Source organism: Ovis aries, chromosome 11, assembly GCF_016772045.2.
Source record: "Ovis aries strain OAR_USU_Benz2616 breed Rambouillet chromosome 11, ARS-UI_Ramb_v3.0, whole genome shotgun sequence".
Classification (NCBI taxonomy): Eukaryota; Metazoa; Chordata; class Mammalia; order Artiodactyla; family Bovidae; genus Ovis; species Ovis aries.
In genome coordinates, this window is record NC_056064.1 from 1,140,004 (window position 1) to 1,284,182 (window position 144,179).

The following is a 144,179-nucleotide window of genomic DNA, read 5'->3' on the forward strand; positions in this document are numbered from 1 at the left end:
CTCCTGGGTTCCCTTACCCTACTGCTCTCCACCCGAGTGCCCTTTCCCAATAAAATCTCTTGTTTTGTCAGCACATGTCTCCTTGGACAATTCTTTTCTGAGTATTAGACAAGAGCCCAGTTTTAGGCCCTGGAAGGGGTCCTCTTTCCTGGAACAGAAGGACAGGGAAAGAAGACATAGCATCCAACAATGAACCAGGTAGCCTGGGGGCACTACTCTTCCCCCCTGCCACCAACTGCAAAGACCTTTACTGACACTTAGGGTCCTCTATTTTCCGTGCCTGAGTTGGAACACCATATTGACTCCATTTGAGAGTTTTATTTCTTGTCCTCTCACATATAAGCAGTTAAAAATACTTTGAAATATCTCACCTGCCTTCCCTTCCATCCTTCTTTTTAACATTTTTGCTCTTTTCCTTGCTTCTTTGCCTATGAAAGTCTTGAAGCAAGAAGACTGAGGATTTTGAAGATAAGAGTAGAAAGGGAAGACAAGGACCCTCCACCTAGTTTCAAAACTTAACTTATGGCATGCTTCTGGCTCTAACTTGTCTTGAATTATCTCCCCTCATGCTGACAACATCCATGTTGCCTATTATTTTTTGTCTGATATTTGGCCCAACTAAGTCCTGACCATGAATATTACTAAAGTAACATCAGAGATAGCATGCATCACAGTAAGCCTCACTGCTATGATCAGCCTTGCCAGACTTCCTGTTTCCTTAACATTAAAAAAAAAAAAAAAAAAAAAAAAACACACCTTTCTCAACCAAATTTCAGCATGTGTGAAGCTGCTCATTCTTATCCGACTCTTTGCAACCCCATGGACTGTAGCCTACCAGGCTCCTCTGTCCATGGGATTTTCCAAGCAATGGTACTGGAGTGGATTGCCATTTCCTTCTCCTGGGGATCTTCCCCACCCAGGGATCGAACCCAGGTCTCCCGCATTGTGGACAGATGCTTTACTGTCTAAGCCACACACCAGGAGAACCTCAACCTTGACTCCTGCATTGCCCTCTCATTGACAGAGCCATATGAAGATAGAAGAAGAACCTTAAGATATAAGCTCAGATGAAAAAACATAGTCTTGGTTAAATTGGCACTCATTTAATAAACTTTCTCTTAAGGCAGTACTGATCTAGCACCTAAATTAGACTATGGTGACTTATACAATAGATTCCATGCCATATAGCAAAGGCAAGATTCTGGAAATAATAGATTTCATTCATATTACTTTTCTAAAAATAAAGTAAGAAGAAAAAATGTGCATTTACCTGGGACAAAGCTTCCCTGGACCACCTCCTTGTATGCCCACCAGCCTTCGTGGATTTTTGGTGAATTCTGTTGAGCTAAAGGAAAAAAAAAAAAAAAAGGAGAAAATAGACTAAGATGATAGCAGAGAAGTATTGTATCCTGATTGTCCAATAAAGAAGAGTGACTGTACATAAAATAATACTTTTCTATCCAAAACTCAAACTATAGAATATAACAGCAACATTTCACCTCCTTATTTTCAAATTATTAACCTGTAAAGATACTGTCATAAAGTTTTATTAAAAAAAAAAAAACTCAGGATATTTCTGCTGAAGAGAAATAGTAAGGATGTATGTAAGCTTATTTGAATTTCTCATCACTTATCTCTAACTCACCTCTTTTTTTTTTTTTTTAACCTGCCCCCTACACATACGTATACACACACATCTATATAAGGAAGACCTATCAGTCTGACTGAAGAATCAATTCAAGAAATGTCATTTAAAAAGAAGCAAAAGGAAGCCCCTGGATAATTAAAAATGTTGCAACTGACAAAAACAACACTGAAAGACTCTGTTACATCAAGAGAATTGCAAAACACTTTGCTCCCTGTCCATTTCCATTCATTGTTTCTTCAGCAACTCATCCATTAAGATGTGGCATTATATAAGATTTTAGCAGGCAGCAAGACAGTCAGACCATCTGAATCAAGTTTCTTATGATGGAACTGCAGAGTTTCTGTTAGCTTTCTTTGACATGCATTTAGAATGATCCAAATTCACCCTGCAAAAATCAGTCAGCCTGAGCAGGGCCCATTGGATGACATCAATTACAAAACATGATAGGTACAGATTAGAATTGAATAAAACAAAGGCTTTCACATCATATGTTCAAAATTCCCATTTAAATGGGCAATTTGGAAAGACAGGGAAGTACATTATTAAAGCAACTCATTAAAAATGCTCCTGTAGTACCATAGGGGTTTATGTGAGCTAGGGAAACAAGAGAAGTACTGCTGCTGCTGCTTCTGCTAAGTCGCTTCAGTCGTGTCCGACTCTGTGCGACCCCATAGATGGAAGCCCACCAGGCTCCCCTGTCCCTGGGATTCTCCAGGCAAGAACACTGGAGTGGGTTGACATTTCCTTCTCCAACGCATGAAAGTGAAAAGTGAAAGTGAAGTCGCTCAGTCGTGTCCAACTCTTAGCGACCCCATCAGCCCACCAGGCTCCTCCATCCATGGGATTTTCCAGGCAAGAGTACTGGAGTGGGATGCCATTGCCTTCTCTAAGAAGAACTGCATTTCCATGTTAATGCTTCCCTGGTGGCTCAGCTGGTAAAGAGGTCTCTGCCCTCAATGCAGGAGATCTGGGTTCAATCCCTGGGTTGGGAAGATCCCCTGGAGAAGGGAAAGGCGACCCACTCCAGTATTCTGGCCAGGAGAATTCAATGGACTGTATAGTCCATTGGGTCGCAAAGAGTCAGGCATGACTGAGCGCTTTTCACAAGAAGATCCTCAATAATTATCTTGTGGTTGCTTCCATCTGACTTTCAGTGGGTGAAGAGATGATTAAGAATTTGTCAGAGCAAACATGTGAACAGAAAGCAGTTTTAGCTTCTGCTGTGTTCTTCACTTCTTTTTAGTTATGGATTGGGATCGTTACTTGATGTTCAACAAGCCCCTGGGAAAAATCAAGGTAATTAATCAAAAAAAGTGTTCACAAAGCTGTTATCACTACCAGATAAGGAAATACACATAGCCAAGGTTTTTCTTTTGATAGTAAGGAAAAGCGATTTCAATTTTATTCTCTTTCTTGTGGCAGTTCCAACCACAGAAGATAAGATATAATTTAGAATCACCTTATACTTTGGCCCAAGCAGGGCTGAAGTCAAACTTTGCATTAAGAAATGAATTTTTTTTTTAAGTGGTGGAGCAGCCTATGTCACTTTTACTCGAAAGGATTAAAATGAGATCATGATTAAAAGGTTCAAAGGTACCTGGAGTTGAAAATGAAGAAAAAGAAAGTCCCTAACATCACAGATTCTGAACCTGATATTCTAGAAACATTACAGTTGGGATTGGCCACTCATTCTGATCTTATAATCATTACAAAATTTCTGTCTACCTGCTGTTCCCAAGAATACCACAAATACCACATTTATTGTTCTCTCCACACCTTTGATGTACCTTACCCCTGCCTCAGCCCCTCCTACGGTAATCCCTCATCTTCCTGAATTTAAGAGCATTCCGTTCAGTTTAGTTCAGTTCAGTTCACTCAGTCATGTCTCATTCTTTGCCACCCCATGGACTGCAGCATGCCAGGGATCCCTGTCCATCACCAACTCCCCGATATAACCCAAACTAATGTCCATTGAGTGGGGGAAGCCATCCAAGCATTTCATTCTCTGTCGTTCCCTTCTCCTCCCGCCTTCAGTCTTTCCCAGCATCATGTGGACAAAGTATTGGAGTCTCAGCTTCAGCATCAGTCCTTGTAATGAATATTCAGGACTGATTTCCTTTAGGAGGGACTGGTTGGATCTCCTTGCAGTCCAAGGGACTCTCAAGAGTCTTCTCCAACACCAAAGTTCAATTCTTCAGTGCTCAACTTTCTTTATAGTCCAGCTCTCACAGCCATACATAACTACTGGAAAAACCATAGCTTTGACTAGATGGACATTTCTTGGCAAAGTACTGTCTCTACATTATAATATGTTGTCTGGATTGGTCATAACTTTTCTTCCAAGGAGCAAGAGATTTTTAATTTCATGACTGCAGTCAACATCTCCAGTGATCTTGAAGCTTAAAAAAATAAAAATAAAGTCTTTCATTGTTTCCACTGTTTCTCCATCTATTTATCATGAAGTGATGGGGCCAGATGTCATGATCTTAAGTTTCCTGAATGTTGAGTTTTAAGCCAGCTTTTTCACTCTCCTCTTTCACTTTCATCAAGAGGCTCTTTAGTTACTCTCTGTTTTCTGCCATAAGGGTGGTTTCATCTGCACATCTGAGGTTACTGATATTTCTTCTGGCAATCTTGATTCCAGCTTTTGATTCATTCAGCACAGTATTTCTCACTATGTACTCTGCATATAAGTTAAATAAGTAGGGTGACAATATACAGCCTTGAGGTACTCCTTTCCCGATTTGGAACCAGTCTATTGTTCCATGTCCAGTTCTAACTGTTGCTTCCTGACCTGAATACACTTTTCTCAGGAGGCAGGTCAGGTGTTCTGGTATTTTCATCTCTTTCAGAATTTTCCACAGTTTATTATGATCCACACAGTCAAAGGCTTTAGCATAGTCAATAAAGCAGAAGTAGATATTTTTCTGGAACTCTCTTTTTCGATGAATCAACATATGTTGGATTTTGATCTCTGGTTCTTCTGTTTTCTAAATCCAGCTTGAACATCTCGAAGTTCATGGTTCACATACTGTTGAAGCCTGGCTTGGAGAATTTTGAGCCTTACTTTGCTAGCATGTGAAATGAGTGCATTGTGCAGTAGTTTGAGCATTCTTTGGCATTGTCTTTCTTTGGGATTGGAATGAAAACTGACGTTTTCCAGCCCTGTGGCCACTGTTGAGTATTCCAAATTTGCTGGCATATTGAGTGTAGCACTTTCTCAGCATCATCCTTTAGGGTTTGAAATATCTCAACTGGAATTCCATCACCTACACTAGTTTTGTGCATAGTGATGCTTCCTAAGGCCAACTTGACTTTGCATTCTAGGATATCTGGCTCTAGGTGAATGATTACACCATCATGATTATCGGGGTCATGAAAATCTTTTTTGTATAGTTCTATTTATTCTTGACACCTCTTCTTAATATCTTCTGCTTCTGTTGGGTCCATACCATTTCTGTTCTTTATTTTGCCTATCTTTGTATGAAATATTCCCTTGGTATCTCTAATGTTCTTGAAGAGATCTCTAGTCTTTCCCATTCTATTGTTTCTTTGCATTGATCACTGACGAAGGCTTTCTTATCTCTCCTTGCTATTCTTTTGGAATTCTGCATTCAGATGGGTATATCTTTACTTTTCTCATTTGCCTTTCACTTCTCTTCTTTTCACAGCTATTTGTGAGGCCTCCACAGACAACCATTTTACCTTTTTGCATTTGTTTTTCTTGGTGATGGTCTTGATCCCTGCCTCCTGTACAATGTCATGAACCTCCATCCATAGTTCTTCAAGCACTCTATCAGAGCTAATCCCTTGAGTATATTTCTCACTTTCATTGTATAATTTTTAGGGATTTGATTTAGTTCATACCCTAATGGTCTAGTGGTTTGCCCTTCTTTCTTCAATTTAAGTCTGAATTTGGTAATAAGGAGTTCATGATCTGAGCTACAGTCAGCTCCTGGTCTTTTTTTTTTTTTTTTTTGCTGACTTCATAGAATTTCTCCATCTTTAGCTGCAAACACTATAATCAATCTGATTTTGATATTGACCATCTGCTGATGTATATGTGTAGAGTCTTCTCTAGTGTTGTTGGAAGAGGGTGTTTGCTATGACCAGTGCGTTCTCTTGGCAAAACTCTATTACCCTTTGCCCTGCTTCATTCTGTAATTCAAGGCCATATTTGCCTGTTACTCCAGGTAGTTCTTGACTTCCTACTTTTTCATTCCAGTCCTGTATAAAAAAATGAATATCTTTTTTGGGTGTTAGTTCTAGAAGGCCTTGTAGGTCTTCATATAACCATTCATCTTCAGCTTCTTATTTGTCACTTTCATTAATTCAGTAAATATTTGGTGAGTACCTATGTCTATCAGGCAGAATTATAAGCGTCAGTAATACAAAGTGTCTATTTTCCAAGAACTTATATTCTACTGGAAGGAGACAGATAAAAGCAAACAAATTGAATTTAACTATAATAAAAATACTAGTAGAGGAAAGTACTTTTTGGTACAACTAAAGAAGGTGAGGCAATAGAGAATGGGCTTCCCAGGTGGCATTAGTGGTAAAGACTCCCCCTACCAATGCAGGAGACTCAGGAGATGCAGGTTCAATCCCTGGGTTGGGGAGATCCACCAGATGAAGAAATGGCAATCCAATCCAGTATTCTGAAGTGACTTAGCATGCAAAAAGACACATTAGATAGTATAATAATGATGGCTTTGATATTTTGATACTTAATCTAAGATTTAAATAACAACAACAACAAAAAGACCTGGCTTCCAGAAAATCATTTTCTATAGCATTTCAGGGGGATTAAAAGATCCTGAGAAAGCAAGTAGGTGTAGCTTTCCCCAGAAACATAAAAGTGGTTATTGTGTTTGAACCATAGTCAACATATGGGGAGAAAGGGTCCAGATGAGTCCTAATGATTTAGGTGGTAGTCCAGGAGCAAGAAGATGGTGGTTTCAACTAGCATGTGCATATGTGTGTGTTTGTGTGTGCACATGCCTGTTCAGTTGTGCCCAACTCTTTGTAACTGTAGCCCACCAGGCTAATCTGTCCATTGAATTTTCCAGACAAGAATACTGGAGTGGGTTGCCACTTCCTACTCTCATCAACTAGCAAAATATTAGTGAAAATAGAAGTGAATGGACTATACACACACACACACTGATATACATACATTATATAAAATACATACATATTTTATTTCTCTGTATATTTTAGAGGAAGAGTGACAGGACTTGCTGATGAGTTGAGTGAAGGAAGTTAAACACCATAGATCAAGGATAGCTTCTACCGTTTTTGACCTAAGTGATTAGATATTTAAAGTTATTGAGATTACAAGGGATACTAAGGGAAGAGTAGCTTTGAAACATGGAGTAAAGACCTCTGTTTGAGAAGGCTAGTGAGCAATTTTATGGGGAGATGTTAAGCAGGCAGTTGGATATAAAAGGTGTTCTGAGATCAAGACAAGACATACATTTATGATTCTTTGACATATAAATGATATTTAAAACCATAGGTTTAGAAGACGTCACCAAGAAAAAAGTAGAAATATGTAGAGAGAGACCAGAGGAACACAGAATAGAGTTCTAAGATGTTCAGTATTTAGAAGTTAAACCAAAATTTCATACAAAATGAAATTGAGAGACAAAGGCCACTTAAGTTGGTAAAAACAAAAAAATAGGAGAGAAAATAGAGGCCTCATGCCATTCTTTTAACTATTTTACTTCTCTCTCTTTGTCTCTCTCTCTCGTTTTTGAACTTTTAGATTTATAGAAACATTACAAAGATAGTACAGAGTTCCCATATACTATATAATGTATTCCTATCTCCTTTATTACTTCATAATAACATACTTCATTAATACATTTATCAAAATTAATAAACTAGTGTTGAAAAATTATTATTAGCTTAAGTCCACACTTTATTTGGGTTTTCCAGGTGGTGCTAGTAGTAAAGAACCCAGCTGCCAATGCATGAAAAGTAAAAGATATGGGTTCGATTCCTGGATCAGGAAAGATTCCCTGGAGGAAATCATGGCAATCCACTTCAGTATGGACAGTGGAATCCCATGGATAGTGGAGCCTGGTGGGTTATGTTTCATAGGGTTGCAAAGAGTTGGACACGATTGAAGTGACTTGGCATGCATGCACACTTTATTCAGATTTCCTATACTTTTAGCCTATTGTCCTTCTTGTGTTCAAGGATGGCATCTAGGGTTCATGTCTTCTTAGTCTTCTCATGGCTGCAACAATTTCTTCATATTTTTCTAACCTGTGATTTCCCTATATCCCTGTCTCCTTAAGCAAATTAAAACTATATCAAGTGTAAATGTTGTGCCTTGTCTACTATAATGCAACTCATATAATAGGTGCATTGGTCACAGTTTTAGTGAACATTTGTTTAATAAATCTAGGAAGAGAGAAAGATGTAAATCACCATTCAGAAATGCTATTTACAAGTTTGTTAGGAATACCCACTCCTCAGACTCCTTGCCACATTTATTGTTGTTTAGTCACTAAAGTGTGTCCAACAATTTTGTGACCCCATGGAGTGCAGCCTGCCAGGATCTTCTGTCCATGAGATTTCCTGGGCAAGAATAAAGGAGTGGGTTGCCATTTCCTTACTTTAAAATAAGTTTAATGTTAAATAATTTCTAGATTTTAAGAACCACGTAACTAAAATAGTAACAATAGTAGAATACAAATGAAAAGGGATAGAAAGATCAGCTCTAATCTTTATAAGTGTAGCTATAATTTTGTTTTCTGCTTCTTTCACCAAACATTGCATCATGAGTTATTTTCTCTATACTTATTTTTAGTGTGCATATAATATTTATTTTAGTAACCATGCCATAATTTCGCAGTGATTTCCTGTCTATTGACCATTTTATTGTTTGAATACTGCAATTATCTTTTTTCAGTTCCAGAGTGTCCACTGATCTCCCTCTTTAAGAACCTTTCTTTGAGACAGTATACCAAAATCAGGGTCAAAAAACAACACATAAGTGCACTTGTTAAGTTACTTTATTTTAAAAAAATAAGTTTAGTAGGTTGCATTGCCATAGTAATGACAGTGATTATATTTTAAGGGAATACTGAGGAAATTTCAGACAATGATAAAACAATACTATTCCATTTAAACATAATTTTGACTTCTGAAAAATAGGCAAGAAGTATTGTAACTATTTAATGAATAATTCTCTTCTGTCATAAATTCATGAGATGAATGTTTCATCAAACTGAATACACATTTTGTATTTTACTTTATTACTATTATGTATCATCTTGAAATCAGGTATAGATGTATTATCCATAAATATTGTAGATTAACTTGGTAGTAAAATTGATTCATGTTTTAAAACAGATAGATAAAACTTCAGGTGCAAAAGTTTCAAATCCATGCCAAGATTCACCTGACCTCCCACAAGTCACAGGGATAAGGAGAATGTATGTGCTGTATTCAGAATACTAAAAGAGTATTGACATACTAAATCAATTTTTAAACCACAGTTGATAAACTATTGACAATTTTTAAAATAAATGAATTAGTTAATTATGGGATTAACCTCATTTCACACATAATTTCCAATCACAACCAATATCTTTGAATGAAACTAAAATCTCCTCAAAACTATCTTAAGCTTGAATTTAGCAAGGCTTAGTCAAATGAAAAGAAAGGAAATAAGCAGACTTTTGGTATCTTTTGAGAAGCAGTGGAGATCCAACCAGTCCATTCTAAAGGAGATCAGCCCTGGGATTTCTTTGGAAGGAATGATGCTGAAACTGAAACTCCAGTACTTTATGATGCTGAAGCTGAAACTCCAGAACTTTGGCCACCTCATGTGAAGAGTTGACTCATTGGAAAAGACTCTGATGCTGGGAGGGATTGGGGGCAGGAGGAGAAGGAGACGACAGAGGATGAGATGGCTGGATGGCATCACTGACTCGATGGACGTGAGTCTGAGTGAACTCCGGGAGTTGGTGATGGACAGTGAGGCCTGGCGTGCTGCGTTTTATGGGGTCGCAAAGAGTTGGACACGACTGAGAGACTGAACTGAACTGAACTGAGAAGCAGTGAGAAATAATGGAAGATACAAAGCAACTTGTAATTGAATTTAAATTTACTACCAAATTCTGTGTTACTTTGAACAAATAATTTCATATTTCAAATTCTCAAACAACAACAACAACAGAACATCCAGTGTTCTTATCTAAAAATTGATAACAGCTATCTTGAAAGACTGTCAAAAGAACGTCAATATGATACTTTGTGCTTACAATATAACATATAATGCTTTTATTATTTGATGTTAATGGTTGGTGGTATGGTATGGGAGAAAGAGGGGTAGGTCTGGAGCACTTCAACCGAAAGGCAGAAAAGGAATCTGACAAATGACATAAAGTAGAAAGTTGTTCAGAAAACAGAAACTAGAACACAATTTTACTTGAATTGGGTTGAAATTAAAAAAAAAAAAAGAAAGAAAGAAAGATAGAAAGAAAGAAATGATAGGATAGCTTGAAGAAGCAGTAATTGCACATTTCATTCTCCAGTTCCTGAGCTAATTCACAGAAGGGAAAAATAGCCCCAAACAAGGCCCAGGCTTTCTGTCTTGTGGGTCTACTTTCTGCCGTATATGAATTCAAACAACCATGGTGTGTATGTACAACACAGGCCAGAAGCAGAAAGCTGCTTTCATGGCATAAGCTTAGAATTGCTCATAATGCGCATTACTCCTTCCTATATTTTACTGACTGGAATTTAGTTTTTTGAATGTATTTAAATGTAAAGGAAGCTAGAGAAATGTTGTCCAACTATAGACTACATGATAGTTTTGAACTGGATAGAATGAAGGTAAGTCTTATAGAATCCTCCACATTTCACAGTGATGAAACAGAACCCAGACCATGGGGGACCCTCAGAGGTACACATCCTTTCTGTGTCCCCATTTTTTATTTATAGGACATAGGCTTCATTCAGCTTCCTTGATCATCCCTGCATTCCAAAGGGCAAATTCAAATAGTTGCTTAATGTAGAAGGGAGGGAATGCAGAAACAAAGGCTGAACAGTCAAGAAACAGTACTGCAACTGTGGGGCAGTGTCCTGGTTCCTCCTTAAGGAATATGCAAAGCAATCAGCTCAGTTCTGTTGCTCACTCTTTCCCACTCTTTGCGACAATACCTTTGAGTTTTCTATAGGAGCTAAGGTCCCTGCCCAGGTGGAAGAGGGCAATCTCAGGCTGAGCACAAGATTTCTGGAGCATGGCACAGTTACTCACCATTAGCCAATCAGAAGACTTTCTGCAAACAAGTGTTGTTGTTTGTTCTGATCCCATCCCCAAATAATTCTCCCTTTAAAAACTCATTGTCAGGCACAATTTTCAGAGTTGGTTTTTGGACAAGAGCCCACCTTCCCAGGTTGCTGGCTTGTTGAATAAAACAAGCTTTACTTTCCAACCAACGCTTGTTTATTGAGCATCAGATTTCCAGTGGTGAGCAGTCAGTCTTCAGTTCAATAACACTGATACTGAAGAAAGTTTGGAAGCTTCTCATTCTTCTAACATTGACCAAAAAGAGGAGGAAATATGTCTAGGAGAATATGTAGCTAGGGCGGCAGTAACTTCTGACTTGCCTGTTATGTACAGTCATTCAGTCATGTCTGACCCTTTGTGACTCCATGGACTGAAGCACGCCTGGCATCCCTGTCCTTCACCATCTCCAGGAGTTTGCTCAAACTCAAGTTCGTTAAGTTGGTGATGCCATCCAACCATCTCAGCCTCTGTTATCCCCTTCACCTGCCTTAAACCTTTCCCAGTATCAGAGTCTTTTCTAATGAGTCAACTCTTCGCATTAGGGGGCCAAGTATTGGAACTTCAGCTTCATCATCAGTCCTTCCAATGAATATTCAGAGTTGATTTCCTTTAGGATTGAATGGTTTGATCTCCTAAGAATCCAAAGAACACTCAAAAGTCTTCTCCAACACCATCATTCAAAAAAATCAATTATTTGGTAATCAGCTTTCTTTACAGTCCAGTTCTCATGTCCTGCATAACTATTGGGAAAATCATAGATTTGATTATATGAACCTTTGTTGGCAAAGCAATGTCTCTACTTTTTAATATGCTGTCTAAGTTTGTCATAACTTTTCTTTCAAAGAGCAAACATCTTTTAATCTCATGGCTGGAGTCACCATCAGCAGTGATTTTGAAGCCTAAGAAAAGAAAGTCTGTCACTGTTTTCATGGTTTCCCAATCTATTTGCCATGAAGTGATGAGATAAGATCCCATGTTCTTAGTTTCTTGAATGATGAGTTTTAAGTCAACTTTTTTACTCTCTTCTTTCACCCTCAACAAGAGGTTATTTAGTTCCTCTTCACCTTTTGTCATAAGGGTGGTATCATCTGCATGTCTGAGGTTATTGATATTTCTCCTTGCAAACTTGATTCCAGCTTGTGCTGCTTCATCCAGCCCAGCATTTCACATGATGCACTCTGCATATAAGTTAAGTAAGCAGGGCAACAATATACAGCTTTAACAAATTATTTTCCCAAATTGGAACACGTCCATTGCTGCATGTTCAGTTCTAACTGTTTCTTCTTGACCTGCACACAGGTTTCACAGAGGGCAGTTAAGGTGGTCTGGCATTCCCAGTTCTTGAAGAACTTTCCACAGCTTGCTGATATTCACACAGTCAAAGGATTTAGCATAGTCAATGAAGCATAATTAGATGTTCATCTGGAATTCTCTTGTTTTTCCTATCATCCAAGAGACATTGGCAATTTGATCTCTGGTTCCTTTACTTTTGCTAAACCCAGCTTGTACATCTGGAATTTTTGTTCATGTACTGTTGAAGCCTAACTTGAAGTGTTTTGAGCATTACCCTGGTACCATGTGAAATGAGTGCAGCTGTGTGATAGTTTGAACATTCATTGGCATTGTCTTTTTGTGGGATTGGAGTGAAAACTGACCTTTTCCAGTCCTGAAGTAACTGCTGAGTTTTCCAATTTTACTGACATATTGAGTGCAGCATTTTCACAGCATCATCTTTTAGGATTTGAAATAACTCATCTGGAATTCCATCACCTCCAATAGCTTTGTTCATAGTAAAGTTTCCTAAGGCCCACTTGACATTGCATTCCAGGATGTCTGGCTCTAGGTGAGTGATCACACTATGGTATTTATCCAGGTCGTTAAGATCTTTTTTTGTATGGTTCTTTTGTGTATTCTTACCATCTCTTCTTAATATTTTCTGTTTCTGTTAAGTTCATACCATTTATGTCCTTTATTGTGCACATCTTTGCATGAAATATTCCCTTGGTATCTAATTTTCTTGAAGGGATCTCTAGTCTTTTCCATTCTATTGTCTTCCTCTATTTCTTTGCATTGTTCACTTAGGAAGGCTTTCTTTTCTGTCCTTGCTATTCTTTGGAACTCTGCACAGTTGGGTACATCTTCCCTTTCTCCTTTGCCTTTTGTTCTTCTTTTTCAGCAATTTGTAAGGCCTCCTTGGACAACCTATTTGCCTTTTTTTTTACCCCCTTGGGGATGGTTTTGATCACTGCTTCCTGTACAATGTTACAAACCTCAATCCACAGTTCTGCAGGGACTTTGTCTATCAGATAAAATCCCTTGAATCTGTTTGACTTGCCTAGGATATTCCTCAGAGAAGGCAATGGCAACCCACTCCAGTACTCTTGCCTGGAAAATCCCATGGATGGAGGAGCCTGGTAGGCTGCAGTCCATGGGGTCGCTAAGAGTCGGACACAACTGAGCAACTTTACTTTCACTTTTCCATTTCATGCACTGGAGAAAGAAATGGCAAACCACTCTAGTGTTCTTGCCTGGAGAACCCTAGGGACGGGGGAGCCTCATAGGCTGCCGTCTATGGGGTCGCACAGAGTCAGACACAACGGCAGCGACTTAGCAGTAGCAGCGGCAGAATATTCCTTATTTACCCTGTCTCAATACATTTATAAATAGGGCTCTCTTTGGCTCTCAAAAGTTGTGGTTTAGATGATAAATTATATGGTAATTTTTGCACACAGCATTCTTTGCCATGTCACTTTAGCCATTTTGAAGAGAGCCTGTAGGACACTTTGATTCATATCGGATTAGCCACATATTGCTGAAAACTTCATCATGTATGTGTGTTATCTAACCTAAATCAAGAATTGTACCTTTTCCCTCCCTTCCTGTACTCTTTCTCTCCTGCTGTGGATAAAGAATGTCACCTACCATTTCAGTAAACAAAGATGCCATAAAGCCATCAGCCACTGAAGCTGTTCCACTGGTGTTCTCTGAAGGTAATTCAGGATAGAGGAAAAACAATAGAGTGACCCTAGATAGTTAACATGCAGACCAAAGGACTGATTCCAATAAACTCAGATTCTTGCATCTTCCCCAAAATAATAAAACACTAAAATTATTAACTTGAGATGTCTATTTTTTGCGATTAGCAGTAATCTTTTTAATGTCTGACTACATTTTCTTTCAACAAAAATTTCTATATATTCTGGTTCCTCCCTTAATTCTTTGGAGCAGTTTCTCAGAACTACATAAGGTGATGCCTTCTCATGCAACAGTTTTCTGTAATGCCCTGAAAAAAACATAATTCTCAACTTCCAGGCTATGCTTTTTTTTTTTTTTTTCCAATCAGCACTACTAACTTCATCACCATTTACCAGGAGATAAATCAGGAAAACCAATTCATTCGAACCTAGACCCAATTACTAGAAACCTGAGGACCCAGATACATTTCCTCTTATTTAAATCTTAGATGAAAAGAGATAAATTTCAAGGAAATAAGCTTACTGAAGTTATTAAATGTTTTAAAGGCTGGGTGGTGATGGAGTTGAGTGGAAGGAGGGGTTCCCTTCTGTAGTTACCTTTCTCTATTAATGACTCTGAGGGATGAGGTGGGGAGGGAGGTGGGAGGGAGGTGGGAGGGGGTTCAGGATGGGGAACACAAGTATACCCGTGGTGGATTCATGTCAGTGTATGGCAAAAACCACTACAGTATTGTAATTAGCCTCCAATTAAAATAAATAAATGAATGTTTAAAAAATAAATGTGAATCTGTAATAATAATAATAATAATAAATTAGAGATGCACTTTGCAGCAAAAAAAACGTAAAATAAAATAAATAAGTATTCAACATAACCCTCGAAACATTTCTTTAACTCCAATAGAGTGAGAATCACTGCTGGAATGAGATGTAGTATAAGAGACTGAATATATTAAATTATAATTACCTTATAAACAAATTATCTAACTATATTTAATTCCCTTCTAAAGGTGGGCTAACCTATTCAGAAAAATATAAATAAAACATTGAATTATAGATGTAGAAGAGAAGCTGGAAATCCTGTTCTATGCTCCCCTCATTTAGCAGAGGGAGAAACTGAGACTTAGAAGAGTAAAACCCTTCAGAAGAATTAACAACAGGTAGCCAACAAATACTGTGACTTAAGGCCTTTGGTGATCAAACTGCTGCTCTTCCAATTACATATAAAATGATTTTAAATGAGTAGAAAAAGAAAAGTTTAGTCATCATTTAAACAGAACATCCAGTTTCAGTAATTTAGGATTATCAGTTCAGTCGCCAGCAAATTCCAAGATTATATCATAGTATTGGTACTAATTCTACCAAACAAATCTCTGATAATGAGATTTGTTCTTCTTGACATGTGCAAAGGATCCTTGAAAAGAATGTGTACTTCCACTAGGAAAACCAAGTGGAAGTAGACTTTGATAAGTTCTAGAGTTATAAGTTACAGAAAATTCCTTCTGTTCTTTAATCATCTACTTTCAGAACTATGTGCAATGTCTTCTTTAGGTCTACTTGCTTGTAAATCAAATACAGATCATCATGAGTGAAAAGAGAGCATTATGAGAAGCAGCTTTCTCTGAGATCTGCTCTAAAAGTTCATCCCTAATGGAAACAGCGGAAAGTGTACTTCAAAATGACTTTTTTCCCTCAAATAAAAGATTTTCTCAAATTTATGGGAATGCCAAGAACAGCCTTTCTGTAATAAATGTTGCATGCAGTCATACCAAAACCAAGAAATGAAAAGAAAGGAACAACTTTACAAATACTCTTTTATCACAGGAGTAAGGAAGAAGTTATTCCTGAGAGCCACACCACCCTTAATTTATAGAGAAAAAAAAATCACCAGGTACAAAAGTGGAAAGTATATCAAAGATTATTAATAACTCAGCCAATAAAATGTTTTCATCATCCTAGGAGATTTTCCCTGTCAATATCTTGTCTATAAAGTAAGGAAATTCTCTAACATCATTAGGTTAATTAGGTTCCACTTGCTTATATTTTTGACTCTCCTCTTTCACTTTCATCAAGAGGCTTTTTAGTTCCTCTTCACTTTCTGCCATAGGGGTGGTGTCATCTGCATAGCTGAGGTTATTGATATTTCTCCTTGCAATCTTGATTCCAGCTTGTGCGTCTTCCAGTCCACCATTTCTCATGATATACTCTGCATAGAAGTTAAATAAGCAGGGTGACAATATACAGTCTTGACGTACTCCTTTTCCTATTTGGAACCAGTCTGTTGTTCCATGTCCAGTTCTAACTGTTGCTTCCTGACCTGCATACAGGTTTCTCAAGAGGCAGGTCTGGTGGTCTGGTATTCCCATCTCTCTCAGAATTTTCCACAGTTTATTATGATCCACACAGTCAAAAGCTTTGGCATAGTCAATAAAGCAGAAATAGATGTTTTTCTGGAACTCTCTTGCTTTTTCCATGATCCAGCGGATGTTGGCAATTTGATCTCTAGTTCCTCTGCCTTTTCTAAAACCAGCTTGAACATCAGGCAGTTCACGGTTCACATATTGCTGAAGCCAGGCTTGGAGAATTTTGAGCATTACTTTACTAGCGTGTAAGATGAGTGCAATTGTGCGGTAGTTTGAGCATTCTTTGGCATTGCCTTTCTTTAGGATTGGAATGAAAACTGTGTGAAAAAGTTGGCTTAAATTCATGGAATCCGGTCCAATCACTTCATGGCAAATAGATGGGGAAACAGTGGAAACAGTGTCAGACTTTATTTGGGGGGGGGGGCTCCAAAATCACTGCAGCTGGTGAGTGAAGCCATGAAAAGACTCTTACTCCTTGGAAGAAAGTTATGATCAACCTAGATAGCATATTCAAAAGCAGAGACATTACTTTGCCGACTACGGTCCATCTAGTCAAGGCTATGGTTTTTCCAGTAGTCATGTATGGATGTGAGAGCTGGACTGTGAAAAAGGCAGAGCACCGAAGAATTGATGCTTTTGAACTGTGGTGTTGGAGAAGACGCTTGAGCGTCCCTTGGACTGCAAGGAGATCCAACCAGTCCATTCTGAAGGAGATCAGCCCTGGGGTTTCTTTGGAAGGAATGATGCTAAAGCTGAAACTCCAGTATTTTGGCCACCTCATGCGAAGATTTGACTCATTGGAAAAGACTCTGATGCTGGGAGGGATTGGGGGCAGGAGGAGAAGGGGATGACTGAGGATGAGATGGCTGGATGGCATCACTGACTCGATGGACGTGAGTCTGAGTGAACTCCAGAAGATGGTGATGGACAGAGAGGCCTGGCGTGCTGCTATTCATGGGGTCACAAAGAATCGGACATGACTGAGCGACCGAACTGAACTGCACTGCATCTTTTTTAAAATTTTAATGATTAAATTGGAGTATAGTTACTTTACAATATTTTGATGGCTTTTTCCATACATAAACATTAATCAGCCATAAGCATACATGTATCTCACCTATCCTGAACCCCCCTCCCACCACCCTCCAGGCTGTCACAGAGCACTCTAGGAGACAAGTCCAAAAATATATTTCTGTGATTTATGTCCAAGAATGTCCTTCCTAGGTTTCCCTCTAATAATTTTACAGTGTTTGACCTTATGTTTAGGTCTTTGATCTTTTTAAAATTATGTAATTTTATTTATTTATTTTTGGCTGCACTGGGTCTTTCTTGCTGTGCAGGCTCTTCTCTAGTTGCAGTGAGTGAAGCTACTCTCTAGTTGCAGGGCACGGGCCTCTCATTGCAGTGGCTTCTCTTGTTGTGGAGCACAGGCTCTAGGGCATGCAGAGCTTCAGCAGTTGCAGTTCCTGGGCTCTAGAGCAGGGGACCAGGAATTGTGGTGCACAGGCATAGCTGCTCCCCAGCATGTGGTATCTTCCTGGTTCAGGGATCAAAACTGTATCTTCTGCATTGGAAGGCAGATTCTTTGCAGTGAGCCACCAGGGAAGTCCTTTGATCCATTTTGAGTTTATTTTTATGGATGGTATCAGAGAGTGTTCGAGTTTCATTCTTTTAAATGTAGCTGCCCAATTTTCCTAGCTTATTAAAGAGGCTGTCCTCTCTCCATTGTATAGTCTTGCCTCTTTTGTAATAGACTAATAGGACATAGGTATGTTGGTTAATGTCTGGGCTTTCTATCCTGTCCTGCTGAATATGTCTGATTTGTGCCAGTACCATACTGTTTTGACTATGGTAGCTTTACAGTATAGTTTGAAGTCATGGAGCCTGATTCCTCCAGCTCCATTTTTCTTTCTTAGGATTGCTTTGGCTATTCAATGTTTATTATGTCTTAAAATTGCTCTGGTTATTCAAAGCCTTTTGTTTCCATTCAAACTGTAATTTTGTTGTTGTTCTAGCTCTGTGGGAAAATGCCACTGGTAATTTAATAAAGATCACACTGAAGCTGTAGATACCCTTGGGTAATACAATACGGATTCTCCCAAACAAATAACATCTGTTTGTATCATCCTCAACTTCTTTCATCAGCATCTTATAGTTTTCAGAGTACACATTTTTGCCTCCTTAGTTGGACTTATTCCTTTTAGATGCAATAGCAAATGGGACTGTTTCCCTTAATTTCTCTTTCTGATTTTTCACTGTTAGCATACAGAAATGTAAGAGATTTCTATGTAATAATTTTGTGTTCCACAAGCTAACGGATTATGTGGAGGTTAAACACTATGTTACTAAACAGCCAATGGATCACTGAAGCAATCGAAGAGGAAATAGAAAATGCCTAGAGAAGAGTGACAATAAAAACACAACAAACTAAAACCTATGGGAGGCAACAAAAGAAATCCTAAGAGGGAAGTTTACAGCAATACAGTCCTACCTCAGAACATAAGAAAAATATCCAATAAATGACCTAACCTTACACCTAAAGCAACATAGAGAAATAAGGACAAATAAAACCTAAAGTTGGTAGAAGGAAAGAAATCTTAAAGATCAAAGCAGAAAACAAAGACATAGGTACTAAAAACCAATAGAAAAGATACATGAAACTAAGGTCTTGTTCTTTGAAAAAAATAAACAAAATTAATAAACTTTTAGCTAGACTCATCAAGTAAACAACAGAAAGGACTCACAACAATGAAATTAGAAATGAAAGATCATAAGCAATTGCCAGAAACAATTTTATGCCAAGAAAATGAACGCTAGAAGAAATGGAAAAATTCTTAGAAAGTTACAACTTTCCAAGACTGAACCATAAAGATATAGAAAATATGACTAAACCAATCACAAGTACTGAAATTGAAACTGCGATTAAAAAATTTCCAACAAACAGAAGTCCAGAACCAGATGGCTTCACAGGTGAATTCTACCAAACATTTTGAGAAGAGTTACCTATCTTAGGAAGAATTACAGATGAAGAAACAATCCCAACCTCATCCTATGACGACACAATCACACTGATTCTATCATTATGTTGCTGCTGCTGCTGCTAAGTCGCTTCAGTCATGTCCAGCTCTATGTGACCCCATGGACTGCAGCCTACCAGGCTGCCCTGTCCCTGGGATTCTCCAGGCAACAACACCAGAGTGGTTTACCATGTATACTTTTCCAATGCATGAAAGTGAAAAGTGATAGTGAAGATTCGCAGTCATATCTGACTCTTAGCGACCCCATGGACTGCAGCCTACCAGGCTCCTCCGTCCATGGGATTTTCCAGGCAAGAGTACTGGAGTGGGGTGCCATTGCCTTCTCCATTAATATCCTGCAATTCTAAAATTCCACTTTCTTTGAGTCATGCAATTCTGAATTTCAAAGTTAGCCAAAAGCAGACCCAGAAAGAGTATATGTAGTCTGAAGCAAATGCTGTGCTCTAATTCTCAAGCTCAAAAACTTCATACTGGAAGATTATAAAGAATTTCATATGAAATATATCACTATTGACCTTAACTGAGCTTTTCTGTCACTTTCGTACCTTTTTTTTTTTTTTTTTTTGGTCATTAGTGTACTCATGCATGGCTGCAAAATGGAAAAATTCTGACTTTGGTGAATGTATACACAATGATGCCATCACTGGGTCTAGGACTGCCTGGCATTAGGTTTTAGGCTTGAGTTGGAGCTGAAGGTCTTCTCGGTAGCCAAGAGTCAACAAAGAGAAGAAATAATAATAGGTAACATTTAAATAGTTTTTATTCAAAAGCATTATCCTAAGCACTTAATGTATATTGACTCATTAAAGTCACATAAACTCTTTTTAATGAACTTTGTTAATTTTATCTTTTTTTTTTTTAATTGGAGGATAGTTGGTTTACAATACTGTGTTAATTTTTCCTCTTCAACAACATGAAATCAGCTATATGTATACATCTATTCCCTCCCTCTTAGCCTTCCTTTCACTCCCTCACCATTCCAACCTTCAGGTCATCGTAGAGCACTGAGTTGGGCTGCCTGTGTTACACATTTTACCCATGATAGTGTATCTATGTCAATGTTACCCTTCCAATTCATTCCATTCTGTCTTTCACACCCTTTATCCACAAGCCCATTCTCTATGCCAGAATCTCTATTCTTATTCTGCAAATAGGTTAATCAGTACCATTTTTCTGGATTTAATATATATGCATTAATATGTAATATTTCTTTCCTCTTTCTGACTTACTTCACTCTGTATGACAGATGCTAGGTTCATCCACATCACTACAAATGACCCAATTTGCTCTTTTTATGGCTGAGTAATATTCCACTGTACACATATTCTATACCATCTTTCTCTACTCATCTGTTGATGGACATTTGGTTATTTCTATGTCCTGGTTATTATAAACAGTGCTGTAACGAACATCACAAATGAAGTGAAGTGAAGTCGCTCAGTCATTTCTGACTCTTTGCAACCGCATGCACTGTAGCCTGCCAGGCTCCTAAGTCCACAGAATTTTCCAGGTAAGAGTACTGGAGTGGGTTGCCATTTCCTTCTCCAGGGGATCTTCCCAACCCAGGGAACGAACCCAAGTCCCCCACACAGCAGGCAGACACTTTACCGTCTGAGCCACCAGAGAAGCCCCTATGAACTTCCCTGTTGGCTCAGATGGTAAAGCGTATGCATACAATGCAGGAGACCTGGGTTCAGTCCCTGGTTGGGAAGATCTCCTGGAGAAGTAAATAGCAACCCACTCCAGTATTCTTGCCTGGAGAATCCCACGGACGGAGGAGCATGGTAGGCTACAGTCCATGGGGTTGCAGACATTGGGGGTACATGTATATAAGCACTCTTCAGTGTCACTTTCATCATTCCCATTTTGCAGGTAAGGAAGCCAAAGTTTCAATTCAGTTCAACTCAGTTCAGTTCAGTCGCTCAGTCGTGTTCAACTCTTTGCGAACCCATGAACTGCAGCACGACAGGCCTCCCTGTCCATCACCAAATCCCGGAGTTCACTCAGACTCGCATCCACCGAGTCAGTGATGCCATCCAGCCATCTCATCCTGTTGTCCCCTTCTCCTCCTGCCCTCAATCTTCCCCAGCATCAGGGTCTTCTCAAATGAGTCAGCTCCTTGCATCCGATGGCCAAAATATTGGAGTTTCAGCTTCAACATCAGTTCTTCCAAAGAACACCCAGGGCTGATCTCATTTTGGATAGACTGGTTGGATCTCCTCGCAGTCCAAGGGACTCTCAAGAGTCTTCTCCAATACCAGAGTTCAAAAGCATCAATTCTTCAGTGCTAAGCTTTCTTTATAGTCCAACTCTCACATCCATACGTGACTATTGGAAAAACCATAGCCTTGACTAGACAGACTGTTGTTGACAAAGTATTATCTCTGCTCTTTAATATGCTGTCTAGGGTGGTAATAACTTTCCTTCCAAGGAGTAAGTGTCTTTTAATTTCATGGCTGCTGTCATCATCTGCAGTAATTTTGGAGCCCCAAAAATAAAGTCAGCCACTGTTTCCACTGTTTCCCCAGCTATTTGCCATGAAGTGATGGGACCAGAGCTGTAATCTTAGTTTTCAGAATGTTGAGCTTTAAGACAACTTTTTCACTCTCCTCTTTCACTTTCTTCAAGAGGGTCTTTAGTTCTTAATTTTCTGCCAAAGGTGGTGTCATCTGCATATCTGTGGTTATTGATATTTCTCCTGGCAATCTTGATTCTAGTTTGTGCTTCTTCCAGCCCAGCATTTCTCATGATGTCCTCTGCATAGAAGTTAAATAAGCAGGGTGACAATATACAGCCTTAACGTACTCTTTTCCTGATTTGGAACCACTCTGTTGTTATATGACCATCTCTAACTGTTGCTTCCCGAACTGTATACAGGTTTCTCAAGAGGCAGGCCAGGTGGCCTGGTATTCCCATCTCCCTCAAAATTTTCCACAGTTTGTTGTGATCCACACAGTCAAAGGCTTTGGCATAGTAAATAAGGAAGAAATGTTATTTTCTGCAACTCTCTTGCTTTTTCAATGATCCAGCAGATATTGGCTGCGTTTTCTAAAACCAGGTTGAAGTACGTGGTTCATATATTGCTGAAGCCTGACTTGGAGAAATTTGAACATTACTTTACTAGCATGTGAGATGAGTGCAACTGTGCAGTACTTTGAGTGTTCTTTGGCATTGCCTTTCTTTGGGATTGGAATGAAAACTGACCTTTTCCAGTCCTGTGGCCACTGCTGAGTTTTCCAATTTTTTTGACATGTTGAATGCAGCCGTTTCACAGCACCATCTTTTAGGATTTAAAATAGCTCAACAGAATTCCATCACCTCCACTAGCTTTATTCATAGTGATGCTTCCTAAGGCCCACTTGACTTCACATTCCAGGATGTCTGGCTCTAGTAAGTGTGGGTGATCACACGATTGTGATTATCTGGATTGTGAAGATCGTTTTTTGTACAGTTCTTCTGTGTATTCTTGCCACCTGTTCTTAATATCTTCTGCTTCTATTAGATCCTTACCATTTCTGTCCTTTATTGAGCTCATCTTTGCATAACATGTTCCTTTGGTATCTATAATTTTCTTGATGAAATCTCTAGTTTTTCCCATTCTGTAGTTTTCCTCTATTTATTTGCACAGATTGCTGAGGAAGGCTTTCTTATCTCTCCTTGCTCTTCTTTGGAATTTTGCATTCAAAAGGGTATATCTTTAGTTTTCTCCTTTGCTTTTCTTTTTTTTTTTAATTGTTATTTATTTATTTATTTTTAAATTTCAAAATCTTTAATTCTTACATGCATTCCCAAACATGAACCCCCTCCCACCTCTCTCCCCATAACATCTCTCTGGGTCATGACCATGCACCAGCCCCAAGCATGCTGTATCCTGCGTCAAACATAGTCTGGCGATTCAATTCTTACATGATAGTATACATGTTAGAATGCCATTCTCCCAAATCATCCCACCCTCTCCCTCTCCCTCTGAGTTCAAAAGTCCGTTATACACATCTGTGTCTTTTTTCCTGTCTTGCATACAGGGTCGTCATTGCCATCTTCCTAAATTCCATATATATGTGTTAGTATACTGTATTGGTGTTTTCCTTTCTGGCTTACTTCACTCTGTATAATCGGCTCCAGTTTCATCCATCTCATCAGAACTGATTCAAATGAATTCTTTTTAACGGCTGAGTAATACTCCATTGTGTATATGTACCACAGCTTTCTTATCCATTCATCTGCTGATGGACATCTAGGTTGTTTCCATGTCCTGGCTATTATAAACAGTGCTGCGATGAACATTGGGATACATGTGTCTCTTTCAATTCTGGTTTCCTCGGTGTGTATGCCCAGCAGTGGCATTGCTGGGTCATAAGTTAGTTCTGTTTGCAATTTTTTAAGGAATCTCCACGCTGTTCTCCATAGTGGCTGTACTAGTTTGCATTCCCACCAACAGTGTAGGAGGGTTCCCTTTTCTCCACACCCTCTCCAGCATTTATTGCTTGCAGATTTTTGGATTGCAGTCATTCTGACTGGTGTGAAGTGGTACCTCATTGTGGTTTTGATTTGCATTTCTCTAATAATGAGTGATGTTGAGCATCTTTTCATGTGTTTGTTAGCCATCCGTATGTCCTCTTTGGAGAAATGTCTATTTAGTTCTTTGGCCCATTTTTTGATTGGGTCGTTTATTTTTCTGGAATTGAGCTGCAGAAGTTGTTTGTATATTTTTGCGATTAGTTGTTTGTCACTTGCTTCATTTGGTATTATTTTCTCCCATTCAGAAGGCTGCCTTTTCACCTTGCTTATATTTTCCTTTGTTGTGCAGAAGCTTTTAATTTTAATTAGATCCCATTTGTTTATTTTTGCTTTTATTTCCAGAATTCTGGGAGGTGGATCATAGAGGATCCTGCTGTGATTTATGCCTGAGAGTGTTTTGCTTATGTTCTCCTCTAGGAGTTTTATAGTTTCTGATCTTACATTTAGATCTTTAATCCATTTTCAGTTTATTTTTGTGTGCAGTGTTAGAAAGTGATCTAGTTTCATTCTTTAACTAGTGGTTGACCAGTTTTCCCAGCACCACTTGTTAAAGAGATTGTCTTTACTCCATTGTATATTCTTGCCTCCTTTGTCAAAGATAAGGTGTCCATAGGTGTGTGGATTTATCTCTGGGCTTTCTATTTTGTTCCATTGATCTATATTTCTGTCTTTGTGACAGTACCATACTGTCTTGATGACTGTGGCTTTGTAGTAGAGCCTGAAGTCAGGCAAGTTGATTCCTCCAGTTCCATTCTTCTTTCTCAAGATTGCTTTGGTTATACGAGGTTTTTTGTATTTCCATACAAATCTTGAAATTATTTATTCTAGTTCTGTGAAAAATGTGGCTGGTAGCTTGATAGGGATTGCATTGAATTTGTAAATTGCTTTGGGTAGTATACTCATTTTCACTATATTGATTCTTCCGATCCATGAACATGGTATATTTCTCCATCTATTAGTGTCCTCTTTGATTTCTTTCATCAGTGTTTTATAATTTTCTATATATAGGTCTTTAGTTTCTTTAGGTAGATATATTCCTAAGTATTTTAGTCTTTTCGTTGCAATGGTGAATGGAATTGTTTCCTTAATTTCTTTTCTACTTTCTCATTATTCGTGTATAGGAATGCAAGGGATTTCTGTGTGTTGATTTTATATCCTGCAACTTTACTATATTCATTGATGAGCTCTAGTAATTTTCTGGTGGAGTTTTTAGGGTTTTCCATGTAGAGGATCATGTCATCTGTAAACCTGGGCCATAAATCTAAACTTGATAAATTCAAAAAAATCGAAATCATTCCAAGCATCTTTTCTGACCATAATGCATTAAGATTAGATCTCAATTACAGGAGAAAAACTATTAAAAAATTCCAACATATGGAGGTTGAACAACACACTTCTGAATAACCAACAAATCACACAAGAAATCAAAAAAGAAATCAAAATATGCATAGAAACGAATGAAAATGAAAACACAACAACCCAAAACCTGTGGGACACTATAAAAGCAGTGCTAAGAGGAAAGTTCATAGCAATACAGGCATACCTCAAGAAACAAGAGAAAAGTCAAATAAAAACCCTAACTCTACAACTAAAGCAACTAGAAAAGGAAGAAGTGGAGAACCCCAGAGTTAGTAGAAGGAAAGAAATCTTAAAAATTAGGGCAGAAATAAATGCAAAAGAAACAAAAGAGACCATAGCAAAAATCAACAAAGCCAAAAGCTGGTTCTTTGAAAGGATAAAGAAAATTGACAAACCATTAGCCAGACTCATCAAGAAGCAAAGAGAGAAAAATCAAATCAATAAAATTAGAAATGAAAATGGAGAGATCACAACAGACAACACAGAAATACAAAGGATCATAAGAGACTACTATCAGCAGTTATATGCCAATAAAATGGACAACGTGGAAGAAATGGACAAATTCTTAGAAAAGTACAATTTTCCAAAACTGAACAGGAAAGAAATAGAAAATCTTAACAGACCCATCACAAGCATGGAAATTGAAACTGTAATCAGAAGTCTTCCAGCAAACAAAAGCCCAGGTCCAGACGGCTTCACAGCTGAATTCTACCAAAAATTTTGAGAAGAGCTAACACCTATCCTCCTCAAACTCTTCCAGAAAATTGCAGAGGAAGGTAAACTTCCAAACTCATTCTATGAGGCCACCATCACCCTAATACCAAAACCGGACAAAGATGTCACAAAAAAAGAAAACTACAGGCCAATATCACTGATGAACATAGATGCAAAAATCCTCAACAAAATTCTAGCAATCAGGATCCAACAACACATTAAAAAGATCATACATCATGACCAAGTGGGCTTTATCCCAGGGATGCAAGGATTCTTCAATATCTGCAAATCAATCAATGTAATTCACCACATTAACAAATTGAAAACTAAAAACCATATGATTATCTCAATAGATGCAGAGAAGGCCTTTGACAAAATTCAACATCCATTTATGATAAAAACTCTCCAGAAAGCAGGTATAGAAGGAACATACCTCAACATAATAAAAGCTATATATGACAAACCCACAGCAAACATGATCCTCAATGGTGAAAAACTGAAAGCATTTCCCCTAAAGTCAGGAACAAGACAAGGGCGCCCACTTTCACCGCTACTATTCAACATAGTTCTGGAAGTTTTGGCCACAGCAATCAGAGCAGAAAAAGAAATAAAAGGAATCCAAATTGGAAAAGAAGAAGTAAAACTCTCCTTTGCTTTTCACTTCTCTTCTTCTCACAGCTATTTTTAAGACCTCCTCAGACAGCCATTTTGCTTTTTTTTACATTTCTTTTTCATGGGGATGGTCTTGCTCCCCATCTCCTGTACAATGTCATGAACCTCCGTCCCTAGTTCATCAGGAACTCTGTCTATCAGATCTAGTCCTTTAAATCTAGTTCTCGCTTTCACTGTATAGTCATAAGGGATTTGATTTAGGTCATACCTGGATGGTCTAGTTGTTTTCCCCACTTTCTTCAATTTCTGTCTGAATTTAGCAATATGAAATTCATGATCTGAGCCACAGTCAGCTCCCAGTCTTGCTTTTGCTGACTATATAGAGCTTCTCCATCTTTGGCTGCAAAGGATATAATAAATCCAATTTCAGTGTTGACCTTCTGGTGATGTCCATGTGTAGAGTCTTCTCTTGTGTTGTTGGAAGAGGGTGTTTGCTATGACCAGTGTATTCTCCTGGAAGAAATCGATTAGCCTTTGCCCTGCTTCATTCTGTACTCCAAGGCCAAATTTGCCTGTTTTTCCAGGTGTTTCTTGACTTCCTCCTTTTGCATTCCAGTCCTATATAATGAAAAGGACATCTTTTGGGGGTGTTAGTTGTAAAAGGTGTTGTAGGTCTCCATAGAGCCATTCAACTTCAGCTCTTTCATCATTACTGGTTGGGGCATAGACTTGGATTACCATGCTATTGAATGGTTTGCCTTGGAAACGACCAGAGATCATTGTGTCATTTTTGAGATTGCATCCAAGTACTGCGTTTCAGACTCTTTTGTTGACTATCATGGATACTCTATTTCTTCTAAGGGATTCCTGCCCACAGTTGTAGATATTACTATTGAAGATTAGATTATTATCTAAATAATGATAATATTAAATGATCTAAAGGTAGATTAGATTATTACTAATGATTAGAGATGCTAAGTAATTTGCCTAAGGTCTCATTGATAGTAAGTGTTTGAGCTAAGACCTAAAGTCAGGTATAACAGCTCCAGAATCTATGCTCTTAATCACTATGCTTATTTCCTCTCAAAAACTTGTTTTTTTCCTCTCAGTTCAGTGCAGTTGCTCAGTCGTGTCCAACTCTTTGCGACCCTGTGAACTGCAGCATGCCAAGCCTCCCTGTCAATCACCAACCCACGCAGTTCACTCAAACTCACGTCCATCGAGTCAGTGATGCCATCCAGCCATCTCATCCTCTGTTGTCCCCTTCTCCTCCTGCACCCAATCCCTCTCAGCATCAGGGTCTTTTCCAATGAGTCAACTCTTTGCATGAGGTGGCCAAGTACTGGAGTTTCAGCTTTAGCATCATTCCTTCCAAAGAACACCCAGGACTGATCTCCTTTAGAATGGACTGGTTGGATCTCCTTGCAGTCCAAGGGACTCTCAAGAGTCTTCTCGAACCCTACAGTTCAAAAGCATCAATTCTTTGGTGCTCTGCTTTCTTCATAGTCCAACTGTCACATCCATTCATGACTACTGGAAAAACCGTAGGTTTGACTAGATGGACCTTTGTTGGCAAAGTAATATCTCTGCTTTTGAATATGCTATCTTGGTTGGTCATAACTTTCCTTCCAAGGAGTAAACGTCTTTTAATTTCATGGCTGCAATCACCATCTGCAGTGATTTTGGACCCCCCCAAAAAATAAAGCCTGACACTGTTTCCACTGTTTCCCCATCTATTTCCTATGAAGTGATGGTACCAGATGCCATGATCTTTGTTTTCTGAATATTGAGCTTTAAGCCAACTTTTTCACTGTCCTCCGTCACTTTCATCAAGAGGCTTTTTAGTTCCTCTTCACTTTCGGCCATAAGGGTGGTGTCATCTGCATAGCTGAGGTTATTGATTCTCCCAGCAATCTTGATTCCAGCTTATGGTTCTTCCAGTCCAGCATTTCTCATGATGTACTCTGCATATTAGTTAAATAAGCAGGGTGACAGTATAAAGCCTTGAGGTACTCCTTTTCCTATGTGGAACCAGTCTGATGTTCCATGTCCAGTTCTAACTGTTGCTTCCTGACCAGCATCCAGGTTTCTCAAGAGGCAGGTCAGATGGTCTGGTATTCCCGTCTCTTTCAGAATTTTCCACAGTTTATTGCGATCCACACAGTCAAAGCCTTTGGCACAGTCAATAAAGCAAAAATAGATATTTTTCTGGAACTCTCTTGCTTTTTCAATGATCCAGAAGATGTTGGCAATTTGATCTCTGGTTCCTCTGCCTTTTCTAAAACCAGCTTGAACTTTTGAAAGTTCACGGTTCCCGTATTGCTAGAGAACTATAATTAAAAGAGAAATAAATCTAATCAAGTCCTGAGAGTTAGAGATGACTGTTGAGCTTAAATGTCTCCTCCAATCTTGGAGAAACAGAGTTAGAGGAAAAAAAAAAAAAAAACAGGTAGGATGCAAGAAGACTCTTGAAAACAGATTCAGATGGACACTCACAGACCAAATCACTCCTCCAACACCACCACTGTCCTTCTATGGAATATTCCATCACAGCTACTCACTATCGGTAATGAACCTTTTCTGCATCTATGGTTAATTTATTAGGATACATATTAGAAATTGAATTATTTGAATCCACGGGGAGAAATAAATCAATGAGAATTACAATTCTAATCGGAAATGACAAGGATGCCTACAGCAATGATGAAAAAGTAAAACTACTGGTGATGGACAGGGAGGCCTGGCGTGCTGCGATTCATGGGGTCACAAAGAGTTGGACATGACTGAGCGACTGAACTGAACTGAACTGAACTGAACCATTTCTTCTGTGGTGTTACATTGTAGATACCCTTCTTGGGATTTCTAACATGCCACTCATTCAGAACAAATCTACAAAACAAAATTTTGTGGACATTAAGATTCAGAAACATTGTATACCTTGTCCAATGTCACAAATTAATAAGCGGCAGATGCAGAATTTGAAGGAAATCCCATTTTTGTTTTTACGGCTAGAAACATTTTGTTGTATTTCCTTCTGATATATTAAATAAATAAAATGGCACAAAAGGTTGTAAGTAAATATGGAAACAATTTAAATATTCATTAATATAAGAATATGTCAGTTGTCAAGTTCATATGCAGAAAATGCTCTACAGTAGTTAAATCAATTAGGTCTATAACTATTAAGACAGGCTAAAATTATATTAAATAAACAACTTATAAAAGATACTGATATAGAAATATATATAGTGTAAACTAATACATATGACGCTTATAATATTCTTAAAGCTCATAAAATACAAACTAAAATTTTATGCATACATGCATATAAAGTTATACAGATACATATCAACTTCAAGAGAGTTATTAGTTCCAGAAGAGGAGAACAAGTAAGGAATAAAACTGAGGAGTGATTCTGTAGACTACTGCCAATTTTATTTATCTAAAAATATCAGGAGCAAATAAAACAAAATATTAATATTTGCTATTTTAGAGTGTAAGTATTAATACATTATTGCTTGATATATTAGTCTTCTGGTATACCCAAAATAATTCACAATTTTAAAATAGGAAAGAAGAAATAGGTATGAATGTAAACAAACATGTTTATTAGATAAACAGTTACCTAGTTTTGAAAATTAGCTGGAAAATCAACAATCTTAGAAGAGTAATGTAGACAAGTCAGTAAGATAGAGATCAATAAGATCCTTTCATGTGGTAGACTGAATAAATATCCATTTTTCCTAAATGGATCAACAGTTTTAATGATAATCTCACTCAGTATAAACGATTTTTTAAAAATATTTATTTTTTTAATAAAATATTTCAAACTTCGCATGGAAGAATAAACAAATAAGACTAAAAAGAATATGGTTAGGGCCTTACTCATTCAGATATCAAAATTTTATAAACCTACAACCAAATGTTACACAACGTTATTTCCAGGTTCCATATTATGAAGTGGAGCTAATTTTCTAAGTTTAATTTATCTGTATTTTACAACAGTTTTTGTAACATGTATTTATTTTTTATGATTAGCATTAAAAAGCTATAAAACATTTAAAAGGCAAAACCTCTCACTGTATGTTGCACTTCCCCAAACCAATGACCCAGATCTAAGTTAAAACTCTAACAAGTCTCTTCTTATGGTTAAAATAATCAGTCTCTTCATGAAATCTAGAAGGAGCTACAACTATTTATTTCCAGTTTCTCTATTATGAACTGGAGTTAATTTTCTAAGTTTAATATTTTCTATATTTTAGAACAGTTTTAGTAACATGTATTTATTTTTTATGATTAGCATTAAACAGTTATAAAATATTTAAAAGGCAAAACCTCTCACTGTATGCTGAACTTCCCCAAACCAGTGACCCAGATTTCAGCTAAAACCGTAACAAGTATCTTCTTATGGTTAAAATAATGAGTTTCCTCAACACTAACATTTAACTTTCAGACCTATAGAAGATAGCAAGAAAACCCAAAGGATAATCATTCCTGAGCATAACTTCTTATTCACATATTGGCCACTATGCTGCTGGGTAAAAACCATTTCTCCTGATTCTTATTCATTTTGACTCATGCATATAAGACACATGGCAAACCAGAGAAAGCTTTTTCAGGGAAATTATTAAGGAAAGGAGTACAGAGTGTTACTTCAGGAAATGTGATAACATTTAGGACTCAATTTCACTTTGTTGCTATAAATGACAGAGAACCTCACTTTAGGGAGTCTCGTTATTTATGTCAGCATTCAATTTACTAGGAAATCTTGAATACTGTTAGCAAACCCAAAGACTAGCTTTGACAAGAGGTCTTCCTAAAGTGACATCAGCTGCTCAATTAAGTGCACTCTAGAAGGACCTGCTCTCTTCACAGCTAATTAAGTTTCATGAGGCTTCCAGAATAGAAAGTGCAGAAGAGAACTGAATGAGGAATGAGATAAATGCTACCTGAGAAATGTGAAGGCTGCCTATGATCTTCCCATATTTTGGTGCTTCTCAAATGTGAAGCCCTAAGCCAAGATCAACAGGACAAAATTCTCCAGAGTTAAAGTTCCACAGCAACTGTTGCCATGAGCCCTCCTGACAAGCTCCCCAACTCCATATTAGGTAAAATATCACCCTGTAACATCCTGATGAGACAGTTAAAGCTCAGGGCCCTTTAAGGAGATGAACATTTTCAAGCATGCTTTCCTTAAGCCTTGTGCAACAATGTATCTTGCTAGACAACTGGCCTTACTTTAGGTCCCAAACTAATGACTACCCAGCAGGATGTCTTACTCATGGAAATGCTTTTCTTAGACTCTATGTTAATAATTACAATTGTAACAAATCTTGTCTGGGAACATGTTTCTCAAGGACAGTATGCATGTCTTGCCCAGAAACACGTTGCCCTGAACTCATTCCTTCTGGTTAATTGTGTACTGAATTTATCTCAGGATGCATGCCTTGGGAAAGGGTCTAATGGAACTCTCACAACCTTAAAGTATTCTTTTTATATATTCTCAGCCGCCAGTTTGAAACGTACATAATGCTTCAACTATTGAGATGGGTACTCTTTTACCTCCTTCCAGTGCCTTTTGCCAGAGAAGGAAATGGCACCCCACTTCAGTATTCTTGCCTGGAGAATCCCAGGAACAATGGAGCCTGGTGGGCTGCCGTCTATGGGGTGGCAGAGAGTCAGACACGACTGAAGCAACTTAGTAGCAGAAGCAGTGCCCTTTGCTGGAGGCTTTCTTTATCCTTTTCACTCTAATAAAACTGTTACACAAAGCTCTGGGTGACTAAGACTGTCTTTGGTCCTGGAATGAAGTTATCTGCTTCGTAGACCACAAATCCGGTTTGCACCATTCACCAAACACTGCAAGCTATCACTGACCAATCACCTCGCACCACCCTTCCAGCAGGAATTCTGCCTTGTAGCTATAAAAATTGGCTTGTAGCCCATGAAAGGGTCAACTCTCCCTTGAGATGTACCACTATTCTAACAGTGTCTCCCACTCTAATAAACTCTATTCTCCTCTGATTCTGCCTCATGTCTGTAAATTCTTTTCCAACCCACACATCCACCACAACATCAAACACTGCACAAACCACTATATGTCAACAGATCTCTATGGAAGCCAAGAATTGAAACAACTTCTCTGTCTCTGCTCTCTGTCTTCTCTCTTTGATTCTGTCCTTTTATTTCTGTTTTTTTTTTTTCCCCTCAATGTTTCTTTCTGTCTCTTTTTCTGTACAACATTCCGTTTTCTTGCATGTGGAATTAATTGAAACAAAAAAGATTGGCAGTGGGATACTAAACAGCTCCTACTTTGCCTGGGATGATGTCTGTTACTAATTATACATTATTTCATTCAAGCCACTCTAACAGAAGCTTTAATTTAAGCAACATAAGAGGATAAAACTAAAGCTCAAAGAGGGATTTTGTCCAAAATCTCAGGTATGTGATAGGGATTGGTCTCAGGTAGCAGTGAGCCTCAGTGGTCACCCTCTGGAGTAACACAATTCTTAGTCTGTGACTACACTTGCAAGGGGCTTCCCTGTTGGCTCAAATGGTGAAGAATCTTCTTCCAATGCTGGAGACCCAGGTTTGATATCCGGGTCAGGAAACCCTTGAGAAAGGAATGGCTACCTACTTCAGTATTACCACCTGGAGAAATTTATGGACAGAGGATCCTGAGATGGGCTATAATCCATGGGCTCGCTTAATGCTCGAGCTCACTCAGTCATGTCTGACTCTTTGCGGCCCTTTGGACTGTACCTGGCCAGGCTTCTCTGTCCAGAATTTTCCAGGCAAGAATACTGGAGCATGTTGCTGATTCCTACTCCAGGGATCTTCCTAACTCAGGGATCAAACATGCATCTCTTATGTTTCCTGCATTGGCAAGAATATTCTTTACTACTGCACCACCCAATAAACAATATTTAATATATACATAGTATATATGTGTATGTATTATTCTCTTGTCTTTTTTAAAGATATATTTTTCCTTTTAAAAGATACATATATAATATGCATATATCTGAGATATCAGTTCAGTTCAGTTCAGTCGCTCAGTCGTGTCCAACTCTTTGCGACCCCATGAATCGCAGCACACCAGGCCTCCCTGTCCATCACCAACATCGGAGTTCACTCAGACTCATGTCCATCAAGTCAGTGATGCCATCCAGCCATCGCATCCTCTGTCGTCCCCTTCTCCTCCTGCCCTCAATCCCTCCTAACATCAGAGTCTTTTCCAATGAGTCAACTCTTATATGCATGAAGATATATACACACACATTAGATAGGTAAATAGATAGATAATACATACATGCACAAATATATCAGTTAATTAAATGAGAGCACATAGTAGAGAAATTCAAGTATCAGCAAGCTGGGCACATGGTAGATGCTCAATATTTGCATTTTGAATGAACCAGTTAGTTCATAGTGTTATTTCTCAATCCTCATCTCAACTAATATCCCACTTTAGCCAACTAGAAAATATATATGCCATGCATTTTCTTGCTTAAATCAGTAGACTCCATCTGAGATATTTCATCATCCTTTACAAATACTGTTCATATACTGGTTCAAATCATCACAATCAAATCATTGAAAGCCTCCTTTGCTTCTGCAGACAGAAACAATTGGTTCTCTTTGAATATCTATGACAATTTTTACCTGTTTAGCAGTTTACCTTGTATTCTTCTGTAAATAATCTTTAACTAGTGTCTTAATTATTATTTAATCTTCGAAATGTTGTTTTATATTTCCTTTGTAACAGTCTCTTCAACCAAGTGAGCCTCAGTTTTTGTCTTTACTGTGATCCTTTACAGTACATACATAGTAAATATTTAATTTCTGAATATTTTGAGTGTAAGAGATAAATACTCCTGTGGCAGAACAGGGAAAGGTGATAACTAGGTTTGCTAAGCTTCACTTGTGTAGTAAATGCTTTACATGTATGGCTTGTTTAATTCTCAAAACAAATTTATTAGATAGGTTTTATTTCATTTACTTGAGAGAACTGAAGCTCCAAATTACTTGAGCAGGGTTATTAACCTGTTAAGTAGGGAAATAGGGACTAAAACCAAGATTTGACTAGAAAATTCATATGCTTACAATTTTCTCACACTAAACAATAAAGCTTTCAGAAAAATACACAGAAAGATATCCTTAGGACCTTGGGGCAAGCTAAAGTTTCTATAACAGGTCACAAATAGCCCTAAGCACTCAGGGGAAAAAGACTAATAAATTGGACTTCATTAAAAACAAGAATTTCTATTTACCTAAAGATATAATTAAAAGGGCAAAATCGCAAGTCACTAATTGAGTGAAGATACACCCAAGTAAAAGATCTGTATCCAGGATATATTAAATACTCTTATAAATCATGTTGACATATGGTAAAAACCATCACAATATTGTAAAATAATTATCCTCCAATTAAAATAAATTAATTAATTGAAAAAAATAGATAAGACAAACAATGAATGCTTTTTTATAAAATGGGGGGGGGGAGAAAAAAATAAAATAAAATGGGGGAAAAGACTTCAATAGGCCCTTCAAAGAAGAGGACATCCAAATGGCCAGCAGGCCATGAAAACTTGCTCAGTGTCATTACTTATCAATCAAATTAAAAGCACAATGAGAGACCACTAACATCCACCAGCACAGCTAAAATTAAAACAACTGACAATTCCAAGTACTGACAAGAATATGAAGCAACTGGAATTTTTACTTGGTGCTGATGAGAGTATTGATTGGCACAACCATTCAGGAAAATTGTTTGGCTGTATCTCCTAAAGTTAAAACTGCAAACTCTATCTACTGTAAAACCCAGCAACTTCACTCCTAGGCACATATACAAAAGAAACTGGAGTTTATGTATACCAACAGACTTGCATAAAATTTTTACAGCAGCCTTACCCATTGTAGTGAAAAACCGTCAACAACCAATATGTCAGTGACAGTAGCATAAAAGCACAAAAAAACAATATATTTGTATATTCATACAATAGTATACTAGACATCAATTTAAAAGAATGAAAAAGTGATATGTGCAACAACTTTGGTGAGTCTCACAAACTGTTGAGTTAAAGAAGCAAGATACAAACAGTACACTCTGTATGATATCAATATTATATATATATATATATATATATGTTTAAGGATAAGCAAAATAAGTCAATGTTTATGAAAGTTATAACAATTTTTCCTTAACTTTATGGAGTCAAAATTATTGTTTTTCCAGTAGTCATGTATGCATGTGAGAGTTGAACCATAAAAAAAGCTAACCACCAAAGAATATTTTCTTTCGAACTGTGGTGTTGGAGAAGACTCTAAAGAGTCCCTTGGACAGCAAGGAGATGCAACCAGTCCATCCTAAAGGAGATCAGTTCTGGGTGTTCATTGGAAGGACTGATGTTGAAGCTGAAAATCCAATACTTTGGCCACCTGATGTGAAAAACTAACTCATTAGAAAAGACCTTGATTCTGGGAAAGGTTGAGGGCAGGAGGAGAAGGGGACAACAGAGGATGAGATGGTAGCATGGCATCACCGACTCAATGGACATGAGTTTGAGTAAACTCAAGGAGTTGGTGATGGGCACAGAGGCCTGGCATGCTGCAGTCCATTGGGTCGCAAAGAGTTGGGACACAACTGAGTGACAAATGAACTGAATGGGGTGAATGGAGCTGTTACTAACTAACTAAAAAGGAGTAAGGGAGAACATCTGTGTGGAGCTGGAAAAGTTTTATATTTTGATGTGAGTGGTTCTTAATATGTATATATATGTATATATGTAATGTGTGTGTGAATTTCACATGCTGTATCTCAATAACAAAAGGAACAGAAAACCAATAAACAACACTGTTTCTCAATGAGTTAGTATAGTAACTAGAAATGCATTTCTGTCTATCAATACAACAATCTCCTGTATAAGAACTTATGTGATCTCTGCTTCTTATAATTAAAAACATATATCTCTCATCATACTGAAAAGCTTTTCTTTATCAGACATTAAAACTATATATGCAAGGAGGCAGAGTGGTTATCTGAGGAGGCTTTGTAAATAGCAGAGGAAAAAGAGAGGCAAAAGGCATTGAAGGAAAGCAAAGATGTCGACTGAATGCAGAGTTCCAAGGAATAACAAAGAGAGACAGTCTCTGTATGTGAAAAAAAAGAAAGAAAGAAATAGAGGAAAACAACAGAATGGGAGAGGCTGAAGGTTTATTCAAGAAAATTGGGGATATCAAGGGAACATTTCATGCAAAATGGTCACAAAGAACTATAGAAAAGGTAAGGACCTAAAAGAAGCAGACGAGATTAAGAACAGGTGAAAAGAACACACAAAAGTACTACACAAAACGATGTCTTAATGAGTCAGATAATCACGAGGTTGTGGTCACTCACCTAGAGCTAAACATCCTGGAGTGAGAAGTCAAGTGGCCATTAGGAAGTATTACTATGAACAAAGCTAGTGCACGTGACAGAATTGCAGCTGAGCTATTTCAAAGTCTAAAAGATGATACTGTTAAAGTGCTGCACTCAATATGAAAGGTAATTTGGAAAATTCAGCAGTGGCCACAGGACTGGAAAAGCCAGTTTTCATTCCTATCTCCAAGAAGGGCAATGCCAAAGAATGTTCAAATTACCTTACAATTGTGTTCATTTCACATCCTTAAGGTTATGCTCAAAATTCTTTAAGCTAGGGTTCAGTAGAATGTGAACTAAGAACTTCCAGATGTACAAGCTGGGTTTAGAAAAAAACAAAGGAATCTGAGATCAAATAGTCAACATTCATTGGATCACAGAGAAAGCAAGAGAATTCCAAGTAAAACATCTACTTTTGCTTCATTGACTACATGAAAGCCTTTGACTGTGTGGATCACAACAAACTGTACAAAATTCTTCAAGAGATGTGAATACCAGATCACCTTATCTGTCTCCTGAGAAATCTCTATGTGGGTCAAGAAGCAATATTTAGAATCTTACATGGAACAACTGACTATCTCAATATTGGGAAAGGCTGTATATTGTACAACAAGGCTGTATATTGTCATCCTGTTTATCAAACTTATATGCAGAGTACATCATGTGAAATGCTGGGCTGGATGAATCACAAGCTGGAATCAAGATTGCCAGGAGAAATATTAATAACCTTAGATATGCAGATGACAACACCCTAATGGCAGAAAGTGAAAGGAACTTAAGAGCCTCTTGAGGAAGGTGAAAGAGGAGTGTGAAATATCTGGCTTAAAATTAAACATTCAAAGAACTAAGATCGCGTCATTTTGTCCCATCAATTCATGGCAAGCAGATGGGGGAAAAATAGAAGCAATGACAGATTCTACTTCCTTGGGCCCCAAAATCTCTGCAGTTGATAACTGCAGCCATGAATTTAAAGGACGCTTGCTCCTTGGTAGAAAAGCTATAATAAACCTAGACAGCATTTTTAAAATGCAGAGACATCACTTTGCCAACAAAGGTCCATATAGTCAAAGTTACGGTTTCTCCAGTAGTCGTGTATGGATTGAGAGTTGGACCATAAAGAACGCTAAGCACCAAATAATTGATGTTTTTGAACTGTGGTTTTGGAGAAAACTCTTGAGATTCCCTTGGACAGCAAAGAGATCAAACTAGTCAATCATAAAGGAAATCAACCCGGCATATTCATTGGAAGGACTGTTGCCGAAGCTGAAGTACCAATATTTTGGCCACTTGATTGATGCAAAGAGCCAGCTCATGGGAATAGAACATGATGGTGGGAAAGACTGAAAGCAAAAGGAGAAGGGGGTGGCAGAGGATGAGATGGTTAGATGACATCATGTCTCAGTGGAGATGAACTTTAGGAAACTCCAGGAGAGAGTGAAGGACAGGGGAGTCTGGCATGCTGTACTCCTCAGGTCACAAAGAGTCAGACATCAATTAGTAACTGAACAACAATAAACCTCATATTTCCTTTCTCCTAGGAGGTGCACACTAATTAAGTACTAAAAATTTTTTACTCTCTTGGGCTGGGTTTTGTTATATTTAATTTTATTCCCTCTTTTTGCTCCCCAGTCACCAAATCTGACCCCATTTGACAAACATCTTTCAGGTATGCCTTTTGCCACTTCATAATCATATTTGATGCAGGTAAGAGTATAATACAAATAATGTATTAATTGAATAAGGTGCTAATGACAGAAGTTGGAAAGTGGTAGAAAGACAGTAACATGCAGAGTTATAAAACAGTGGTGTTCTGATAACTCCCTGATCCTCAGAAAACTACTTAATTTATTGAATGTTTGGCTCCTTACCTATAAAACCAAGATGCTTTTATTGTTTTACAGGCATTGTGAATATCTGAGAGGATAATGCTTTGTGAAAAATATCACACAAAGATATATACACACAAAGATATATATGTTTAAAATAGATAAGGGGCTTCCTAGGTGGCTCAGTGGTAAAGAATCTGCCTGAGAAGATGCAGAAGATGAGAGTATGATCCCAGGGTCAGGTAGATCCCCTGGTGTAGGAATGGCAACCCACCCCAGTATTCTTGCCTGAAAAATTCCAGGGTCAGGAGAGCCTGGCTGGCTACAGTCCATGGGGTTGCAAAGAGTCTGACATGACTGAGCATACACATACATAAAATAGATAGTGAGAACCTACTGTATAGCACAGGGAATTCTACTCAATGCTCTATGGTAACCTAAATGGGAAGGAAATCCAAAAAAGAGGGGATATGCATATATTTATGGGCTTCCCAGGTGGCATTAGTAGTAAAGAACCCGCCTGTCCATGCCGCTTAGATTGTAAGTGAAACGGGTTCAATCCTGAGGTTGGGAAAATCCCCTGGAGGAGGGTACAGCACCCCAGCAACCCACACCAGTATTCTTGCCTGGAGAATCCCATGGACAGAGGAGTCTGGCAAGCTGCAGTCCATAGGGTTACACAGAGTCAGACACAACTGAAGTGCTTCAGTACGCATGCACACATACATATATTTATAGCTGATTCACTTTGCTATACAGTAGACACTGACACAACATTGTAAGGCAACTATACTCCAATGAAGTTTTTTACAAATAAAAATAAAATGAATTAAAAAAAAAAAAAGCATAAGGAAGCATGGTGATAAGGTTCACCTGGCTGCCAATACAGGTACACATGAGCTGAGATAAATGAAGAAGGCCTCAGGGTCCCCACCAGAGCTTGCTGCTGCTGCTAAGTTGCTTCAGTCGTGTCCGACTCTCTGCGACCCCATAGACGGCAGCCCACTAGGCTCCTCCGTTCCTTGGATTCTCCAGGCAAGAATACTGGAGTGGGTTGCCATTTCCCTCTTCAATGCATGAAAGTGAAAAGTCAAAGTGAAGTCCCTCAGTCGTGCCCAACTCTTTGCGACTCCATGGGCTGCAGCCTACCAGGCTCCTCCGTCCATGGGATTTTCCAGGCAAGAGTACTGGAGTGGGGTGCCATTGCCTTCTCCACACCAGAGCTTGAGGACCTCACTAATATCTATCCATCATATTTTCTCTGACCTACAATTCCTTATTTTAACTTGGTGAGTATCCCCCCTGATGAAAGAAAAACTCCTGCTGGCAGGAACTAAGGACTCAGCAAGAAGCTTGTGAAACTATCATAAAGGGCTAGGATGGGTAATGACCAGGTGACTTGGAACCTCAGGTCTACTTTTTTTTTTTTTTTTTGTCCACTCCTAGAGAAAAAGTTCCAGGCCATCCCAGTGAACAAGCTTCCAAAGGAATCTAACTGATGCTCCTGTCCTTCATCCCCTCAACTTCCATGACAATTGGCTCCCTTTAATTTTTAAAATTTATTATGTGTTGTAAAATACCAAAAACAACAGGCAACAATGTAACAGACACCAATTGCTCCTCTACCCTTTTGGAAGAGAAGATGACATGTTAAATGTGTGAGGATCTCTCTCAAATATAAATACATACAGGTAGAGCTGAATTTCCATTCCCCATCCTTCTCCTTACCCCCACCGCCTTGAGGTACTTCACTTCTAGAGTTGGTATAAATCATTGGTTTACATCACTTTGGTTTTGTACCCATAACTCCCATAAACAGTTGTTTATTGTGTAGTTAAAATTATGTGAAATGTACCTAGTCATATCCACTCTTTTGAACTTGCTTTCCTCAGTTCATTCTAACTGCTGTTACAAAGTATCATTGATTCATCTATTTCTCTACTAATAAATAGTTGTTGGGAGTCAACTTCCCTTTTTTAACCATTTCAAATTGTGCTTCAGTGAACACTCTTGTGTCAATCTCATTGTTTATACAGTAGGATATGGCATTAAAAAAAAATCTAGAATGGATGCCTAAAAGTTTGTGTGTTCAGTTGCTGTCATGTCTGACTCTTTGTGACCCCATTGATGGCAGCCAACTGGGCTTCTCTGTCCATGGGATTGTCCAGGCAAGAATACTGGAGTGGGTTGCCAGTACCTTCTTCAGGGAATCTTCCCAACCTAGAGATCAAACTCACATCTCCTGCATCTCTTGCACTGGCAGGTGGATTCTTTACCACTGAGCCACCTGGGAAGCCTACCTAAAAGTAGAATTGCTGAATTATAGAATATGCAAACCTATATTTTGACCATTTCCTCTGGGAAGGGACTACCTTTGCTCGTGACCTGTTTCAGGTATTTTCAACATCCTAGTTACTCTCAGGCTTGTATTTTCTTTTTCTTTTTCTTTTTTTTTTTTCAAATTTAGGTATAGTTTATTTAAAACATTATATTATTTTCAGGTGTACAGTATGGTGATTTTTATTATTTGTAGATTACATTCAATTACAGGTTATTGCAAGATATTGGGTATAATCCCCTGTGTTATTCAGTAAATCCTTGCTGCTTATCTATTTTATGTATAGTAGTTTGTATCTGTCAACTCCATTTGTTCCTCCCACTCTATCATCCTTTTGGTAGTCATAAGTTTGTCTATAAATGTTTCCATTTTTATATAGATTCATTTGTATTATTTTTTTAAGTTCCACATGTAAGTGACATCATATAGTATTTGTTTTTCTCTATCTGACTTATTTCACTAGGCACAATATTCACAAGGTCCATCCATGTTGCTGAAAATGGAAATATTTCATTCATTTTTATAGCTGAATAATATTAATACATATATTCACATCTTCTTAAGCTAATATCTGTTGTTGGGCATCAGACTTGTCTTTAACGCTCATAAATTATACCACCCAAAATGATACAATTGTGAGGAAATGTTCTAAGTATTTTACTGTGTCAAATTTTACTATGTGTATGAAACACCTGACGAACTTTTAAAATGTCGATTATGATTCAGAAGGTCTGGGGCAGGGCCTAAGATTCTGTATTCCAAACAACTTGCTAAATGATACTGATGCTGCTGGTCTGAGGACCATATTTTCAGTACCTAGAGTCTTATCAACTTGGAATATATGGGACAGTGTTCAGTTCAGCTCAGTTGTGTCTGACTCTCTGCAACTCCTTGGACTGCAGCATACCAGGCTTCCCTGTCCATCACCAACTCCCGGAGCTTGGTCAAACTCCCAGAGGTTGCTCAAACTCATGTCCATCAAGTTGGTAATGCCATAATGGGACTAACACTCTTCTAATTTTTACACAACACTGCTAACCCAGCCCAATGTCACATCAACTTTTTGCCAGTGTCATACTAAGGACAAATATTGCCCTAAGTCCTCTAAGTCTTTTTCGGAAGAGTTGAGGTTGAAGTCAAGTCCTCCTCTTCTCTCACTTGTGTAAGTATGTTTTGTACACATATGACTTTGCATCCACACTAATTTAGAGGCTAGTGATGCTGCATTCCGGTGCTCACCCGGCCAAGGCAGTTTACAGAGAAGATACATCCAAAGTTGCTTCCAACAATGCACCTGAGCTTCTGCTACCTTGTTTAAATGTCCATTGCCAAATTAAAGCAATGTTGCAGTGAACTAAGGTTCTCAAACAAACTATTATAACGTTTCTTTCATTATGTTAACAAAGAATTTTGAGCACTCATACATAATTGTCACTGTTTTAGGTACTGAGACAAAGTCTTTTTTCTCATGGAACTTATATATTTCTGGGGCTATATATAGAGCTTACATGGCACTTACATTCTCCTGGAACTTACTTTTTTCTGGGGCTATATACGAATAAATAAACAAGAACTTCAGATGCCAAGGATAACGGCAAGAGGTGACAGAGTAGCAAGGTGGTTGCCATGGATTTGTTGGTGAGAAAAGATCACTTAAAGATGATATCATTTAGGCTTAGACTTGGATTAAAAGGAAAAAAATCATAAATAGATGACAAGGAAAAAATGAAGGTAGAAAAAACAGATGGTACTGGACGGAAGCAGGAAATATGGTCATAGTTCAAAATGGCTGGTGAGCTGCCTAGACCATAATGGGTGAGGGCAGAGGATGGTGTACACTTACACTGAAAAAGGAGGAAGGAGCAAGGTCCTGTCAGTTACATATGTCAGGGTAAGGAGTTTACATTTTATTTTAAGTGTGATTTGTAGCCATTAGACATCCTTGATATCTTGGATTTGTTTTGGAAGTAGTCTGGAAAGCTTGCCTTTATACTGAATTACAAGGTATTATTTTGGATTTTTGGTTTTAGTAATCAGTTGGGTGTTCACGCTACTTATTTTGTTGGGGAAAGTTGTAGTCTGGAGCTTGTCTGAGGGTGAAAGGCAAGAGTTTCATTTCACCGTGATAAATTGGAGAGACTGGCTAGAACTCTATGTGTAGATGCCAAGTAGGTTGCAGAAAACAGTCCTAGAGAACTGGCAAGCTACTGGAGCTAAAGAACATAGATGATTACTAGGGCAGACCCCCATGATATGCCACAGTTACTGATTGATTACAAAGGGAAAGCCAAGGAATTTGAAGAGTATCCAACTAAAGAAGAGGAAGAATAAAAATAAGATGTGGAGTCTTAGAGGTGGTTAAAGGAGGCAGGAGATGACCGTATCTGACACTACTGTAAGATAATGGTAGATAAGAACAGAGCATCCATAAACTGCTGAATTTGGCAACACAGAGATTACTGGTGACCCTGACAACAGTCACTGTAGAGTAGTGATGGAGAAGGAAGTCTATCAGGAAAGTTGCAAAGAGAATGCTAGTGAAGAAGTGAGAACAGTGACTTTTAGATAAATACCTCAAGATTTTATGTGAAGGGAGAAAGATCAATAGCTAGAAGGAAACAATAGATCAATTTTATTCATAGGAGACCCCAGAACATATTTGTATGTTAATGGGAATGGAGAGGGATAATGTGATGATTCAGGACTGAAGGAATATACAATTGCAGGAGCAAAAACTTTGAGAAGGTAAACGAATTGGAATCTAGATCAAACACATTAGGATTTTTTTTTTTTTGATAGTTGAACAGACACTATCTTCATATAAATAGGATGGGAAGAAAAGAGATGTGTATCGACACAGAGGTGGTTTTGGCATTGACAAAGTGTTCCTATCATTCTCCTTTTTTATTTATTTTTTTTAATATTTGAGGTAAAAAATGTACAACCTATTCTCAAACGCAATAGCATTCTCAAATAAAACAGAGAACCAACATCTGGCAAGACCCTACCATAACTCCAAAGGAAAACTAACAACTATTTATGAAAATGAGCAAGAGAGAGGTAAGCAGCTTCTAAATTATCAGGGAGAGGAAATGAAATATAATATTCCCTTCAGCATTTAAACCTCTTAAATTTCTTGAAATATGACTTGTCATATTCCAATTCCCCCATTACCATTCCTGGCACTTGAAATATTCCCTTCCTGACAGCCTTCTCCCTATATCCTCTCATTTGGTATTTTGACATCCACTCTCATCCTCAAAAATATCTCCTCCAATAAGCCTTTCCCGATATTCACCCAATGCCTGCCCGCAATCATTGGTACCTGTTTTTCCCTCCTCTGATTTCTCAGTCTTATTATGTCACTTAGCAAAGTCTTTCTTATATTACAGTTACAGTTTTGTACCCTTTGAAGGAAATAACTGTCCTGATTGTCCTATGAAATAATCATCGTATGCCTTCTGAATTGTTTTTTCCTACTCTGACTCATGGCCTCAATATCAACAGCCCCTTTTTCCACACAGTTGCCCACTCAGATCTTTAGTAGACTGCCATAAGAAGTCTAGTTTCAGCAAGCTTGAGCCAGGCTACCATTCAGTTAGTGGATTTTGATGTGCATATCAACGTCTTTCAGTAATGAGATACTGGTGAGGGATACTAGATCTCTTCCCCCATAACAGGTCATGATATGGAATGGTTCAATATAAACCTGTCTCCAACTGATTTTCACAACACATACACACGTGTATTCATCAGAATATGCACAAAAGTTTTTACTTTGTTTGTGAGGTGGTAAAGCACCATCTCTCTGTTATTTCCCTTCCCTTGTGGCTCAGCTGGTAAAGAAACCACCTACAATGTGGGAGACATTGGTTCGATCCATGGGTCAGGAAGATTCCCCAGAGAAGGGAAAAGCTACCCACTCCAGTATTCTGGTCTGAAGAATTCCATGGACTGTATAGTCCATGGAGTCGAAGAGTTGGAAACGACTGAGTGACTTTCACTTTCTCTCACTTTAAATTTTCAGAAGGATCCTTGTGTGAAAGGGTTACTTAAACCAAATGTGACAGTATGTCAGCAGAAAGAAACCAGCCAATCTTCTAATTGGAATCAGACAACCAAAATTGCTATTGAGTAGCTGGATGTAGGACTTAACTAGAGCCCTAAGCTAAGGGCACCACTAGAAACGAATACAAGGTTTGGGGGCTTGCTAAACCCCCTCACCTCATTCACTCAAAGGCAGAGTCACCACATGTACTTCGAGTTGATCTACGTGTTTTTAATACTATCCATTACACCAGTTTAAAAAAAAAAAAAAAAGCATTTCTAACATTTGTGCTAATCTACGAAGTCTCTAGGTGTACGAATACATTTAGATATGGAGTGTTGATTGACTGCTTGTCATAGCTGCCTTTGAACTGCTGACTCCTAGTCATTGTCTTTCAAATGCTACCCTCTGGAGTATGTATTTTTCTCCAAGGCACTTCAAGTGCTAGCTATTCCCAAGGTATGGATAAAACTAAGCTGAACACATATAGCACAAGATTTAAATAGGAGTGTTCTAAAAATCATCTGCAGACATGCTAGTTAATGAACTCCTTCCTTCCTCCTTTTCCCCCTCTCTCTCCCTCTCTTCTGCTCTTCCTTTGTTGATAGTCTCTACTGAAGAGTGATGGTGTCATGAGGAAAGATCATATTTCTGAATTCATGAAATTTCACTCAAAATGAAATTTCACAGACAATTCTGTTCTCCCAAACACCAAGATTTTCAGGGAAACAAAGGCTGTTAAACATGCTCCACCACTTACTAAGCAATTTCACTGAGCATTTCTCTAAAACAAACAGTGTTCTCAAAAAAAAGTTGGTAAATAAAATTTTCTCAATTGAATTAAAGATTTAAGAATAATAAATGATTCTTAATTCAAATCCAAAATGCATCTTATCCCAGATATACAATCACTTACCTTTCAAATTATATGGAAGATACTTACTACTGACATGAATATAAATATTCCAGAGATTGCACTTATTAGACTTTTAAACTGCCATATACATGACCTCATCATTTATTTTTTAAAAATTATTTCAGCTTTATTGAGATATAATTGATAAATGAAGGAATGATGCTAAAGCTGAAACTCCAGTACTTTAGCCACCTCATGTGAAGAGTTGACTCATTGGAAAAGACTTTGATGCTGGGAGGGATTGGGGGCAGGAGGAGAAGGGGACGACCCAGGATGAGATGGCTGGATGGCATCATGGACTCAATGGACGTGAGTCTGAGTGAACTCCGGGAGTTGGTGATGGACAGGGAGGCCTGGCGTGCTGCGATTCATGGGGTCACAAAGAATCGGACATGATTGAGTGACTGAACTGAACTGAACTGACTGAAGATATTTAACATGACAGTTCAGTTCAGTTCAGTCACTCAGTCATTTCAAATCTTTGCAACACCATGGACTGCAGCACAGCAGCCTTCCCTATGCATCACCAACTGCTGGAGCTTGCTCAAACTCATTTACATTGAGTCAGTGATGCCATCCAACCATCTCATCCTCTGTCATCCCCTTCTCCTCCAGCCTTTAATTTTTCCCAGCATCAGGGTCTTTTCAAATGAGTCAGTTCTTCCCATCAGGTAGCCAAAGTATTGGAGTTTCAGCTTCGGCATTGGTCCTTGCAATGAATATTCAGGACTGATTTCCCTTAGGATTGATTGGTTTGATCTCCTTGGTGCCCAAGGGACTCTCAAGAGTCTTCCACACCACAGTTCAAAGGCTTCAGTTCTTTGGCACTCAGATTTCTTTATGGTTCAACACTCACATCCATACATGACTACTGGAAAACCACAGCTTTGGCTAGATGCACATGTGCTGCAAATAATATCTCTGCTTTTTAATATGCTGTCTAGGTTGATCATAGTTTTTCTTCCAAGGAGAAAGCATCTTTTAATTTCATGGCTGCCTTCACCATCGGCAGTGATTTTTCAGCCCAAGAAAATAAACTCTGTTACTGTTTTCATTGTTTCCCCTTCTGTTCACCATGAAGTGATGGGATAGGATGCCATAATCTTCGTTTTATCAATGTTGAGTTTTAAGCCAGTTTTTCACTCTCCTCTTTCACTTTCATCAAGAGGCTCTTTAGTTACTATTCACTTTCTGCCATACGGGTGATTTCATCTGCATATCTGAGCTTATTGATATTTCTCCCAGAAATCTTGATTCCAGCTTGTGCTGCTTCATCCAGCCCAGTGTTTCTCACGATGTACTCTGCATATAAGTTAAACAAGCAGGGTGACAATATACAGCCTTGACATACTCCTTTTCCAACTTGAAACCAGTCCATTGTACCATGTCCGGGTCTAACTGTTGCTTCTTGAGCTGAATGCAGATTTCTCAGGAGGCAGGTCAGATGGTCTGGTATTCCTACCTCTTTCAGAATTTTCCAGTTTATTGTGATCCACACAGTCAAAGGCTTTGGTATAGTCAATAAAGCAGAAGTAGATGTTTTTTTTTCTGGAATTATCTTCCTTTTTCTATTATGCAACCCATGTAGGCAGTTTAATCTCTGGTTCCTGAACCTTTTCTGAATCCAAGTTGAACATCTCGAAGTTCTTAGTTCACGTACTATTGAAGCCTCTCTTGGAGAATTTTGAGCATTACTTTACTAGTGTATGAGATGAGTACAATTATAGGGTAGTTTGAACATTCTTTGGGATTGAACTGGAAACTGACCTATTCTGGTCCTGTTTCCACTGCTGGGTTTTCCAATTTTGCTGACATATTGAGTGCAGCATTTTCACTGCATCATTTCTTAGGATTTGGAATAGTTCAATTGGAATTGGATCACTTCCACTAGTTTTGTTCATAGTTCGTAGTGTACATTTAAAGTGTACATCATCATGATTTTATGTGCATATATATTATGAAAGGATTCCCCCATCTAGTTAATTAACATATATATGCATCACCCCCACATACTTTTTTTTTTCCTGTTTTTATTGAAAACACTTAAGTCCTACTTTCTTAGCAAAATACAGTATTATCAACAATAGTCATGGTTTATGCTAGAGTCTCAGATCATATTCATCTGATAGCTGAAAGTTTGTACCCTTTTATCAACCTTTCCCTATTTTCCTCAATTCCCAGCCCTTTGCAACCACTCTTCTACTCTGTTTCTATGAATCCTTTTTTAGATTCTACATATAAGTAATACCAAGCAGTATTTGTGTTTGTATTGCTTTTTTTCACTTAGCATAAATAGTCAAGGTCCATCCATGTTGTCTAATAGGAGGATTTACTTCTTTCTTACTTCTTTCTTATAATGGTACTCCATATATGTGTGTGTGTGTATATAAATATATATATAAATATATAAATATATATATATATATACATAATCACCTTTATTCATTCATCCGTTAGTGGATGATTTAGTTGTTTCCATACCTTGGCTGTTGTAAACACTGCCTCAATGAACATGCAGATGCAGATTATCTCTTTTATATTCTGTTTTCATTGCCTTTGGATATATACCTAGAAGATGGATTGTTGGATCAGCATCTTCACTTCTTTTTGTTATCTTTGATGTTAAGCTTTTAATATTAAAAGGCTCAGCCTAAGGTGATACAAATAACTTGGAGAGATTTTTAAACTACCTAAAAATTGGCCCAGATTTTCTAAATCAGCATCTGAGAGGTGACACCAAAAGTCTGTGTTTTATAAAATATAGCTTGAGTAGTTTGGGCACCTGTCCCTGATTAAGCTATTCAGTACAGGAGCAAAGGTTTATAATTGTCTTTCTTTGGGTGCCAGTATACTGCCTCCTGTGATCAGGTAGAGACTTAGGACTTTTCAGTTCCTATAAGAGTAACTCTATCACTTGCTCCTTTATCAATTTCCTTCTAATTCGTCTCCTAGGTGTCCACAACGTAATCCACAGTGACAGCCAGGCTTGCACTCATCTGCACATTTGTCATTTATTAGGTGCTACTCTATCTCATCATTGCTTCCCCCTCAGGAGCTGGTCAGCTGTGCTCAAAGTTAGTTCCCTTCCTACTCAGAGGGACTCAGTTAACCTGCCTGTACCTGAGACTCTGACACTTAAATTAGGGGAGATCGGCCTTTGCAAGCTCCCCAACTGGGTGAACAAATGGATGATGCCCCAAGACCATTTGGGTAGTGAGGTATCTGCCTGGGCTGTGGTGACTTCATCGTTGGACTTTTCCTTCTGCCACAGACCTGAGAATTACTGCTTGGAGAGTGATTCATGCAAAATGCGGAATGCAGTTCAGTAAATTTCGTCTTCTTCTTCTTTTTTTTTTTTTTTTTCCATTTGTTCCATGGTCTCAGTTTCTCCTTACCACACAAAGTGGTCCCCTCACTTGATTAGTTAGTTTGATATGACTTCACATTGGTGTGGGTGCTCAGTCACATGTTAAATGTTTCCAAATGTACAAGGAGCCAGGCTGAAGCAGTGTAACTATCTCAGACTTACAGCCAGCTTGATCTGGGCTCAAATTCCAGCTCTGCCTCGTAAAGCATTTTAGCCTTGGGCTAGTGACCACCTTTGATTGAGATTCCACTTGGTATTCACAAAATGGAGATAATAATAAAATGCCAACTGCCAAAGGAGTCTAATGGAATTATAATAAATAAAATTATGTTAGGCACATATGTTAGACACTTGTTGGACACAGGCTCATTCCTCTTTTCTGCTGATGGGTGCGGCTAGAAGAAATCAACCCTAAATATTCATTGGAAGGACTGATGCTGAAGCTGAAGCTCCAATACTTTCGCCATCTAAACCAAAGAGCCAACTCATTAGAAAATATCCCAATGCTGGGAAAGACTGAAGTCAGGAGGAGAAGGGGATGACAGAAGTTGAGATTATTGGATGGCATCACTGACTCAACAGACATGAGTTTGAGCAAGCTCTGGGAGATAGTGAAGGACAGGGAAGCCTGACACGCTGTAGTCCATGGGGTCACAATTAGCTGGACATGACTGAATGACTGAACAACAACATTCCTCTTTTGGCTCCTCTTACAAAGGAGAGCAGAGCACACAACAGCCCCTGTCTTTATACCTTTCTTACCCAAAGGATAATACAAATAAAAATAATTACTGGAAGGACATCATTAAATATCCATTTCACCACCCCTAGATTAACCCTTTTTTAAATCTCCAACATTATCTCCCCTTTCTTCCTCTCAGTGACTTCCCTTAGTGTCTCTAAAACAGTGGACTCAGGTGTGGCAAGTAAGGTGTCTAGGGTGTAGTTTAAGGAGGTGCTCAATCTCTTACTCAATCTTGAGAGCATGTGCTCCCTAGGGGGCTCACTCTAGTCTTGATTTGTTGTGGATTCCACTTCCCTCAATTCATCATATGCTGCACTAAGAACAACCATTGCCTTTCTCTTGGTGATTCAGATGTAATTCAGATTAATCAACAAGGAGAGCTCAGGCAATCTTTCTCACTGGAATGAATATAAAAATACAGGTTCTTGAGCCCTATCCTAGACCTTTAAAGGTACATTTAATGCTTGAACAACACAGGTAGAACTGCACAAATCCACTAATGAGCAGTTTTGTTTTTTTTTTTTTCAAAACACAGGTTATACAGATACTATATGATTCGTAGTTTGTTGAATCTGCCAATATGGAATCATAGATATGGAGTTAATTTTAAGTTATACACAGATTTTCAACTCTGTGGGATCAGCTTCCCTAATCCCCATGTTCAAGGGTCAAATGATCACCATCCTGTTTGCACATTAGATTTATGGGAAACCTAGACTCTACCTCCACTGTTTTATTGACTGTGCCAAAGGCTTTGACTGTGTGGATCGCAAGAACTGTGGAAAATTCTTCAAGAGATGAGAATACCAGACCACCTGACCTGTCTCTTGAGAAATCTGTATGCAGGTCAGGAAGCAATAGTTAGAACTGGACATGGAAATATCAATAACCTCAGATATGCAGATGACAACACCATTATGGCAGAAAGCGAAGAACTAAAGAGCCTCTTGATGAAAGTGAAAGAAGAGAGTGAAAAAGTTGGCTTAAAACTCAACATTCAAAAAACTAAGATCATGGTATCTTGTCCCATCACTTCATGACAAGTAGATGGAGAAACAGTGAGTCACAGACTTTATTTTGGGGGGCTCCAAAATCACTGCAGATGGTGACTGCACCCATGAAATTAAAAGATGCTTGCTCCTTGGAAGAAAGTTATGACCAACCTAGACAGCATACAAAGCAGAGACATTACTTTGCTAGCAAAGGTCTGTTTAGTCAAGGCTATGTTTTTTCTGGTGGTCAGGTATGGATGTGAGAGTTGGAGTATAAAGAAAGCTGAGCACTGAAGAATTGATGCTTTTGAACTGTGGTGTTGGAGAAGACTCTTGAGAGTCCCTTGGACTACAAGGAGATCCAACCAGTCCATTCTAAAGGAGATCAGTCCTGGGTGTTCATTGGAAGGACTGATGCTGAAGCTGAAACTCCAATAATTTGGCCACCTGATGCAAAAAGCTGACTCATTTGAAAAGACCCTGATGCTGGGAAAGATTGAAGGTGTGAAGAGAAGGGGATGACAGAGGATGAGATGGTTGGATGGTATCACTGACTCAATGGACATTGAGTTTGAGTAAACTCGGAGTTGGTGATGGACAGGGAGGCCTGGCATGCTGCAGTCCATGGTGTTGCAAAGTGTCAGACAAGACTGAGAGACTGAATTGAACTGAGACTCTACCTTCAGGGATTTGCATTCAGTTGATCTAAGGTGAAACCAAATAAGTTTTAAAACCTTTCAAGATAACTTTTATAGATAATTAGAATCAAGTCACTAAAATCAGATCAAGGAATCTTCTCCCAGGTGATTCTTACACTAACGGAATTAAATATTTTTTAGAAAAATCCAATGGCTTTCTCTTATGCTCCCAGCCCTGGAATCAGGCTCAGGCTCAAGTCCTTACATGTACAATGCTTATACATATATTAATTTACATATATAATTTATATAGGGCTTCCCAGGCAGCATAGTGGTAAAGAACCGGCCTGCCAAAAGACGCAGGAGAAATGGGTTCAACTCCCGGGTTGGAAAGATCCACTGGAGTAGGAAATGGCAACCCACTCCAAAATTCTTGCCTGGGAAATCCCACGGACAGAGGAGACTGACAGGCTACAGCCCACGAGGCTGCAAAGAGTCAGACATGACTGAGCACACAAATACAGCATTATATCTATACACATATATGATATAGTCTCTGATTTCCAGTTGCATGGCCTTGGACTAGTTACTAAACAAAGCAAAATATCTTACCGGTGATTGTTTCTCCAACTTTTAGCACAGTGGCAGGCATACATCAGTTCAATGAATGTTTCCTAAGTATTTGAATGAATGAATTACCAGAGAATCTGTATTTGCCTTCACTCTCAAAAGAATCTTGCCCATGTCTCAAGACTGTAAACACTTCACTGACCATGGGGCCATTCACTCCATCTCCAAATGCTGCCAACCTGCCCATGGCTCTAATCAAGAGGAGACCTGATTTATGTTGCAATGGAATGAGCCAGGGAGATGGAATCTTCCACCACTGATTTATCACTGAGTCCTTGAACACTGAATACAGAGGGAGAGAAAGGTATGAAGAGTGACTTAAAAACTGGCCCCATCACATTTGTTATGAGAACCTTGCACTCTGGCAGAGTGCTACTGTCTGTTGCTGCTAATACAAAAATTCTAAAGTGCTTACAAAAATACATGGCAAGTTCTCTGCCTGTGTCTTCTACCTTACTTTCATCATAGCCCTGACAGTGATGAAGGAACAAGCAAACAGGATTTCATTATTGTTGTTCAGTCACTTAGTCGTGTCAGACTTTTTGTGACCCCATGGACTGCAGCATGCCAGGTTTCCCTATTTTTCACTATCTCCCAGAGTTTCATCAAACTCACCTCCATTCAGTCGGTGACACCATCCAACCATCTCATGTCTGCCCCTTTTCCTGCCCTCAATCTTTCCCAGCATCAGGGTCTTTTCCAATGAGTCAACTCTTTGTATCAGGTGACCAAAGTATTAGAGCTTCAACTTCAGCATCCATCCTTATAATGAATGTTCAGGGTTGATTTCTTTTTCAATTGACTGGTTTGATCTCCTGGATTTCAGAGGTTTAATTAATTTACTCTTAAAGGCTGTGCTATAAATGTAATACTCCTTGGTGAATGACTATAGTATATTAAAGCAAGTATATGTTTCCTTCATATAGTGAATATTGATTAAAGAGATTGTTTTAAAACACTGATGCTAATTTGGTTCTTTGTTTAATTTATTCAAATATATACATTAATTGAAAGCCTGCTGCTGCATCACTTCAGTCGTGTCCAACTCTGTGCAATCCCATAGATGGCAGCCCACCAGGCTCCCTCGTCCCTGGGATTCTCCAGGCAAGAACCCTGGAGTGGGTTGCCATTTCCTTCTCCAAATTGAAAGCCTAACATCTCAAAAAGATTGCATTAACTTGATCGCCCTCTATTGGTCATAAGGTGAAGTACTACCTGTTTTTGACAGGTTAAAAACTACAGCTACTTTTAGAAAGTACTGGCCTTTTGAACTCCAAACTACTTTTATAGGTCAACTATATGTGTGTAGAGAGACTCATCTCAACTAAACCCTAAACCATCTGCCTTATTTTTGCATATTCCAATTACTGAAAGATCATCTGACTTAATACAGTTGATGATTTATAAAGAACATGGCCAGGAGCCAGGAGCCAGGAGTGCATATGGGCCTGTCCCTAATATCTCAGTTGTTTAAGAGTCCGCCTGCAATACAAGAGACCCCAGATCGATTCCTCGGTTGGGGAGATCCACTGGAGAAGGGATAGAGTACCCAATTCAGTATTCTTGGGCTTCCCCTGTGGCTCAGCTGGTAAAGTATCCGCCTGCAATGTGGGAGACCTGGGTTAAATCCCTGGGTTGGTAAGATCCCCTGGAGAAAGGAAAAGCTACCCACTCTAGTATTCTGATCTGGAGAATTCCATGGACTGTATAGTTCATGGAGTCGCAAAGAGTCAGACATGACTGAGCGACTTTCACTTTCAATTCACTTTCTCATCTGTGAAAGAGATTTCCATAAGACAAGCCCATGGCTCTGTTTCATTCTTTCCAACTGTTGTGGTATACACCCCAAGTTAAGAGCCCAGTGCCCTGATTTCTAGTCCTGATTGTAATTTTTGCCATACAGAAAAGAAAGATGGGATGAAATCTCTAGAGCTTCTTTGAATTTTGATTCTATTTATGTACTAAGTCATAGGTAAGCACGAGCACATATAAATGACAGGGAGAAATTCTCAAGAGGATAATTCCAGTTAAAATCCTTTTAATTTTTCAGTTTTTTTTTTCTATGAACATTATCCAGAAAACACAGGGCTTGTCCCTTATATAGTCACTTATATTTATAACTAAACTATTGTTTGCACCTGATCAGTCTGAATAAACCCTAACATTTTTATTCTCCAGAATATAGGGGAGGAAATAAATCTAACATCAGACTCTAGATGCAGGCTATATTTTGAAAAAATGAAGTGGCAAGGCCCTCTAAGTATGGAAAAGAACAGATGCCTCTGAGTACCTAAACTGAAACACTTAGAACAAAGCAGAGCTGCTTCTCTCTACAAAGTAGACTTACAATACGATTGGCATCCTTTTCCTTCCAGGCGTTTGTGTTGGACTCCCCAGTTTCTGGTCACAGTGCATAGGACACATTAGCTTAGAGAAGGTGAGCACAAATGCTGAGGGTATTTAAGAAAGGCAGAGAAAGACAATCCTGGAAGAATATCTTTTTCTACCACAAGTGAAATATAAAATGCCACATAAATCAACATGAATCATTCACTGACTTAGCAATGACCTGATCTAGTGTAAATTCACCAAGTTACAATAATAAAAACAAAACCATAATTTTCCTACATTTAATTAGTCATTTATTTTACCAGTCACTTTCATTGCATACTTGGTAAAACAACACTGGGAAGGGGTTTCGAGGAGCATTATTAGGCCCATTTTGTAGATGAACCTACAGAGATTATGTATTATTGCCAACAAATACCAAAGTAAGCAATATTTCCAGTTATTTAAAATCATGCTGTAATGGGGAAGAACAAGATGGCAGAGGAGTAGGTGGGCATGGAGTACATCTCTCTCCACAGATACATCAGGAATATACCTTCAGACACAGACCTTGCAGAATGCCAGCAAAGAGCAAGCAGGACTATATGACCACCAGAAAAGAATATACAGAACCACACAAAACTTGATAGGGTGAAGGAAGTAGGGGGGAAAAAGAGAGTTAGCAGGACTGGACATGCCCTTGGTGGGTGGGGGAACTGAAGCAGAGGTCTGATTCCCATATCGGGGCAATTGTTTGGGACATAGGAGAAACATTTGAGGCTGAGAGTAAAGCAGCTGATCTGTAACATTCCAAATGGAATGAGAATCAGACAATCCTTGCTGCAGCCATACCTACCCCGGACAGGGATGTGGGTCCCTTAAAAAGCACAGCAGCTGGGAGCTGGAAGCCAAGGGATGGCAGTGCATTCCCAGGGCAAGGGCTGTTGTTGACTGCTGAGAGATGGCCCAAAGGGGACAGGAGGGAAGCTATCATGGTGGGAAAGGCCTGCAGAGGAAAACCAGGCAGCCATGGAGGCAAGGTGATACTGGTGAGTCACGCATAGGGGTGGAGCCATCACTGCAGCCTCTCTCTCCCCACACACTAGCTCTGGCAGCTGAACAATAGAGAAAAATGCCAGAGAGGCTGGTTCTTTAAGCACCTGATGTGCCGAACAACTGAGTAGGACCCCAGCCAGCTGCTGCTAAGTCGCTTCAGTCATGTCCGACTCTGTGCGACCCCAAAGATGGCAGCCCACCAGGCTCCCCCATCACTGGGATTCTCCAGGCAAGAATACTGGAGTGGGTTGCCATTTCCTTCTCCAATGCATGAAAGTGAAAAGTCAAAGTGAAGTGGCTCAGTCGTGTCCAACTCAGCGACCCCATGGACTGCAGCCTAGCAGACTCCTCCATCCATGGGATTTTCCAGGTAAGAGTACTGGAGTGGGGTGCCATTGCCTTCTCCAACCAGGGGTGCCTTTTAATTGCCTGAATGGGCAGAGCAACAGAGAAGGGCAAGCCAAAGAATCCCTCTGATCGCCAGGCTGCCCGAGGCTAGAAAAATACTCTGATAAGGCCATAATCCTTGCAGCTGAGTTGGTCCGTGTCCTTACACACTTGGTGCTGCCAGAATCCCTGCGACCCAAGAAGCTGCACCACCTTCATGCTCAATCCTCACTGTTCACAGCTGCCACAGGCTAGAAAAACCTCTAATAGCTCCATATCCCGTGACAATAGCCAACAGTAGTCCTGCAAAGCCAGCATTGCTGGGGTCCCCGTGATCCAAGCAACCATGCTATATCCAATGCACAATCCCCACTGGGACAGCTGCTAGAGGCTAAGAAAAACCCCTAAGAGCGTCATATTTCATGCTGCCCCAGCCACCAGCTCCCCCAAGTACTCAGTGCTGCCATGGCCCCTGCGACCCAAACAGCTGCAGGACCTCCACACTTGGTTTCCACTGCGGTAGACACAAGTCCTCCAAGGGCAGGCTCAGGAGCAAACCGTGTGGATGATTCACATGCAGAGGGGGAGATAAAACCACGACTGAAACCCATGGACACTGTGGCTGAGGAAGAGGACTCAGAACCTTCCCACCAGCTGTATAAGCTGCAGATTAAATCCACAGGATCAACTAGACTGACTCTGGGTCTATGGAATATATAAAAGAACAATGAGAGTTCCCACAAAAGAACACACTAGCTGTGACTGCTGTGGACATTGGATGCAAGAACACACAGGAGTAGGATGAGATTCATCTGAGCTGCCCCTACAGTAGGTTCAGAGACAAGCCCAGTATTGGAGGGCATCCTAGGGGTGTGAGGTGGAAAGTGACTCCCAGCAAGGGAAAGGATGTTGACAGCCGAGATTCAAGAAAAACATTTATTATTCTTATATTTTGACTTCTGTAGTTGGCTTCTGGATCTTTTTTTTTTCCTTTTTTCTCCCCTTTCCTCTCGTTGTAGTTGTTGACTTTATTAGTACTAATAAATCTTTTTAAGCTTAGAGAATTTTTTAAATATAATTTTATTTTAATTGGAGGTTATTTACTTTACAATATTGTTAATCATAGTTTTACTTTCTTTTAAATATATCTGCCTCTATGATGGCCTTTTTTGGTTCTTTGGGCTGTTCTTTGTATTATTTTTCTAACTTTAATTTTTAATTTTATTTAAATTGGAGGGTAATTACTTTACAATATTGCAGTGCCTTTTTTCATACATTCACATGAATCAGCCATCGATGTAGATGTGTTCCCCATCCTGACCCTCCCACCCCATCCCATCCCTCAGGGTCATCCCAGTGCATCAGCCCTGAGCAGCCTATCTCATGCATCGTACCTGGGCTGGTGATCTATTTCACATATGGTAATATGCTTGAACACCACCCTTATGGCAGAAAGTGAAGAGAAGCTAAAAAACCTCTTGATGAAAGTGAAAGAGAGTGAAAAAGCTGGCTTAAAGCTCAACATTCAGAAAACGAAGATCATGGCATCCAGTCCCATCACTTCATGGGAAATAGATGGGAAACAGTGGAAACAGTGTCAGACTTTATTTTGGGGGGCTCCAAAATCACTGCAGATGGTGACTGCAGCCATGAAATTAAAAGACGCTTGCTCCTTGGAAGAAAAGTTATGACCAACCTAGATAGTATATTCAAAAGCAGAGACATTACTTTGCCGACTAAGGTCCTCTACCCTTGACTAGAGGCTATGGTTTTTCCTGTGGTCATGTATGGATGTGAGAGTTGGACTGTGAAGAAGGCTGAGCGCCGAAGAATTGATGCGTTTGAACTGTGGTGTTGGAGAAGACTCTTGAGAGTCCCTTGGACTGCAAGGAGATCCAACCAGTCTATTCTGAAGATCAACCCTAGGATTTCTTTGGAAGGAATGATGCTAAAGCTGAAGCTCCAGTACTTCGGCCACCTCATGCAAAGAGTTGACTCATTGGAAAAGACTCTGATGCTGGGAGGGATTGGGGGCAGGAGGAGAAGGGGACGACCCAGGATGAGATGGCTGGGTGGCATCACGGACTCAATGGACATGAGTCTGAGTGAACTCCGGGAGATGGTGATGGACAGGGAGGCCTGGCGTGCTGCGATTCATGGGGTCGCAAAGAGTCGGACACGACTGAGAGACTGAACTATACTGAACTGACCCCAATGTTCATTGCAGCTCTATTTACAATAGCTAGGACATGGAAGCAACCTAGATGTCCATTGGCAGATGAATGGATAAGGAAGCTGTAGTACATATACACAATGGAATATTACTCAGCTATAAAAAGGAATGCATTTGAGTCACTTATAATGAGGTAGATGAACCTGGAGCCTATTATACAGAGTGATGTAAGTCAGAAAAAGACAGACAAAAACTGCATATTGATGTATATATATGGAATTTAGAAAGATGGTACCAATGATCTTACATGCAGGGCAGCAAAGGAGACACAGATGTAAAGGACAGACTTTTGGACTCAGTGGGAGAAGGCCAGGGTGGGATGATTCGAGAGAACAGCATTGAAACATGTACATTTTCATATGTAAAACAGTTGACCAGTACAAGTTTGATGCATGAAGCACCCCAAACCAGTGCTCTGGGACAACCCAGAAGGATAGGATGGAGGGAGCTGGGAGGGGGATTCAGGATTGGGGGACACATGTGTACTTGTGGCTGATTCATGTTGGTGTATGGCCAAACCATCACAATATGGTAATTATCTTCCAATCAAAACAAATTAATTAATTGAAGAAAAATAATAAAAATAAACATACACTATACTTTACTGCTAAGTGCTATGAGGGAAAATGTGCCTATGATATTGCACATGCTATCCTGGGCCAACCTATTAAATCTCTCTGAAACTAAATGGTACAGTTGTTTTGTTTTGTTTTGTTTTGTTTTAATGGATCAAATATCTTCTCTAAATATCTAGTAGTTTTTAGTTACTAAGTCACGTCCAACTCTTTGTGATTCCATGGGCTGTAGCCAGCCAGGCTCCTTCTGTCCAAGTGATTTACCAGGCAAAATAATGGAGTGGGTTGCCATTTCCTTCTCTAGGGTATCTTCCTGACCCAGGGATCAAACCTGCATCTCCTGCCTTGGCAGGCCGATTCTTTACTTCTAAGCCATCAGAGAAGTCCCAGATAACTAGTAGCATTTCCATAAGGTTCAGGTATGTAGGGAAATTAATACATTATTGAAAACATATCAAGTATATGTTATTATTATTATTTTATGTACTATTGCCAACAAAGGTCCATCTAGTCAAGGCTATGGTTTTCCAGTAGTCATGTATGGATGTGAGAGTTGGACTATAAAGAAGGCTGAGTGCTGAATTGATGCTTTTGAACTGTGGTGTTGCAGAAGACTCTTGAGAATCCCTTCGACTATAAGGAGATCCAACCAGTCCATCCTAAAGGAGATCAGTCCTGGGTGTTCATTGGAAAGATATATGTTGGAAGCTGAAACTCCAATACTTTGGCCACCTGATGTGAAGAGCTGACTCATTTGAAAAGACACTGATGCTGGGAAAGATTGAGGACAGGAGAAGAAGGGGACGACAGAGGATGGGATGGTTGGATGGTATCACCGACTCAATGGACATAAGTTTGGGTAAACTCCGGGAGTTGGTGATGGACAGGGAGGCCTGGTATGCTGCAGTTCATGAGGTTGCAAAGAGTCAGACATGACTGAGTGACTGAACTGAAATGAGCATATCTATTTACCCAATTTTATTCAATGCATGAATTTTTTAAAAAGCCATTATTCATTTAGATATTTGAAAATGAACAAATATCTGTCTAACAGCTTTATTCTTCATCTAAATATTTGGCTATTGTATCTGTATGGTTGGAAAAGTCTTGAGTTTACTGTTGTGCACTTGAAAGCACTAGAAAGCATCAACCTGTAGGATTATTTTTCCTTTACTATTGAGATAATGGGCATTTTCCTGTCTAAACTTGACAAGGACATTTTTACGTCCCGCTGGGAGAACAAAGCTAAATAATGCTGTCCATCTCACATCAATGTATATATTTCTATTGTAGTTCACTTTTATTTAGGACATATATCTGCATGCCAGAAGTGTATGGGAAAACACTAAATCATTCTCCATAAAACTTAGGAACCAAATTTAATTTGTCAACTGTTTCCAAAAAAATAAATTTAATGGCAACACATTTTATTTTTAACTAGCTCTAAAGGAGTTAGTACGTGAAAATAAACTAAGACATTTTTCTATATCACATTTGCTAAAGAAGAATCTGGTATTTTTCATCTTGAAAGGCACCTAGGAGTGAAGATATGGCAAACAGGGGTAAACATTTCGGGCTTATTTAGGATTTTATTTATATTCTTGTTTATCTGCAATTTTACAATAAAACCTGAAGACATCCACACAATAATTCTGACAGTATTTTTACAGGCTTCCCAGGTGGTGCTAGTCATAAAGAACCCATCTGCCAATGCAGGAGAGATAAGATATGTAGGTTTAATCCCTGGGTTGGGAAGATCCTGGAGAAGGAAATGCAACTCGCTTTAGTATTCTTGACTAAGAAATCCCATGGACAGAGAAGGCTTGTGAGCTATACTCCATAGGATCACAGAGTCGGACCAGACTGAGCTACTAAACATGCATAGGACCAAGTTCCTCTGATCTCCTCATTCCTCCCATCATAACTTCCCTCCACTTGTGAAGTAATCACTATTATTAATTTACTGTGTATCCTTCTAAACTTTTTAATATATGATTACGTATATATACATGTATTTTTACCTAAATAGCACACTATGCATACTATCCAGAAAATGTGTTTATTAAGATATATTCTGGAGTCCCTGCCACAGAGAAACAAAGAGCTCTGGAGCACTATCACATCCTTGTTTGCTGCTGTATAGTATTATAGGGACCTACCATAGTTTATCTTAGTCTACCCCATTCCTGCTGCATGTTACTTAGGCTATTTCCAATGCCTTTTCATTCAAGCCATACAACAATGAATATCATCTATGTACGTCCTAATATATATGTGTACATATTTCTCCAGAGTGTACACTAGGTGTAAGTACTATCGATGTGGCTTCAGGACATTCATACTTTTCTTCATTTACATTTTAATAGGTACAGAGGACTGGCTTACCAATAAAAGAATACCAATTTACACTTTCACAACCGGGATCCACTCTAGTTAGGAGACATCGTTGTGTTAGCATTTAGGAAGGAAGTGAATAAGGAAGGAGAAACTGGTGACTTCTAGCTCTCTGGGGTCATATACACACTTTAAGCAACTAAATCCTGAAGGTGTAGAAGAAATTCAGAGTAGTGATATTTCTCCACTACATTTCTAGAGTTAATGCCTCCCTTTTACTACTTTGCCCTGGTTATTCAATCTTCAGTTGATCCTCAGTTCAATTCAGTTCAGTAGCTCACTTGTGTCTGACTCTTTGAGACCCCGTGGATAACAGCACATCAGGCCTCCCTGTCCATCACCAACTCCAAGAACTTGCTCAAACTCATGTCCATTGAGTCAGTGATGCCATTCAACCATCTCATCCTCTGTCCTCCCCTTCTCCTCCTGCCTTTAATCTTTCCCAGCATCAGGGTTTTTTTCCAGTGAGTCAGTTCTCTGCATCAGGTGGCCAAAGTGTTGGAGCTTCACCTTCAACATCTGTCCTTTCAATAAATATTTAGGACTGATTTCCTTTAGGATTGACTGGTTGGATATTATTGCAATCCAAGGACCTCTCAGGAGTCGTCTCCAACACCACAGTTCAAAAGCATCAATTCTTTTTTGCTCAGCTTTCTTTATAGTCCAACTCTCACATCCAAACATGACTACTGGGAAAATGGTAGCTTTGACTAGATGGACCTTTGTTAGCAAAGTAATATATCTGCTTTTTAATTATGCTGTCTAGCTTGGTCATAGCTTTTCTTCCAAGGAGCAAGTGTCTTAATTTCATGGCTGCAGTCACCATCTGCAGTGATTTTGGAGCCCAAGAAAATAAAGTCTGTTACTGTTATCATTGTTTCCCCATCTATCGGCCATGAAGTGATGGGACTGGACACCATGATCTTCATTTTTTGAATGTTGAGTTTTAAGCCTGGGTTTTCACTCTCTTCTTCCACTTTCAAAGAGGCTCTTTAGTTCCTCTTTGCTTTCTGCCATAAGGGTAGTGCCATCTGTATATCTGAGGTTATTAATATTTCTCCTGGCAATCTTGACTCCCGCCAGTGCTTTATCCAACTCAGTGTTTCACATGATGTACTCTGCATATAAGTCAAATAAGCAAGGTGACAATATACAGCCTTGATGTACTCCTTTCCAAATTTGGAACCCGTCTGTTGTTCCATTTCCAGTTCTAAGTGTTGCCTCTTAAACTTCATCAGGAGGCAGGTAAGGTGGTTTGGTATTCCGATACCCTGAAGAATCTTCCACAGTTTCTTGTGACCCACACAGTCTAAGCCTTTGACATAGTAAAGCAGAAGTAGATGTTTTTCTGAAACTCTCCTGCTTTTTTCAATAACCAACAGATGTTGGCAATTTGATTCCTCTGCCTTTTCTAAATCCAGCCTGAACATCTGGAATTTCTAGGTTCACATATTGTTTAAGTCTGGCTTGGAGAATTTTGAGCATTACTTTGCTAGCTTTTGAAACGAGTGCCATTTTGCAGTAGTTTGAACATGCTTTGGCATTGCCTTTCTTTGGGACTGGAATGAAAACTGACCTTTTCCAGTCCTGTGGCCACTGCTGAGTTTTCCAAATTTGCTGACATACTGAGTACAGCACTTTAGCAGCACCATCTTTTAGGATTTGAAATAGCTTAGCTGGAATTCCATCACCTCCACTAGCTTTGTTCATAGTGATGCTTCCTAAGGCCCACCTGATTTAGGACTCCAGGATGTCTGGCTCTAGGTGAATGATCACAACATCATGGTTATCTGGGTCATTATGATTTTTTTTTTTTTTTTGTATAGGTCTGGGTATTCTTGCCACCACGTCTTAAAATCTTCTTCTTCGGTTAGTTCCATACCATTTCTCTCCTTTATTATGCCCATCTTTTTATGAAAAGTTCCCTTGGTATCTCTAATGTCCTTAAAGAGATCTCTAGTCTTACCCATTCTATTGTTTGATCCTAGATACCTTATATCAGAATCTTCTGGACCTACACTTTCCTTGGATATGATCCTAATGCAATAGTACACTGGAATTAATAGAAATTATCATTTATTAAGTGACACATAGCATACACTCTCTATCTGCACTATCCTATTTTCAAAATAGCTGTTTTAGAAAGGAACAATTTTATTCTATATTTTATAGATGAAGATATAGTCAAAGAAGTTACATGTACCTATTCTGGGTGTCAACATCCTCTAAGTTGTATGATATATACAACTGATGATATAACTTATTAGATGTTATTTGCCTTAATTTGTTAATTGAATTCCATTGAAGCTTGCCTCCTCCCTTTCATACCAAGGCCTCAGTTTCCAATATTTTGGGTCATGCCTTTAGTCTGACTCCCAGTTCAACTACTGAGTGGGAACTTAGTTTGATAGTCCAGCTTCCAGGTCATCTCCACCCCTGAACACTATCTTTTGAATCACCTTTCAATCAATGTTCTGCTTCCCAAGGAAGAATCACACTCTATCCCCAAGATTTATGTAAGTCCCCAAGATTTCAGATTAGACTCAGAATCTTGGGTTCTTGTTTATTTGGCTAGAAACTTTGCTAACAGGTAATAACAAACACTGTAACAAGGGTCATCAGTGCTCCACTGAAGGAGACAGCCCTAATGTCAAGACTAAATCGTCACTCCCTCTCTGCCTTTCTCCAGTCAACTAATCCTCAAAGCCATGGTCAAGTACCTCATCCATGTTGCCTTTTCCAACTTGCCCTGAAAAATTATTGTGGTGGCTTAGTCACTAGGTGGAATATATCCCACTAGGATCCTTTGCCATGGAATTTCCCATGCCAGAAAACTGTACTGGGTTGCCATTTTCTTCTCCAGGGGGATCTTTCCAATCCAGGAATCGAATCTATGTCTCCTGCATTGCAGCTGGATTCTTTATTGCTGAGCTACCAGAGAAGACATATTCATCACCCAAAGGTCTTCCCACGTTGCTCAGTGTTAAAGAATTTGTGTGTCAGTGCAGGAGACTGCCTGAAATGCAGGATACACAGGTTCGATCCCTAGGTAGGGATGATCCCCTGGAGTAGGAAATGGCTACCCACTCCAGTATTCTTATCTGGAAAATTCCATGGAGAGAGGGGCCTAGTAGACTGCAGTCCAAGGAGTCACAAAGAGTCAGACACAGTTGAGCAACTGAGAAAACATGCATTCATTATACAAACTAATATTTAATTATACTGCTGCTAAGTCATTTCAGTCATGTTGGACTCTTTGTGATCCCCATAGGCTGCAGTCCACCAGGCTCCTCCATCCACAGGATTCTCCAGGAAAGAATACCAGAGTGGGTTTCCCTCCAATGGACTTTGGAGCAAGTCTCCCTGAGCTGGAATCTCAGTGCCATGAAATGCCTTTTTCATAGAGCTGTTATAAAGGCATGTAGGTTAATTCTTTTCAAGCATCTAGCACAAAAATTGGAAGGGTAAGTGCACTTATGTGTTAATTGATATTTTGTGTATGGCCCAAAGACTGTAGCCCATCATGTTCCTCCATATATGGGAATTGCCAGGCAAGAATACTGGAGTAGATTGTTGTTTTCTACTCCAGGAAATCTTCCCAACCAAGGGGCCAAACCTGTGTCTCCTGTGTCTCCTGCATTGGCAGGTGGATTCTTACCACTAGCACCACCTAGGAAGCCCAGCTTCTATATTATACACAGTGGTTAGAATAAATAATAATTTCCAAAAAATGGGGTCTTGACTTCCTAAAAGATGATGCTGTGAAAGTTCTGTGCTCAATATGCCAGTAAATTTGGAAAACTCAGCAGTGCCACAGGACTGGAAAAGGTCAGTTTTCATTCCAATCCCAAAGAAAGACAAATCCAAAGAATGTTCAAACTATGGCAAAGTTCCATTCATCCCACACACTAGCAAAGCAGTGCTCAAAATTTTCCAAACTAGGCTTCAACAGTATGTGAACCATGAACTTCTAGGTATTCAAGCTGGATTTAGAAAAGGAAGAAGAAGCAGAAATCAATTGCCAACATCCTTTGGATCACAGAAAAATAAGAGAATTCCAGGGGAAAAAAAAAATTTACTTCTACTTTATTGACAACGACAAATCATGTGACTGTGTGGATCACAAAACACTGTGGAAATTTCATAAAGAGATGGGAATACCAGACCACCTGACCTGCTTCCTGAGAAATGTGTATGAAGGTCAAGAAGCAACACTTAGAACAAGACATGGAAGAAAAGACTGGTTCCAAATTTGGAAAGGAGTATGACAAGGCTGTATATTATCACCCTGCTTATTTAAATTATATGCAGAGTACATCATGTGAAATGCCAGGCTGAATGAAGCACAAGCTGGAATCAAGATTGCAGGGAGAAATATCAATAATCTCAGATATGCAGAAGACACCACGCTTATAGCAGAAGGCAATGAGGAACTAAAGAGCCTCTTTGAAAGTGGAAGAGGAGAGTGAAAAACCTGGCTTAAAACGCAACACTCAAAAAACGAAGATCATGGTAGCCGGTGCCATCACTTCGTGGAAAATAGATGGGAAAACAATGGAAACAGTGAGACTTTATTTACTTGGGCTCCAGAATCACTGCAGATGGTGACTGCAGCTATGAAATTAAGACACTTGCTCCTTGGTAGAAAAGCTATGATCAAGCTAGACCGCACAATTAAAAAGCAGAGACATTACTTTGCCAACAAAGGTCCATTTAGTTAAAGCTCCGGTTTTCCCAGTAGTCATGTATGAGAGTTGGACTATAAAGAAAGCTGAGCACTGAATAATTGATGCTTTTGAACTACTATGTAGGAGAAGACTGTTGAGAGTCCCTCGGATTGCAAGGAGATCCAACCAGTCAATCCGAAAGGAAATCAGACCTAAACATTCATTGGAAGCACTGATGCTGAAGCTGAAACTCCAATACTTTGGTCACCTGATGTGAAGAACTGACTCATTTGAAAACACCCTGATGCTGGGAAAGATTGAAGGCAAGAGGAGAAGGGGACGACAGGATGAGACGGTTGGACGGCATCACTGACTCAATGGACATGAGTCTGAGCAGGCTCTGGGAGTTGGTGATGGACATGGAAGCCTGGCGTCCTGCAGTTTATGGGGTTGCAAAGATTTGGACATGACTGTGCAACTGAACTGATCTGATTTGTATATGGGGACAGCAATAGGGAATGAAGGCTTGATAAATTAAGCATCTTTTCCTGGGTCTCTCGCAACCTAAGTCCAATGGGTTTTAGTGAGGCTAGCCTATGAGTGAAAGTGAAAGTGAATTCGCTCAGTCATGTCCGACTATTTGTGACCCCATGGACTGTAGCCTACTAGGCTCCTCCCTCCATGAGATTCTCCAGGCAAGAGTACTGGAGTGGGTTGCAATTTTCTTCTCCAGGAGATCTTCCCAACCCAGGGGTTGAACCGGGGTCTCCCACATTCCAGGCAGATGCTTTAACCTCTGAGCCACCAGGGAAGCCCTATGAGTAGTGGAACCAAATTTAGGGAGAGCCCTGGGCCGTTAACCTAAAAGTCCCTGTGTATGCCTTTAAAAATGAAGCCACTACGTACAGGGAGCGCGGAATTTAGCCCCATTAAATCCAAGTTCCGTTACCTAGTTTATGATTAATCTCTCTATCTAAAACTGTATACTCTTGCTTCTCTCCTCTGAGTTCAATCTTGTGCTGACTAAACACTAATCAACCAGAGTCAGATGATTAAGTTTGCTGTTGTTTATAACATTGTTAACATACTAAAATTCCTGTTGTAAATATTATCATTAATACACAAGCCCAGGCTGTCTCTCCAGGACAAGATAAGTTAGTAGGCCCCTGAGCCATGGGACATCCTGCTGGAAATATCCTGACTCTTTGAGACTACAATTTAAAAATGTCACAGAAATGTCACAAGATGATGATTAATCCCAGATTCTTGGTTCTTCCCCTTTAAAAACATTCCCAATTCAAAGATCAAAAAGTAGTAGATCTGAGATTTGTCTCGCACTACCTTGCTTGGTGCTTTGCAAACCCTTACTTTGCTGCAAACATCTGCTGTCAGAGTTTGGTTTTCTGTACCTCCGTGCCAAGGGCAGGCAAACAAGCCCTTGCTTGGTTACAAGTGGAGTCCCTATCAAATCCAAGTGGCAAACTGAGGGTTCAGTGCAGACACAGATGAAATCTCATGGCTCAGCTGAGGCAAAGACCAGAGTAAGACAGCAGAATAGCTGTTTTAGAGCAGAGCCCAATATACAAGGCGAGGCAGATTAAATCAGCCCTACCTCCACTCTGGAGCAGCCTGGAGAACCTCAGGAAGGCAGAGCATGTAGATAATAATGATGCAGCACTGAAGGTCAGAGAAAGCTGGGAATCAAGCTTTATGGTGCTGTGCTCTTTTTTGAAGGCAGCTATGTGGCAGATGACTGATTCCAGGGAGCCAAAGCCAAGTTCTCAGTCAGCAAAGCCCATGGTGCAAACCTTAATGGCAGGTTCACAGCTGCCAGAGCCCCAGTGGTGGGGCACACATCCTCTGGGCAGGGAGCACGAATTCACACAGCACAACAGCCATAACTTAGCAGGAGGCCATAGAGGCTTTTAAATGTCTATTTTTTAAGCTGGTTAGCAAAGCAGAGAAGAAACTGTCAGAGATCTAAAATGAAAAGTTTAATCCAGAGAGTCAGCAAAGAGGTGAAAGAAAGCAGAAAAAAGAAACCAGTGGAAAAAGAGGCCTTGGGACTTTGAAAGAGAAATGAAAAGGAATTTAACAGGGAAAAAATAACGATCACATCTCAAAAACCATTCCAATCTACATTTGTTGAAAACTGTTTTACATTCTCTAGGAACTTGCTGCTTAATTTTTTTTAAAGGCACATGTAATTTTCTCTTTCAGAAAATCTCAGCTCCTCTACATATTTGACAAATTTCTATATGCTCCTACGTCAAAAAGTTTGCCTCCTTTAGAGAGGCCTGTTTTCATATAACTCAATGTTTGTAATAGTGTATTTCAAAGTACAATACAATTATGATGAACTCTGTGTTTTATAGCTGTCCATGATCTCCTTGAGGATATCCCAAGACCCTCAAGACTTAGTAGAGTTTCTAGCACTGTATGCAATGGGTGCTCAATTTATGAACACTGAGTAAGTGAAAAAAAAAAAAAGAAAAAAGAATGAATAAGGGAAAGAATGAAGAAAGGAAGCACAGAAAGAAAGGAAAAAGGGAGAAAAGAAAAAAAAATGAGAAATTGTTTATGGTTGAAACATAGGATGCACGGAGGGGAGGCAGGAAGTGTGAGTCTATAACAGTATTAATACCTTAGCATGTCATGAGAGTCATGTGGGCCAAGCTAAATATTTGAGCCTTATCACATTGACAAAGTAGCATCATCAAAGGGTATAAAACAGAATAATGTTTCAAAAACATCCTTCTCCAATGTCCCCTTCACCCTATGTGTTATTAGTCTCATTTAATTGCTCTTGCTTCAAACTAATGCACCAAGAGATTTAGCCTGTATATTAGAAACAAGCAGACCTCAAGTTTCCAAGAAATATCCCTAAAATAACCTCTTATCAGACACTTTGTTATCTCAATACTTTACTATTAACATCGTTGTAACCCTGAACTTTTTAACTGTCCCTTGTGGTATCAGCTTTCCCTAAATGTATATTCTTCAGAACCAAGCAAACTTGCATTTAAATTATAGCTTGTCTATTTGTGAGCTTTCTAACTCCAGCTAAATTACCCCTGAGCCTCAGTCTGTTCAGCTATATAGGGGGTGATGAATGATATTTATCAACGTGCTTTTTGTAAAAACTGAAACCTACTGAAGGTTTAGACATACACTAAGCAATCAATAACATCTAGTAATACTGGCAATGGCAAGCCACTCCAGTATTCTTGTCTAGAAAATCCCATGGACAGAGGAGCCTGGTAGGCTGCAGCCTATGGGGTTGCTATGAGTCGGACACGACTGAGAAACTTCACTTTCACTTTCACACATTGGAGAAGGAAAAGGCAACCCACTTGTGTTATTGCCTGGAGAATCTCAGGGACAGGGAAGCCTTTTGGGCTGCCATCTATGGGGTCGCACAGAGTCAGACACGAAGCGACTTAGCAGCAGCAGCAGCAGCAGCAGCAGCAGCAGTAATACTGGTGTTGCCAATACAAATTAAAAATTGTAGTAACAGGAGGTTTTGGTGTTCTTATGCCCTGGAATAGTCTCTGGTAGATGACACTGTCTTTTCTTTCTTTCATTATTATTTCCTTTTATCCCCATCCCCAAACTCTGCATCTGTCTCTCCCCTCTTCAAGTTGTCTTTGACTCAATGCAGAGGCAAGCTAAGTACAATGGTTCCCCTCTGCCATTGTTACCTTGATCTGTGAGTCTAACATCCACCAACTCATGAACCAGAAATCTGGGTCTCACTCTAACCCACCATTCTCCGTCACCCCACCACATGCAGTTTATTAAGCTCCATTGATCCATGCCCTATACAGTTCCAGATTCTCACCACTGCTGCCACATCCACCACCATCTTCGGTAGATGTCCTCTAACTCAGACTGCCATCATACTCTCCTGACTGTCCCTCTCAAGGCTGTCTGTCTCTATTACCCTAGTTAATTCTGTCCTCTGTAGCTGGAAAAAAATCTTAAAACTCAAATGTGACCAGGTGAACCATACCCCCACCTAGCTTGCTGCTGTGGCTAAGTTGCTTCAGTCGTGTTCGACTCTTTGCGACCCCTTAGACGGCAGCCCAATAGGCTCCTTTGTCCCTGGGATTCTCCAGGCAAGAACAATGGAGTGGGTTGTCATTTCCTTCTCCAATGCATGAAAGCGAAAGTGAAAGTGAAGTCTCTCAGTCGAGTCCGACTTAGCGACCCAATGGACTGCAGCCTACCGGGCTCCTCCATCCATGGGATTTCCCAGGCAAGAGTACTGGAGTGGGTTGCCATTGCTTAAGGCCCTCTCAAAGTTGCCTATTTATCTTAGGATAAACACACAGCTTGTTAATATTCAGTTCAGTTCAGTTCAGTTCAGTTCATTCACTCAGTCGTGTCCGACTCTTTGCGACCCCATGAATCGCAGCATGCCAGGCCTCCTCATCCATCACCGACTCCCTGAGTTCACTCAGATTCACATCCATCGGGTCCTTGATGCCATCCAGCCATCTCATCCTCGGTCGTCCCTTTCTCCTCCTGCCCCCAATCCCTCCCAGCATCAGAGTCTTTTCCAGTGAATTAATTCTTCACATGAGGTGGGCAAAGTACTGGAGTTTCAGCTTTAGCATCATTCGTTCCAAAGAAATCCCAGGGCTGATCTCCTTCAGAATGGACTGGTTGGATCTCCTGGCAGTCCAAGGGACTCTCAAGAGTCTTCTCCAACACCACAGTTCAAAAGCATCAATTCTTCAGGGCTCAGCCTTCTTCACAGTCCAACTCTCACATCCATGCATGACTACTGGAAAACTATAGCCTTGACTAGACGGACCTTAGTCGGCAAAGTAATGTCTCTGCTTTTCAGTATGCTATCTAGGGTGGTCATAACTTTTCTTCCAAGGAGTAAGCGTCTTTTAATTTCATGGCTGCAGTCACCATCTGCAGTGATTTTTGAGCCCCCCAAAATAAAGTCTGACACTGTTTCCTCTGTTTTGCATAGTTGTTCTCTAATCTCACTTATCTGTGATGAAGCTACACTGGTTCATAACCGGACCCCTTCTTTGCCTTGGCCATTGGCTCTTCCTCTAACAATCTCTCTGAAGAAACAGGTTTGCACAATACTGTTTCAAAAACAAATAGGAAGGTCTCTTCACAGTTCAAAATATCAGTCAGTCAGTTCAGTCACTCAGTCATGTCTGACTCTTTGCAAACCAATGGACTGCAAAAATGCCAGGCTTCCCTGTCCATCACCAACTCCTGGAGCTTGCTCAAACTCATGTCCATTCAGTCGGTGATACCATCCCAACCACCTCCTTGTCTGTCATCCCCTTCTCCTCCTGCCACCAATCTTTCCCAGCATCAGGGTCTTTTCAAATGAAAAGACTTCAGTTCTTCACATCAGGTGACCAAAGTATTGGAGTTTCAGCTTCAGCATCAGTCTTTCCAATGAATTTTCAAGGACTGATTTCCTTTAGGATTCACTGGTTGGATCTCCTTGCAGTCTAAGGGGCTCTCAAGAGTCTTCTCCAACACCACATTACAAAAGCATCAATTCTTCAGCTTTCTTTATAGAAAGTGCTCAGCTTTCTTTATAGTCCAACTCTTATATCCATACATGACTACTGGAAAAACCATAGCTTTGACTATATGGACATTTGGTGGTAATGTCTCTGCTTTTTAATATGCTGTCTAGGTTGCTCATAGCTTTTCTTCCAAGAAGCAAGTTTCTTTAAATTTCATGACTGCATTCACCATCTGCAGCAATTTTGGAGCCCCACCCTCAAAAGAACTAAAGTCTCTGTTTCCATTGTTTCCTCATCTATTTTCCATGAGTGATGTGACTAGATGCCATGACCTTAGTTTTCTGGATGTTGAGGTTTAAGACAGGTTTTTTACTTTCTTCTTTCACTTTCATCAAGAGGCTCTTTAGTTCTTCTTCACTTTCAGCCATAAGGATGGTGTCATCTGCATATCTGAGGTTATTGATATTTCTCCCTGCAACTTTGATTCCAGCTTGGGCTTCATCCATCCCACGATTTCTCATGATGCACTCTACATAGAAGTTAAATAAGCAGGGTGACAATATACAGCCTTGAGGTACTCTGCTCCCAATTTGGAACCAGTCTGTTGCTCCATGTCCAGTTCTAACTGCTGCTTCTTGACCAGAATACAGATTTCTCGGGAGGCAGGTAAGGTGGTCTGGTATTCCCATCTCTTTAAGAATCTTCCACACTTTCTGGCGATCCACACAATCAAAGGTTTTGGTGTAGTCAGTTAAGCAGAAGAAGACATTTTTCTGGAACTCTCCTGCTTTTTCGATGATCCAACAGATGTTGGCAATTTGATCTCTGATTCCCCTGCCAGTCTGAATATCTGAATGTTCAGAGTTCATGTATTGTTGAAGCCTGGCTTGAAAATTTTGAGCATTATTTTGCTAGTGTGTGAGATGACTGAAATTGTATGGTGATTAAACATTCTTTGGCATTGTCTTTCTTTGGGATTGGAATGAAAACTGACCTTTTCCAGTCCTCTGGCCACTGCTGAGTTTTCCAAATTTGCTGGCATATTGAGTGCAGTACTTTCACAGCATCATTTTTCAGCATTTGAAATAGCTCAACTGGAATTCCATCACCTCCACTCACTTTGTTTGTAGTGATGCTTCCTAAGGCCCACTTGACTTCACATTCTAGGATGTCTGACTCTAGGTGAGTGATCACACACCATGGTTATCTGGGTCAAGATCTCTTTTGTGAAGTTCTTCTGTGTATTCTTGCCTACTCTTCTTAATATATTCTGCTTCTGTTAGGTCTATACTATTTCTATCCTTTATTGAGCCCATCTTTCCATGAAATGTTCCCTTGGTATCTCTAATTTTCTTGAAGAGATCGCTAGTCTTTCCCATTGTATTGTTTCCCTCTGTTTCTTTGCATGTATCACTGAGAAAGGCTTTCTTATCTATCCTTCTATTCTTTGGAACTGTGCATTCAAATAGGTATATCTTTCCTTTTCTCCTTTGCCTTCAGCTTCTCTTCTTTTCTCTGCCATTTGTAAGGCATCCTCAGACTGCCATTTTGCCTTTTTGCATTTGATTTTCTTGGGGATGATCTTGATCCCTGCTTACTGTACAATGTCATGAGTCTCATCCATAGTTCCTCAGGCACTCTATCAGATCTAATTCCTTAAATCTATTTGTCACTTCCACTGTATAATCATAAGGGATTTGATTTAGGTCATACCTGAATGGTCTAGTGGTTTTCCTTACTTTCTTCAATTTAAGTTGAACTTGACAATAAGGAATTCATGATCTTAGCCACAGTCAGCTCCTGGTCTTGTTTTTGCTGACTGTATAGAGCTTCTCCATCTTTTGCTGCAAGGAATATAATCAATCTGGTTTCAGTAATGACCATCTGGTGATGTCCATGTGTAGAGACTTCTGTTGTGTTGTTGGAAGAGGGTGTTTGGTATGATCAGTGTGTTCTCTTGGCAAAACTCTGTTAGCCTTTGCCCTGCTTCATTCTGTACTGTAAGGCCAAATTTGCCTGTTACTCCAGGCAGTTCTTGTCTTCCTACTTTTGCATTCCAGTTCCCTGTGATAAAAAGGATATATTTAGGGGGGGGGTGTTAATTCTAGAAGGTCTTGTAGGTCTTTATAGAACCATTCAACTTCTGCTTCTTCAGCATTACTGGTTGGGGCATAGACTTGAATTACTGTTATACAGAGTGGTTTGCCTTGGAAACGAACAGAGATTATTCTGTTGTTTTTGAGATTGCACCCAAGTACTGCATTTTGGACTCGTGTTGATTATGGTGGCTACTCCATTTCTCCTAAGGGATTCTTGCCCACAGTAGTTGATATAATGTTCATATGAATTAAATTAGCCCATTCAAATCCATTTTAGTTCACTGATCCTTAAAATGTCGATGTTCACTCTTGCCATCTCCTGTTTGACCACTTCCAATTTACTTTGATTCATGGACCTAACATCCCAGGTTCCTATGCAATATTGCTCTTTACAGCATCAGACTTTACTTCCACTACCAGTCACATCCACAACTGGGGTTTGTTTTTTGCTTTAGTTCCTTCTCTTCATTCTTTCTGGAGTTATTTCTCTGTTTTTCTTCAGTAGCATATTGGGCACCTACCCACCTGGGGAACTCATCATTTAGTGTCATATCTTTTTGCCTTTTCATATTATTCATGGGTTTTCCAAGACAAGAATATCGAAATGGTTTGCCATCCCCTTCTCCACTGGACTATGTTTTGTCAGAACTCTCCGCCACAACCCCTCCATCTTGGGTGGCCCTACATGGCATGGCTCAGAGTTTCATTGAGTTAGACAAGGCTGTTGTCCGTGTGATCAGATTAGTTAGTTTTCTATGACTCTGGTTTTCATTCTGTCTTTCCTCTGATAGATAACGTAAGAGTCTTACAGAAGCCGCTTGATGGGAGACACTGACTGTGGGGGAAATTTGGTCTTGTTCTCATGGGTGGGGCCATGCTCAGTAAATTTTTAATCTTTATACCAGTAAATCTTTAATCAGTTATAATCAGTGCATAACTGATATAAAACACTATGTGAAGACAAGTCTTAGAAAAGGGTCTAGTTGACACAATGTAAAAGAAAGTGATGGGATGATGGACCTAGTAAGTGCCTGAAAGTACTTCACTTCGCTTTTCTAAATGTGCCCTGTCAAAGTATAGGGAGTAAACTCAAAAAGGCTTAAGTTAGTAGATACCCAATGAAGTAGAATATTTATCTTCACATTCTTGAGCTGCAGATCATTCAGCCTTATGAAACACCACCAACTCTGTCTCCCAACATGCCTCAGCCCCTCAGAATAGGGATTCCATCTTAATGAGCAGGGCACATCATCTGTCAACAGGATGGCTAAGTGGTAACATGGTAACATCCTCTCCCAGAACCCAAGGAGCAGAACACTCTGGTGCCATTTGGGTAAGATGTATCGCTTGGCTCAGAGGTCAAGAGATTTTACACACTACTCAACTTGAGAGGAATAAATGATATCTGTGGGCAAAAAAAAAAAAAGTCACCTGTCATTTCAATAAACAAAGAATATTGTCCACCATCAAGCCATCAACCACTGCAGCCACCCTAGCCAGTGTACCCTGAGGGGAATTTAGGATGCAGAAAAACAGGATACTGACTCTCAGTAGTGAAGATGCATATCCAGGAAATATTTCAATGAGCCCAGACCCTTGTATATTCCTGTACATAGAGAAGCACTGAATTCACTAACTTGAGATGTCTGGTTTTTGTGACTAGCAGTAATCTTCTGACATTCAACTACACATTCAAGGGATTTTCTTGTTTTTTTTTTTTGTTGTTGTTTTGATTGTTTTTTTCCTGCAAAAAAAAATGCTATATATCCTGGTTTCTCCCTTACCTCTTCAGAACAGTTCTTCATACACACCTGAGAGGCTTTCTCCTAGGGTATGGTCTTCAGTAAGGTCTGCAAATAAAATAGCACACAACTTTTAAAATGTGTGCTTTTCTTCAGTTGAAAGATCTGTGTATCCTTGGTCCAGTCCAATTCAGCCTCAACATTTCCTGTTTTGGTGCTTGAAGAGCCATTGCAGAGGGGAGGCACTTGGCTTAGAGCAGGGTGCTAGAGGGTTGCATCCCCAACCTTTATATTTTCTGGAAAGAGGATTCAAGGGGCATTAATCTAAACAATACTGTTGACCAAAGCATTGACTTTGTTGTTGCTTAGTCACAAAGTCATGTCCAACTTTTTGGTGACCCTGTGGATGTAGCCCACCAGGCTCCTCTGTCTGTGGGATTTTCCAGGTAAGAATATTGGAGTGGGTTGCCATTTCCTTTTTCAGGGTATCTTCCTGACCCATTAGCTTATAGCCAAATGTAGAAAGGAGGAGGAGAAAGGGGAAAGTATGATTCATATATATTCCTTATGGAATGTGATTTTAAAACTAAAATATCTAGACTATATTCTATACTTAAATTAGTGAAAGCAACATAGTGTTTGCTCCTACTTCAGTTGCAATATCACTTTTAATCAAAGGAATCAGAAATCATATATTCTAATGAGGATATATAAATCAGTTACCTTAGAAAGCTAGGTAGTGCTTTCCTGCATTCCTTCACTTATTTTACCTATTAAATTTTGAGATTTACTTCTCTGGAGATTTCTTTCTCTTATACATGTGAATCCTTAGTCTCTAACAAATGATTTAATACAAAGTAGGCAGGGTGGCAAAACATACGTACTCAAGAGTCAGATGCTCAAATTCTGATGTTAAAATCAAGTTCAAATCCCAGCTTTGTAACCCAGCAGAGTGAATCTAGTCATATTTCCTATAGTCTTTTCATCTGTAAAGTGGGACTAATAACTGTCCATACCTCATGTACTTGATATAAATATATAAAAATAAAGCATATAAAATCCTAAGCATTGCCTTTAACAAAGAAAATATTCAATAAGTATTGACTTCTGCTATAATAGGGGTTCAATTTATATACATAAAAAATAATAAAATAAAAGATTTTTTAAAAAGAAGCAAAAAAAAAAAAAAGAAACACACATACACGTCAGTTATAATTTCTTTGTTAGGGCATTATTGGGGCTCTTCCTAGAATAATCTGGATATCCTAACTCCCATTCTCCCAAACGACCTCAATGTGTAGTTTTGGTGGGATTTAATACATAGAGACAACTGAAAATCAGTGAAATCTAAACACAGTGTCTATGAACTTACTGACTGTAATTAACTCGAATTATATTCTTTATAATCATAATATCTTTCACAGTGCTTAGCACTTAACTCCAGTATTTTATTAATGAGTAGGATGTTTGTTAAATAAATCATGTAATATAAATAAAGTAGGTGAAGAAGCAATTTAGGGTTAGGGTTACCCAACTTAGCTTCCGGACTCTATTAGAATGCTCTCAAAGGGTGAAGAGATGTAACCCTATAAAGTGCATGTAGAAACAATTCCTCAAGCTATCCTTAAGTGCTCCTAGGCTGGACATTTTTCATGCTTTCTGGTTTCCCATCACATTTTGGATGCTTTTCCCATGTGTATTGGTTTCTCATTGCTTCTGTAACAATTTATTATAACCTTGGTGGCTTTAAACAATACAAATACATTATTTTAATAGTTTTGGAGCTCAGGAGTCTGAAATGAGTGTCAGGAGGCTAAAATCAAGGTGCCAGTAGACTGATGTCCCTTTTTCAGGCTCCAAGAGCAGATTTGCTTCCTTGCTTTTTCAGCTACTTGGAGACCATTAGCATTGATTTAGTAATAGCTCACAGTTCTCTTTCTCCATCTCCAAAGTGTACCATTCCAACCTCAGTTTCAGTCATTCTATCCCCTTTTTCTCACTCTGATCTTCCTGCCTCCTTCTCTTAAGTGCCCTTAAGTGCTCTTAAGTGCACTAGTCTCACATGGATAACCTAGGAAAATCTTCCCATCTCAAGAGCCATAGCTTATCACATTTTCAAAGTCCCTTTTACCATGTAAGGTAACATATTCACAGCATCCCAAGATTAGGATGTAACACTTTTGAGAGGGGCCATTATTCAGCCAACCGACTATGTTTGGAGTACTTATTACCTCTTGGGTTCAATTCCACCCAGCTAGAATCCTGGACTTACTTTTGACAGGACACTGGGCTTCCCTGGTAGGTCAGCTGGTAAAGAATCTGCCTGCAATGTAGAAGGCTGGGTTCAATTGTTGGGTCAGGAAGTTCCCCTTGAAGAGGGATAGGCTAACCACTACAGTATTCTTGAGCTTCCTTGGTGGTTCAGATGGTAAAGAATCTGCCTGCAGTGCGGGAGACCTGGGTTCAATCCCTGGGTTGGAAAGATCTCCCAGAGAAGGGAACGGCTACCCACTCCGGTATTCTGGCCTGGAAAATTCTATGGACAGAAGACCCTGACAGGCCACAGTCCATGGGGTTGGAAGGAGTTGGACATGACTTAGCAACTTTTACTTTCAAAGGCATGTGTCATATTCTGGCCAATCTCAGATGCCTGAGGTTTCAGTTCTGAAGTGAACAATAATAAGAAAGTAGGTCTTAAGTGAAATCCGTTTTCTGGAGAGACTGGCAGTAGACCTGTCCAGCTTTCTGAACCCCAGTGGTGTCTAGTGACTAGTTCACATGAGTGATGGGATCTAGCTGTTTCTGCCCAGCAGTGGCAGGACCAGGGTTCTTTTCTAGAATAATTCCATAGCACAGTCTTGTAAATGTAGCCTCCAATTCCAATTATTTGGCCCTCCCAAAGTTTCAGTGACTATCAGCTTTAACAAATCTGTCTGCTTATACTAATTTTGAAAGGATCATTTACAACTAAGGATCCCAGTGGACACAACCTCCTGTCCTAGGTTGTAAGAAGAGCCTGCAGAGAGGCTGACAGAAGTGTCCCTAAAGAATATAATAACATTTCTAAGAATTTGTCCATTTCTTCCACGTTGTCCATTTTATTGGCATACAACTGCTGATAGTAGTCTCTTATGATCCTTTGTATTTCTGTGTTGTCTGTTGTGATCTCTCCATTTTCATTTCTAATTTTATTGATTTGATTTTTCTCTCTTTGCTTCTTGATGAGTCTGGCTAATGGTTTGTCAATTTTCTTTATCCTTTCAAAGAACCAGCTTTTGGCTTTGTTGATTTTTGCTATGGTCTCTTTTGTTTCTTTTGCATTTATTTCTGCCCTAATTTTTAAGATTTCTTTCCTTCTACTAACTCTGGGGTTCTCCAATTCTTCCTTTTCTAGTTGCTTTAGGTGTAGAGTTAGGTTATTTATTTGACTTTTTTCTTGTTTCTTGAGGTATGCCTGTATTGCTATGAACTTTCCTCTTAGCACTGCTTTTATAGTGTCCCACAGGTTTTGGGTTGTTGTGTTTTCATTGTCATTAGTTTCTATGCATATTTTGATTTCTTTTTTGATTTCTTCTGTGATTTGTTGGTTATTCAGAAGTGTGTTGTTCATCCTCCATATGTTGGAATTTTTAATAGTTTTTTCTCCTGTGATTGAGATCTAATCTTAATGCATTATGGTCAGAAAAGATGCTTGGAATGATTTCGATTTTTTTGAATCTATCAAGTTTAGATTTATGGCCCAGGATGTGATCTATCCTGGAGAAGGTTCCATGAGCACTTGAAAAAAAGGTGAAATTCATTGTTTTGGGGTGAAATGTCCTATAGATATCAATTAGGTCTAACTGATCTAATGTTTCATTTAAAGTTTGCGTTTCTTTGTTAATTTTCTGTTTAGTTGATCTGTCCATAGGTGTGAGTGGGGTATTAAAGTCTCCCACTATTATTGTGTATTTGTTGACTTCCCCTTTCATACTTGTTAGCATTTGTCTTACATATTGCAGTGCTCCTATATTGGGTGCATATATATTTATAATTGTTATATCTTCTTCGTGGATTGTTCCTTTGATCATTATGTAGTGGCCTTCTTTGTCTCTTTTCACAGCCTTTGTTTTAAAGTCTATTTTATTGGATATGAGTATTGCCACTCCTGCTTTCTTTTGGTCTCTATTTGCGTGGTGTATCTTTTTCCAGCCCTTCACTTTCAGTCTGTATGTGTCCCTTGTTTTGAGGTGGGTCTCTTGTAAGCAGCATATAGATGGGTCTTGTTTTTGTATCCATTTGGCCAGTCTTTGTCTTTTGGTTGGGGCGTTCAACCCATTTACGTTTAGGGTAATTACTGATAAGTGTGATCCCACTACCATTTACTTTATTGTTTTGGGTTCGAGTTTATACACCCTATTCGTGTTTCCTGTCTAGAGGTTATCCTTTAGAATTTGTTGGAGAGCTGGTTTGGTGGTGCTGAATTCTCTCAGCTTTTGCTTGTCTGTAAAGCTTTTGATTTCTCCTTCGTATTTGAATGAGATCCTTGCTGGGTACAGTAATCTGGGCTGTAGGTTATTCTCTTTCATCACTTTAAGTATGTCTTGCCATTCCCTCCTGGCCTGAAGAGTTTCTATTGACAGATCAGCTGTTATCCTTATGGGAATCCCCTTGTGTGTTATTTGTTGTTTTTCCCTTGCTGCTTTTAATATTTGTTCTTTGTGTTTGATCTCTGTTAATTTGATTAATATGTGTCTTGGGGTGTTTCGCCTTGGGTTTATCCTATTTGGAACTCTCTGGGTTTCTTGGACTTGGGTGATTATTTCCTTCCCCATTTTAGGGAAGTTTTCAACTATAATCTCAAGGATTTTCTCATGATCTTTCTTTCTGTCTTCTTCTTCTGGGACTCCTATAATTCGAATGCTGGAGCGTTTCATATTGTCCTGGAGGTCTCTGAGATTGTCCTCGTTTCTTTTAATTCGTTTTTCTTGTTTCCTCTCTGATTCATTTATTTCTACCATTCTATCTTCTATTTCACTAATCCTATCTTCTGCCTCCGTTATTCTGCTATTTGTTGCCTCCAGAGTGTTTCTGATCTCATTTATTGCGTTATTCATTATATTTTGACTCTTTTTTATTTCTTCTAGGTCCTTGTTAAACCTTTCTTGCATCTTCTCAATCCTTGTCTCTAGGCTATTTATCTGTGATTCCATTTTGATTTCAAGATTTTGGATCATTTTCACTATCAATATTCGGAATTCCTTCTCCGGTAGATTCCCTTTCTCTTCCTCTTTTGTTTGGTTTGGTGGGCAACTCTCCTGTTCCTTTACCTGCTGAGTATTCCTCTGTCTCTTCATCTTGGTTATATTGCTGCGTTTGGGGTGGCCTTTTTATATCCTGGTAATTTGTGGAGTTCTCTTTATTATGGAGCTTCCTCACTTTGGGTGGGGTTCTATCAGTGGCTTGTCAAGGTTTCCTGGTTAGGGAGGCTTGTGTTGGAGTTTTGGTGGGTGGAGCTGGGTTTCTTCTCTCTGGAGTGCAGTGGAGTGACCCGTAATGGGTTATGAGACATCAAAGGTTTTGGGATAATTTTGAGCTGCCTGTATATTGAAGCTCAGGGGAGTGTTCCTGTGTTGCTGGAGAATTTGCATGGTATGTCTTGTTTTGGAACTTGTTGGCCCTTGGGTGGAGCTTGGTTTCGGTTCCCCTAAAGTCAGGAACAAGACAAGGGTGTCCACTTTCACCGCTACTATTCAACATAGTTCTGGAAGTTTTGGCCACAGCAATCAGAGCAGAAAAAGAAATAAAAGGAATTCAAATTGGAAAAGAAGAAGTAAAACTCTCACTGTTTGCAGATGACATGATCCTCTACATGGTAAACCCTAAAGACTCCACCAGAAAATTACTAGAGCTCATCAATGAATATAGTAAAGTTGCAGGATATAAAATCAACACACAGAAATCCGTTGCATTCCTAGACATGAATAATGAGAAAGTAGAAAAAGAATTTAAGGAAACAATTCCATTCACCATTGCAAGAAAAAGAATAAAATACTTAGGAATATATCTACCTAAAGAAACTAAAGACCTATATATAGAAAATTATAAAACACTGATGAAAGAAATCAAAGAGTACACTAACAGATGGAGAAATATACCATGTTCGTGGATCGGAAGAATCAATATAGTGAAAATGAGTATACTACCCAAAGCAATTTACAAATTCAATGCAATCCCTATCAAACTACCAGCCACATTTTTCACAGAACTAGAAAAAATAATTTCAAGATTTGTATGGAAATACAAAAAACCTCGTATAACCAAAGCAATCTTGAGAAAGAAGAATGGAACTGGAGGAATCAACTTGCCTGACTTCAGGCTCTACTACAAAGCCATAGTCATCAAGACAGTATGGTACTGGCACAAAGACAGACATATAGATCAATGGAACAAAATAGAAAGCCCAGAGATAAATCCACACACATATGGACACCTTATCTTTGACAAAGGAGGCAAGAATATACAATGGAGTAAAGACAATCTCTTTAACAAGTGGTGCTGGGAAAACTGGTCAACCACTTGTAAAAGAATGAAACTAGATCACTTTCTAACACCGCACACAAAAATAAACTCAAAATGGATTAAAGATCTAAATGTAAGATCAGAAACTATAAAACTCCTAGAGGAGAACATAGGCAAAACACTCTCAGACATAAATCACAGCAGGATCCTCTATGACCCACCTCCCAGAATTCTGGAAATAAAAGCAAAAATAAACAAATGGGATCTAATTAAAATTAAAAGCTTCTGCACAACAAAGGAAAATATAAGCAAGGTGAAAAGACAGCCTTCGGAATGGGAGAAAATAATAGCAAATGAAGCAACTGACAAACAACTAATCTCAAAAATACACAAGCAACTTATGCAGCTCAACTCCAGAAAAATAAACGACCCAATCAAAAAATGGGCCAAAGAACTAAATAGACATTTCTCCAAAGAAGACATACGGATGGCTAACAAACACATGAAAAGATGCTCAACATCACTCATTATTAGAGAAATGCAAATCAAAACCACAATGAGGTACCACTTCACACCAATCAGAATGGCTGCGATCCAAAAATCTGCAAGCAATAAATGCTGGAGAGGGTGTGGAGAAAAGGGAACCCTCCTACACTGTTGGTGGGAATGCAAACTAGTACAGCCACTATGGAGAACAGTGTGGAGATTCCTTAAAAAATTGCAAATAGAACTACCTTATGACCCAGCAATGCCACTGCTGGGCATACACACCGAGGAAACCAGAATTGAAAGAGACACATGTACCCCAATGTTCATCGCAGCACTGTTTATAATAGCCAGGACATGGAAACAACCTAGATGTCCATCAGCAGATGAATGGATAAGAAAGCTGTGGTACATATACACAATGGAGTATTACTCAGCCGTAAAAAAGAATTCATTTGAATCAGTTCTGATGAGATGGATGAAACTGGAGCCGATTATACAGAGTGAAGTAAGCCAGAAAGAAAAACACCAATACAGTATACTAACAGATATATATGGAATTTAGGAAGATGGCAATGACGACCCTGTATGCAAGACAGCAAAAAAGACACAGATGTGTATAACGGACTTTTGGACTCAGAGGGAGAGGGAGAGGGTGGGATGATTTGGTAGAATGGCATTCTAACATGTATACTACCATGTAAGAATTGAATCGCCAGTCTATGTCTGATGCAGGATACAGCATGCTTGGGGCTGGTGCATGGGGATGACCCAGAGAGATGTTATGGGGAGGGAGGTGGGAGGGGGGTTCATGTTTGGGAATGCATGTAAGAATTAAAGATTTTAAAATTTAAAAAATAAAAACTTTAAAAAAAAAGAATATTATAACAAATGATATTTTGGTGTATCTCTTAGATGCCAAGCTCTGAGTAAAATGTCCCTGAAGAAATGCAGTGAAGTCATTCTAACTAAGAGTCAGTAACACCATCCGTTGTAATAGGTGTGAGGAGGAGGAGGATGGAAAGAGAATAATCTATTCGGCCCTACTCCTAAACTTTGCCAATCTAAACAGATGGATACGAATGCTGTTTGTGAAGGGATGAGAAAAGAGATTCTGACTATTGATACTGGTCAGCATGGATGCGTCCTTCGGTGATTTTCAAAACACTTTATTGCATTAGATGTTTATAGTAAATTAAATAGTCTGGGCATATTCATTAGTTTAGAAAGCAAAACCACACCTGACTTAAGACTTCTTTTCACCTATGCCATTCTCATCCCTTCATTATTTATAGCTTACTCACCCAGGCCCTTGGTTCATCTCTGTAGGACAGGGTGATCTTTATTTTTCAAAATAATGTTTGTTTGTTTGTTTTTCATTTGTTCTGTGTCTGGGCCTTCTGTCGACTCTAGCAGTTAGTAGCTGGGTGACTTGGACCAGTCACTTAATCTCTATGAGGTTAAAATGCCAACATTACACCCCCAAGCAGGTTTGTAAAGAAGACTGAATAAGTGTGTGGTGTGGTGTGGTGTGGTGTGGTTCAAGGTCTGAATTCAGAAAAATGGTGATTACATCTTATCAGCAGTACATCCTCAGCAAGTCAACCTGGGTGCCTCTGTCTTCTCTCAATAAAATGGGAGACAGGTAAGAATTTATAATATTAAACGATTAAATGAAATAACAGATGGAGAGCTCTGCACAGTGCCTATTAGCTACTAATACTGTAAACAGGTAAGTAGATGTTTGGAGAGAATTAAAGAGTTATCAAATGAGAGAATGAAATCAACTTAATGTTTTCACACACCCTCCCCCACCACCCTCCTTAATACAGTCTCTAGTGATCCAAAATGCTCTGGAAACAAACATTTCAAAGCTGCTAAGATTGACAGAGGTCAGATCCATGGCTGTCTGAGTTTAAAAATAGGAGAGAGAGTGACTGCTTAGAGAACAAGGAAATCCGGGGGATAATGGAAATGTTCTATCTTTATTGTGGCAGTTGCTATATGACTGCTTTTTCTAAATTCATCAAACAGTAGATTTAAAATGAGTGTATTTTATATATTACACTCCAATAAAGTTGATTTTAATTATTATATCACATGCACTCTATAGAGTAGAGGTTGAGAAAGGTTTTTTGTTTTTGTTTGTTTGGTTTGTTTTGTTTTTTGTTTTTTGTGGTTTTTTTTTTTCCCTTGAAGGGACAGATAGCAAATACTTTAGACTTTGCCAGCCATAGGCACTACTCCACTCTGCTGTTATAGTTCCAAAGAAGTTACAGACAAAATAATAAATAAATGTGTGGCTGTGTTTCAATAGAATTTTATTTATGGTCTGAAATTTGGTTTCATATAATTTTATATATTACAAAATATTACTGTTCTTTTGATTTTCCTCCCAACCATTTAAAAATGTAAAACTCATCCTTAGCTCTGGGCCTTGTAAAAGCAGACAACAGAGTGGATTTGGTCCATGGGCCATTGTTTGACAAGCCCTGTTCTATAACTCAAGAGTCTCTGTCAAGCAGTATCTTGACATCTTTTTTAGGGTCTTATCAGTGCAAATGCTATTGTCTAAGAGAGTGGGAATCTAGCTCCTGTGAGTTCTGTGGGTTCCCTCTCAGAACCCACATCCTTTGTGGTTAGGCTAAGCCACTGCTTCCTTTGACTTCAATTTCCCCAAATGTCCAAGGAGGACAACTTTCTCCCAGAGGCCCACAAAGCTCAATCAGCTTTTTCCTTGGCAGAAAATGTTTTATCCAAGTACAGCAACTGATCATGACTCAGGTTATATGTCTGGCCTGGCTCAATTATCAGGAGGAAAGGTTTGATTTTTCAGGTTGTCATTCCCAAATTTGCTTATCTTTTCAAGTGATGTTCTTATTTCTGAATGTGCTCTGACATTCACAGTCCCAAAAGAAGAGCACTATTATTTTAAACAACTGGCAGAAGAACAGTAGTCTCAAAGCTTCCTCCTTCTCTGCCAAGCTGACATCCCTAGCACCAACCATCCCTTAGGGGAGGCTTCCCCTGAGAATATTTACCTGGTCAGGGCTAGAACTATTCCAAGTTCCTCTGACAGCAAAGGGAGGCTTAAAAATCGAAAGCAGCACCATCTGAGATTTCTTTTTTTGGTTACTGACATTCGCACAAGCTTAAGGAACCTCTTTGGGTAGTAAAAACTGCCAATACATCCACAAAATTCAAAATGATTTTGGAGTTTCTAAAGTCTCAAGGTTTCAAGAAAATATTTTTTTAATATTTCATCTAAAATTTAGAGACAATAGAGTCAGATGGCAGAGTAGAAGGCCATGAGTTCACCCCTTCTTACAAAAACACCAAAATCCTAAATGCTGAACAACCATCAACAGGAAACAAACAAACAAACAAACTTTTTAAACAATACGAAGGGCACAATCACAATAAAATCAACTCTCATACCTGCTGGGAGGGTAACCCACAAATTCAAAATAATTATACCACAGACATTATCCTGTAAGAGTAAAAATCCTGAGCCTCCTGTGAGGCTTCCCAGCCTGCGACTTTGACAATGGGAGCAGGAGCCCCCAGAGAATCTGGCTTTGAAGACTACAGGCATTTTATCACAGGAATTCCACAGGACTGGAGGAAATAGAAACTCCACCCTCTGAGGGTGCATACAAGGTCTAGTGCACACCAGAACCCAGGGAAAAAAGAAGTGACCTCATTATAGACTGGGCCAGAGTTACCTGCCAGGATTGGAGGGTCTCCTGCAGAGGTAGGGGGTGGCTGTGGCTTAGCATGGGGACAAAGACACTGCAGCAGCAATTTTGGTGAGTACTCATTGGCATGAGCCCTCCTAGAGAACATTTCATCCACAAGACCTGGCCCCACACAACAGCCTGTAGGCTTCAGGCTGAGACACCTCAAGGCAAATAACAAACAGTGTGGGGACACAGCCCCACTCACTCAATAGGTATGTGGCTTAAAGTCTTCCTGACCACAGCCCTGCCCGCCAGAGGGACAAGACCCAGTTCCACCCATCAGGAAACTTATACTAGCCTCTTAGACAGCCTCAGCCACCAGAGGGCAGACAGCAGAAACAAGATGAACTACAATCCTGCAGCCTGTGGAAAAGAAACCACAACCACAGAATGTTAGACAAAATGAGATGGCAGAGGAATGTGTCTCAGGTGAAGGAACACCTGGATAAAACCCCAGAAGAACAACTCAGTAAAGTGGACATAGACAATCTACTGGAAAAAGAATTGAGAGTAATGATAGCAAAGATGATCCAAGATCTTGAAAAAACAATAGGACACAGGGAAGATACAGAAATGTTTAACAAAGAGTTAGAAGAACTAAAGAACAAACAGAGGTGCATAATACAACAGCAGAAATAACAAATACACTACAAGGAATCGATAGCAGACTAAGTGAGGTGAAAGAATGAATAAGGGAGATGGAATAAGGAGTGGCAGAAATCACAGCTGCAGAACAGATTAAAGGAAAAAAAATGAAAGGAAACAAAGACAATCTCAAAGGCCTCAGGACAACATTTCAAACACACCAACATTCATATTATATACATCTCAGAAGGAGAGAGATAGGACCTAAGAAAATATATGAAGGGATAATAGCTGAAAACTTCCTTAAAATGGGAAAGGAAATAGTCATCCAAGTTCAGGAAGTGCAGAGAGTCCCAGGCAGGATAAACCCAACGAGAAACACATCAAAACACAGAGTAATCAAACTGACAAAAGTTAAAAGACAAAGATATTAAAAGCAACAGGGGAAAAGCAACAAATAATATAAAAGGGAACTCCCATAATGTTATCAGCTGATTTCTCAGCAGAAACTCTGCAACTCAGAAGGGTGTGGCACACCATACTTAAGTGATGAAAAGGAAGAACCTACAATCCAGAATACTTGAAGATGGTCCCAAAATGGCAGAGGAATAGTATGGGGAGACCACTTTCTCCCCAACAAATTCATCAAAAGATCATTTGAATGCTAAGTAACTTACACAAAACAACTTCTGAACGCTGGCTGAGGACACCAGGCTCCAAGAAAGGCAACTCAATCTCTTCAAAAGGAGGTAGAACAAAATATAAAAGACAAAAACTGACAGAAAAGATTTAGGGATGGAGACATCCTGGGGAGGGAGTTGTGATGGAGGAGAAGTCTTCATACAGAAGGAAACTCTCTCACATGAATGTCTTTGGGGAGTTTCAGGATCTCAGAAGGCAACAAAACAGGGAGGGGAAAAAACACACACAGAGACAGAATACATGCCTAACCATAACTGCCAGCAAAGAAGTGACCTTGACACTTGCATCTGCCACCAGCAAGTGAGGGCTGGGCAGAGAGGTGTGGGCTACATCATGAGTCCTTAGCATAAGGACTGGGCCTCAATGCCCTGAATACCAAAGGACAGAAAGCCAGTTGCCATATAGGGTCCTCCCTCCCTGGAGGCAGAGAGGGAGGCGTGTAACAGTCGAGCTGAAAGGCAAGGGGCTACTGCAATCTTGGCCCCAGAGACCGCATCTTCTACCAAACTGTGACCAGACTCTCAGTTGCTAACCATGTCTTCCTGGAATGCTGGATGGTTGAAATCTGTCAAGAATGTCACAGCTTGAGATCAACTCCCCAGAAGAGACACATGGCACACCAGGGGCTGTGTTCTCGCAGCACACCTGGGAAACTGAGAGGCCAGGACCAGGCAAGTGAATAAGATGCATGGCCCACCACGGAAGGTGCACTCAACAACCACCTCGTTGCCTAAGCTGCTTGGACCTGGGAAGGGCACAAAATGCACAACGCATCTGGGTCTGCCCTTGCAAAGCACCCGAGAACATGAGTAGCTTAGACCTGGGAAGTGCACGAATCACAGAGCCCACTTAGTACAGTGCCCTTGAAGAGCACCCTGGAGCCTGAGCAGTGTAGACTCAGGAAGTACACGGTGTCTTAGGCAGTGACAAGCCCACTGTAATCCATCCACTGCAAACAATCCCCACTAATGCCAGCGGTACTTGTTTGGAGTGTCCCTACCTCCCCACAACACAACTGAATAAGTGAGCTTAAATTAATGGCTACCTTTGCTCCCTTGTGTCAGGGAAGAAATCAGACACTGAAGAGACTTGAAAACAGAGGAAATCAAAATAAAGAAAGAAGGGGGAACCACTTTGGAAGTAACACAGGCAAAATATTAAAACACCCTATATTTAATGCTGGAAATATTTGAGGGGAACCTAAAGACCTTGAGAACAAGTAAAAGCTGAAACAAGAGACTATCTGACATTGAAATGACCCCCCCAGTGCCTACAGCAGCTCCAGTGAAATTCCTAGTTATATTTATACTATTATGTTTTTAATTTTAAAAAATGTTCTTTATTATTCCTTTAACTTTCATTTTTATAGCCAACTATTACCTTTCAAAAAAAAAAAACTACTTTAGAAAACAAATTCCAAGTATTTTTTTCATTATTGTGATTGAATATATTCTCTATTTTTTATATTGTATTTTTGAGAGTCTAACCTCTATTCTAGGTTTTTAATCTTTGCTATTTGATACTTGTTATCAAATTTGTACTTTGAAGAATCTAATCTTCAGTATCTATTTTCGCTTAGGGATTTAATTACTGGTTTGATTGCTCCCTCCCCTTTTGACTCTCCCTTTTCTCCTCCAGGTAACCTCTATCTCCTTTCTCCCTCTTCTCTTCTCTTCTCCACATAACTCTGTGAATCTCTCTGGATGTTCCAGACTATGGAGAACACTTAGGGATCAGATTACTGGCTAGATTGCTCTCTCCCAATTTGACTCTCCCTTTTCTCCTCCTGATCACCTCTATCTTCCTCCTCCCTTTTCTCTTCTGTATCTAACTGTGTGAATCTCTCTGGGTGATCCTGGCCCCTCTTCTCTATATAGGTCTGTGACTCTCTCTAGGTGTTCCTGGCTGTGGAGAATTGTTTTACCAATAAACCTAGGGACTTTATCTTCTATGCTGTATGGATGGAAAAGTCTTGAGGTTACTGTAAGAGAAGGACTGAAAGCCAGAGGCAGGAGGCCTAATTCCAAAACTTTAGAACATCAGAGAACTCCTGACCAGGGAACATTAATAGACAAGAGCTCACCCAAAAGTCTATACACCTACACTGAAACCAAGCTCGACCCAAGATCCAACAAGATCCAGTGAAAACACACCACACTAATTCTCTAGCAAAACAGGAATACAACCATGAACATTAAAAGATGGCCTGTCCAAATTCATGTTAAACTCAAGGGCACCCCAAAATTTACTACTGGATATTTCATTGCACTCCAGAAAGAAGAGATCCAGTTCCATACAACAGAAAACAGGCACAAGCTCCCCCAACAAGGAAACCTTGACAAGCCATTAGTCCAACTCCATCCACAGGGAGCAGACTCCACAATTAAGAGGAACCACAAACTTCAAGACTGCATAAGGGCACCCCAAACACAGCAATCTAAACAAAATGAAAAGGCAGAGAAATATTCAGCAGGTGAAGGAACATGATAAAAACCCACAAAAAAAACAAAAAAAAAAACAAAACAAACAAAAAAAAAAAAGACGAGGAGATATGGAGTCTACCTGAAAAAGAATTCAGAATAATAATAGTAATTGAAAGTGAAAGTGAAGTCGCTAAATTGTGTCTGACTCTTTGCAACCCCATGGACTGTAGTCTACCAGGCTCCTCTGTCCATGGGATTCTCCAGGCAAGAGTACTGGAGTGGGTTGCCATTTCCTTCTCCAGGGGATCTTCCCAACCCAGGGATCGAACCTGGGTCTCCTGCATTCCAGGCAGATACTTTAACCTCTGAGCCACCAGGGAAGTCCAATGATAGTAAAGATGACCCAAAATCTTAAAAAAAAAAAAAAAAAAGGAGTTACAGATAAATAGCCTAGAGACAAGGATTAAGAAGATGCAAGAAATACTTAATAAGGACCTAGAAGAAATAAAGAAGAGTCAAATCAAAAATGAATAATGCAATAACTGAGATCAAAAGCACTCTGGAGGGAACCAAAGGTAGAATAACTCAGGTAGAAGAGAGGATAAGTGAAATGGAACATAGAAAGATGGAAATAAATGAAGCAGAGAGAGAGAAAAAAAAAAAGAATACAAAGAAATGAGGACAACCTCAGAGAACTCTGGGACAATGTTAAATGCCCCAAAATTCAAATCATAAGTGTCCCAGAGAAGACAAAAAGAAAGGGCATGAGAAAATACTGGAGGAGATAATAGTCGCAAACTTACCTAATATAGGGAAGGAAATAGCCACCCAAGTCCAAGAAACCCAGAGAGTCCCAAATAGGATAAATCCAAGGCAAAACACCCCAAGACACATATTAATCAAACTAACATAACAAAGATCAAACACAAAGTGCAAATATTAAAAGCAGCAAGGGTAAAGCAAAAAATAATATGCAAGGGGATTCCCATAAGGATAAAGGCTGATCTTTCAATAGAAACTCTTTACCCCAGAAGGGAATGGCAGGATATACGTAAAGTGAAAAAAGAGAAAAACCTACAACCAAGATTACTCTACCCAGCAAGGATCTCATTCAGATATGAAGGAGAAATCAAAAGTTTTATAGACAAGCAAAAGCTGAGAGAATTCAGCACCACCAAATCAGATTTCCAACAAATGCTAAATTATGTTCTCTAGACAGGAAACACAGGAAAGGTTTTGAAAAATGAACCCAAACTAACAAAGTAAATGGTAATGGGATCACACTTATCAATGATTATCTTAAATCTAAATGGGTTAAATGTGGAAACCAAAAGACAAAGTCTGTCTGATTGGATACAAAAACAAGACTTCTGTATATGCTGTCTACAAGAGACCCATTTCAAACCTAGGGACACAAACAGACTGAAAGTGAAGGGCTGGAAAATATATAATCCATGCAAGTGAAGTGAAAGTTACTCAGTCGTGTCCTACTCTTTGTGACCCCATGCACTATACAGTCCATGGAATTCTCCAGGCCAGAATACTCAAGTGGGTAGCCTTTCCCTTCTCCAGAGAATCTTCCCAACTCAGGGATTAAAGCCAGGTCTCCTGCATTGCAGGCAGATTCTTTGCCTGCTGAGCCACAAGGGATCCCAAGAATATTAGAGTGGGTAGCCTATCCCTTCTCCAGCAGATCTTCCCGACCCAGGAATCAAACTGGGGTCTCCTGTATTTCTGGTGGATTCTTTACCAACTGAGCTATGAGGGAAGCCCATGAAAAGGGGGGACCAAAAGAAAGCAGGAGTAGCAATACTCATATCAGACAAAACAACTTTGAAATAAAGACTGTGACAAGAGAAAAAGAAGGACATGACATAATGATCAAAGGATCAATCCAAGAAGAAGATTTAACAATAATAAATATTTATGCACCCAACATAAGAGCACTGAACATAAAAGCATGACATAATGATCAAAGGATCAATCCAAGAAGAAGATATAACAATTATAAATATTTATACATCCAACATAAGAGTGCCTCAATATGTAAGGCAAATTCTAACAAGTATGAAAGGGGAAATTAACAATAACACAATAATAGTGGGAGATGTTAATATGCCACTGACACCTATGGATAGATCAACTAAACAGACAATTAACAAGGAAACACAAACTTTAAATGATACAATAATGGACCAGTTAGACCTAACTGATATGCATAGGGCATTTCACTCAAAAACAATGGAATTCACCTTTTTTCATAGTGCACATGGGACATTCTCCAGGATAGATCACATTCTAGGCCATAAATCTGGCCTTGTAAATTTTTAAAATTTGCAACCATTTAAAGCATATTTTCTGATCACAATGCAGAGATTAGATGCCAACTAGAGGAAAAAAACACTATTAAAAATACAAACATATGGAGGCTAAACAACATGCTCCTGAATAACCAACAGATCATAGAGGAAATTACAAAGGAAACAAAACTATGCACAGAAACTAATGAAAATGAAAACACCACAACCCACAACCCCTGGGATCCAGTAAAAGCAGTGTTAAGATGGAGATTCACAGCAATACAAACCTACCTCAAGACACAAGAGAAACATCAAATAACAACCTAACTTTACATCTAAACCAACTAGAAAAAGAGGAAATGAGGAAACCCAAAGTTAGCAGAAGGAAAGAAATCATAAAAATCAGAGCAGAAACAAACGAAAGAGAAACTAAGGAGACTATGAAAGTGAAAGTGACATCGCTCAGTCGAGTCTGCCTCTTTGCGACCCCATGGGCTGTAGCCTACCAGGCTCCTCTGTCCATGGGATTTTCCAGGCAATAGTACTGGAGTGGATTGCCATTTCCACCTCCAGGAGGTCTTCCTGACCCAAGGATCGAACCCGGGTCTCCCACATTGTAGACAGACGCTTTAACATCTGAGCCACCAGGGAAGTCCTTATAGGAGAAGGAGACTATAGAAAAAATCAACAAGTTAAAAGCTGACTCTTTGAGAAGATAAATAAACTGGACAAACCATTATCAGGCTCATCAAGAAAAAAAAAAGTGACAAGAATCAAGTCAATAAAATTAGAAATAAAAATGGAGAAATCACAATACACAACACAGAACTACAAAAGACCATAAGAGACTACTATGAGCACTTATATGCCAACAAAATAGACAAATTGGAAGAAATAGACAAATTCTTGGAAAAGAATAACCTTCCAAAAATGAAAAAGGAAGAAAGAAAATCTTAACAGACACATCACAAGAACAGAAATCAAAGCTTCTGATATTATTTCAGCAATCAAAGCTTGCTGATCACAAGCACAGAAATCAAAGCAATAAAAAATCTTCCAACAAACAAAAGCCCAGGTCCAGATGGCTTCACAGGTGAATTCTTCCAAAAATTTAAAGAGCCAACACCTATCCTACTCAAACTCTTCCAGAAAATTGAAGAGGAAGGTAAACACCCAAACATATTCTACGAGTCCAACATATTCCTAATACCAAAACCAGACAAAGATGCCACACAAAAAAACAAAACTACAGGCCAATATCACTGATAAACATAGATGCAAAAATCTGCAGTAAAATTCTAGCAAACAGAATCCAAAAACATATTAAAAACATCATACACCATGACCAAGTGGGCTTTATCCCAAGGCTGGAAGGATTCTTCAATATTCACGAATCAATCAATGTGATACCATATTAACAAATTGAAAAATAAAAACCATATAAGTATCTCAATAAAGGAAGAAAAAGCCTTTGACAAAATTCAACACCCATTTCTGATTAAAATGTTTCAGAAAGCAGGCATAAAAGAAACATTCCTAAACATAATGAAAGCCATATACAACAAACCCACAGGAAATATCCTCAATGGTAAAAAATTGAAAGCATTTCCTCTAAAATCAGGAACAAAAAAAAGTGGTCAGGTCCACTCTCACCACTATTATTCAAAATAGTTTTGGAAGTCCTAGTCACAGCAATCAGAGAAGAAAAAGAAATAAAAGGAATCCAGATTGGAAAAGAAGAAGTAAAACTTTTACCTGACATGATCCTCTACATAGACGCTAAGAAACCAACAGAAAATTACTAGAGCTAATCAATGAATATAGTAAATTTGCAGTATACAAAATTAACACACAGAAATCCCTTGCATTCTTATACACTAACAATGAGAACACAGAATGAGAAAGTAAGGAAACAATCCCATTCACCATTGCAATGAAAAGAATAAAATACTTAGGTATAAATTTACATAAAGAAACAAAAGACCTATATATAGAAAATTATAAAACACTGATTAAAGAAATCAAAGATGACACAAATAGATGGAGAAATATACCATGTTTGTGGATTGGAAGAATCAATATAGTGCAAATGAGTATACTACCTAAACAATCTATAGATTCAACACAATCCCTATCAAGCTACCAACGTGTATTTTCACAGAACTAGAACAAATACTTTCAAAATTTGTACGGAAACACAAAAAGGCTTGAATAGCCTTACCTTTCTGACTTCAGACTATACGACAAAGTTACAGTCATCAAGAAAGTATGGTACTGGCACAAACACAGAAATACAGATCATTGGAACGAAATAGGAAGCCCAGCGATAAATCCACACACCTATGGACACCTTATCTTTGACAAAGGAGACTCAAATATACAATGGAGAAAAGACAATATCTTTAATAGTGGTGCTGGGAAAACTGATCAACAACCTGTAAAAGAATGAAACTAGAACACTTTCTAACACCATACATAAAAATAAACTCAAAATGGATTAAAGATCTAAATGTAATATCAGAAACTAAGAAACTCTTAGAGGAAAACATAGGCAGAACACTCTCTGACATACATTACAGCAAGATCTTTTATGACCCACCTCCCAGAGGAATTAAAATAAAGAGAAGAATAAACAAATGGGACCTAAGTAAACATAAAAGCTTTTGCACAATGAAGGAAACTATAAGCAATGTGAAAAAGCAATCTTCAGAATGGGAGAAAATAATAGCAAATGAAGCAACTGACAAATAATTAACCTCAAAAATATACAAGCAGCTCATACAGCTCAATACCAGAAAAATAAATGACCCAATTAAAAAATGGGCCAAATAACTAAATAGACATTTTTCCAAGGAAGACATACAAATGGCTAACAAACGCATGAAAAGATGCTCAACATCACCCATTATCAGAGAAATGCAAATTAAAACCACAATGAGGTACCATCTCATGCCAGTCAGAATGGCTGCCACCAAAGATTATACAAAAAATAAATGCTGAAGAGGGTGTGGAGAAAAGGGAACCCTCTTACACTGTTGGTGGGAATGCAAACTAGTACAGCCACTACAGAGAACAATGTGGAGATTCCTTAAAAACTGGAAACAGAACTGCCATATGACCCAGCAATCCCACTGCTGGGCATACACACCAAGGAAACCATAACTGAAAGATCCACGTGTACCCCAATGTTCATCACAGCACTGTTTATAATAACTAGGACATGGAAGTAACCTAGATGTTCGTTGGCAGACAAATGGATAAGGAATTTGTGGTAAATGTACACAATGGAATATTACTCAGGTATTAAAAAAAAAAAAAAAAAAAACACCTTTGACTCAGTTACAATGAAGTGGATGAAACTGAAGCCTATTACACAGGGTGAAGTAAGCCAGAAAAAGAAATGCCAATATAGTATACGATTGCAAATATATGGAATTTAGAAAGACGGTAATGATGACCTTATATGCAAGACTGCAAAAGAGACACAGATGTAAACAAGAGACTTTTGGATTACCTGGGAGAATGTGAAGGCGGGACGATAGGAGAGGATAATATTGAAACACGTATATTACCATATGTAAAATAGATTACAAGTGCAAGTTCAATTCATGAAGCAGGGCACTCAAAGGTAGTACTCTGGGACAACCCAGAGGGATGGGGTGGGGAAAGATGTGGGAGGGGATTCAGGATGGTGGAACATATGTATACCAATGGCTGATTCATGTTGATGTATGGCAAAAACCACTACAATATTGGAAAGTTATTAGCCTCCAATTAAAATAAATTAACTTTAAAAAGAGGATACTCTACCCATCAAGGCTCTCTTTCAAATTCAACACAGAAATCAAAAGCTTTACAGACAAACCAAAATTATGAGAATTCAGCACCACCTGACAAGCTTTGCAACAAATGCTAAAGGCACTTCTCTAAGCAGAAAAGCAAAAGCTACTAGTAGGAACAAGAAAATTAGGAATGGATAAGCTCACCAGCAAAGGCAAACATTCAAAAAGGTAGAAAATTATCTGCATGCAAATATATCAAAACCAGCAACTGTGAGAAGAGGAGAGTATCAGTTCAGTTCAGTTCAGTTGCTCAGTCGTGTCCAACTCTTTGCGACCCCTAAATATAGGATATTGGATATGCATTGAAGAGTAAAAGACCAGCACCCTAAAGCAATATTGTTCACATAGGGACTGCTAAATCAAAACATCATGGTAATCGCAAACTGAAAATCTACAACTGATACATGAAACAAACAGAAAATGAAATCTGAACACAAAACATATGTTAGTCATCAAATCACGAGAAGAGAATGAAAGAAGGGAAGAACAAAAGACCTACAAAAAAGAAGCTAAAACAATTAAGAAAATGGCAAAAAGAACATACATATTGATAATTGCCTTAAGTGTAAGTGGATTAAATGTTCCAACCAAAAGATGCAGACTGGCTGAATATATACAAAGACAAGACCAGTATATATGCTGCCTACAAGAGGCCTACTTCAGGTCTACAGACACATACAGACTGAAAGTAAAGTAAATCACACTGAGAAAACAAATATTATATGATTGTTCATATATGAAATATTAAAAAATGATACCAAAGAAATTATTTACAAAACAGAAAGAAACTCACAGATTTAGAGGATTAATGTATGGTTACCAGGGGAGAAGGGTGGGATGAGGGACAGATTGGGAGTTTGGGATTTACACACTACTATACTTAAAATAGATAACCAAGAAGTACCTACTGTATAGCACTGGGAACTCTGCTCTATATTCTATAATAACCTAAATAGGAAAATAATTTGAAAAAGAATAGGTACATGCTATGTATAACTGAATAACTTTGTTGTATACCCAAAACCAATACCACATCGTTAAGTATGTTCCAATATAAAATAAAAATTAAGAAAATAAAGTTGAGCAAATCTTTTATTGAGGAAAATGGTTTCATTGAAGAAAAGCCTTAATTGTTTGCATTAGAAAATTGCAAACTTTTCCTGTAAAGGGCCACATAGTAAATATTTTAGGCATTTCAGGCAATGCACTCTCTGTTGCAACTACTCAACTCTGTTGGCTATGGTATAAAAGCAGCCACAGACAATGCAAAAATGAATGAGCATGGTTATGCTCCAAGAAAACTTTGCTTACAAAATTAAATAGTGGGCCAGATTTGGCCTACTGGGTACTGTTTGATGAGCCCTGTCCTGAACTGGGACTAGATAGGCTGGGAAAGAAAAAATAAAACTTAGATCAACAGATATTACTTGGAATATCTACAGATAATCTCATAACCATCATTACAGCCTAGAGAGTAAAACCCAGCCAATCGCTAGAATTAGGAATAGGATATACAAGCAGACCAGATGAAACTAGATCACAATGAGTTTTCCATTTGAAACTGATGAGGAAGAAAAGTTAGTGACAAGCAGCACTACAATCGACAAAAGCCGATGCGGTGTAGAGAATCAAGAGACCACCGCCAACTGGACTGACCACAACAGCATTAGCAGAAAAGGAGACTTCTTGTGATATGGGTATGTTTAAGGTGAGTGAAAATCAGGTAGAGAAACACAACAAAAAACAAAGTCATGGGCAAGTATGCATAAAATGTATTCACAGAATAGTGAGCTAGCAGACTGGAGCAAAGCCGGAAAGGGTTTATATAGTATCACACGTCCAGTTTTAATAGCGTGAACTCTTTTGTAGAGTTAGTAGGAGATATTGAGGATCTCTGAGCTCCTAGTACAAGATTCCCTTCAAAGCAGGCAACTCAAGGAATCCTTTTCTTTTAGAAAGACAATGAGACTGGCTGCATCTTACATATTATGAATGTCATGTAACTAATGAGTCACACTTACTAAGCCATTGTTATGTGATAACAATGATATATTATAAACTGATAGTAATAAACTCAGCGCTTTACTATCATATATCACTTAGTACTTATAAAAGGTCACAAAGGTGGTTATTTTTATCGCAATTTTACGGATTAGAAAATTGAGATGCAGAAGAATTTAACTTACACAAAGCCATCCGGCTTAGAAGAAGCAGACTACAGGTTTAAATGTAAGTTTATCTGTCTGTAAGCTTTTAATTATTCTCCTAAATGACTTCTCAGTGCATTTAAACATATTGTTGTATTCAAAAAAAATTTTTTTAAATCTCACTTTTAAACTGTCTCTTCAGAATGTTTCTCCTACTCAAAATTCCCAATACTGTACTTCCTTCTTCATTTTTTTTTGTCTTCCTACTAAATATTTTTTCCAACAGCAACAGATTCAAATCAAAGATGTAGAAATTTAAGTTCTATTCAAATTTCATCCAGTCTCAGCTCACTAATTTAGCATAAGTGTGTGATTTTTAAATCAATGTCATATCTATCCATCTCACTACATAATTATTTTCACATTGTTTTTGTCTAAATTTTAGGTGTACCTTGCTTTAGTGCACACAAACAATATATTTATCTCATAAATTTTTACTCAAGTAAACAGTTTACTTTTTACTCAAGTATACAATTTCAAATAAGTAAACATGCTTATAAATAAAACCTAAAGAGGAATAAACTGTTAAAAACAGTTGCATTCAATTTATGTGATTTCAGGTGATCTTTTTCATTTCTCATTCTCTAAATTAATTAAAATTTAATTATTTTTAATTCAATCATGTAAAAAAATGTTCTCTTGAAACAAAGGTTGTGAAATAATACATTGGGATCTACTCTACTAAACAAATAATTGAGGAGTTTTCTAATGCAAAAGTGACTACATGAAGGTGCCATGATTCTTGATTATATGTACTTACAGTTATTAAGACCCATTAATTCACTGGGATCTAATAACAGGGTAGCTGGTATGGGCCTATCTTTGGCTTCTCTAAATTCAATCAATTTAAGAGAAATAAGTGTAGAGGCTTAGTGGATTAGTCAAAACAGGCCATTAATCTCTGCATTCTCAATTGTAATCCAGCCTCTACCAAAGTGATTGGGAAAAAAATCCCAGAAAAAATCCAAACACTCAAAAATGCTCCAAAGCCAGCTCCCTAGAGACTGGCACACTTCTGTCATAGGTTGTTTGTTTTACTTAACATCCTTATATCATTTGTCATCTGTCCTATTTCTTTTAGGCTTTTCTTTTATGTCTTTTGCTTAAATTCTCAGGACAGATACATTTGAACCATGTTGCAACCTGACAAATGGTCTAGCATTTAATTAAAATATAAATAAATAAATAAAAATCGTTCTCTTATGTGAATAGGAAGCATAAATAAAAATGATCTTTTCATGTTGAAAATCTATTGAAAAAACTACCATGTGTGTATTAAGGCTACCATGTATGTATTAATGCATGAAGAAGCTGGCAAGACAAAATAATGAAAATAAAAGAGCAAGGAGATTCTAGTAAAAGCAAATGAGTGACAGTTTTAGAACATATAAATATTATATATTTTATCATAAATGGATTGGATCATAATGCCTCATATCTTTATTGCTCTGGTGAAAAAACATATAAAGTACTAAAAACTATGACCACATTTCTGAATCAGGATTTTGTTTATTTCATTGTTGTGAAGGTTGAGTATTTACTGAGTCACATGAGACCACATGCTTATATTAGAGGCCTTGATAAGTCTAAGCTCTAGTTGTAAAATGAAACTGCATCATTAATTTTTTGTAATTATTAAAGAAAAATGTGGGTCAGACTCAGTAAATTATCTCTGAAGATAATTTTATGAAAAAGTCATGATGGTTTTCTTTCTTATAATCTCTAAAATATTCCATGTGTTATGCTGGGATTTGTGACCTCTGGAGGAGGGGATTTTGATCCGGTGTCAGAGACAAGGCTTGACCACTTGGAGCTTTTTGTGCAGTAAAGTTTTAATAAAGTATAATAGACATAGGGAAAGCTTCTGACATAGACATCAGAAGGGGACAGATAGAATGCCTTCTTGCTAGTTTTTAGCAAGGGGTTTTACATCTGTTAGAAAGCTATTAATCAGGTAAGACACCTCAAGGCTGAAGGAGTTTCATCAGGCCCCTCTCCCACAATATGCACTTTTGAGATAGAATGGCACAAGGTGTGTTATCCCACAGCAATAAAGCAATGGACAAAAGTACTGGCTTGTTGAGCCATTATCGGTTCAAGATTCGAGAAAAGAAAAATGTTAGTCTTAGGTGATACCATTTTGAAGAAAGGCAAATTCCAAAGCAAACACATAGTTCCATTAACGTAAGAAAAACACATTGGTTAACTCAAGCCTGAACCAGGTGTGGTCAACACAATTAAATAAGCCTGTTTTAATTTTGTGTAGAGAAGGAAAAAAAAAAAAATCTGCCACCTACAGTTTATTTCCTCCTGCTGCTTGGGGACCTCTGGCCTTCCTGCCTGTTACCCTTTCAGTTAGAGATTTGAAGATATTTCTTAACGTCACACAATGAGCAACAGCAGAGTTGAGATTAAATTCTAAAAACTTTAATATATAGGATCCTCCCCCAAGGTTTTCAGTAAATGCTTTTATGAAGCAGTCAATGATGACCCCTTAACTCTTTCTCAGGGTCTTACCAGAGAGGTACAAGGTCAGCAACCTACAAATATAGTTCCGGTTAGTCTTTTATTATACCTTATCCTTACACTTGCCCATCTCAAAAGTCACTTGTCACTTTTCTGCTTATCCACAACCTCCAAAATTCTTCCTGTAATTTTGCTATCGTGACATTTCAAAACCTAGAAGAATTTAGCATCGACAGCAAACTTTGATAATTTTCTTAAAAGGTTCATAACAGTAAAACTTTCCAAGTTAGAAAGGGACCTAGAAATTATCCAGTTCAATATCCTTGTTTAAAAGGAGAAAACTGGGGTTCGGACAATTAAAACTACTTCTTTCACAACACAACACAGTGGAAAACCAAGTACTAACCAAAACATGTTCTAAATTCCATCCCAATAATCCTTTTTGAAAATCAATTGAGTCATTCTTCCCAATAATTTATTAAAACATGCTCTAGGAACAATACTCAAGAAGGCTAAAATTTCTGGACTCAGAAGAGATATTTGCTTGTCCTTAACCCTGGTTTCCTGTCTGATCTGACATTAAGCAAAAATATCATCTTGAATGCCATGGATGTTCACAGCTTTTGCTTAATACTTTCTTGGGATGGATCACTATTGAAAGCACCTGTCAAAAAAGAAACAAGAAGTTCAAAATAGAGTCATTTATGCTAAGGCTCATGTCACCAAATTAAGACTTAATATCTAACCTAACTGCAGTTACAGCCTCTCCTAGAAATATTGCCTTAGCCAGTCACTCTGGAATTTCCTATGTGATCAGTTGTTCAGTCGTGTCTGACTCTTTGTGACCCTATAGGCTGTAGCCTGCCAGGTTCCTCTGTCCATAGGATTCTCCAAGCAAGAATCCTGGAGTAGGTTGCCTTTTCCTTCTCAACTGGAATTTCCTAGTCAGCACTAACGAGGTAACCTGCCAGGTAGAATCTTGCTGTCCTCCAAAGAAAGGTAACCTTGCCTGAAACAATCAAGTCTTTGCAACTAACTTCCTTTTTCCAACTTCTGCCTGTAGTATGGTAAAACCAAAAAAAACTTTGTATTCTTTTACCCAGTAATCTCAATAATGAGATTATTTAAGGAAATAGTTCAATAGAAATAAATATCTATACACATAAAAACATATGCCCAGAATGTTAAAACTAGAAACAACGTAAGTGCTCAAAAATAGGGGAAAAGATAAATATAAACAATGCTATTTTAGATAAATAAATTATTTCAAAACTATTACAAACAAAATCATAAATGTTAAAGTGGCAAATGTTGGCCAGTTGTTCACCAAATCTTTCTCTTTATTCCTGGACCCAAGACTAGCCTGCAATTTCCAGTTTCTTTTGCATTAAGATATTGTCATGTGACTGACCAGACATGAGGTACACAATTTTTCTGTCAGGCTCATAAGCACCTCTCTGATGATCCTCCTCCTCCTCCTCACTCTTTTTCCAACTATTAATGTTGATACTGGGAACAACACTGGAAGCCATGTCTTGAAAATTACAGAGACTATCAGCCTTGAGACTCCCAAGTCACTACACAAACAGGATGTCTTCTCTTTTATCTTTTCCCCCTCACCAAGGCCCTATTTTTTCTCTCTCTCTCTCTCTCTCTCTCTCTCTCTCTCTCTCTCTCTCTCTCTCTCTCTCTCTCTCTCTCTCTCTCTCACACACACACACACACACACACACACACACACAGACACCAATTAGATAATTAATATGAGCAGGAGGTGAGCTTCTGCTGTGTTATGTTTCTGAGATTGTTGGGCTTACTGAACACAAAACCCTGAATTTCCTGAACTAACACAACTAGAATAGCAACACAGGGGAATACTTAAGAGACAATGCAAAGTTGTTGTTGTTGTTTTTTAAAGTACAAAGCTTTAAGGGAAAAAAAAATTATAACTGCAAACTTTGATAAATTAAAAATCTAGCCTATGAAGAAACAGTTTGTTTTCATAAATTTTGTTTGATACTACTGTTGTATCATACTTAGCATTAAAATTACCTCAATGACTTCTAGTATCATTCATGTTTGTAACACTAAAACACTTGCATATACAGTACCTTGCTCGTATGGAGCAATGATCAAGAAGGAGCATTTCAACTGAAAACACAATTAGCCTAAACAACAAATGCATAAATAAAAGTCTTATTTTTAATTTGTTCAACACATTTTACCTTTAGATATGGCACATTAAAAAACTTTATCTAGCTCAGTCAGACTCTAATTTCAGCAGTTCTAATAGCAAGAGGAAGAAAAAAAAAGCTGCACCAACTTATGCACTATTTTAATTGCAAAGGACCCTCATTTAGCCAGGCTTCCCTGCTGGCTCAAATAGCAAAAAATCCACCTGCAAAGTGGGATACCTGGGTTCGATCCCTGGGTTGGGAAGATACACTGGAGGAGGGCCTGGCAACCCACTCCAGTATTCTTGTCTGCAGATTCCCATGGACAGAGAAGCCTGGCAGGCTGCAGTCAATGGGGTCACAAAGAGTTGGACATGACTGACTAAGCATGCACTCATTTAGCCACTACAACACAGAATTTCAAAGACATAGACTAAAACCACAAGAACATCTTCACCAAAGTGGAAAACCAGGAAGGACCCTGTTAGAGATAACACAAAATAATGACTTGACTACTTCATATTTCATTCTGTAAGATGTGAGTTACTTAGAGCTGGTATCATTACTGTGTACTGCAAGACAGAAAGACAGTAACATATTTTTATTCACACCCAGGCCACACAACAGACATTTATTATTTATAGATGTCTCTTTCTAACTCTCAGTATAATTTTATCATATCTACTGCCAAGATTAACAGTAGGAGCCATTTTTTCTATATCCTCCTATGTTTTCTATAATCAAATTAAAAGGAAACAAACAACAAACCATCCAACTGACCGTTTTCTCATAGTTATGAAGAGCAACTAGGAGATCATAGGCAGAGTGATCAGCCAAGAACAGCAAACCGATTATGTTCTTTCAATTTCTAGGCTCCTGGCTCCCCTCCAGGGTTAAGAACCATTGGGCACCACAATTCTGTTACAAAAGGCCATGGGGGAAGTAAAGTTTTCTGACAGAAGATCAAAAAACACCTTAGAAACCAGTTTCCTGTGTTGCTCTGCATGAAGACTAAAGAATGGGTAGGTTTTCACCAAAAGTACTCTACTTCATCGCTAACAGTGAGCCTTCTCAAGTGCTGGCGTCTCCCAAGCTGGAACCAAGTGAGTGGTTTGGGCTTCCCAGTTGTTAAAGAACCCGCCTACAATGCAGAAGACCTGGGTTCAATCCCTGGGTGGGAAAGATCCCTTGGAGAAGGGAACGGCTATCCACTCCAGTATTCTGGCTTGGAGAATTCCATGGACTGTATGGTCCACGGGGTCACAGACAGCTGGACACGAATGAGCGACCTCCACTTCACTTTAACAGGGACAGAGAAGCATGGAGGAAGAACAACAATGTACCCATGGATCCTTAGTTCAAGTCTTATAGAGTGGTATCTCAGAACACAAAGGAGCAGAAAGACATTTAAACAACAGTTAAGTGTCCCAACTAACACTGGTGTCTTTAATGCAGATAAAAGTTGAGTCTGAGAAGGAAATAAAAAACTATTCAATAAGTTGCTCCCTGAAAAAGTTCCAGCTCTGACTGTAAACAGTAAGAAGCAAGAGGGCAGCTAACAGAGATGTCTTCTTCATTTTCCTCACTCTTAACCCCCATACAAGATCTCAATTGTGTTCCCCAGTGTCCTGTGAGGCAAGGAAAGTCATTCTAAATCAATCCTTGTTATTAATTTATGTACCAATTCAAACATTCATTATTGAGTATCTACTAAAATGTCAAGCCCCAGGTTGAGCAAAGGGGAAAATGTGCATCACTAAATATACATTCTACGAGGGCAAAGCTGTTTAGCTTACTATATTTTTGTCTGGCCCAGTGCCTCACTCATAGGAGGCATTTATTAACATTTGTGAGATTAATGAACCAGCACATTAAATTCCTTCAGGGTGGGAGAAAAATCCTCCCACAGACATGTACCTGTATTTGTCCTTTTTAAGAATCCTATGAGGTATTTACATTATTCTAATATCATGGAGGAGGAATGCCCTGTATTCACTCAATAAGTCTGCCATCAAAATTGTTTACCTTGAGGGTGAAAGCTTGCTTGTGTGTATGGCAGGAAGAGGGAGCAGCAAAAGAGGAATATGTTGACTCATATCCTTCAGTTAACATGTTTATTCCAACTGTGGCATTCCTGTCAAATGTGTTGCGAAGCTAGCAGGATTTGGGTCAGGAAAATTCACCTGAAAGTCACAGGCTTCATTTTCTATTCTCAGCCCCTTCAGCCTCTGGGCATGATGTATTAGATGAACTTAAAGATTAATTATCCATTTACTATGAAAAAGACCTCACCTCTCCCAGATTAGGAGGAAAAGGCATTTGTAGGCTGTCTCCTTTACAACCTCTGATGATCTTTCCACTTCTATCTTGAAGTCACCTTAATGCAAATAAAATCAAACCCAAATACTGGCTACCTCATTACCAGCTCAATCTTGCTTTTTTTATGAAGGCAGTCCCAGACCATTTCTTAACATTTACAGCTCCCCACACCACCTTCACATGCTAGAAGTCTTTTAGTCTTAAGATTACGCTAGATGAAAACAAAAAAGTAACAGGAAAGATTCAATTGTCAAAGGGAGTAAGATAAAATTGCCACACTGCAAAATCTAGGGTTAGCCAATAGCATCCTGGCTCTTTTTCCTAGGGTAGAATTATGTGAATACAAACTAAGTGAGGAGGTAAATTCTGTAGTCTAAATCTGAAATATCAAAAAAGCTTCTGGGAAGCTACTTGGAACTAGAGACAATACTGGAAAATAATTTGTGATTTCGTAAAAACAGCATAGGTGGACTAAACCCAAAAGCTTTAACCCTGACTGGTCTATTCCTAAATAAGAGAAAACTAGACCTACCTTCCGGAGGACTGACCCTGCTTTAAAAGTTGCTCTCCTTGCACAGAGAGGCACAAGGGTAATTTCTACTACTATCATATGTAAAGCATTATTCTTATTAGAATCATATTTCCTAAATGCTCTTCTATCTCAGCCTCATCCATCATACTTCACCCTCTACTTATTGCCCTATTTACCTCTTCACAGTCCCCTGAATTCATCATGTCTTAGCTGATTACCCTGTCTTAGCTAATGTTGTTTCCTATGATGATTCCTCCCCTATCACACTCCTGGTCAATCAATAAAAGTCTTCCAAGTCAACTCTTAAGCTTCCTTTAAGACTCACCCCTAATTCCTTTCTGGCACTACTCACTCTCTCTCCTCTATCTCTCCCAAATCTTACCCAAGTTCAATCCATTGAATCCATGTAAAGAACCAAAAGAGAAAATAAAAATCACCAAGAAATTAAATATATTAGAACACTCCATATTCTCTCAATTCAACAGCTTCCAAAGTGGACTCCTCCCAACTTTTGAGTATCTTCTGAAGTGAATCTTTTTCCAATTGAGACATTCTCCACTGTGTATCTTACTCATTCCTATTCATCTTCTTTTGATGATATACTTCCCTCTAACTTTTCTATCCAAACCTCTAACACCTATTTAAGATTTTCTTTTGCCTTCAAATCTGGCCTTCTCACATAGACAGCATTTATGAACTCTAGCAAATAATTACGCATTATTCATACTGCTTTATATCACAATACATTTTGTGCATTACAACACTGCTTTCATAAGTATCATTAATATTTTTAATATCACTCTACATTATATGTATATATCTCTACTTTTATAACTATATTTTAAGCATAATATGGTAAAGACACAGATACTTTACATTTGTATAACACAAAGAATGTTCAAGATCACTCTTTGATGTTTCCTTCAACAGTTCTTTGAAATAGGCAAACAAGACAGAACTTCTCATTTCACAAATGAGGAAACAGACTCTTAAGAGGCTAAGAGAATTGCCCAAAGCCATAAGGCAGACTTTGATTGCAGGGTGGGTCTTCAAACTCCCACAGTTTTTATAAAATGGCCTACTACCATATACATTTATGGGCCTAAACCTCTTCCTGACCTATACCTCAGGCTCAAATATATAATGCTTAGTTAAGGTTAAAAGTTGGAATGGTAAGCGTGACTGTCTAGGATGGCAATAAAACTCCCTCTCCCACCAAACAAAATGTTTTTTGACACTGACAATTCTTCACCCTCCCCCAACACACCAAGGATGTTATTACTTAGGAAATCTTTCATGTCACTGCCAAGAGAGTCATAGCTATTGTATCTGCCATTTATGATATCTGTGACTATAAGACATTACATGGGAAACTGAATTTAAAGAAACCATATCACCAAGAAGGTTATCAGATTCTTTATCTTTTTCATATTTAATGGGATTTTCTATTACAAATCATATTGACAGCATATATAGTTTGCCACTTCAGAAGCACTTTAAAGTTGAGTCTATATTGAGTTATAATTGATAAGCAGAAAGAAGAAAAATGCTGCTGCTCCCCTGGAAATAAGCACTACATTGCTCCCAGGGATTTCCAAGCCACATCTCAATATTGGGCTCACACAGATAAAGTGGGTCACACTCATAACTATGTACCAAAGCCCAATGTTGCCAGTCTCATTTATATGAGAAAGAAAATTAAGAAACATTTCAAGCCAACACCTCACTGAAAGTAGGATTTGTACTCAATTTTACAAAATGCACTAGCTAATGTTTGTTTTTGGAATTTTTGTTTGCTTGTTTGCTCACTTTTAAACAACCTGTTATGGGATGAAGGCAAAGATTCTATTTATTCCTCACAAACCCATGCAAAGTTTGCAGGCAAAATTATATTATTGCAAACTTAATAGGCCTGAGACACTGTGCTAAGTGAAAATCATTGGTCATATTATCTAATTTAACCTATACGACAAACATGGGATATATACTACTATCCCTTTCTACTTGTAAGCCATTGATGTGAAACCATTTAACTTTCAGATTAGGAGAAAATGTATGAAATATTCATTTCTTTCAGGTATTGCTGATCATGAGACACTGGAGGCAAATGGGCAACAGTTTGGCACTCTGTTTGAATGACAGAGTCACGTACAATGCAAACACTATCTTAATCCTAGATCTAGACTGCAATCGTCCTAAAATTCCAGTTTGAAACTCTCTAAGCCTTACGTCCATTTAAGACACTTTAGTCATTCAACTGGAGATATCAAAATAAAAAATAACAAAAACTTTAAAAGAAATCTTATACCAAAACATAAATGATATACTGAATTTTCACTCAGAACTGTGTGTGAATCCTTCAAGCTGAACTTCTGTGGGCTTTGGTTGCCTCATTTATAAAATCACCCTACAAATTTTGATACTAAATGAGTTAAAATGTGTGCAATATTATATAATACATGTGAAAGTATCACATAATTCTAATTACTATTGCAGTCATTATGAATAAACTGACAAGGAACTAAAGTTATATACAGTTATATATAGAAAAGTAGGATGTTCAACACAAATTAAATCAGACAGCTCTCTTTGGACCAGAAAATTCTCTCCTGGTGCTGCTAAGTATTCATTCTCGCTGATCTGAGCTGCATTTGTAAGAAGGAAATAGTGTTCTTGCTAGCAAGAGGAAATATTCTCTCTCTCTCTCTCTTTCTCTCTCATCTCCACAAATCTTGGCCGCCTGACATTTTCAGTAAAATGAGGTGTCAGCCAAACATACAGACCCAAGAACTCCCAGATCATGACATTCCCTCTTCAGACTAGCTGTGCTGTCCTGAAGTAACCAAATTCTCTCAAGTGAAGGCACACATGCTATGTCGCCAGCAACTACTAAAGCTGGTTAAGCTAGCTAGCAGATCCCCTCGTCCCATTTACTCAGTTTCATCATAACAAAATGATTAATGCAAAGCCATGAAACATACAAGCCCAGGTGTCTGTATTTTAAACAACATAGACACATAGACCTAGGGAGAAAATTCCTTTGGGTGCATTTTTAATTTAGGGGCTGGGGTAGGATGAGGGTAGGAAAAGGGAAGTGTTAGTCACCCAGTCAGGTCTGACTCTTTGCAACCCCATGGATGTCAGCTTGCCAGGGTGCTCTGTCCATGGAATTCTTCAAGCAAGAATAACTGATTTAGGTAGCTGTTCCCTTCTCCAGGGGATCTTCTCCATCCAGGGATGGATCAAACCCTCCTGCATTGCAGGCATACTCTTTATCCTCTGAGCCACCAGGGAAACCCCTGAGGGTAGGAACCTTTGGTAAAGGAAACACTAGTTACAAAATTCCAGAGCGTTCCTGAAAGCCAACTGAAATTCATTCAATATATTTTCTATAGGCCAAATTTACTACCAAAATTTCCCTTTTGCAGAATGTTTACACTGCAGACTTTTGCTGGCCTCTTCTACTCTGGTATTCCTCAGTAAGGAAGCCAAACACAAATGTAACAAACACAGACTCCTGATAACTCAGTAACACTTAGTACCCATTTACTAGGCAGGGCAATTGATCCCAAAATGGTAGAGAGGTGCTTTTTAAAAAACTTGTTTTCAAAGTTAAGATTTAGTAGGTTCTATGAATACACGCTTACATTCCTTTCAGTAAAGCTCATTCATGATTAAATTAAGACAGCAAATCACAGAAACAGAAATGATAAGCCCACTAAAGCCTCCGTGAGCCAATTATTTAACCTTAGTGCATTGCATTCCTCTGAGGGGTGCCAGATGGGAAACAAAGTCTCCCAAAACGTGGCAAATATGAGTTATAAATTACTTATGAGAATTGTGATATACATGGACATCACCGAATGAGCATCTCTATTCTTCTTATAGAGGGAAGAGGCTACCTTGATTTTAGAGAGTGATCTTTTAAAGTTATGAGTGTGTAAGTTTATGAGTGTGTAAATAATGAGTCCATAATGTTTTATCTGTGCCTAAATGTCTTCATAAAGAGTAAACGAGTGCTGATCAAAACTAGGCATTCCAGTTAGCCTTAGGAATGCTAACCAATAGCAATTTTGCTTATACTTTTATTTTCTCATTACATAACAGTGATAATTTAATAAATACATGTGAAAGGCCACATACTACACAGCAACTCTCCTGGGTTGGAAATAGCTTCTATTTATATAATTTAGCTGCTGATACACCAAATCTAGTATAGCTGTGACAAATATTTCACTAATGCCTCTTTTGGAAGCTAAGAACAGACTCGACTCGTTCTCAGCTGGTTCTCCGCTGTGCTGGCCCACCCAAATGCAGAGTAGGGGTTAGGGACAAAAGATGGGGAGGCCCAGAGCATTAATGTTAACCTTTTGTAAATCTTAAAGGAACTCAGTTTGTCTGATTTGAAAATCATTTATGATGTGAGGAAAGAGGCATGAAAAGGCTATTTTATAACTAGTGAAATAACATGGAGAAAAGAGAGAACTTGAAAGAGATGTGGAAGAGAAAGATGTAAAATGTGGCCTTGTAAGATACCACCTAGTCTATCTCTAGATATATGACTGATATAAACCTTTACAGTCACTTGGAAATTTTTTTCTCATACATGTAGGATGCATAGAGGAGTAGAGGATTGGGAGTGACCCCGGGGCACTTTTGTCTTCTAGGTATACAATATATCTCTAAAGTTTATAGAGGCAAATTTCTAACAACGGTTGCCAAGCCTCAAACAGAATGATTTAAAATAAAAGACCCCCCATTCCTGTCCTGAATAATGATATTTGGAACTGGATCCAGAATAAGGGCAGACAAGGGTTTTTTTTAACATCCAGAATCAGGTCTGATTTAAAGGGTGGAGACTGGCTGAGCAGAACAAAGATAGAGGAAACATGTCCCTCCATCCTAATCCTGCTCAAATAGGCCTGCTCACAAAGGCAAGGTTTCTGTTCTCTTCTGTTGACTTCATGGGAACTTGGCTGAGTCCCCAGTTCTGCAGAGGGATGCAGGCAGAGGGGAGTACTGCACACAGGCTTTACCCTGGGTGCTTAAATGATAAATGTGAAAGAAATGGTGTGGACACTGTCAATGAGAGGAGGCACTGAACTGAACCAAACAGGGAAATACTGATTAGCCCGGAGCTTTTTCTTGTATCTCTACTCCATACCTTCAACTTCCTGCACTGACAAGAACACTGTTTGGAAATCAAAATCCTTCCTAACACACACACACACAAACACACTCACACACAGAGAGCCAGGCACAAGCTCTGCCTTATTCATTTCAATGTCCTGGCTTCCAACATGATCCTAAATCCACACACTGGCACCAGTAGCCTAAGGTCTGTAGTTCTGAGCCAGTAAGTACATTCTTACCACTGGAAATTAGGAAATATCATGATTTAAAGGGGGTATTTATGATACTGTGTTGTTTCAGATAGATTTTGCTTTTTTCTTGGGTGGGGGTTCTGATGTATTTGGGGAAGGCATGGAGTATATCTACATCCCTTTGGTCCCTGCTGGTACTTTCCAGTCTCCATACCCTCCTGCAGTCTCCTGAAAGTGCCTAGATATTAGGGCAGGGCTCTGCATCTATTTTTACAACCAGAAACCATCTAGTTTGGGAACTTTGAAAGCCAGAGGAAGGCAGCAGGGGTTGCCAAGGCTCAGATTTCCTTGTCATAGTTCTCAATCAGGAAAACAGTTGGAAATCAACACTAGTTTGCCTCTTCTTTCTTATCTCTCCACCCCTACAATGTTCCAGGACTCCCAGATATTACCTCACACACACACACACACACACACACACACACACACACACACACACACACACACACTTGGGTTTAGAAGCTTTTTAATTCTTAAGGCAGCAAACCCACTGAAAGGGTCTCTGTCACCATCCCTCTTCCGTCCCACCCCGCAAGGCTACTTAATTGTCTACACACAATAAAACCCCCATACATTCCAAAGACCATAACATAACCCGGACCCGCCTGTGACTCCAGCACGCGTCCCATACCTGATATGCAGACGATGAAATTGGCTTGAAGAAGAAAAAGCACCTCCCAGACTATTTCCATCCTCTGATTCTCATTCCAAGTGCATCACTCGACGTGAAAACAGGGGGGCAAGGGGGAGCCCCACAAGGAACACACACACGCACACACGCACACTTCCTAGCGAGCGCACACTCGCACTTCCACCGGATAGTCGGCCAGGGACAGTCACCCCCAAAATCAATATCGCAGTTTGAACTGTTCCAGCAAATTTCCCCTCGGGCTCGACGGACGTGAGCCCCAGACGTGCTGACACATGACCGATGCCTCGCTGCCCGGGAGGTCTCCTTGCTCACCGGTCTCTGCTCCTTGCACAGGCGGCGGAAACAGCACTAGCAGTGGCGGCAGCAGCCACTCGAACGCACCAGCTCTGGGCTCTTCCTGCAAAAACGAGACCCGGATCCGCCTGGCTCTCCAAGAAGACATAGACGATAGCCCCCCGCCAGGCCGTGCCGTGCAATTTTAGGTCCCTGGCTGCTCGCAGTTTGCAGGCTAAGCCCCGGCAGTCCGCGACGAGTTGCCCTCGAAGTCCGCCCCCCTCACCGGGGCATGGTCAGAGGGTGGCTGCTCCGTGCCGCGCCGTTCTCTTCCTGTTCCTGGGTACCAGAGGGACGCAGACACAGCATACAGAGGGACAGAGAGAGAGGCAGGGGTTACTGCCCGAGACTGCCGGCCGCCTGCCGCCTCCGCAGACCTTTCCTCCCGCCCCAGTCTGCGCGCAGCCTGCCTCCTCGGAGCCCGGCTCGAGCGACACTCCAGGGCGTGGAGCGGGGGCCGTGTGGGGCCGGCTCCCCGCTGGCCTCGCGAGCTCACGGGCTTCCCACGGCGCGCGTGCCTGCTGTCCCTCTTCTATTTTTCTGGTCTCCCCAGAACCTCCAGTTCCCTCGCTTCCATGGTCCGCGACTAGCGCCGCCGCTGCCGCCGCCGCCGCCACGATTTTCCGCAATGCAACTGCAGGGGTCGTTATTTCCTCGTCTACGGATCCCGGCGCCTTCCGATTCCGCGGGGAGGCGGCGGGCGGGGGCTGGAGGGCGGGAGAGGGGCTCGGCCAGGTGAGCAGTCTAGCCGAGCCCGGGCCCAGCGTCACCCTGGCCGCCCGCCGCTCGGGGCGGAGGCAGGAGGGCGCGGCGGGGAGGCGAGGCCTAACGCGACCATGAGGACGGGAACGCGGGGCGTCGGGCTTCGGGGCAGCACGGCCGCCCAGGCCCAGCGCCGAGCCGCAGCCCCTCACTCTGCCCCGCCCTGGCGGCTGCTGTCACTACAGGATTTGGGGAGATTTTCCCTCTCCTTAAAAAGAACTTTGTGCAAGCGGGTTAGGAGCGGGAGACCCGGGCGGACTTATCTTGCCAGTGCTGCGCTGCGCTCCCTCCGCTGTGGAGTATTGGGGATTTTTATTTTTTTCTTTGCATAATTCATTCCGTTCCCTCTCTCCTGTCCCTCTCCTGCCCCCCTCCTCCTGCCCCGTTTCCGCTCCGGTGCCACAACAGTACTTACCCTAGAGTTCTCTCTGCAGGCTTTTAGACCAGGTCCTGCAAGTCCCTCACCTCCCTCCTCTTGAAACGGGGGAAACCCGTCTTTCCAAGCCCGGGTGCGGGCAGTGGCCACTGCCAAACACGCCTCTGCCTAGCTCCAGGATGATCCAGGACTATTGGAAACCCGGGCTCCAGGAGAACGGGCTTCGCTTCTTTTCTTTCGTTTATTCTGTTTTTCTTTCAGAAAGCTCAAGTGCTTTGCAGGCTTTTGGGGCTTCAGATCACTGCCAGCAATACTCAGCAGCTTCTTCAGATTTTCCCGCACCAACCGCGCGAGCGCGCACACACACAAGCCTAGAGCTCGGGTCCTCTAGGCCTCGGGGAAGGTGGGGGCGGCCGGAGCGCCAGCAGCCACACAGGCGGAGGCTGTGGCTGGAGCCTCACGCTGTTCCGCAGAAGGTCCCCTCCGCGACCAGGAAAGGACTTGCTTCCGGTAAACAGCTCGCGGTGTAGATGCAAAGGAGTCGGAAAGAGACCCTGGGCTCGGGACTGTTTCCTTGAGAAGGCTGGCAACGAGACAGAAAAAAAAAAAAAAAAAAAATTGCAGAGTTGTATTGCCTCTATGGCTGCTATAGAGGTCTGAGAAACCCCCAGACTCACCACTTTGGGAGTGCTGAAGAAGAGGACATTGAAGGGGAAATCCCTGAAATGATCTCGGATTGCTCTGCGTTCTTGTTCAGATTGCAAACTATGACGTTTGGAGATTTTGCACGAGCGCGGATGGACACACAACAAAGACACGTAACCCGCAAGGGTTGTTGTTGTTGTTGTTGTTTGTACTTTTTATTTTGGAAAGTTTAGAAACCATTTCAGTATGAGGTTTGGGGTTCGGTCTAATAACCGCATAAAGGATGAAGAAGAAGGGAAATGGTTACCATTATCCGCACAGTAAAGTTAGTGAGTCTTCCAGGCAGTGTGGCTTGTGAGAGTGCGAGATTGGCACCAAAGGAGTTACAGTGCAGCGTCCCCAGGATTCTCGAACTAACTGTTCAGGAAGAAGCCCAGCCGCCTTTTTGCAGAGTGGCTGTCCTTTGCGGGGTTGGGGTGGAGGGCAGGGAGAGTGAGCAGTGTGAATAGCATGAGCTTCCTCGGCCGGGCAGACTTTGGGAGCCACAGCTGCTTAGTTCTGCTGCCTTCAGGGATTCGAAAAAAGAACCACAAGCAGACGACTGCTTTTTAAGATAGACGTGTGACTGAGCTATGTGTTTTCTGAGATGAAGGCCAGGGTCTCCAGGTGGTCAGCATATTAAAAATCTAGGCCCAGATGACGGAAGTCCAGGATTCTTATGCAGAGAGCTTAGAAGCTCAGCAGGAAATACACTGAGATCTGGAAATATTAAAAGAATCCGAGATAGCGAGAACTAGTCATTTTAGGATACATGGGGGAGGAGGGAAGCTCCGCCCAAAAGAGAGTTTTGAAGGGAGAGAGAAAGCTGTTTGTTTGCCAAAGATGAACAGATCCCACCCTAGGGAGATTTTGAAACCATAGACAGTGACCTACCTTCTGCACAGGGGAGTGGAATCTGCTTGCCAGCAGGAGCGCTCTCCCTGGAAGCAGAACAGTGCCCGGATTTTTATGCCAGGATTCATTTATCGGCTGGGCTTTCCAGGTGGCCGTGGTAAAGAATCCTGCCAAAGCAGGAGACAGAGAGACTCGGGTTGGATCCCGGGGTGGGGAGGATCCGGTGGAGTAGGAAATGGTAACCTACTCTAGTATTCTTGCCTAGAAAATTCGATGGACAGAAGAGCCTGGTAGGATACATGGGGCAAAGAGTCAGACAGGACTGAGCACTGAGGGATTGAATACAGCTCACCCATTTGTTTACTGATGAATTATGCAATTATTAATTGAATGCCAGATATGAGTCAAGCACACTGGCAAGTCGTTGGAATTTTGTTACTAAAAATTCATAACCCTTGTTTTCAAGATACTTATAAACTATAATACCTTCTACATTTTGCCTTAAAAGCCAATGCCGGTACAATAATACTTTTCTCTTTTCAGTCTGTATACTCACCTTCAGCCCTCTCAAAGAATATTTAATCAGTTCTCTGCCACCAAGTTATTTTAATTAAAACCCAAAAAAACATCAATTCATAGGATAGTATTTAACTAAAACTAGTAACGTGTATGTATCAATTGTTTGCTATGTGGTAGACATTGCCAAATCCCTCCCATGAAGAATCTTATTTAATCACATATATGAGTTAAATACTGTTACTACTTATATTTTACAGATGATAATACAAAGCCCTAGAGTGGTTATTTGTCCAGGGTCTCACAGCTACTAATTGATAGTGTAGAGATCAGAGCTAAGCATTTCAGATTCAGATTCTGTGACAGACTATCTCCCTTCACTCTCTAGAAAATAAAATGGATCACCTTGTCATCTTGAGGAGGTAGATAGAGGCCACAAGAAGAAGTTTAAGGCATATTGAAATGTAATGGTAGATTATGCAGTTTAGAATTTAACTTCTCTAGAACTGGGAGAAAGAAAAGATCACTGGAAATTGAATAATGAAAGGTGATTTTTTTTTTTTAATTGCTGCATCACACAGCTTTTGGAATCCTAGTTCCTAGTTCCCTGAGCAGGGATTGAACCTTGGAATGTAAGTCCCAACCACTGAACTCCCAAAGAATTTCCTCCAAGGCATTTCTAATGAAAGAATGTAAGTGCCTGCTAAGTGCCAACTCAGTTCTTGGCACTTGGAAGACAACAGTGAATTCAAAGTCCCTCAAAATTTAGTTTCTGTGTTAGCATTTTCTAGAAGGAAAAAAACTCAATTTTTTTTGACTTATTTCTAGGCTCAAGCCATGTTTTCTAAGAAAGTTTTCATCTTAATTCATAAAATAACTCAGGAAAAGCTTGTATTAATTTTAAAATTTCTGTCTTCACTCTTTACTTAAGTGTTTATTTTTTAGCCCATGAAACTAACAAAATTAAAATTAAAAAAACATTATGAAGCTAGAAAATATTTACTCATCCTTTTTTTTCATATTTTTAATTTTTTAAACTTTTTATAATATTGTGTTGGTTTTTTGCTGTAAAACAATATGAATCCACCATAATGTCTGTACATCCCCTCCCTCTGGGGCTCCCCAAGCCATCCCTCCAGGTTGTCACAGCGTCCAAGACTGGACTCCCTGTGCTACAGAGCAGCTTCTTACCAGCTGTCCATCTTACACTTGTACCCAAATCTTGATAACTACAAAGAATCTCTCTCCACTGTATCTGTCTTTGTCTTTTTCCTACTTTACATTTCTCTACTACAAATTCAGCACAAGTATGTTACACATACAAAAGAAAGTCTTGGCTGAGTCCAAGTGTGAGAGTCAATTCCAGTTTTCCCAAAGAAAGCAAGGGACTCTTCCATTCCCTAGGAGAGAACAGTATTGAAATTCTTTGGACTATTTTTCTACCTTCTCTTTTACTCAGCCCCACTGAAAAAGGAATGACTCATCTGATTGATAAAATTTTTTGAGAATTTGACATCCATCAGGGCACATTTCTCTGAGGCAGATCTTCCATGTATTAGAACACAAAGCAGATCCATCTCTCTTCTCCACTGCTCTCTTGCTCAACCTGGAACTGCTGCTAAGTCGCTTCAGTTGTGTCCAGCTCTGTGCGACTCCATAGACAGCAGCCCACCAGGCTCCTCCATCCATGGGATTTTCCAGGCAAGAGTGCTGGAGTAGGGTGCAATTGCCTTCTCTGCTTGGTCAACCTATATTCAGGCAAAATAGGTTCACAATTTCAGTATGTGTTTCTGGTTTCTATGCCATATTTGACTCTAAAATAATAGTGATTTTCTGGGAAGGGAGACAGGGGAATGAAGGTGGACAGGAGGGAGTTGTTACAAAGGAGTAAAAGGAAGCATTTTAAAAGTAATGGATATATCAATATCTTAATTGTGTTGATGGCTTATGGATACATACATATGGCAAAAGTTGTCAAATTGTGCACTTTAAATATGTGAAGTTTATTTTATGTCAATTATATCTCAAGATTATCAATCAAAATAGATCACTACCTCTTGCAAATAGAGGCAGACTATAATCATAAATAATCAGAAATGGATATTTTTAACAAACTGTGGCCCAACTGGGCTTAGAGAAGCTCAACTTTAGCACACTGTTGCTGATCTATGTGAAATGTTACTCAGATTTTGAGAAGCATCAAAAATTATAGGAGTTATTCTTTAATTTGGAAGTTATCACTCAAAGAAGTAGCTCTAATGTTGTCTCTTTATATATTTTATCAGTATTGGACTATTAAGTTACAATATAACTACCTTCTTGGGGACATATGATAAGCTTCCCTAGTATTATATGGGAAGAGTTTCCTTGAAGTTTGTGATAATTGTCCAGTCAGTCATTCCTGGAGAGAGGCAATTCTTGGGGCAAAAACTAAAACTTGAAAGATGAGCTTTAGTGTGAAACCAAGCAAGAATACTTCCATCTCACTGAGTTAGGATGAGAGACAAAGGAGCATGCTTAATGGTGATGGCTGGATTCTGCCACTTGGATGTGGGCTATGAGCTAGGCAGGGCAGGAACATACCAAAGGTAACCAGTAAGACTGGCATGTAATTCTGTAATTTGAGAGCAATCATATATAGTAACCAGTTAAAAAGTATCTTTGAATGTTCTTTTCTACTATGTCTTCAGATGACTATTGATAAACACTATAATGTTGTGAGAAAATTTGTGTACCAGCACTTAAGCTACAATGATAAGGGGTCTTGCAACAGATCCAAAACTAATGTAGAGGTGGTAGCAGAAGGAAACACATGGTTGTACACCAAACTGCAGAGTGCGATGGAAAGTGATACAGCAGGTAAACTGTAGGTGAAACTGAGAACTATATTGAAGAATGGATCAGATGAAGATTCAGATGATGACATGGATTGTGAGAACTGATATCCTCAGGAGTTAGTAGGTGGGAGAGAAGAACCTCAAAAGCAGGTCTACAATTGTACAATTCAGCATGCAAGCTGAGGCCACCAAGCAGTGTCTTAGTCTCCTGTTGCTTCTGTGATAGATTATTACACATCGAGTGGTTTAAAATGACAGAAATTTCTAATCTTTCAGTGCTGGAGGCCAGAATTCTGAAATAAGTCTGAAGTATAGCTTTGTTTCTGGAGTCTCAAGGTGAGAATTTGTTCCTTGCCTTTTTCAGTTTCTAAGAGGTTGTCCTCATTCCTTTGTTCATGGCTCACTTTCAGCACTGCCTTCTCTTCAACCTCTGCTTCAATCATCATCTCTTCTTTTACACCCTGATTCCCCGCCCCCTTTATTTATTTATTTTTAATAAAGATCCTTGTGATTACATTGAGTTCCCTGGATAATCCAGGATAATCTCTTCCCTCTCAAAATCTTTAAATTAATCACATTGCAGAATTCCCTTTGCCACGGGAGATATTTACAAATTCTAAGGATTAAGATGTTGAAATATTTTTGAAATAGAACAAGTCTTTTGCTTTTTAAATCTATTTTAAATTAACTACACTTACAGAAATACACTCATATTGGTTAATAGAATGCAGTTTTACTTATCCTATACAATTTAAACCAAAAACATGGTACATGGTTTACTTTTAAAAAGAAAGAAAAAGGATTGGCAATCTGGTTTATTTTTATCTATTATAATATGTATAAAAGATCCTCCATCAAATGCTACAAAAGCAACAACATGAACCATGAGAAAATAAATTTTAGTTTGTCTCTGAGGATGTATTTTTGAAATAGGATTCTTCTCATCCATTCTATAATTTAAAACCAACATGAGAAAATTCATTTTTTAGTGGAGACAATGAATATTTTATTTCTGTAAAGTACTATTCCTTATTTGTTATTTAAATTAGGACAGAAGAATAATTACTAGAAAAAGGTACAAGTTAACCCTATAAAGTTTTGGTCAATAACTTAAAATTCAGTTTGGAAATTAGCAACACCCATACTATATTTTTCTTCTTTTCATTACAATTGATCTCTCTCTCTCAAGTATCCAGGCTTCTGCATGCAAGATTTTTAAAGTGGAAGACTTATTTAGAATGAATAAATAGCAGGAATTCTGTAAACCGTTTCTGAAAATTTTAATTAGTCTATTTGTTTATTTAAATAGCTCAAGTCTTTCTTACATTTGTGTCCTGGATTTGATGGTAGATTTGATGATACATTGCAATTTAGTTCAGTTCAGTTGCTCAGTTGTGTCCAACTCTTTGCGACCCCATGGACTACAGCATTCCAGGCTTCCCTGTCCTTTAGGATTGACTGGTTTGATCTACTTGTAGGGACTCTCAAGAATCTTCTCCAATACCACACTTCAAAAACATTAATTCTTCGGCACTCAACTTTCTTCACAGTCCAACTCTCACATTCATACCTGACTACTGTAAAAGCCATAGCTTTGACTACATGGACCTTTGTCTAGGACCTTTGTCTCTGCTTTTTAATATGCTGTTTAGGTTGGTCATAGCTTTTCTTCCAAGGAGCAAGCGTCTTTTAATTTCATGGCTGCAGTCACCATCTGAAGTGATTTTGGAGTTAAAAAAAAAAAAAAAAAAGATCTTACTATTTCCATTGTTGCCCATCTGTTTGCCATGAAGTAATGGAACCAGATGCCATGATCTTAGTTTTCTGAATGCTGAATTTTAAGCCAGAATTTTCACTCTCCTCTTTCATTTTCATCAAGGGGCTCTTTAATTCCTTGCTTTCTGCCGTAAAGGTGGTGTCATCTGCATATCTGAGGTTATTGATATTTCTCCCAGCAATCTTGATTCCAGCTGGTGCTTCTGCTTCACACAACCTGACATTATGTACAATGTACTCTGTTTAAGAGTTAAATAAGCAAGGTGACAATATACAGCTTTGTTGTACTCTTTTCTCATTTTGGAGCCAGTCTGTTGTTTCATGTCCAGTTCTAACTGTTGCTTCTTGACTTGCATACAGATATCTCAGGAGGCAAGTCAGGTGGTCTGGTGTTCCCATCTCTTTAAGAATTTTCCACAATTTGTTGTGATCCACACAGTCAAATGCTTTGGGGTAGTCAATAAAGCAGAAGTAGATGTCTTTCTGGAATTCTTTTGCTTTTTCAATGATCCAGCAGATGTTTGCAATTTGATCTCTGGTTCTTCTGCCTTTTCTAAATCCAGCTTGAACATCTGAAAGTTTATGGTTCAAATATTTCTGAAGCTTGGCTTAGAGAATTTTGAGCATTACTTTACTAGTGTGTGAGATGAATGCAATTGTGAGGTAGTTTGGGCATTTTTGCATTGCCTTTCTTTGGGATTGGAATGAAAACTGACCTTTTCCATTCCTGTGGCCACTGCTGAGTTTTCCAAATTTGCTGCCATATTGAGTTCAGCACTTTGACAGCATCATCTTTTAGGATTTGAAACAGCTCAACTGGAATTCCATCACCTCCACTAGCTTTGTTCATAGTGATGCTTTCTAAGGCCCACTTAACTTCACATTCCAGGATGTCTGGCTCTAGGTGTGAGTGATCACACCATTATGATTATCTGGTTCATGAAGATCTTTTCTTTACAGTTCTTCTGTTTATTCTTGCCACGTCTTCTTAATATCTTTTGCTTCTGTTAGGTCCATACCATTTCTGTCCTCAATTGGGACCATCTTTGCATGAAATATTCCGTTGGTATTTCTAATTTTCTTGAAGAGATCTCTAGTCTTTCCCATTCTCTTGTTTTCCTCTATTTCTTTGCTTTGATCACTGAGGATGGCATTCATGTCTCTCCTTGCTATTTTTTGGAACTCTGCATTCAAATGGGTATATCTTTCCTTTCCTCCTTTGCTTTTCACCTCTCTTCTTTTCACAACTATTTGTAAGGCCTCCTCAGACAGCCATTTTGCTTTTTTGCATTTATTTTCCATAAGAATGGTCTTGATCCCTGTCTCCTGTACAGTGTCATGGACCTCCATCCATAGTTCATCAGGCACTCTGTCTATAAGATCAAGTACCTTAAATCTACTTGTCACTTCCACTGTATAATCATTAGGGATTTCATTTAGGTTATACCTGAGAAATCTCGTGGTTTTCCCCACTTTTTTAAATTTAAGTCTGAACTTGGCAGTAAGGAATTCATGATCTGAGCCGCAGTCAGCTCCCAGTTTTGTTTTTGCTGACTGTATAGAGCTTCTCCATCTTTGGTGGCAAAGAATATAATCAATCTGATTTCAGTGTTGCCCATCTGGTGATGTCCATCTGTAGAGTCTTCTCTTGTGTTGTTGGAAGAGGGTGTTTCCTATGACCCGTGTGTTCTCTTGACAAAACTCTATTAGCCTTTGCCCTGCTTCATTCTGTACTCCAAGGACAAATTTCCTGTTACTCCAGGTGTTTCTTGACTTCCTATTTTTGCATTCCAGTCCCCAATAGTGAAAAGGACATATTTTGGGGGTGTTACTTCTAAAAGGTCTTGTAGGTCTTCATAGCACTATTCAACTTCAATTTCTTCACTGTTTGGTCAGGGCATAGACTTGGATTACAGTGATATTGAATGGTTTGCCTTGGAAATGAACAGAGATCATTCTGTCATTTTTGAGATTGCATCCAAGTACTGTATTTCAGACTCTTTTGCTGACTATGATTGTTACTCCATTTCTTCTAAGGGATTCCTGCCCACAGTAGCAGATATAATGGTCATCTAAGTTAAATTCACCCCTTCTAGTCCATTTTCAGAGACTGCGATGGCACCCCACTCCAGTACTCTTGCCTAAAAAATCCCATGGATGGAAGAGCCTGGCAGGCTGCAGTCCATGGGATCACAAAGAGTTGGACACAACTGAGTGACTTTACTTTCACTTTTCACTTTCATGCATTGGAGAAGGAAATGGCAACCCACTCCAGTGTTCTTGCCTGGAGAATCCCAGGAAGAGGGGAGCCTGGTGGGCTGCCATCTATGGGATTGCACAGAGTCAGACATGGCTGAACCAACTTAGCAGCAGCAGCAGCAGCAGCAGCAGTCCATTTTAGTTTGCTGATTCCTAGAAAGTCGACATTCACTCTTGCCATCTTCTGTTTGACCACTTGCAATTTGCCTTGATTCATGGACCTAACATTCCAGGTTCCTATGCAATATTGCTCTTTACAGCATTGGACCTTGCTTCTATTACCAGTCCCATCCACAACTGAGTGTTGCTTTTGCTTTGGCTCTGTCCCTTCATTCTTTCTGGTGTTATTTCTCCACTTACCTCCAGTAGCATATTGGGCATCTATCCATCTGGGGAGTTCATCTTTCAGTGTCCTATCTTTTTTGTCTCTTCATACTGTTCATGCGGTTCTCAAGGCAAGAATACTGAAGTAGTTTGACATTCTTTTCTCCAGTGGACCACATTTTATCAGAACTCTCCACCAAGACCCGTCCATCTTGGGTGTCCCTACACATCATGGCTTAGTTCATTGAGTTAGACAAGGCTGTGGTCCATGTGATTAGATTGTCTAGTTTGTTTATTGAAGCATTATTTACAAAAACAAACAAACAAACAAAAACACAAGATATGAGTGTCCACTGATGGATAAATACATTTTAAAAAATGGTGTATATATATATACACTCAGCCATAAAAAATAACCAAATTTTGCTATAGTGACAACATTAATATTTCTATAGGGAGTTACACTAACCAAAATAAATCAGAGAAAGACCAAATAATGTGTGATTTCACTTACATGTGCTATGTATAAAACAAGACAAGTAAACAGGAATAACAAAACAGCTTCATAGATGCAGAGAGCAAGCATGGACTTTCCAGAGGGGAGGAATATGGGTGGGGGAGTGGAATAACAACAACAACAAAAAAAGCAATTTTCTTGATTTTCATGATCATCTCACAATGCAAATTTCTATAAAACCATCATATTGTATATCTCCAATGATATAATTTTTATCAACAAGACCTCAATAAAACTTTGGAAAAGGTATTAAAATTTCAAAGAATTTAATTAAGTAGTTCCAAATATCTGAAATAATCTGAAGATTAAGGTAATCATTCTTTAAAGAGAAAAAGATACATATATATGTTTGAACATATATTTGAACAAATATACATACGTGTATATGCATATATAGTGCATGTGTGCTAAACTGCTTCATCATGTCCAACTCTTTGCGACCCTATGGACTATAGCCCACCAAGCTTCTCTATTCATGGGATTCTTCAGACAAGAATACTGGAGTGGGTTGTCATGCCTTCTCCAGGGCATCTTCCCAGCCCAGGGGTTGAACCCAAATATTCTGTATCTGCTGCATTGCAGGTGGATTCTTTAGTGCTGAGCCACAAAGGAAGCCTATATATATGCATATATACCTATGAGTTGTATTTACAGTATGATCGCCATTGCTAATGTCCTCCAATACAGTTTCTAATTTTAGCCATTCACAGAGTCAAGATCAATTGCTGTTGTTTGTGAGAAAGAATAGTAAATGTGGGCAGTAGCACAGAGCAGCCTAATTCCTATGTTCCACTCATTCTCAGTCAAATGCCCCTCAATGCCCAAACCTTACAAATAAACCTCTTTAGGGTGCTGATATCATCTGTTCATTTAAAGGTCAAAATTAGAAATGGTTTTGTTTTTAATTATATCAGTTTCCTAAAGCAGTTCCTGACCAATTTATTTACTGCTACATCAGATATTTTCAAGCACATCTGCAAGGTTCCTTGGATGATAGCAAGAATAACAAAGGGGAAAGTTTAAGGTGCATAAACCTTGATTAAGAAGCATGGCCCTGTATCAAAAAGAAGGGTTCATTGCCAGTCATAAGTCCATTTTAACCAAATAACTCTGCCTGATGTGATCTTCTGGATGAGGAACAGTTGTGTCACTGAAACATCGCAATATTCTGTGCCCTGCACAGATCACCTTCGTCCATGGTATCTACATTAAACTTTTCATTTATCTTCAAATCTCCTAATGGTGTCTAAGCTCAACAGATGTTGGTGTAAGAAATTATGGACACTCATTACCAGGAGAAATGAGAGGAGCTGGATAGGTATAGTATCTAGATGAATGAATTAACTAAAATGGTGGATATGTGCCTGATGGTGGTGACTCAGAGTCCAGGCACAATATTAAAAAAGGATGTGGAAAGTTTGAGTTTATTCTGAGCCTGTGCTCCACATTTGTAAGAAATAACAGTCTATACTTTGTGGAAATAGTCTGGTTACAGGTGAAACATCTGCACGAAGTAAGACCCAAGTAACCATTAAGAACTCATAACAAACTGTGAAACAATTTTAAAGAGATGGAGGTACCAGACTATCTTTCCTGTCTCCTGAGAAACTTGTTTGCATGTCAAGAAGCAGCAATTAGAACCAAACATAGAACAATGGAATCGTTCAAAACTGGAAAGGAGTACAACAAGGCTGTAAATTGTCACCCTGCATATTTAACTTGTATGCAGAGTACATCATACAAAATGCCAGACTGGATGAAACAGCAACAGTCTCAGATATGTAGATGACATCACTATAATGGCAGAAAGTGAAGAGTAACTAAAGAACCTCTTGATGAGATTTAAACAGGTGAGTAAAAAAGCCGGCTCGAAACTCAATATTAAAAAAGTATACAATTATGGCATATGGCCCCATCACTTCAAAGCAAATACAAGCGGAAAAAGTGGTAGCAGTGACGTTTTTTTTTTTTTTTGGGGGGGGGCTCCAAACTCATTGGAGATGGTGATTGCAGCCATGAAATTAAAAGATGCTTGCTCCTTGAAAGGAAAGTTATGGCAATTCTAGACAGCATATTAAAAAGCAGAGACATTACTTTGCCAACAAAGACTCAGGTAGTCAAAGATATGGTTTTTCCAGTAGTCAGATATAGATGTGAGAGTTGGACCATAAAAAAGCCTGAGCACCGAAGAACTGATGTATTTGAATTGTGGTGCTGGAGAAGACTCTTGGGAGACCCTTGAACTGAAAGGAGATCAAATCTGTCAATCCTAAAGGGAATAAACCCTGAATTAAGTACTGATGCTTAAGCTGAAGCACGAATACTTTGACCAGTTGATGAGAAGAGCCAACCCATTGAAAAAGACCCTGATTTGGGGAGAAATTGAAGGCAACAGGAGATGAAAGTGACAGAGAATGAGATGGTTCAATACCATCACTGGCTCAAAGGACATGAATTTGAGCAAACTCTGGGAAATAGTGGAGGTCAGAAGTGCCTGTTGTAGTGCAGTCCATGGGGTCGCAAAGAGTCAGATATAACTTAGAGATTCAATGACCACAAAATAGTTGATTTACAATGCTGTGTTAATCTCAGTTGTACAGCAAAATAAATCAATTATACACATATCCATTCTTTTTAAAAGAGGTTTTTTTTTTTTTTTTTCCATATAAAGCCATTACAGAATACTGAGTAGAGTTCCCTCTGGTATACTGCAGGTTTTCTTTAGTTATCTATTTTGCAAATAATAATGTACATATTTCAATCACAGTCTCCCAGTTTATTCCTCCCCTACCCCCTGGTAGCCATAAGTTTGCTTTCTGGTCTCTACTTCTATTTTGTAAGTTCATTTTTATCTCTTTTAGGTTGCACTTATAAGCAGTATCACATATTATTTTTCCTGTGTCTGAGTTACTTCACTCAGTATGACAATTTCTAGGTCTATCTGTGTTGTTGAAAATAACATTATTTCGTACTTTTCATGGTTGTGTAATATCTCATTGTATATATGTACCACATATTTATTTATTCTTCTGTTGATAGACATTTAGTTTGCTTGCATATCCTGGCTACTGTAAATAATGCTTCAATGATCATCGGTGTTCATGTATATTTTTTAATTCTGGTTTTCTCCAGGTATATGCCAAGGAGTGGGATTGTTGGGTGATATGTTAGTTCTTTTTTTTTTCTTTTTTACTTTTTTGAGGAGCCTCCATACTGTTCTCTGTAGTGGCTATCCCAATTTCCAGTCCCATCAACATTATTTATTGTTTGTAGATTTTTTGGTGTAGTGTTGTATTTTTGATTTGCATTTCTGTTATAACTAGTGATGTTGTGCATCATTTCATGTGCTTTTTGGCCGTCTGTATGCCTTCTTTTTAGAGGAAGAGCCTCTTGATGAAAGTCAAAGAGGAGAGTGAAAAAGCTGACTTAAAACTCGACATTCAAAAAACCAAGATCATGGCTTCTGGTCCCATAACTTCATGGCAAATAGATGGGGAAACAATGGAAACAGTGAAAGACTATTTTCTTGGGCTCCAAAATAACTGCAGATAACAACTACAGCCATGAAATTAAAAGATACTTGCTCCTTGAAAGAAAAGCTGTGATAAAACTAGACAACATATTAAAAAGCAGAGACATTACTTTGCCAACAAAGTTATGTCTAGTTAAAGCTATGGTTTTTCAAATAATAATTTATGGATGTGAGAGTTGGACCATAAAGAAAGCTGAGTGCTGAAGAATTGATGTTTTTGAACTGTGGTGTTGGAAAAGACTCTTGAGAGACCCTTGAACTGCAAGGAGATCAAACCTGTCAATCCTAAAGGAAATCAGTCCTGAGTGTTCATTGGAAGGACATATGCTGAAGCTGAAACTTTGGCCACCTGATGATGAACTGTCTCATTGGAAAAGACACTGATACTGGGAAAGATTGAGGGCAGGAGGAGAAGGGGATGATGGAGGATGGGATGGTTGGATGGCATCACTGACTAGATGAACATGAGTTTGAGCAAGCTCTGGGAGTTGGTAATGAACAGGGAAGCCTGGCATGCTGCAGACATGGGGTCTGGAAGAGTTGGACACGACTGAGAGACTGAACTGAATCCCTTGTTGATTGTATAAGTTTGCAAATAGCTTCTCCCATTATGAAGGCTGCCATTTTGCTTATGGTTTACTTTACAGTGCAAAATCTTTTAAGTTTAATTATGCCCTATTCGTTTGTTTTTATTTTCACTATTTTCTGTCAAAGTGTTCAGTCTAACTTTTCATCTAATAGTTTTATATAATCTGGGGTTACATTTAGGTCTTTAATCCATTGGAGTTTATTTTTATGTCTTGTTCGAGGTTATTTTAATTTCATTCTTTTACATACAACTGTCCAGTTTCCCCAGCACCGCTTCTCAAGATTCTCTTTTTTTCCATTATATATTCTTCCATTCTTTGTCATAGATTATGTGACCAAAAGTGTCTGCGATGTTCTTAGGCTTCATATCCTGTTGCACTGATCTATATTTTTTGTTTTTGTGACAGTGTCATACTTCTTTCATGACTGTACTTTTGTAGTGTAGTCAGAAGTAAGGAAGCCTGATTTTCCAACTCCATTTTACTTTCTCAAGATTGCTTTAGCTATTTGGGGTCTTTTTATTTCCAAACAAACTGTAAAATTCTCAGTTCTAGTTCTGTGAAAAAAAAATACCACTGGTAATTTGATAGGGATAACATTGAATCTGTAGATTGCTTTAGGTAAAATAGTTATTTTCACAATACTGATTCTCCCAGTCCAAAAACCTGGTATATAGATTGCCATCTGTATCTTTGATATCTTCCATCAGTAATTTTATAGCTTTTTGATTACAGGATTTTTCCTTTTAGATGGGTTTATTCCTAGGAATTTAATTCTTTTTTGTTATGATGGTAAGTGGGATTGTTTCCATAAGTTCTCTTTCTCATCTTTTATTGTTAGTGTATAGGAATACAGGGGATTTCTGTGTTATTTATTTGTATCCTGCAAGTTTACAAAATTCATTCTAGCAGTTTTCTGGTAGCACCTTCATGGTTTTTTATGTGTAGAAAACTGGGAAATAGTGAAGGACAGGAAAGCCTGCTCTGCTGTAGTCCATGGGGTCACAAAGTCAGACATAACTGAGTGACTGTGTAACAAATGTACAGTGTGACATAATCTGCAGTGAGAGTTTCACTTCTTTTCTAATTTGGATTCTTTTTATTTTTCTTTTCTGATTGCTATGGCTAACATTTTTTAAGGTGAGATTATATTGCTATAAACTTCCCTCTTAGAACTTCTTTTGTTGTGACCCATAGGTTTTGGGTTGTCGTGTTTTCATTGTCACTTTTCTCTAGGTATTTTTAAACTCCTCTTTGATTTCTTCATTGATCCATTGGTTATTTAGTAACATAATGTTTAGCCTACATGTGTTTGTGTTTTTTATAATTTTTCCCCTGTAGTTTATTTTTAATTTCAAAGCATTGTGGTTGTAAAAGATGTTTGATATGGCATCTAAAATAAATTTTCTTCCACTTCCTGTGGCTTGATTGGTGACCCAAGATATGATCTGTCCTGGAGAATGCTCCATGTGTACTTGAGAAAAAAAATGTTGCTCTCAACTTGACAAACCAAAAGCAACCAACGTTGCTTTCAGATGAAATATCAATTAGGTCTCTCTCATCTAAAGTGTCACTTAAGGTTCATGTTCCCTTTTTAATATTCTGTCTGGGTGATGTGTCCACTAGTGTAAATTTGGTATTAAATTTCCCCACTATTATTGTGCTTCTGTCAATTTCCCCTTTTATGACTGTTAGTATTTACCTCATATATTGAGGTGGTCTTACCTTGGGTGCATAAATAGTTACAATTTTTACATCTTTTTCTTAGATTAATCCCTTGATCGTTATGTAATGTTCTTTCTTCTCTCTTTTAACAGTCTTTATTTTAAGGTCTATATTGTTTGATATGAATATTGCTACTCCAGTTCTCTTTTGATTTTCATTTGTGTGGAGTATCTTTTTCTATGCTTTTACTTTCAGTCTGTATGTGTGTCTAGGTGTGAAGTGGTTCTCTTATAGGCACCATATATGAGTTTTATTTTTGTATCCATTCAGCTAATCAGTGTCTTTTCATTGGAACATTTAATCCATTTGCATTAAGGAGGTCAGTGATATATATGTTCCTACTGCCATTTTCATAACTGTTTTGGGGGATTTTTGTAGGTCTGTTTTCCTTCCTCTTTTGTTCTCTTCTCTTACTTTTCTTGTCTAGAGAATTTCCTTTGGTACTTGTTGTAAAGCTGGTTTTGTGATGCTGAATTCTCTTAGCTTTTGTTTGTCCTTTTGATTTCTCCTTCAAATATGAACGAGAGCCTTGCTAGGTAGAGTATTCTTGCTTGTAGGCTTTTCCCTTTCTTCACTTTAAGTATATCCTGCCACTCCGTTCTGGCTTGCAGTATGTCTGCTGAAAATCAACTGATAACCTTATGGGGATCCCCTTGAATATTAGTTGTTGCTCTTAAAGTTTTTATTTGTATTTTATTTTTGTTCATTTGAATGATATGTGTTTCAGAGTGTTCCTCCTTGGGTTTATCTTATGTGCTTCCTTGACTTGGGCGATTACTTTCTTTCCTATGTTAGGGAAGTTTTTGATTATAATCTTTTCAAACCTTTTCTCAGGCACTTGCTCTTTTTCTGAGAACCCCTATAACTCTAATGTTGATAAATTTATTGTTTCAGAAGTCTCTTAGACTGTCTTCATTTCTTTTCATTCTCTTCTTTTTTCTGACTGTGGCAGAAATTTTGGCATCCTATTTTCCAGGTTACTTTTCTGTTCTTCTATGCCATCCATTCTGCTATTGATTCCCTCTAGTGTACTTTTCATTTCAGCAATTGTCTTGTTCATCTCTCTTTGCTTGTTCAAGATCTTTGCTTCTTCAAGATCTGTGTAAAAGTTTTCTTGTAACTTCTTGATCTGTGCCTCCATTTTTTTCTGAGGTCTTGGATCATCTTTAGTATCATTGTTCTGAATTCTTTTTCAGATAGATTGCTTATCTCCTCTTTATTTAATTGTCCTTATAGGTTTTTGCCTGCCTCCTTCATCTGCAGCACATTTCTTAGTCCTCTCATTTTGTCAAAATTATTGTGCTCATTCCACAGGATGCAGGCTTATAGTTCCTCTTCCTTCTGTTATCTTCCTTCTTTGTGGGTGAGATTTTTCTAGAGGCTGTGGCCAGCAGGGTCTCTTTGTTCTGTGGTTGTCACTCCCCTATCAGGGGCAGGGTTTCCTCCCTAGTTGTTGAAGTAGACACCCTTAGCTCTGTTTCTTGGCTGTGATTCTGATCTGTGGTTTGAGGTAGGCAAGATTGGAGCAGCCTTGCTGAGAGACAAGCCACTAAGCATTCCTCCTCTGGAGATTTTCATCTGTGAATGTGCTCGTTTGTGTCCCCTTTCACTCATTGTGCAGGCTCACAAAGTATACTGCTGTTGATACTACTCTTTGTCCTGTCTTAACTGGTATGCTGGCAACTTGCTGTAGTGATTCTCAGGTTTTTTCCTGGCCTCTGGTGAAGATCCACTCAGTTCAGGTCCCAGGACTATAATAATACCTGGACTCATGGTGGGAGCTATAGAGGCAGTTCAGACCCTGTTCTGGTCTAATCCCTGTGCTTACATGCCCACAAAGATAATGATTACTAAAGCCAGACCTGGATCAGCTGCAAGAACACTTGTCCTTTTAGATGTTTCCCAGGTGCTGAATTTAGGAAGCCATCAGTGGAGATGTAACTTCACAGTTCATGCACCCATGAGGAGAGATTTCTGCTCTTCTTCCTTAGTCATACACCCCTGGTGGTTCAGTTATGGTTTCAGCCCCTCCCCTGGGTCCCAGAACCCACTGGTAAGTTTCCTAGTAGCAAGAGCTATCAACATGCTCCTGGGACAGCATGGAGGGTCCCTGAATCCACTTGTATATCTCTTAGAAGTAGGAGATTTATATACATTCCTGGTACAGTAAGGCAAGCTCTGGCATCCACTGGTGAATTTCCAGTGGTTGGGAAAGTTATCTGCAACCTTCTGGATCAGGAAGAGTGGGTCCTGGGGCCTGCTGGTAGCATTGATAGTAGCTGGAAATGTCCATACATTTAAGGTCAATTGGGGCAGGTTGTATGGCCCAATGGCAGAATTCCTAGTGGGGAAAGTTGTCTTTGCCCTTCTAAGTTAGTGGGTATGGGACCTGATGTCTGCCCATAGATCTAGAAGATGTGATCAGTGTCTGGCTATGGAGCCCAAGATGGTGGCAGTGACATACTCACACTGGAGCTCCTGAATGCAGTGTCCTATTGCCTGGGAGCGTTCACAGGGAAATAAGTTATGATGGTGATCTTTCACCTCTCCTCAGGCACCTCCCAGTAATGATGCTTTGCCTCTTTGGTGTGCCAGGCTTCTTTTTGGTATACTGTCATTTGCCATGGCCCAATCTTACCCCGACTGCTTCTACATTTAACATAGGCTGTTTCCACTTCTAACCCTGGTCCTCTTCCTGAGCCTGAGCTTTGGAGTTTGAGCTTCAGCACCTGACTCCCACTCTCACTATCAGAGGGGTAATTCAGGTTTGGGAACTCAGTGTGGTAGTTCTGACCCTCTGTGTAGCCTACACTCCATCTTGCTTTCCACAAACCAGTTACTACTCTCCCTTCTTTCAGTTCATTTAGTCACTCAGTCGTGTCTAACTCTCTACGACCCCATGAATCGCAGCACACCAGGCCTCCCTGTCCATCACCAACTTCCGGAGTTCACTCAAACTCATGTGCATCTAGTCGGTGATGCCATCCAGCCATCTCATCCTCTGTCATTCCTTCTCCTCCTGTCTCCAAAACTCCCAGCATGAGGGTCTCCCTTCTTTAGGTGCTGAAATTCTCCCTCTGTCCAGTGTAATCTCTCCATGGTGAAGAGTCTTCCCAAGGTTCACAAAACTTTCTTCATTCACAGCTCCCTTCCCAGGGCACAGGCCTGATTTCTGTTGTTTTGTTGTTGTTGTTGTTGTTGTTGTTGTTGTTGTTGTTCTGCCTGGTCCTGCAGAGGTTTTCTTATCTTTCTGGACATCTGAGTTCTTCTGTAGGTATTCAGTAGCAGTTTTGTGTGAATTACTCCAATTGTAGATGCATTTTCAATGTTTCTGTGACGGGAGGTGAACTCTGCTTCTTACGCCTCTGCCTTTTTTATCTAGCATCTGAATTTATTATTTAAAGAAAAAAAAATGTTGACTTTTTGCATATTAGTCAATTTCTTTTACTCGTATGCAATTTAAGAGATTAATAGTTACAACATTTAAAGTTGACAACTGAAGTTTTTTGAAGGCTTGTTGACCAATGAAAATAAATAAATACACATAGCAAACTAGAAATGGGTTTTCAATACAACTCAATCTAAGGAACTGGTGTCTTAGGGTTAAACTTGAAAATGTTGTCAGATGATCTGAATGAGAAAATAGAGACTGAATGTAGTTATGTCCATCATAAAAGCCTAGCATCTGCAACATTGGTAGATAGCATTGCCTATAGAAGCAACTATAGACCTTAAATTAAGGAGGCCATGAATAGTTTCTAGCAGAGAGCTTTTACAAAATCATCGATCTCACTACCTTTGTGGCTTAAGTTAAGGACTACATAAAATATCCGAAAAAAAGGCATAAAGGGTGGAGATGGGAAAAGCTGGAAAGAAATACATAATAGACAGCTTCTACTAAGTATTTTTTCCACATGATGGTGGAAGCAGGTGGTTATTGTGATTTTGTATTCTGGTCTCAGATTTATTGTTAGAATTAATGTCTTCATTTTTGTGAACGGTATTATATATTCCATTTCTACTATTTTTAAATAGTTTTAATGCAATTTTGCTTTAGCTTAAATAAGAAACATAAAAAGTGATTAATAGGTTCTGAATTTTTAGAAAACCTTTCAATATGATCAAAAGCAAAACATATCCAAAGTCCACTCTTCAAAAAACAGAAATGGGCCATCTGCTGCAGAATTATTCTACTGTAAAATGCTCTGTAAACAACAAGAATTTACTGTATAGCAAGGGAAATGTATTCAATATCTTGTAATAAACGATAATGGAAAATACTTGAAAAACAAATATATACACAGATATATTATTAAATAAATGATTTTGTTGTATACCTGAAACTAACACACTATAGTAAATCAATTATATTTCAGTAAGAAATAAGCAAAATGCAGTGTGTTAAATAGAGTAGTCACAGCCCAGAATATACTCCTTGACTAAATTGATACTTGAACAGAGTCATGACCCTTTGTGCTTTCAAAAAATACCCTTATAATGCTTATTTAATATGCTCTTCATCTCTCTTTGACAGAACTAGTGAAAACAAAGGCTGTTCTTAATTTCTCCATACCTGAAAAATGTAAATACCTCTACCAAAATCACTAGTAATCTTAAAAAATTGTTGCATAGCATCCAGGAGAGACCAGGGAGGAAGACTGCCTTGATCTTTATAAAGTAAATGCCATGTTGGCATTTATGCAGAAAGGCTATTAAAATTATTTTAGCTTTGTTCTTCTTGTTTTGTCTTGTCTTTGAGAGTTTTGCTTTCTTCCATTACTTCTTTCTATTTTCTAAATCTTCTCCTGTCTATATTCTTTTTGTGTTTATCTTTCTACACTGTACTTGTAAGTAGAATCTGAATTCAAAGCCTACTTGTCCTGGTTCTTGCCTCCAATGTCCAAAACTGCCAGAGCTAGAGCATTTTCTTTTGTGGGAATACTCATTGTCCTTTTAATATTCCATAGACACAGAGAATTACCTAGTCGATCATGTGGATTTAATCTGTAGGTTGCATAGCTCATAGAAATGTTTCTGATCCTCTTCCTTGGTTGCTCCACCTCTGAAGCAAAATAGTGTGGTTTTATTCCAAGCTCTACACATGGGTCATCCTGGGGAGTTTGCTCCTGAGGCTGTGCTAGAGGACTTGGGTCTGACCCAGTGAGGGCTAGGCATAAACTGGCATGGCTGCTTGGATCATGGGGACCCCAGCAGCTTCAGGCTCACAGGAGATATGGCTCTATCAGGATTCTTTTCTAGATTTTGGCACCTGGAGCTCAAAGCACCGTCCTGGCTGGTTCTTCTCTAGTGCTCAGTATATCGTGTGCTCAAAGGGCCACCCTCACTGGGTCTTTCTCTACTGCCTAACTGCTGTCACCAGTGTGTGGGGAGAAAGAGGCTATAGTAATGACTCCAAGCTGGCATGTGACTCAGCAGCAGCACCCTGCCTCTATGACTGACTACCCTTCCTCAAGAGATATTTCCTGTCACAGATTTCCTCTTTCTCATCCCCTTGGGCCATCCCCCAGCAGTCAACAGCAGCCTTTGCCCTGAATTGCTCTCCAATTTCCATGCCCCAGCTGCCAGTCACCATGCATTTTGGCTTACTTGTGTCTCTGTCTGGGGTACATAGGACCGCACCAAGGATCATCTGTGTGGTTCTCACTCCATTAAGACTGTCATACGTTAGATGTCTCACTCTCTGACAGCCTCCGATTCTTCCCTTCTGTCCTAATCCATTCCCCTAGATGTGGAGATCTCTCCCTTGATTCAGCTCTCCCATACCCAGGTGTAGTTCTGGTTCTCCTCAATCTCCTCTTCTTTTTCACTTCTTTCCTTCATCCTATGGATCTATGTATTCTTTTCCCATGACCAGGGACTCCTGCTAGTACTCAGCTGGTGCTCTGTGAGATCTTCTGCATCTGAATATGTATTCCTGACACACTGGAGATACACTCCACGTCCACCTACTCCTTCACCATCTTGTCAACCCCCAGGATCTTTGATCTTTGTTGTGACATCCAGGATCTTTAGTTGCAGCATGTGAACTCTTAGTTTTGGCACATGGAATCTAGTTCCCTGACCAAGAATCAAACCCAGGCCCCCTGCATTGGAAGTATGGAGTCTAGTCTTAGTCACTGGACCACTGGGGAAGGCCTGGCTTCTGTTTCTTAAGCCAATGTTCTCTTTGTTTTGGTTTTTCAATTGAAATTATTTCAAATTATATTTTCAACATCTGATAAGTTTTATTTTGTGATAATCATAATATCTTGGTTTTGAAAGCATTTTAAAATTTGCAAACTTCTTTTGTCACATATGATTGCATTTAATGTGCACAGTAAAATGGCAGGTCATGAATTGTTATCCTAACTTTAATGATAAACAAATTTAAACTGAGTTTAAATATCTTGCTTAAACTCACAGAAAGAAAATATGGTATAATCCAGGAAATTGAACCCTTATCCTCTGACTGTAATTACTAACTGAATAAAGTTTGCTTGTGTTGGAAGCCAAATTTATTATCTTCACATATTTATTACAGTGTTTGAAAACCCTGAACAGTTTCACGGTATCAGTGTTTAGAAGGTAACAAAAATTCAATAATAATTGCTGAACTCATAGTCTTCAGTGTATTAAGACACTTTGTTATTAGTCCTATGGTTTTGAAGATTAGTAATATAAAATATCTTATTCTGAGGATTTCACAGGCCACTAGGGAATGCAAGCATGAAAATAAGTTATTCTAAATATGGTACAGACTGGGTCATAAACAGCTATGTGTTCATTATAGAAGGAAAACACTAACTCTTACTTTGAGGGAAGTAGGTATGAGGGATGGATGGGTGAGAGTGCCAAGGTAACATAAGACTGCATCAGCTGTGTTGTATGATTATAAATTTTGGAGCGTTAAGATTTATGGGATTTCAAAGCTAACCATATCTAGATCATAAAACATTCCTGTTAGTCCCGATGTTTTGTATTCATGTTGGTCATTACAATCAACAGATTTCAAACATGGTAATATTATACATAAAATTATATTTTGGAATCCTCATCTGACATCAAGCATTAAACTGGAAATAGACAAGATTGGAGACAGGGTGTAAGAAAAATCCTAGGCAATATTTCTAGCAAGATATAATGAGTCCAACCAACTCAAGTGATGTTTGACAATTGAATGAGGAGTTAGATTGGATATATATTCAAATATTAACATCTACAGAATATGTGACTGGGTGTGTGAGAGGGAAGAAAATATGGTTAAAAGCAGAATTCTGCCTCCAACTTCTAAGGAGGTGATTATGCCATTCATGAAAGGAAATACCAAAGGAGTTGAAGGGTAGAAGGGCATAACAAAGTAATGGAAAAATTCCTCACTGCATGTGTTGATTTCTGTAGCCCTTTAGAACATCTAAGATGGAGATGATCATTAAAGAATAAGAAATAAAAACCTATGCAGGTGACTCTCAACTTAAAATGGTTCATTTTATGATTTTTCAACTTTCTGATTCCAGTATGTGTGTGTTTGTGAACATGTGTGTGTGTGTGTATGCAGTAATGGTCACAAAATTTATTGTCCAATCCTTTAAACTCTAGATGGAAAGGGTTCATTTTTTCATGTTGAAAATAGGACAAGTGCAACCTAGGCCTATTTTGGGTTAACTTGATCTCATGCTTTCATGATAAGTCCAACAAAAGAAATGAAGGATGAGGATAGAAGGCACTCAGAACAGTGCCCTTTAGTTCTAGGGAGAGAAAAAAGTGAAGAAAGAGGAGGAAGGACTGACTATGAAAATATAAATATAATTATTTTCATCCATGAAAAGTAACAAGATACTTCTTCCAGTTTATACAATTAAAAACAACCAGAATCAATCTAGTACAACTTACTTGATTTATGATTTTTCCACCTGAAATCATATTTCCTTCTATATCTGTACACTGTTTTTTCTTCCATCAAACATTTACCAGTTTTGTGGAAAAAAAAAAACAAACAAACAACAACAAATCAAGAAGTAGCTGTGGAGAGCTTACTGTGTCAGGTACTGGGCTGCCAAATTGTTCATTTGGGTAAACCTGAATGAATGTTTTGGCCAACCCAATGCATTGCTAAAAGTTAAAAATACAAAAATGAGTAAGATACAGTCTCTACCTCAAATAGTTATAATTTGATATGGCAGAGGTGTAAGGAAACTAAAATGCCTAATAGGTGCACAAATACAAGCATATGCAAGAGACAAAAATAACTTTGAGGAGGAAATGATTACATAGACAATAAGACAAAGAGGCTTTCAAAAAGAGATGATTATTGAAATGAGATTTTTAAGAGTGAATAGAACTTCCCCAGTCATGACATTAAGAAGAAGAATTCCAGTCAGAGATATGGAAGGCTTGGAAACTATGGATTAGCATAACAGTGTGTGCAAATAGACAACTACCATGAATTACATTATAAACAGTTTGGATTTCATCAATAGGCAACAGGAAGCCACAGAAGTTTAAACAGGAGAATAATATAATGGACCTATATTTTTGAAAGGTCACTTTGACAACTATGTGGAAAATAGTATGCTTCATTTTTTGATGAAAGAAGTAGAAACTGGAGACAGCAAGTCTAGCTAAGATGTTATGCTAAAATATCTCATCTCTGGGCTATATCTAGCAGCCATTTTTGGGTGAGGTGGTGACGGTTGAGGAAGGAATAGGAAAAAAGAGCAAGGAAGTAATGTTCACAACACAGCCGTAAGGCAGGTTGAGCAAATACAGAAGTACTCCAGGCTAGTAAAGATTCCGGATTAAGCTTACAGCTGAAGAAGACATTTTTGCAGATGGATCGCAGATTTTACAAGCAGACTTTGGACTAAAATAAAGCCTAAACATAATGCTTATAAATACCTAAGTAGCCAAACAGTCTTTCTGATTCAGCTCAAATTAAGTACACTTACTTCTGAAAGATTCTCAAACTAGACTTTTGTGGAAGTGTTCCTTCTCCACACTTTAGTATTGCACTGACAAACTGCCTTCACATTGAGGATTTAGCTCCCTCTAGATGTAGTTTAGGAGAAGGCAATGGCACCCCACTCCAGTATTCTTGCCTGGAAAATTCCACAGACAGAGGAGCCTGGTAGGCTGCAGTCCATGGGGTCTGGAAGAGTCGGACACAACTGAGTGACTTCACTTTCACTTTTCACTCTCATGCATTGGAGAAGGAAATGGCAACCCACTCCAGTACTCTTGCCTGGAGAAACCCAGGGACAGGGGAGACTGGTGGGCTGCCATCTATGGGGTCGCACAGAGTTAGACACGATTGAAGTGACTTAGCAGCAGTAGCAGCAGATGTAGTTTACTGAACATTATTGTAAAGTCACGCACTTCAAGGGGGTGATTATTGATAAAGGACAGAGGGTGAGGAACTGGGAAAAAGATTGTGTGCTGTGCCATGTCAAATAAAGAAAGCTTCCCAACCTCAGATACGATCTTCAAACCAGATTTTCAAAGTATTATCAGCCCTCCCACTATTCAGCTCTCTAGTATGCCCCTAAGTGAAATCCTGCACTTGTGAAAAGACTGGGTAATCACAGTGCAATGGTCTGTCCTCAGAACATGTTCAAGAGTGATTCTCTAATGAGCCTATTATACAGAGTAAAGTAAGTCAGAAAGAAAAACACCAATACAGTATAGTAACACATACATATGGAATTTAGAAAGATTGTAACAATGACCCTATATGCGAGACAGCAGAAGAGATACAGATGTAAAGAACAATCTTTTGGACTCTGTGGGAGAAGGTGAGGGTGGGATGATTTGAGAGGGTAGCTTTGAAACGTGTATATTATCATATGTGACAGGGCTGGTACACTGGAATGACCCTGGGGGATGGGATGGGGAGGGAGTTGGGAGAGGGGTTCAGGATGGGGTACACATGAGCACCCATGGCTGGTTCATGTCAATGTATGGCAAAAACCACTATAATATTGTAAAGTAATTAGCCTCCAATTTAAAAATAAAAAAGAGTGATCCTTAGTATTGATTCAGTTAGAATCTAGGAAGGGAAAGTGAAAGTGAAGTCACTCAGTCATGTCCGACTCTTTTGTGACCCCATGGACTGTAGCCTATCAGGATCCTCCATCCATGGGATTTTCCAGGCAAAAGTGCTGAAGTGGATTGTCATTTCCTTCTCCAGGTGATCTTCCCGACCCAGGAATGCACCCGGGTCTCCCACATTGCAGGCAGACGCTTTACCATCTGAGCCACCAGGGAAGGGAAAGCTGCCTTCTAATTCAGCTCTGGGCTCCCAAGGACCTTTTCTTGACAGCCCATAGGCTCCTGTCACTGAAAAATGAACAAAGCATTTTTAATGCCAAATAGTTCCTTGAATAGTCAGTCTCTAGGAAAAAATACCTGCTCCACTTTGATCCCTGGTCCTAAACTTGCCTGGCAGCAAAGTTTTCAAGGTATTTCTGTGCTCTCATCTTGCACAGGTCTTTCCAAATTCATTGAGAAAGAAACCTGAAAAAAAAAATCAGGTTTGTTGTTAGGATATAGAAGAGCTGGTGAAGGGCTTAGCAAGAGGGCATCATGAATAAGCCTTTAATCAATATTTATTGTTCTTACAGGAGTGGTGGTGTTTCCTCCTCAGTGGGAGGGAGGGTAAATTGAATCTATTAACATAAAAAGAAGATTCTATTAAGCAGACATGAATTCATAGAGACCAAATGTGGAGCAAAATGTCCTTTTACTTTTCTCATTAAATCATCTATCAGATTGAATAATGGGTATCCTGGTGTCCCTTTTATCATGGGCCTCTCACTCCTTCTCTTTACCGTCCTTTCTTCTTTCTCCTCCTCCACTCTCTCCCAAGGGTCAGAGATCCATCCTGGAGAGGGGATAGCAGACCTTGTTTCTGACTTAACACTCTGAGTAGCGACAGTAGAGTCTTCCGCTAAAGAGGGAATCTTATTCAAGATAAACAAACTCTCTACACAGCATTGTGTTCCTCTCAGAGTAAAAATTTAGAGTATTTTCATTATCCAAATATTGTACCTGTTGTATCATTTTTCTTACAGAACACCTTCAATCCTATAATAAATAAGATAGAGTAGAAAATATGAGTGGAAAAGAGAAAATGTGTTCTGATACATACCTGTTTCTGCCATGGTTTTTATTATTAGTGCTATATAATTATAACTGGAGAGATTAGTTCACTCATCTCCAAACTCCAGATATTGAAAAGTGCTGTGTTTTCATGTAATAAATATTCATGTTCTCATTTTTTTTCCAGTGAATGATTCAAAACCATTATAGAAATAATTTTTAATGAAAAAAAAAAAACACCTATAATTTTGTAGTGCAGTAGCCAGAATCAGAAAAATGGTGGGAACAATCTCAATAAGGTGAGAAGAATTGCTTTAAAACACTTTAAAGTCAAGCATTAAGAGAGATGAAAAAACAAATTAGGAACCAGATGCTTGGGAAGCTCATTCCAAAGTTGAGTTAGAATGAAAGCAATATGTGCTCAAAGCTGATCCAAAAAGTAAAAGGCATGGAGCTCCTATCATCCCTGCCAGGAGGCAGGATTGATTCTGGAGTCCAGAGTGTCCTGGAGATACAGGCTAGGATTAAAGATAAATAGTTACCCCAGTCACAGGCTGCAGGAAGGGAGCCAGTGCTCCTATCAATTCATTAGTAACAATTTGTTATTCATATTTGATTACAGAAAGAAATCTCTCAAAACAAGAAACAACATTTTAAACTCTGAATATTGCACTGGTGTTACCAGTTAAATTGTATGGACCCTTGTCAGGCCTTAGCCTGGCCCAGGCTCTCTGCCTAGATGGTGGGGGAGGGTTCTTTTTCCATTTGTGTTCAAGTAGGTGAATAAGGGAACCAAGCTGAGGTTGTCACCGCACAAGCTTTATTCAGGGGTAAAGAATGCAGAAGCAGAATAGAACTAAGTTCACAGATTAAGTTCACTCTCCCACCTGGGGAGAATGATTTGAGTTTCAAAAGTAAAGACAAAGGGAGAAGGAGTGAGGCTGCTGGTGAGGAGACACATGTATTTGTCTCCTGGGGAGAGGGCAGGGCTTTTTGGATGAATGGGGTGCCAGCTCTCTTTTATTCCTTTTTGGCCCTGGTTATCAGTAGTTGTGCCATTTAATATGCTAATATAATAAAATCAACATATTTGTCAATTCAGACTCAGAGTCTGTTGGAGGTCAGATCTTGGTGCTAGCTGGTTCTATATGGTTACATGTGTATGGCTTCCTTTCTCATATCTGGGCCCTCAAATTTAAGGATTGGAGTAAGAGAGATGGTGGGAATGTTTGCACAAAAGTTTATTTTCTTTGTTTTTATAGTCTGTCTCTTCTCCACATAGCAGTCTGGAAGATTCTTCAAGACAATAATTCTCAAAAGAGGTCAGGTTTGCCCATCAAAAGACATTTGACAACATCTGGAGACATTTTGGATTGTTACAATGGAGATGGAGGTGTACTGGCATCTGGCAGGTAGAAGCCATAAGCATAGTGCAATTCACAGGAATACACCCTGTAACAAAGAATTATCTGATTTTAAATGTCAATAGTGCTGAAGTTGAGAAACTCTGCTATAATCATTAGTTGGATCATGTCACTTTTCACCTTAAATCACTCAAATTGCTTTCTTATAATATTCGTAATAAAATTCAACTTATTTTTAAAAGTACATTTTATAAATAAGCAAAACAAAACAAATTTATTTAGTTAATTAATTTGTAATAAATAGCAAGATTTGTTTGCAATCTTCCATAATCTTGTTGAAAATATATTAACTTTTGAACCAAAAGGGACTGTGGGGATAAGCATCATATGATTTAGATAAAGAGTTCAGACTTAAAGTATACTGGATGAATACATGTTAGTTATGGAGGAAGATCCTTTTGGATAGTGACTAATATGCCTGAAGTAGGAAAACTAGGAAAATGAAAGACATAAGAAGAGATAGGCTAGCTACAACTAATGGTTTCAGATACAGGAGGAAATATTAAGGGAAATGAATGAAAAGTCAGATGGATTTAAAGTGTTAGTGATAGTGAAAATCACAATAAAATTTTTCAGTTAGTGAAACCACTGAAGATATTTTAAGGCAGATAAGTGGTTGAAATCTGTATTTTAAGTAGATTTTTCTGGAAGCATAATACAATATGTAATAAAAAAGAATGATTTTAATTAAAAATTATGAAAAGATTTAAATAATATGAAAGTGATTTAATTCTACCTGGACAAGAATGAAAGCAATGAGAACAGACAGAAAGGAGCAAAATATTCATAAAGGTAAGGACTAACTCATCCAAAAACAATTAATGTGCCTAATAGTCTACAAAAAGAACTTATTGCTGAAAAAAATGAGATTCCTTACTCAAAACTAGCTTAGGTCAAGGAATGTCATACATTCCCTTACTTTTTCATCATTAAATATTTGATAACTGGCCAAACATATCAGACAAGGCCTAGGCCTGTGTAATTCAACAAAGAACAATACAAAAAATGTCCCCTCATGGACTTGATATTCTGGTAGGGAAAATAGACTGTAACATGTATAGAATGAAAGAACATAATTATTTAGTTTCATAATTTTAGTATTTGCTGAGGGTCTAGCATTTATTCACTATTCTTGGAGGAGAAACAAAAATATGCTTGAAGCAGATACTCAAAGTTTTACCATCTTGTTGTCAAGACAAGATTAATGCATAGGACACAATAAATAATGAAAGATAACATAAGATGACACTAGAGTTTGTAACATTTATAATCATTAAATTATTTGAGACAACTCTTTGAGACAAATATGTTGATGTCTCTATTGCAGAAGAAAAAAAAGACACCTCCAATGATTTAGAAATCTAAACCCTAGAACTAAAAAGTGGTCAAGGCTGAAAGTGCGCCTACTTCTCTAACCTTGGAGCCATTGCCTTGCTTACACAGCAGGAGCAGATGCCAAGTAGTTTCCACAGGGCCAGGTTATAAAAACAGCATCAACTGCTGGGGTCCTGTGTGTAACTTAAGTTTGGGTAGCAAGGCAGAGAAGTAACCAGCACATAGAGGAGTCAGGATTTACTAATTGCCTTGTTCATCATCCATCCATCAGTGTCCATTCATGAAGTTCCCATTTGAGATAGGATTTCCAGGAACTTATTTTAAAAGCTCAACATTCCTTTAAGAACTGTCATCCATTGATAGGTTAGAGTAAAATAGCATGGATTTGTGTGTGTGTGTGTGTGTGTGTGTGTGTGTGTGTGTGTAATACTGTGTAATGGAACAGCCCAGAATTAGGAATCAGAAGATCTTTATTCAAACTGTTTCATAGAACATGATCTTGGGAGCCAAATAACCTTATCTGAAAATGAAGATTATGACCATGACAAATCATTAAAATAATTTAACAATAAAGATGCTAAAGCTGAAACTCCAGTCCTTTGGCCACCTCATGTGAAGAGTTAACTCATTGGAAAATACTCTGATGCTGGGAGGGATTGGGGGCAGGAGAAGAAGGGGACAACCGAGGATGAGATGGCTGGATGGCATCACTGACTCGAGGGACGTGAGTCTGAGTGAACTCCGGGAGTTGGTGATGGACAGGGAGGTCTGGCGTGCTGCGATTCATGGGGTCGCAAAGAGTCAGACACGACTGAGCAACTGAACTGAACTGAACTGAAAGGTGTAAAACTTCACCGTTAACTTTGGTTATTTCAAGGTATATATATATATATATATATATATATATATATATGTTGATTTTTCTTATAGTTCATTTATTTTTGTTTTTTAAATTTTATTTTTACTTTATTTTACTTTACAATACTGTATTGGTTTTGCCATATATTGACATGAATCTACCATGGGTGTATACGAGCTCCCAATCCTGAATCCCCCTTCCACCTCCCACTCCATATCATCCCTCTGGATCATCCCCAAGCACCAGCGCCAAGCATCCTGTATCCTGTATCGAACATAGACTGGCTTACAACATCTGCATTCTACTTAAAACAAAAGTGACTTTCCAGGTTGTTATGAGGATAAAATGAGGCAATTTCATAAATTATAAAGATATATATGTTATGGTCACTGTCAATATTCTCTGAGAACTATTACCAAAAATTCTGCTTCACAAAGCAGTGACACTTCTTGGGATTTTCTCTTTCCTAATACAATGCATTTTCTCAACACCAAGAGTGGATATTATCAACAAGCTTTATGCTTGTGAGAACAGAGAGTTGGATTCTGCCTTTACCTCTTTTCAAGTATTTAAATTGGGATTCATTTCTGGAAATCTCATTAGAACTACACGTTGGTGTTTCATTT

The 144,179-nt window shown here is 39.1% G+C and overlaps 1 long non-coding RNA gene and 1 other non-coding gene across 2 annotated transcripts; both read right to left on the minus strand.

The window, feature by feature from the left end:
- Nucleotides 1-977: 977 nt before the first annotated feature.
- On the minus strand, nt 978-113,716 carry LOC114112495 (uncharacterized). The gene is made up of 3 exons (XR_006061067.2): nt 113,269-113,716; nt 111,738-112,370; nt 978-1,345 (listed from the first exon to the last, which is right to left on the minus strand). It is a non-coding gene; the product is annotated as an uncharacterized LOC114112495 (long non-coding RNA).
- Nucleotides 90,191-90,262, minus strand: TRNAS-GGA (transfer RNA serine (anticodon GGA)). Its single transcript has one exon. It is a non-coding gene; the product is annotated as a tRNA-Ser (tRNA).
- Nucleotides 113,717-144,179: the final 30,463 nt, after the last annotated feature.